This window comes from Mytilus galloprovincialis, chromosome 2 (assembly GCF_965363235.1).
Source record: "Mytilus galloprovincialis chromosome 2, xbMytGall1.hap1.1, whole genome shotgun sequence".
Taxonomy (NCBI): Eukaryota; Metazoa; Mollusca; class Bivalvia; order Mytilida; family Mytilidae; genus Mytilus; species Mytilus galloprovincialis.
Genome location: NC_134839.1, coordinates 69422013 through 69566191, shown reverse-complemented (window position 1 = coordinate 69566191; position 144179 = coordinate 69422013). Strand labels below are relative to the sequence as shown.

At 32.0% G+C, this 144179-nt stretch overlaps 2 protein-coding genes and 1 long non-coding RNA gene across 9 annotated transcripts in view; all 3 read right to left on the bottom strand.

The window, feature by feature from the left end:
• LOC143064253 (uncharacterized) overlaps positions 1-19714 on the bottom strand; it is a 23107-nt gene extending 3393 nt beyond the window's left edge. The window contains exons 1-12 of one of the 3 annotated variants that reach the window (XM_076236947.1): positions 19666-19714; positions 15545-15680; positions 10720-10813; positions 9482-9628; positions 8794-8845; positions 8200-8328; positions 6419-7686; positions 5710-5979; positions 3910-4137; positions 2599-2703; positions 1406-1872; positions 527-823 (exon numbers count right to left, since the gene is read on the bottom strand). In XM_076236947.1, the coding sequence (XP_076093062.1) occupies positions 527-823; positions 1406-1872; positions 2599-2703; positions 3910-4137; positions 5710-5979; positions 6419-7686; positions 8200-8328; positions 8794-8845; positions 9482-9628; positions 10720-10813; positions 15545-15673 (3186 nt within the window). In that variant the 5' untranslated portion in view covers positions 15674-15680; positions 19666-19714. Of the gene's footprint in view, positions 1-526; positions 824-1405; positions 1873-2598; positions 2704-3909; positions 4138-5709; positions 5980-6418; positions 7687-8199; positions 8329-8793; positions 8846-9481; positions 9629-10719; positions 10814-15544; positions 15681-19574 lie in introns of all 3 variants that reach the window. The other 2 variants (XM_076236946.1, XM_076236948.1) reach the window with 2 other exon arrangements.
• A 12584-nt stretch (positions 19715-32298) lies between these two features.
• Positions 32299-113348, bottom strand: LOC143064252 (semaphorin-5A-like). 5 transcript variants are annotated; one of them, XM_076236939.1, is made up of 21 exons: positions 113234-113348; positions 94138-94311; positions 60941-61049; positions 57325-57433; positions 52547-52645; positions 51484-51697; positions 51081-51169; positions 50249-50281; positions 49749-49921; positions 48806-48938; positions 48272-48426; positions 47830-48028; positions 47093-47169; positions 46470-46774; positions 45414-45590; positions 44750-44929; positions 43466-43651; positions 38835-39026; positions 37601-37768; positions 36810-36962; positions 32299-35828 (listed from the first exon to the last, which is right to left on the bottom strand). In XM_076236939.1, exons 2-21 carry the CDS (start codon positions 94253-94255, stop codon positions 35446-35448), a joined length of 3252 nt encoding a protein of 1083 aa, XP_076093054.1. In that variant the 5' UTR covers positions 94256-94311; positions 113234-113348; the 3' UTR covers positions 32299-35445. The 5 variants fall into 5 exon arrangements, with proteins under 5 accessions (XP_076093054.1, XP_076093058.1, XP_076093059.1 ...); XM_076236943.1 differs by lacking the exon at positions 113234-113348 and adding an exon at positions 109409-109512; XM_076236944.1 differs by lacking the exon at positions 113234-113348 and adding an exon at positions 108526-108641.
• Positions 113349-118315: 4967 nt separating this feature from the next.
• Positions 118316-120721, bottom strand: LOC143062388 (uncharacterized). The gene is made up of 2 exons (XR_012974724.1): positions 120594-120721; positions 118316-118423 (listed from the first exon to the last, which is right to left on the bottom strand). It is a non-coding gene; the product is annotated as an uncharacterized LOC143062388 (long non-coding RNA).
• Between the last annotated feature and the right edge of the window lie 23458 nt (positions 120722-144179).

Genomic DNA, 144179 nt, shown 5'->3' with positions numbered 1-144179 from the left:
TTTCGTTCATTTTTTGTACATGAATTAGGCCGTTAGTGTTCTCATTTGAATTGATTTACACTTGTCATTTTTGGGCCTTTTGTAGGTGACTATGCGGTAATAATTTTGGGCTTTGCTCATTGTTGAAGGCTGTACATTGACCTAAGTTGTTAATTTCTGTGTCATTTGGTCTCTTGTGGAGAGTTGTCTCATTGGATCATACCACATCTTTATATCATCCTGCTTTAATGAGGGCTTTAATACCTGTGACATTAAAAGATATACAACTTCATTTCAGTAAAATCTAGACGAAGGGGTGACATTCAATATTTTATAATAAAATTGTTTATAAAAAATTGAGAATGGAAATAGGGAATATGTCAAAGAGACAACAACCTGACCAATGAGTAAAGAACAGCCAGAGGCCACCAATATATGTTTGTAATAACAAATATGTCAGTAATTGTGGATTTTGGGGGAAGGTTAACCAACTATCAGAGTTCATTTGTTTTACATGGTTAATTTCTTTGTTTTGTTATTTACGTACCATGATGAAAGTATGTTCAGTAATATGAAAATCTCCTCTATCCATCAATGATTTAAGTTCATACTCATCAGTTAAAAAGAATAGACGTCCACCGTAACTAAATAGGTTCTTTTTAACAGTAGTCATAATGGTATGTCCAAGTTCTGCTTTGATCCTGTCTAAAGAATGACTTTGACTAAGGATGAAGTAAGGTGAGGTGTCATCTGTGATATGGTCCTTGTCTTTAATTTTGGCAACATAATTACTCAGTAATACCTCTGGTAGGTAATTCATTGTGTTAAGTGTCTGATGGAAACCCTGTAACAAAAAATCAGTAGTTAAAAATATAAGCTTGATAAAAAATAGCAAAATTTCACTCTTCAATATGCTGAAATAGTCTGTGTTGATGGCAGATCTTTGATTGTTTCTGTTTATTTTTATCAACAACTTTAAATACGTTTGTAACAATTAATTAGCAGTATTGTATCAACACCTGGTCATCTGCCCTTTACATGTCTTTAGGTTATTTTTGTCATTGGGTTGATGTCCAATTGACATATACCCCACATCTCCTTTCATTCAAATTAAGACTAGAGTGCAGAAAAATGGCTACACTAATTACTTCAAAGTTCTTGAAGTTTTTCTACTAATTGTTTCCATATCTATGGAAATGTGGTAATTTTGAAAATTTGGCGATAATAAAATTTAGTACTAAAATTTTATTTGAAGTTGCATGATGTGGTAACTAAATGTTTTTTTTTTTTATATATGTTAATAAATCGCAACATTTTAATTTTCATTTCTAAACAATCAGGTATGGTGTTATAACATAGTTAAGAAAACCATATTTAAATACCACATATTAACATGGCTGATATCTACAAAAAAATAATCAGATACCTGTTTACTCCATTGCTTGTACAACTTGGATCTTAATTCTTTGTATCTTTCACAGAATTTGTCATCCTCATCTTTTATAAGATCTTCCAAACTTGACAATGCTAGCTGACGGACCAAAAACTGAGTATAAACAAAACTGGCATCTTTATAATCTTTATCTAATTCTTCTTGTGCTTCATCAACAACATTGGAACATAATTTCCACACTGTTAACAGTTCCGATTGTTGTTGCCTAAAGAACTCATCTAAATATCTTGGTGTTGACCCTTGTGTTATTTTGTCCCAGTCTTCCCTAAGAATCCAGTCCTGGTTCTGGAAGGCCAATCTTACAACACATGAGGCTAGTGTATATAGGACCAGATATTCTGAAGAATTTAATGTGCTCATTGATGCTTGACTTGTCAAAGTTTCAATAATTCCACCATTATTATTTCTATTTCTATCGGACTGGGTCTGAATATGAATCACTGCAAGTTTTAATAAACAATTACAAATTTCTTGTAGTTATTGAAGTCAAATGCAAAACAGAATCCCCATAAGATAGTTTCTGTATGATTAAAAAGTAACAATTTCTAGAATATAATCCTTTTACTTTAATTACTACTGCATGTAAAAACATTTTGTACATGTACGAAAAAATTGCTTAAAGTACTTGAAAAAAGTTACTGAAAAACTATACAAGCTGATCAGAGGCAGTCTGTTCAGTTTTGTTAGTTTCATATTTTTAAAGGAGACCCTAAGTCTAGATAGGCAATGGGGGGTAAATTGTGCACAGGTAAAACTGATTTAAACATACCATTTGTGTGCCTCTACCAAGTCAGGCTATCCAGACCATGTGTTGTTATATGTTGTCTTACAATTTCATCTTTCTATTATAAGTCATTTTTTCGTGGTTGGAATGGTCTGTTGTACTGTCTCACATTTTTTCTATTTCCTTTATTCTTTTCATTTATTAATGTAGATTCATTATTATTTGTAGGCTACCAGTTTTTCAGGATTTTGTGGGTATAGGTCAACCACCAATTTATGTGTTCAACAATTAAGTGCAAATCCTATACATTTCCTACAAAAACCTAGAAATCAAGTTTCCACATTAAAGTACCATCTTTCCTCAATCCACCAACTTGGAACCCAAATTACCCGCTATAAAATAACTGAATCCTCAGTATATATATACCATACACTATACTTACTGGAAGTTGATATTAGATCCTGAAATTGAAGTAGGCTACCTTTAGAAGATAGAATTGCTTCTAGTCCAGTTTTGAACCCTATTTCCTCTTCAAGTTGCCTTCCATCTACAACAGAAAACATGGAATATAGCAAATTTGAAATGTTTTCAAAACATTTCTCATGTATATAAAGAAAGTCAATGTTATTTTTTTATATTAACAGATAGTTTGTGGTTAATTGTCTTTCTTGGTTAAATCATAGAGGCCAGTTAAAATTATTGAATGAACCAGAGTACCCAGAGAGAACCATTGACCTTAGACAGGAATGCTGGCTTTTCTAATTTAGAAATATTGTTTTAAGTGCACCTGCCATGTGCCATGTTCAAACGCAGAACCTCATTGATGACAGGGTATTGATGAATATGGAACACCTACTCGAACCACTCACCCACTGAGTCTGTATTTGAGGTTTTGTATCTTATTTCAAAATTTCACTATGACATCAACACTGATCCTAGCTCCTACAGCCAAATTGTAGATCTTACCTGGAAGGAACATTTATCTGCCTTACTGTAGATCTTACCTGGATGGAGCATTGATCTGCCTTATTGTAGATCTTACCTAGAAGGAGAATCATTGTACACCATTGGTCAGCCAAATTGTAGATCTTACCTGGAAGGAGAATCATGGACACCCTCCATCAGCCAAATTGTAGATCTTACCTTGAAGGAGAATCCCTGGATACCATTGGTCAGCCAAATTGTAGATCTTACCTTGAAGGAGAATCCTTGGATACCATTGGTCAGCCAAATTGTAGATCTTACCTCGAAGGAGAATCCTTGTACACCTTGATCAGCCAAATTGTAGATCTTACATAGAAGGAGAATCCTTGGATACCATTGGTCAGCCAAATTGTAGATCTTACCTTGAAGGAGAATCCTTGGATACAATTGGTCAGTCAAATTGTAGATCTTACCTTAAGAAGAATTCTTGGATACCATGGGTCAGCCAAATTGTAGATCTTACCTTGAAGGAGAATCCTTGGATACCATTGGTCAGCCAAATTGTAGATCTTACCTTGAAGGAGAATCCTTGGATACCATTGGTCAGCCAAATTGTAGATCTTACCTTGAAGGAGAATCCTTGGACACCATTGGTCAGCCAAATTGTAGATCTTACCTTGAAGGAGAATCCTTGGACACCATCGATCAGCCAAATTGTAGATCTTACCTTGAAAGAGAATCCTTGGACACCACCAATCAGCCAAATTGTAGATCTTACCTTGAAAGAGAATCCTTAGACACCATCAATCAGCCAAATTGTAGATCTTACCTTGAAGGAGAATCCTTGGACACCATCGATCAGCCAAGTTGTAGATCCTCACCATTATTTTGTATGATATTTCCTCAATGTCAGGTTTTGAAAGACTATTCTGGATATTCAACTTGTCAGAACATTGTTCTATAACAGTGCACACATTCTTTGTTGTCCAGGAAGTAATTATACAATCGATCTCTGGCATGGCTTCTAAATTATGTTTAAGTACTGCTTTTGTCACACCTTATAATAAAACATTGTATTTGCATTTGAAAATTGAATATATGTTAAGAATATTAGCTTTTTCTAGGTATAAAACACATAGACATAAAACAAGTGCATGCAGTGATTTCTGTATAAATCAAATATTAGAAAGTTAACAATAAGAAAATTTAAATTAAAAAGTTTACCTCTGACATCAAATCCAATTTTCCTTTTTTTTTTTTAAATTATTATTTACTTGTATGATAAATGTTACAAGAGTGCACACATTTAATTGTCTCGCATGCTTTACTAACGATCACATCACAACAAATAGTTAATCTCCTGCTTAAAACAGACAACAACATTGACCAATATTTTTTTAAACCATGAAAATTTCAAGAAACTTGTTTCATATGACTTTAAGGTTCTAGACAGATGGTCTAAGAACACCCATACAAACTGGGACAGATTTGATTGAAAAAATTCTTGAAACATGGATGGACTTTGGCTGAAAATAGGGCTGTTCCAGATTTAAATCGGATGGGTAGGTAGGGGTATGGGAGGCTTTTTTTTTAATACCCTGATTACCCATAATATAAAAATTTTCCTTTCGCCTATCATATACCAGTAATTCTTATCAAAATACTAAAAAAAGTGGAACCCCCTATAATTTATAAATTTTAGTGTCTCCCTTCCCCTATGCATTTAAATCTTAAACACTACTTAGTCAATCATAGTTATAGCTTAGGAATTATCCAATAGTGTTTATAAAACAAAAGCTCTTAGTAAAAACATTGATAGAAAAAAAAAAACACTGAATAAAACAAGATCACTTTCAGTAAAACTATTAGAATGTTGTTATGGACCATTGATATGACAGGAATTGACTGAATTTAATTGATTACATAAGATTTATAAAAAAAAGTCTTTAAACTTCATGAAAACATAAATTAGATAAAACTTATTTGACTAAGTATCTTCAGATTTAACCAAATCATGTCTGCTTGAGTCAGGTGTTTCAAATCAGAATTACAAAATTTATGTCTGGTTGGGAAAGGTTATTCTACTTTAGATTTTCCCAAGTTATGCCTGCTTGAGTCAGTTCACATTGACCTTATTTATGCCTGGTTGGGTGGTGATTTTTACTTCAGATTTATCAAAGTTATGCCTGCTTCAGTCTTAGTGATTTCACTTCAGTTTTACCCAACTTATGTCTTGTTGATTTGGTTACTTTAATTCAAACTTAAAAAAGTTATGCCTGAATTGTTTTTTTCTAACTACTAACAGACAAGTAAAATGAAAATAAGGCAGGCAATTTTTGTAGTATGAACAAGAATGTGTCCACAGTACACGGATGCCCATCCACACTAACATTTCCTATGTTCAGTGGACCGTGAAAATGGGATAAAAACTCTAACATTAGAAAGATCATATCATAGGAAACATGTGTACCAAGTTTCAAGTTGATTGGACTTCAACTTCATCAAAAACTACCTGGACCAAAAACATTAACCTAAAGTGGGACGAACGGACGGACAAACGAACAGACACATGCACAGACCAGAAAACATAATGTCCATAAATGGGGCATAAAAACAGGTGTAATATTACCTTTCTGAAAAGCTCTATAAATGATAAATTTATAACTCTCTGTTCTTAATTCCTGAAACCATCTATTTGCAATGACTTCTAATCCTGTAAAACATCTTGTATCACCATGTCTTATTTGTTTTTTTAAATACTTTTCTTGCTTTCCAACATGGCTGACCAACTGTTTCAAAAACACACTACATTCATGTCTTAGATTGTCAATTGAAATTATTTCTGCGTCATCCCAATCCTCAACAAATTGCTGAAAACAGTTAATCCTACTGGTAGAATCTGAATAATAAAATAAATATGTTTTAAATTATTTGACCTTTATCGGGATCAGATCAAAAATTGAGTAAAATCATAATAGTCTCATACAAGTTTCTACTGAATATCTGAACTATTTTCAAAATTGATATGGAACTTATGGGAAGACAAGCATTCAAATGGCTTATCTTTTTCCCCCTCAGTTTCCTCAAAGGTAAAAAAATTGTTAAATCTGCATGCAAGCTGTCTTTTTATTTAATTTTCTAAAATGAAGAAATTGCACAATTTTCCATATACAAATAAAAACTTGCACTCTGGAAAGTAGGAAAGCAAGATCCTTTCTCATATTTATTGTTAAAATGTGCATCTGATGTAGAAAAAATTAGTACCGTTAATGTTATCACTTCATATTAGTGTTTTTTTTAACATTGCAACTGAATATTTATCATCAGTTATTTCTTACCTGTGATTTCATCTTGTGATGCTGACATTAGAATTCTATTTCCTCTATCATCTATTTTGGACACTCCAATATCACTCCAAGTAACTGGTGGTCCCTTACTGTGTTTCCCACTGGTTTCAGGCTGGAGCATGCTTTTCTCAGAAGTTTTGATTTCATCAGTTTTCTTCAAATTAGCAGTTGGTAAATTATCTGCCATTGCTAAGCCTGAATCTGTATGGGCTGGTTTTGGTGTATCAGAAGAAACTATGTCAGAGTTTGTATGAAAAACTTGTTTTATTTGAACAGCCTCATCTGACTGTGACATCCAGTTGCTTCTACTACTACTATACATTCGAATTTCTTGAGCATTTTGGCGTTTATCAACTAAGATACCATGATGTGATGTTCCTTTGCTTGATTTATTCCTCCTTTTCCAGTTAGTTTGTGTACCTCTACTTTGAACAGAATAAAGACTTACATTGGCATTTTGACTCATGTTACGAGTTCCTATATACTTCATTAAACTACTGGAATGTTTTGAAGACTCAATGGCTGTTTTTGAATCTGGCTGAATATATTCCACCGCCAATAATTCATCATTAGAACTGGACTGACTTCTACCCAGTCTAGAGATTTTAGAACAGTAATTATCAACATCAGACTTATTGTTTTTTTTATTATAACTACCTTGAAACTTTTTAGTACATGATCTAGTTCCAGATTCTAAATTATTATCTTTGTTTTCATGATTAGTATTTATTTGACTCTGAAAGGAATTATTATCTATTTGTTTTAACCTTTTCTGCCCTGGAAGGTCAATGGCACTTTTGATTGGTTCGTCATCTTCAGAATAAAAACTCCCTTCTGATTTAATTTCTGTTTCTGACGTAAAATTGTACTTTTTCTCTTCTAAATAAGTATGCAGGCGATTAGATTTTGTAGGCTTTTCCTCGTTTTCATTCATTTGATTTTTAAATTTGACAATGTCAGGCAAAAATCCAGACCTAATATTGCGTAACATGAACTCAAATATTGCTGCTGATACAAAAGTCATGCCAGTAACAAAGCTACACCATGTAAATGTATACATATCAATGTAGACACTGTCTCTAGTTTCAGGCTGAATTAGGATGTAAACAATCAAGGTACTCGTAAGAAGTGATGAAATACCAAAAAATATCAACAGTATATTCATGGTACCAGTATAGGCCCCAAATTTGTTAGGGCCTAAAGCCATGGATATCCAATGGTGATACTGCAACACTGATTGAAATACAACCTTACATATACTGAAATGGAATAAGAAAACTAATCAGTTAATATTGCTTCAATGCATTTGTGTAGTCATGTTATAATGTATTGGTGTGAACCCTTTTGGACTTTGATGTTTCTCTGGTCCCTTAAGCTTCCTATTACATTTTGTTATGCCTGTGTTTGCAAAGATGTTTTAGATTTTAATGAATGAAATGTTTGTATACCTTGTATATTATAAAGTCAGTGATATTGTTACAATAATTAATTTAATCTTTAACTAAATTCTATCAACGATACAAATATTTGGTTAGGATTTTGACTGTACCTGCAGAATTCTCATTAAAAACAGAATATAACATCTTGATTTTTTCATAGAGCTCATAAATAGGTTTTACAGTAAAAAGAGTGGATATGATTTGTGGTCAAAAAGCTTTTTACTGAAGGCCTTCTATAAATTATCTGTGTGGCACTAATAAATATATTAATTTATGATGAACATAAAATAATTCAAAACATTTAACTACTGTACATATCATTCAAATATTTACTTTCTTTTTGCTACAGGATAAACTGTTCCACTCTCTGATGATGATGTACTACCAGGGTAGACAACTCTTACAGGTACAACAAATCTTTCTCCTGTTGATGTTTTGACAACTTCAACCTTTTCAGGTCTCCTGCAAAAAAAAAACTAGAGTAGATTTGTTCATTTATCAAAAACACTTGATTTATAGTTATTCAAAGAGTCATTTTGCCTCAGTGAAATTTTAATCTAGCCATAGTACAATTCCTATCTATTCTTGTCCTAGTACAATTCCTATCTATTCTTGTCCTAGTACAATTCACATTTTGCCTTAGTACATGCATATTTTGCCATAGTGCAATTCCCATTTAGGTTTAGTACAATTCTCAATTTGTCTTTTCATTTTTTTAACTAAAATATGCAGTATAGGCAAAATGGGATCAAACTGTTTTTATCATGGGCTTTTTATCGGAACAAATGTAATCATCTGAGTTGATGCGGATCTTCCATTCTCATAAATCTGCCTGACGTCACCTGTGCCTGTGACTTAATCTTTACTGTACACCATCATTTTTTTAAAGTTAATTCTAAATTGTCTAATCTTATTATTGTGATTTACCATTTTAAATTAGTGACTAGCATCTTCACTTCAATAACTTGTCCAAGATATTCTGCAAAAAAAAAATATGGTTGAATTGTTATATAATTAACAGATATGTATTTCTGAATAAATTAACATAAATTTCAGGAAGCTCATATCTGCTTTAAAAATGTGATGAAAGAAAATTTCATGCATGGCCATTATGTGTCAGAATATATAAGTAAAACAGAAAGTTGATGAGAAAGAAATTTAAAAACCCATTAAACAGAACTGCATGCTCACATACAGACCTATATTTTATTTTAATTTCAGGAAGGTCTTATTCAATTCCTGAGAAAGCTGCAACACACAAACTTCAAGAAAAGGAGGGACAGAAATTGGGTATCACAAAAGAAAACAAACGTAACCTTTTCTTTTCAAACCTACAGGTAAAATTTCAAAGCATTATTACACCACTGCAGAACTTTTATATGCCAGACATTATGTGAAAACATTACCTTTCTTTTGTATTCTATTGTAGTATCAAGTCTGCACCAAAAACTTTTTCAACTACCAGTCTGAAGACCAATATTCTGACATTTTTCTTATTGGTCCAAACAAAGTTTTGAAAAAACTTACTAGTTTGAATGAAATTTTGCTAGTCTGGGGCATCGGACTAGTGGCTAACCATGCAGACTGAGTATCTGGAATACTAATACATTCATACCTTTAATTCTAAACAGTATCAAGTCTTTACATCCTCTCTGGAAGATAAACTTTCCCTCATCAAATACAGCAACTTTAAAGTAACTAGAAATCGCCCTCTCACCAGTCAGCTGAATGAAAATACTTGTTTCTCTGGTACAACTTACACCTGAAAACCAATGTAAAAAGAATTAAACAAAAGGTATTTACTGATTAATTATGTTCCCTTCTGTTGTTTCTATGCTAAACAAACGGAAATTAAATCCACAGCATTTCCCCTTGTACTCTAACATTTGAAAATTTGGTGCTTGATACATTTAGGATTATTACATGCAGTGTTGGCAAAAATTTCATTAAAAAAGAAGGGTCCACGGAACCCAGGGTCTTGCCTACCTTATGAATCTTAAAATGTTTTAAGAACTTTAAGTGAAGACTGTATGTAACGTAACTGGAAGAAAAACTGAGTCCATTTGTAAGTATGTACAGAAAACAGGAAATATATTTTTACAAAATTTCCTTCTAGATACTAGCTTTTGATCATAAACAAGCTTCTGTCCAAGTTTGGTAGAAATCAAGGGTAGTTTAAGAAAGTTATTAAAATTTAAAAAAGTTTACCACAGAGTGAATGTAATGTTAATAGGCAGAAAACTAAGTCCATTTATAACTTAAATACAGAAAAACAAGATTTTTTTTTACAAAATTTACATCTGGATACTATCTTATAATCATTAACAAGCTTTTGTCCAAGTTGAGTAGAAATCCAGGATAGTTTAAGAAATTTATTAAAATTTCAAAACTTTAACCAGAGTTAATATTTGTGGACGCTGCCCTCACCGCCAGAATGAAGGATCGCTATGTCTTGCTTTTTTCGATAAAAGTCGAAGGCTTCACAGTTTTTTTTTGACAAAAGTCAAAGCTCGACAAAAACATGTTTATGAATGAAGATATTGGTTAAAACAAAATTAAATATGGACATTACAAGTACACCTTCTAGGGTGTGCTCAACTTTAGTTCACAAAATGAAAGGTACTATTACTAGAACAATATAATAAATATCAGTCAAAAAGCTGTATTTCATTTCATAACAATTTAGGCACAAAAATAATTTCTTTTTGATAGAACCAAATTATCCCTAGACACTAAAAAAAACATCACAAAACCTTGCTGTGTCCGAATTGTAAATTAAAGGACTTTAAATTTAATGAAAATATATGACATTTGATTAAAATTATATTTTTTTCTTATTAATTAATACCTAACCTGGTCTTTGTGATGTATCCACTATCAGTAAATATTTATGAAGTTTCTTTTCTTGTGTCATATCCTCCAAAGGACGAACATCAACTACTTTCGGCTGAAAATACACATAAAAAAAAACAATCATCACTAAGTTCTGGTTAAGAACAGACATATAACCTCCACTATGGGGACTTTCTCAAATTTAATAAACTCAGGAACACTATACAAATAAAAAGGTTGAAAAGTTGTCATTTAAAAAGGGTTTAGTGTAGTTTGTCCCTTATAGTACGGCGGCTTTATGAAAAATTGTGCACATCCTGCTACAAGCATGAAATTTGGCATAGAACTTCCTCAACTATTTCTCTTTCATTTCAGATAGGGAGGCATTTGAAAAAAATGCCTCACTTCCGGTAAAATCTAAAATGGCGGACATCATACTTAAATTAGCCCAATATCGAAGGCTAGTATGTGAAAAGGTGTTATTAACATGCTACTATCATAATATTTGGTACAAACCTTTGTTTTGTACTACTTTTGTATATATGATATAGATAAGATGTCTTCAAAAACCCTACTTCCGGTAAAATCAAACATGGCGGATATAGTACTACAATAAGCTTATTTTCAGGGAGGATAATTGAAATGTGTTTTAAAGTATTGCTACTATCATTATATTGTGGAGGAACCTTTCTTTGGTGCTTCTCATGGATACAATGTATAAGACATATGTCTTTAAAACCCTTACTTCTGGTAATATCAAATATGGCGGACATAGAAATATTGATAATTTTTCATTTTTATATTCAACTTTTTTCAAACTGTAAATAAAATGAATTTTTTGGGGTTGTCATTAAACTTTTGGCTTTAAGTCATCCTCAAAACCACTTATTCTATTCAGCTGCATATGTTTCAATACAAAATTAACACTTCCGGTAAAAAATCAATATGGCGAAAATTACAAAGATGAGTCCTCAATCCATATATTCGATGAAGAGTTTTGGATAGATTGATTAAAACAAAATAAAATCACTAAAGTTGTTAAACATCTTTAGAATGACTTATTTATGGCCGCATATATACATGTTTACTCACAATCGGAGAGCTTATTTTCCAAATTTACAAAGATCGTGGTATTGTTTCCTACATCTATAATGTACAAGCTCCTAATAAGATTAAGAGGCCTCACAAAAGAGTTGTTCAAAAGGGTGCCATGGATAATGTTTCCCCTTCGCCATTCATAAGGGATGGACTAGTAAGAAAAGGAACCAATACCAAGCTTGTTACTCGTTCACATCCGCCATGGTATATTGCACGTTTTACTTGCTGAAAAAGACTAGACCGAGTCGTGGGAATAGCCTCAATAAGTATTTCCTCTTCCAAAAGCACATTTTTTCTTGCTTCGTTAACCCCATCTGATAAGTTTGTTCGATCGTACAACAAAGCCATGTATCATTCTATCAATGACATTGTCAAATCCATATCTGGTGATGTTGGCTGATCAATCATCATTCTAAATGATAGAGTCACATCTTTAAACACCATCCATGTCACCAACACAGTTCCTTTTCCAGCAAACGTGTAATATCTCAATGCCTAGTGTATTTGAAAGGTCATGGATACATATATATCTGAAGCTTTCCCCCTTTTCAAATGCAAGCCAAAGTTTGCCCCTAGGTCACTGAAAAGCAAAACCGCAATGACAGCAACATCATGGTATCGAATGTTCAAGTCATGACTCAGTTAAGTCTGTGTTTCACTGCATCAGACACATGCATCTTGATTCAAGTGTCAGCCTCTTTACGTGAACATGATGCTAAGCTTGAAACATCACCATGTGATGGATAGCACAGAACATCCTGAGTAATTGTTGCTACAACTGCCTTTCCCTCTAAATCTATTGAGCAAGCTGTTGCGAATGAAAACTTAAAAGTTCTTTCTTATTGTTGTAAACTTGTTTTGACTCTTGATTCGTCAGTGTATTTGTATTCCCTTTTCCCTAAATGTAGCTCTTGCTTCTTATAACAAGTGCTCAGGATATTCTATCTTATCTACCTCAAGATGTATTTCAAGTTTATCACCATGTTCACATTAAGAGGCTGACAATATAATCATGGTGCCTATGTTTGATGCAATGAACCACGAACTTGCACGAGTCATGATTCGAATAGTCGCTATTGTTTCGCTATTCCGTGAAAGGGGTAGACGAACTATGAATTGTGTTTGGGAGGGCAAAAAGCTTTGGATAAATATATTTACAAATGCACCTGGCAATGAGTGATTACACACACTTATTGTGCTCCATGTCTTTACCAGTTGGATATGGTTCTCTGGTTGCTTGAAAAGGAAAATAAGACTGTGTGGGAGACATTGATGGCATTTGAAGATGTGACTTTGACATAAAGAATGATGATTGATCAGCCGAAATCACAGAGGCTTAACTGTAAGATCACACAAACTTATCAGATGGGGTTAACATGGTTAACGAGTCAAGAAAATAACTATTTGCGCAAAAGGGAAGACTAATTGAGGGTAAAACGTGCAATATAATAAGGCAGGTGTTTAGGGGGACGAGCTTGGAATTGACTTTAATGATACCCAGTTCAAGCGCTTATAAATGGCGAAGGGACAGAGAGGATAACTTTTAAATAACTCTTTCTAAGGCCTCATCATTTTGTCAGAAGCTTGTACATTGTGGATGTACTTGGGAATGCGGTTCAATGCCAAAACATGCTACATCCTAAGCATCAGAAACAAAAGCCATAAAATCTACAGTTTAAATGGACACATACTACAACAAGTCAAGCATAACCCGTACCTATGCCTACAAATTTCGAAAGACCTCAAATGGACCACCCACATATTAAACGTGGCAAAGAAAGTTAATTCAACACTAGGCTTTCAAAGAAGAAACTTGAAATACTGCCCACAAGATTGCAAAAAACAGCTTACATCTCGCTCGTTGATCAACGATGGAATGTGGAGCCATAGTAAGGGACCCCAACATGGTAACAAACATAAATAAGCTAGAAAGGATACAACGTCAAGCGGCAAGATTTATCACCATAGGTTACAAGTCAAGAGATGGCAGGTGTGTCTCCAATATGCTTGCCAAACTGGAACTACAAGACCTCCAGACAATTGCAAGACGAACAAGCTAGAAGTTGATATTTATGTACAAAGTGGTTTAGGGGCTGATTCCCACTATTGAACCAGACGAATTTCTCCAAAAAGCACGTCCTAAGAGAAACATAACTGCAAAGAAGTTCGAAGAATACCACGCAACAAATATTGTGGAAAAGCAAGTAGAGAATCACTCTTACTCAAACTCATTCTTTGTAAAGACAGTGATCGCGTCGAATCAGCAAGACGACACTGTAGTGCGCAAATCAAGCGTATAGAGCGTCAAATCTGCTCTTACTCCTTGTCAATAAATCGGCGGCGCTCTCTCAAACTGTTATATTAAAGCCAGAATTGGTATTGACAACGAATTCATACAAATACAGATACAGATACAGAGGATGTCGCGGTCGTTGTTAATGTGGAAAATCGGGTCTCCCGTGCACTGTTTTGTTTACATGTTGTGGTGACTGAATAAACATGTATTTTCAGCCAAATAGTAATAGTTTGAAAAATGTTTTAGTACTTCAGTAATTTTATTTTGTTTTAACCAATCTATCTAAAACTCTAAATCAAAGATATGTATTGAGGACTCATTTTTGAAATTTCCACCATATTGTTTTTTTTTAATACCGGAAGTGTGATTTAAAAATTTACATTAGAAAAAATTTAGTGGTTTTGAGGATAACTTGAAGCCAATAGTTTAATGACAAGCAAAATAAACCCCAACAAAAAACATTTTCTTTACATTTTGAAAAAAGTTGAATATTAAAATAGAAAATTGATATTTCTATTTCCGCCATTCTAAATTTTACCGGAAGTAAGTTTTTTAAAGAGATATGTCTTCTAAATTGTATCCATGAGAGGCAAAAAAGAAAGGTTCCTGCCCAGTGTAATGATAGTAGCAATACATTAAAACACATTTCAATTACCCTCCCTAAAAAAAGCTTATTCTAGTACTATATCCGCCATGTTTGATTTTACCGGAAGTAGGATTTTTGAAGACATCTTATCTAAATCATATACTGTAAATTCAGAAATTATTGCGAGGTTTTTATTATTGCGAATAATGCGACTGAGTTGTAAACGCAATAATTAAAACTCGCATTTTGTAATATTTGAACTGACTTAAGCATGACTTTTCTCAAAATCGTAAAAATTAAAATCGCATTCAAGTGTAAAATGACAAAATCGCAATAATAAATGCACGCAATAATTTCTGAATTTACAGTATCCAAAAGTAGAACAAAACAAAGGTTGATACCAAATATTATGTTAGTAGCATGATAATAACACCTTTCCACTTAATAGCCTTCGATATAGGGCTGATTTAAGTATGATGTCCGCCATTTTGGATTTTACCGGAAGTGAGACATTTTTTTTCAAATGCCTCCCTATCTGAAATGACAGAGTAATAGTTGAGGAAGATCTATACCATATTTCATGCTTGTAGCAGGATGTGCACAATTCTTCTGAAATATGCTTGTAGCCGCCGGACTATTAATATGTAAAAGTGTACTCGCTGCTCTATAATTACTTAGTTTGTCACTGAAAATGCTATTATGGTATAGTGTACTCACTATTGTAGGTTTAATAAAGTTCGACACTGAATATGGCATAGTGTACTCACTACTCTGGGATAACTTAAATTTATCACTGAATAGTCTTTTGCGAGTCAATTCTCTAGGATTGATATAGTTTGTTACTGAAAAGGGTAAAGTGTACTCACTGTCCTGGGATTACCATAGTATATCATGACCAGTGTCACTACATACATTAGACTAATGCCTCCAGTTAGGTAATACACAAATCTATTATCAAAGTCATGCCTCCATGACCAAAGGGAAAGATCAGCCATTGTCAATCTAAAAAAAAACGTAATTCAATAATAAAATCTATTAAAATATGAATACAAGAGGTTCTTCAAAACCTAAAGTCAATCACATCCGCCTCTGGTAAAGAAAATGCAATTTTGATATATATAATTCCATTTAAAGGCAATAACTCATATATATATGGACAAAGTATGTTCTGACTTCTGTATGGGAAATCCAAGTAACATTTGGCCCAGTAGGTTCAGATTTTATAAAAAGTTTAAAGAAAACAGATTGAACGACAATGGACACCAAGTAATTGCAAAAGTTCACATGGCCTATTAGGGCAGGGAGCTAAACAAGAGGCTCTCAAGTGCCTGAATCACTCACCTTTCCTTTTTTGCTTAATTCTTTCAATCATCAATGATTATTTTTGCTTTTCAAAATACATTATTGACTGGCTTAAAAATGCCATTCAAACGTTCTATGTATATGTCATATTTTCTTCAAAAGCAAAAAAATGCATTTTACCCCTATGGGTTCCATTTTAGCCACAGTGGCTGTTTCTTGACGTTCATTAATGTACTAGGAAAAATATACAAAATTTATACTATAGTGTTGATACTCTGAAACTCATTCAGCCCAAGTTTGGTTGAGATTGATTCAGCAGTTTCAAAGGAGAATGTTTTAAAAAACAAGCAAACTTAGTAGATGAACAAATTGTGAAAAATTGTGTTTAAAACTTAAGGGGTCAATTGACAATTTTAGTCATAAAACTTATTTGTATATCCTATTTTGCTGAATTTTTTTGGCTGTTTACAGGTTATCTTTATAAAGATGATAACTGAAAACTAGAAAAATGACAAACATCAATTGAGGGGCAATAACGGTTTATTAACCTAAAAATCAGATACCTTATTTTGGCTGATAATTTCCATGCAGGTAGACCTTGACCTAATGAACACTTAAACTTATTCTAATTTGCTCCAAATACTTTTAGTTTTTGAGACATTAGTCAAAAACTGCATTTTACCCTATGTTTTATTTTTAGCCATGGCTGCCATGTTTTCTAAACACTAACCTCATCCTAGATAACCTAAAAAGAATGCAGGTTAAGTTTGGTTTAGTTTGGTTCAGTTAGTTAGTTTCAGAGAAGATATTTTTTAAAGTTAGAAAACAAGATAAACAAATTGTGTTAAATTATCTTTAAAAATGCAATAACTCCCTATGGGGCCAATTGACAATTTGATCATAGTACTTATTTGAAGATCTTACTTTGCTGAATATTTTTGCTGTTTACACTTTATCTTTGTCTATAATACATTGTAATCACAATTCAAGATATTATAATGAAAAACTGCAAAATATCCATAAAAATTACCAATAGGGCTCTTCACAGTTCGTCCATGTTGGATAGGGGGCAGATTTTCTTAATGAATGTAAAAATGGTGAGAAAAATACGGGAAATCATCATTAAAACACAGAAGCTGCTTGGAAACATGCATAGGATTTCCCAATACTTTCATACTATTTCCACCTCTTTCTAAAAAATCTGCCCCATATCCAATCTACATCTACACTATTGATCTGCAGTGGAAATCCATAACGCAGATACTGCTGTGCAAACGTCAACCTGCGTGCTCAGTATTTACAAGTGCAATTAAAATTGGATAAAAACAGGTGGTTTCTGTTTACAGCTGCAGTCTCTGAAGTTGCTCCTTGAAGCATTCCAGAGATGTAGCTTGGAAGGCTTAAAGAGGCAGGCTGTTCCAGTCGGTGATGGTGAGTGGTATGTAGCTGTATTTGTAGGCATCTGTGGAGGTACTGATCTGAGTGAATTTTTCTGGATGGTATTGTCTTCTTGAGGTAGATGGTCTTCTCACATATAATGATATGTTGACTGCCGCCTTACATGTGTTGCTTTGTAGAACATGCTTAGTCTACTGGATTTCCGTCTAGATTCTAACGTTGGCCATTCTAGGGTTTTCATGATATTTGTAATTGTCCCCGGTTCTCGACTGTATGTTGATGTCGCAAATCTGGCAGCTCTTCTTTGGACCATTTCTAGGGAGTCGATGTCATGTGTTGCAATATAGTCGAACTAACAGTGAAAAGCCCTATTTAGTGGCATCAACCCAACAATGAGTTGTTAGAATCATCTGAAAATTTCAGGGCTGATATAGAACTAGAGTGTATAAACATTTTTACCCTTTTGTCTGATTTGCTCTTAATGCTAGAGTTTTTGAGATGTATGCCTAAAACTGGGTTTTTACCCCTATGTTCTATTTTTAGCCTTGGCGGCCATGTTTTTTTTACAAAACAAACAGAAAATAAAACAGACTTTATTCTAGATACTCTTAAGATCATTCAGCTTAATTTTGGTTGGAATTGATTCAGTAGTTTCAGAGAAGATCTTTCAAATAGTTTACAGACGAACAACAACAGACGCAAAGTGACACTGATGGCAAAGGCTCACATTTGATCATAGTACTTATTTGAAGATCTTACTTTGCTGAATATTTTTGCTGTTTACACTTTATCTTTGTCTATAATACATTGTAATCACAATTCAAGATATTATAATGAAAAACTGCAAAATATCCATAAAAATTACCAATAGGGCTCTTCACAGTTCGTCCATGTTGGATAGGGGGCAGATTTTCTTAATGAATGTAAAAATGGTGAGAAAAATACGGGAAATCATCATTAAAACACAGAAGCTGCTTGGAAACATGCATAGGATTTCCCAATACTTTCATACTATTTCCACCTCTTTCTAAAAAATCTGCCCCATATCCAATCTACATCTACACTATTGATCTGCAGTGGAAATCCATAACGCAGATACTGCTGTGCAAACGTCAACCTGCGTGCTCAGTATTTACAAGTGCAATTAAAATTGGATAAAAACAGGTGGTTTCTGTTTACAGCTGCAGTCTCTGAAGTTGCTCCTTGAAGCATTCCAGAGATGTAGCTTGGAAGGCTTAAAGAGGCAGGCTGTTCCAGTCGGTGATGGTGAGTGGTATGTAGCTGTATTTGTAGGCATCTGTGGAGGTACTGATCTGAGTGAATTTTTCTGGATGGTATTGTCTTCTTGAGGTAGATGGTCTTCTCACATATAATGATATGTTGACTGCCGCCTTACATGTGTTGCTTTGTAGAACATGCTTAGTCTACTGGATTTCCGTCTAGATTCTAACGTTGGCCATTCTAGGGTTTTCATGATATTTGTAATTGTCCCCGGTTCTCGACTGTATGTTGATGTCGCAAATCTGGCAGCTCTTCTTTGGACCATTTCTAGGGAGTCGATGTCATGTGTTGCAATATAGTCGAACTAACAGTGAAAAGCCCTATTTAGTGGCATCAACCCAACAATGAGTTGTTAGAATCATCTGAAAATTTCAGGGCTGATATAGAACTAGAGTGTATAAACATTTTTACCCTTTTGTCTGATTTGCTCTTAATGCTAGAGTTTTTGAGATGTATGCCTAAAACTGGGTTTTTACCCCTATGTTCTATTTTTAGCCTTGGCGGCCATGTTTTTTTTACAAAACAAACAGAAAATAAAACAGACTTTATTCTAGATACTCTTAAGATCATTCAGCTTAATTTTGGTTGGAATTGATTCAGTAGTTTCAGAGAAGATCTTTCAAATAGTTTACAGACGAACAACAACAGACGCAAAGTGACACTGATGGCAAAGGCTCACATTCCAACTGAAAAACCAGACACAGCCTCACAGGTCCTATGACTTTGTATCTATCAACAGCAAATTTGATGTACATAGAGAAGGGGACAAGTATTTTGGATTACTTTGTGTTTTCACATGAAGAAATCAACCTTTAAACTGAAATATCTTTTTTCTTAAACATGGTTTATTCAGATTTATGAATAAATGAGGGATGAAGAAATTCACGTGTTCAATGAAAAGTCATGTTCTCATACAAAGATATATAATTTCTGTCTCATGACCTATGAAGTTTGATGTTATATTATCCTTTTGCCAAGGATGGCAACTTTAACTGATTGCATTTACATTTCACTTATCTTCGCGCGTCTGCTTTTTCTTTCGGAACCCCTCAAAATTTTGAATTTCTTCACGATTTAGCTTAATACCATCTATCATTTCAGGAATTATTACAACGAAACGGACTAAATTTGTCCATAGGTGCTGGAGAATGGACCCCCTTTTTTCAAATTATTTTATTTTTAGATCAAGGATTTGTATAGTACAAATCCTTGTTTAGATCAACCTGAGATTTTTGTGGAGTCCGTGTTGCTATTAAGGGCATACGATACAGTTTTGAACCTGTATTTACAAGTTGATGAAAATTTGCATATAGGCTATTTTTTATCTGATTAAATCAAATATGTAATAAAAAATATACCTTCATGTGCTACTTTTTGAGTAAAATGAGGTCGAAATTTTGTATATTTGCTCAAAATTCAGATTTGTGTCCGTATTTTCTTTTTCGAAAGAAAGACATAACTTTTTTGTTTTAAAAGATAAACACAAATTGTTTTTTGTTAAATAATCGGTAATTTCTGTATTTTATAAGTATCATTAAAAATTATGCAATTATTATTCCGAAATAACTCTATATTTATCAAATGTTCATGAATAGAGGAAAAAACGTAATTTTTTGCTGCATGTTTATCAAAATTAAACAAAATGCGCTATTTACAGTTTTATAAAATTTGGGTCACATAATCTCCTTGCAAAATGAAACAAATTGCTATTTTAAAAAATAGGGGTCCATGCACTCGTTTTCAAATTAAAACAGTTTGAATGATAAAAATCAGTCGAAAAATGCATCTTTTCCCGATATGTCATAGTTTGACGTCGCGAAAATAACATTTTACGTTAGCAACGTCATTACCTTCCCTGTAACTGTATCGTATGCCCTTCAGGAGGTATGTTGCGATCTGTTGTGTTTTAAATATTATATTGTTAATGTTGTGATCGTTTCTTTTTCTTTTCTTTTCTCAGTCAAATTGGTTCCGGCAATCCTCAGTCAGTTCGTTATCATTTAATTGATTATAGTGTTGGTATCGTCCGCCTCATTTTCCATGTCATACTTGACAGTCGGTAAAGGCTTAACATTGGTTTATTTTTGCTATTTACAGTAAATAATTATCAAAGGTACCAGGATTAAAATTTAGTACGCCAGACGCGCGTTTCGTCTAGATAAGACTCATCAGTGACGCTCATATATATAAATATGTTATCAATAGGCATTTTATTGGCTTGAAAGTCAATAATTCATCCCCATCCACTTAGGGATTGACATTATTTTGCATGGAAAAGGGGGGAACCATACTTCAGATAGGTGGACATAGAACAATTTTGACCACCATACCCATAACTTCCCATTACAATAAGTATATAATTTTTGGCTGTTAGTTAATATGTTTTTATTGCTCGGACTGCTTGTCTCATTTCTTAAGATTTCCGCAAGTTTCAACATCTTCCAAAAATGTATATCAAAGAGTATCCCCCCCCCCCCCCCCAAAAAAAAAAAAAAAGCGGCAACCCTTATCAATGATCTTATATGAACAATGTGCTGAAGTTGTATGAAGGTGTTGTAAATGTCAATGAGACCATAACATGCATGTTCCTTTGATCCCTTTTGACGGTGTGATAATATATTTCGCATCTTGCTCACTATGAGGGGGGCAAGGGGTTTAACTGTTATGCTGTTATGGGGTAATTTAATTCTTTGTTATCTGTTATTCTGAAAATATATTTGCTGTTAGCTGTTATTGGGCTTTTAGTTTTTTTGTTATCTGTTATTGTGATAATGTATTTGCTGTTAACTGTTATTGAAAATTGGAATGTTAGCATTTTTTTTACAGCAAATTTTCGGTTGAAATTGAAGATCATTGGACATTGGGGTCTACCACTACTAATAAGTTGGTCCCGTATTAGGAGAAGGATTCCATTAACATATACCCATCACAGAAGTGAGGTCCAGGACAATTTCAGTATATGTTAAGATTATCCTTTGTAATAAATTCCATTTTTTGGAACATGTATTTAGAATTATCTTATTTTTTTGTATGAGGATAATGTTCCTTGTTTCAACATATTAAATCAGAACAATTCTTAATATGACAAAAAGGAAAACATATGGCCAGGAATATCTGACTAGAATCTCAATTAAGGACTAGGTCCTTACAAACAGTTAACCTTTTATTTAATATGGTACATTGACTCAGCTCTGTGATTCTTTTCAAGCAGAACCAAACACATTGTACAATGAAAGTTCCAACCATGTACTGGGTTCCGAAGTTGCACATAGCTCATTACAAACAAAGATTTATTTTGTCTTCAAGCCATTGTTCCCCTACTAAACTATGTATTCTACTTACTAGTACACTTGGTGCAATCAAAAGCCTGATAAAAAATTGTTCAAATTGAGCCTATGAAAATAGTGGAATAAATTACTTTCAGGGGCGTAGCTAGAAAGAAAAATTTTTGGGACCCTTTTATGCAGAAAAATGGTTTTTTTTTCGGTTTTCGGTCATACAACGATTAAAAGAGGGGCTATATGTAGATAGGACTTATAAAAAATTTTGAATGTAAAACTATTAATAAATCTTTTGAATAGAGTAATATATAAACAACACATATCTGTGATACAGAATTTACTCAAAATTGTCCAAAATCTGCTCTTCGGGTCTAGGCAGAAATATAATTCTCTATTACTTTGTCAATCAATATTAACACTGAATTCCCAATAAATATGCAGTAATGCTTGTAACTGTCGTTGTTCATTGTTGATCGTACATTTGTTTTCAACATACGTAGTACACTGATAGATCTCCATGGTATAGCACTCGCGAGATGTTATAAACCAGCGTACGTGTTCGGCATCGAGCGACCTCCCAATTGAATTCGTCAAAATTACATGCCAGGTCAGTTTCGTATGTCTCAGAAAATGTTGAGATTAGTTCGTTTGTTATATTTCCTACAACACGATGAAGCAGTTACAGCGCAAAGAAGCGATTTTCTGATGATACTAGACACGACTCCACTCTCCAGTTCCTTCGTCATAAGGTCTATGAACGCAAAATATAATGAGACTTTCCAATACTGTTTTGGCGTGTTTGCAGGGTGATTGGCTCCGGTAGTCTGTCGACCACATCGCCTCGGCATATTTTCAACGACAGATATCAAAGGGTTTTGATAATTTTAATGCCGATTGGTTCATCTCATTCCAAACTGATGAACCGTACACTGTAAAATGTGCAATACTACATGTCTTAGACTGAGTATTACAATTTCAAATCTTGTTAAAGATATAAGTTACTGTTTGATTTTGTCATAATCTCCAATAAAACATTTATTTGGAAACCAAATGCCGTTATTCCATCAATTAGAAGGTTACAACATAGGTGTTTCCTTTAACATTCAATTTATAAATTTTTATTTTGCCATTTTTTTGCATGCCGAATCGATGTGCACGCAACTGCGTGTTAGCGTATATGATGCTACGCGCCTGACTTTTGGAGTGTCAAAAATTGGTTCGATGTACTTGATAAATTACATGCTTATAGAAAAACTCATCATAGATACCAGGACTAAATTTTGTACATACGCCAGACGCGCGTTTCGTCTACAAAAGACTCATCAGTGACGCTCGAATCCAAAAAAGTTTGAAAGGCCAAATAAAGTACGAAGTTGAAGAGCATTGAGGACCAAAATTCATAAAAGTTTTGCCAAATCCAGCTTAGGTATTCTATGCCTGAGGTAGAAACGCCTTAGTATTTCAAAAATTCTATAATTGGTGCTTTTGATTTTTCTACCCTATATACCACTTTGCCTCATAGTCTTATTAAGAAAAATTCACACACCTCATTACATGGGCATTTAAAAAAAGTCAGAATGGTCATTTTTTAGTAGCAACAAACACAAGAACTATATGTCAATTGGACCGGCTTTGATACCATAACTGCCTTTGAATTTTTACTAGATATCATTTTTTTCTCTTTGACATATTCCTCATTTCCATTCTCAATTTTATTACACACTATTTAAATTATAAGCATGTGTGAGTTTCTATAACTGTTTAAAAATAAATGCTGAAAAAAGAATTCTATAACAAATAAACAGCTACGCCATGAGCGCATGATACGCCCGTCGCCCTTTTTGAAACTATTATTCGATAACTTCCTTATGACATATCAGATATTTATAAAAATTTAAAGAGAGCTTCAGTCAATATATATAAACAATACACCTAAGTTTCATGAGAACTGCTGAAAACATTTTTGAGTTATTGTCCGAAAACTGGAAAATACCACCTTTTTTAATGTATAGAACCCCTCAACTCAATAACATAAAATCTAAAATTAATGAAAATAGAAAGGGCGCTTACAACAATAGCTATAACTTAAAATCTAAAAATATAAATGTCAATAGATATAAACAATTCACCAAAATTCCGTGCAAATTTGTGAAAGGATTTTTGAGATATAATCAGAAAACTAAAAAAAACAACATTTGTATTAAATAAAACCCCATTACTCAAAAACTTTAAATCTGAAATTTATAAAAAAAAAAAAAAAAAAACGAAGGGGAGCTCACGTCAATAGATATAAACATTTTTCCAAAGTTTTATGCAAATTGGTTAAAGAGTGTTGGAGTTAATGTTTGACATATTGACGACAGACGGACAACAGTATTCCATAATACGTCCCGTAAACTAGCGTATAAAAATATACTGAGTAGTAAACACATTCTAGATACATAATTTTAAGAACATGTTCATAGAAAATGGAATTCATTATAAAGGATTATACCCGTAATAAGAAATAATCTGTCAATGACCCGACTTATTTTAATATTTCATTTACTGTTATTTGTTTTTGTCCATTTTAATTCCTTGTTATCTGTTATAAGCCAAATCAATTTGCTGTTTTGCTGTTATTGGGACCCCCCTTGCCCCCCTCCACTATGACCTTGTCTATAGTTGGTTTTAAATTTCAATGGACATGATTTATGTATAACTGGTAAATTAAAAGGCAGGAATTTCGTTCCTATAAATTAATTAAAATTTTACCAAATGCTTTAATAGATATGTCTACACCTGCGTAGTTCCTAATACAAACGGTTGTTCAATTCCTTATTCTAACGGTGAAGCTGTTTATAAAGCCCGTAAATTTATACGCATTCGATGTAAATTAAAAATTGATTCTTAAAATAAACCTATTCTCAAATACAGGTTATAAATTTAACACAGTCTCAAATCTGTAAAACAAATTTTAAAGGGAGTTCTAACATTGTATTTTTTTCGAAAAATTAAACCATGACTTACTGTATGTTGCTATATATGTACAGTTATGTATCTTATGATTTTACATCCTGTAGGTACTATTCACTTGTACTCTGGCATAGCATGCGTTTCTCAAACTTTTTTTGACGTCTTTACACTAATTCAAATCCGTTGAATATTTCTAAGTTGACACTAATTCAAATCCGTTGGATATTTCTAAGTTGATACTTTATAGTCTAGGAAAAACATCATTTATCTATTAGTGGTAATTGCCATTGAACTAGCGTCCCGTTTCTTCGAGCCGGTCTCTTTTTGTGCTTTGTGTCTTTTGGTTATGTGCCTTTTACCAATCTTTTGATTTAAACATTGCAACTAAATTTGTCTGTTCTGATGTTTTGCTGTAACACCGCTGTCTAATTTGACGGAGGATCGAGCGCTCACAAATATACCTAACATGCCACATGCTTTATGTGCCTACATATACATGTAATCTAAATATCAGCCCAACAATGTTAAATCTTCAAATTTGCACAATCAAATATATATATACAAATAATTTCCCGTGAAGTCACAAAAGAAACTTCTCTGACTTATAGCTCTATTATATGGAACTACTACTGATGCAGTATTATGTTGAACGATAATATAAAAATAGAAATTGTATACATGTATTTTTGTTATAAAGATTTTAAAGTTTTTTTATTCACAAACATGACTCTGGATGTTCATATTTGCTTTGAGAAATAATTAGAGGTCTAGAACTTTTGGAATGCTTAAGAAAAATATTCTTTTTATGCTTGTTATGGACATACGAAACAGAAAAGAAATATACGCATAAAATATCAAATAATTAACTTTAAGAGATATTTTTCATTTTGTTTGTGCATGCTTTTTACATCTTTTTATCCCTGGTTATCTATATCATAAATGATTTTGAAATATTTACACCCGACTGGGTCGATGTCACTGCTGGTGGAACGTCGGAACCCCCACCCAGGGTATCACCAGCCCAGTAGTCATCACTTCGGTGTTGACATGATATCAGTTATATGGTCATTTATATAAATTTACGGTTTGCAACGTTACAGTATGAATTATTCGAAATACCAAGGATTTTCTTATCTCAGGCATCGATAACCCTGAGCCGTATGTGGCACATCTTTTTGGGATTTTGGGTCATCAATGCTCTTCAACTTAATACTAGTTTGGCTTTCTTACTCTTTTGATCTGATCGTCACTGACGAGTCTTATGTAGACGAAACGCAGGTCTGGCGTATCAAATTATAAGCCTGGTACCTTTGAAAAATATTGACATGGTTTGAAAGTGGACGTTTCAAAGGTTGGCCTAATGTATTTTTTTCATTGGGTTTTTATTTCACAGTTTTCCAGAAAAGGGTATATAAAAATTGTTGTTGAATATGCAGGTTTATGATTCAAGACTTCAGAAGTTTAAATTTTGAGTTTAAACAGTATAGGGCCAAAGTTCCGAGACTTTACAAAGTTATATTTCTAGACAAGGCCACTTCAAATTGATTCATAGTTCTTCGAATATGATCGCTCCAATTTCACTATTTTATATATTTGTATTGGTAAACTTTGGTAATCAATAATAACATTTCCAGTAGTGCTTACACATCATATATTCAAGTGAACTTAGCATAAGGAATACTATGAAAAAAAAGAAGGTATGACTTCATATCTTGATCTTGATAATCGTCCTGCACAGTTATCAAATGCACCAGGACCATAACCCAGAACGCCAGATGCGCACCTCGTCCACACAGGACCCATCAGTGACGCTCAAACCAAAATATTTATAAAGCCAAACAACTTCAAAGTTGAAGAGCATTGAGGACCCAAATTCCAAAAAGTTGTGCCAAATACGACTAATGTAATCTATTCATGGGATAAGAAAATCCTGGACAATCATACAATATTTGCCATTCGACGTTATGCAACCACTCGGTATATTATCAGCAGTAACATACCCTGAGCCTGATCGTTTAGTGTTTGTATATCTCAGTAAAAATGTTACGCTCATGCATGTCCACACTATACGGATTTCATTAACATGGATTTGTTCCAAACACAAAAACTGCCCCAAGATAGTTTAGAGGAAGACCAACTAAAATAGACACACGTAATTTTTACGTTCATAATTACGAATTGGTTGACGAATGCTATATACTAATGTAATCTATTCCTGGGATAAGAAAATCCCGAACAATCATACAATATTTGCCATTCGACGTTATGCAACCACTCAGTATGTTCTCAGCAGTAACATACCCTGAGCCTGATCGTTTTAACTTTAGCGTTTGTATATCTCAGTAAACATGTTACGCTCGTGCATTTCCACACTATACGGATTTTTATTAACATGGATTTGTTCCAAACACAAAAACTGCCCCAAGATAGTTTTCAGGAAGACCAACCTAAATAGACACACGTAATTTTTACGTTCATAATTACAAATTGGTTGACGAATGCTATGTATCACAACACTAGCGACATGTTTTAAAGGTCTTTGGTCATCAGATACCAATAGAGTCGTCATGATCCGGATTGCCACATTGACTGCGTGTGAATTCTTATCGCGGGTGATGCATGCATAGCAGGAGACGATTACCCTATTGTTGCTAAGATTTCGTTTCTTTTTTAGTTATACGATTCTCTCAGTTTTGATTTGTTACTTTGATTTGTTCCTGCTTAATCGATATTCGAGATTGAACATCGGTAAACTGCTGTCGTTTTGATTTAATTATAAACATTGCTCCATCCTCAGTTTCCTACAATGACATCGACTATGGACAAATAAACCACCAGCATGTATGCGATTCTTACACGCTTCCACGGAGTGAAAAGAATTTAGACGCACTTGGTGGTGACACCTGTCACAACGTACTTTATCTGAAGTACAATTTATCATCAATTATAGCTTGCGAAATCACATAATCAGAAAAAAAAACCCATTTTTTTTTATAGTAGGACTTTCGAGATTTCAATCGCCGTCAATTTGGACTTTCAACAGCCCAGTACCATACTAGATGATAATGGAAGAGTTTATAGTGATCCTTCATCTCAACATCTGATGCATATACAGATACGAAGTCATCATATTTTTTACAGCTACGAGGAACACCTCGATCGTCTTGAAGAAAGTCCTTCAGAGATTACATGAGAGTGAACTGAAGTTGTCATCCAAGAAATGATGCTTCTTTCAAGAGAGTGTGAAATAGCTATACTACATACTAGTAGTCTCAAAGAATAGTGTAAACCTGGTCCAGCCAAGTTAAACAACGATTAGAACTGACCAAAAACTAACGTCAGAAGAAGAAGCAAGATATTGTATTCTTATGTGTTAGCTATCATAAAAAGTGTGCGAAAGACTTTAGGCTTTAGTAATATCGCCAAGCCTTTTACGTATATAATGCCAGCAACATAAGTCTAAGGCAAACTCGTAGCAACTATATTACTGGATTTAGTGTCAGTGGCGGATCCAGAAATTTTCATAAGTGGGGGCCCACTGACTGACCTTTGACCGCTCCAGTCACGCTTCAGTGATTCCCTATATAAGCAACCAAATTTTTCCCCAAAAAGGGGGCCCAGGCCCCCTGCCCCCCCCCCCTAAATCCGCCTCTGAGTGTAAAACAAAAGGAAAGAACATTTAACAAATGGAAGTCTCAACTACGTATACAGACGTGGACAGTGTTTGGTTTCCAACTTTATAACCAACCATTTGATCTGCATGCTGACGCCTACATGCTAGGAATTGGTTCTGTACTCTACCAAGAACAAGAAAACAAGTAAAGAATTACATCACAGTCGCATGAAGCTTTATTCATTTCAAAACTTCATTCTCTGTACATCTTATATTTAGAAACCACTGTTACAAACCCTTATCTAAACTAAAACAAACCTACAAGAGTCATTTTGGATATTGCAATTCTGACTGTTTGAAACAGTTTGAATTGGAAAAAGAAGAAAAGGAGAAATAATCCGTATTAAACTTTTCTTTGCCAACAAAGATTTCGGTGCCATCAACTTAAGAAATATTCTCCCTAATTTGATCAGTCTGTACCCATCATTTCCTATACCTATACCAAACCAATTGCAAATAAAATGTTCACTTATAAACACGTGTTAATTGCACCTGTTCTAGTTTCCTATTCAAGTATAACATGGCTGGGCATGTTATAACTGATGACATTAACCTTGACAATAACACTTCGCTGAGAATTTTGTTATTAAAAGACCCGAAATATTGTGAGCAAAAAAATCAATCAATTGGAAAAACAACTTCAAAATACTGATGGATTCAGTCGGAGATTATGGCTGGCGATGGGTATAACGAGAAAAAGAAGACGTGGATACTCTTTCCGAGTGGATTATCGCTGAGAGATTGTTGATACAAATCAGAAGTGATTAACTAAATGGGTCTTGAAAACCCATGCTACATCAATCTTTAAACACCCAAATGTTGCAAAAATAAGGGCAACAGTAGAATATCGCTGTTCAAAAGTCATAAATTGATTGAGAGTAAACAAATCCGGGTTAAACACTAAAACTGAGGGAAACACATCAATTATAATAAGAAGAAAAACGGAACAACAGAAACACTGAAGTGCAGCAAAAACAAACGAAAATATACATGGAAACGATACATGTACAGGAATTTAAAAAAAAACAAATGCTGAGTAGTTATCAAAGGTACCAGGATTATAATTTAGTACGCCAGACGCGCGTTTCGTCTACATCAGAATCATCAGTGATGCTTATATCAAAATATTCATAAAGCCAAACAAGAACAAAGTTGAAGAGCATTGAGGATCCAAAATTCCAAAAAGTGGTGCCAAATACGACTAAGGTAATCTATGCCTGGGATAAGAAAATCCTTAGTTTTTCGAAAAATTCAAAGTTTTATAAACAGGAAATTTATAAAAATGACCACATTATTGATATTCATGTCAACACAGAAATGTTGAATACTGGGCTGGTAATACCCTCGGAAACGAAACGTACACCAGCAGTGGCATCGACCCAGTGGTGTCAATAGTTAGATCCTGGTTTTAAGACTAGCCACAATTCCCGCTTATATGTCAATATTAAAGAATATCACTAAAATGACAGCATTACGTGACAGAAATACAACACATCTGTATTAGTCGTTATATCATGTAAACCACAGTTTCGGCAGTTTCTGCGAATACACTCCTGTATATGAAGTTTGTATAGTGTGAACATGCACGAGCATAACGTATCAATTTAGATTTATAAACACCATATATGACGACGGAGCAGAGGTATATTACTCCTGAGAAATGGAAAATTGATAATAGGAAAGTTGAAAGGTCTTGAAAGCATCCCGTTTGTCATAGATTTTACTGTAAAGTCGTCCAAGTGTGTCAATATTGAGGAAAAAATAAACACTTGTCCAACATCCATGATAAATAAATTGTTATCGTTATAGATAAAAGCATCGTTTGTGTGTGCAAATCACATAACATAAACTGCTTGATATACAATTTACTTGGAAACCAAAGAAGGCATCCTGGATAATCATAGGTCTGTTTTATATTCCTTATGATACCTTTACAAACAACGTTATATTGCTTGGTCTTCCAAGTCCCCCGGAATCGTTTTCTAAATTATAACATCAACCAAACCCGGGCTTCAATTTCTTTGTGAAATTACCTATTACCTATTCTGGAGATTGCGTGAATTAGATATGGATACTGAAATGTTCCAAAGATCTTAGAGTATATACAATCTAACACTCTTTCATCTTGCAATAGTATTAAAACATTTGATTTTTCTACCGTTTTTGCAAGTATTCCTAATTCCGAACTAAAAGACCAATTGCTTAAGTTGATCCTATCTTGTTTTTATTAAAAAGAATGACCAGAGTAGATATCTTGTCTAAGGAAGGGATAAGTCCAATTTTGTTAAAAAAAAATCACTCTGATTCATACATAAAAATCTCTGAAACTGACATTATCAAGATGTTTGATTTCTTGATTGACAACATATTTGTTGCGTCTGGAGGACGTTTTTTTTCAACAAACAGTTGGCATTCTAATGGTACGAACTGTACCTCTCTTCTTGCCGCATTGTTGCTTTATTCATATTAGATTGGCTTCATACAGGAACCTCTTGGGAAGAAAGAACAGAAATTGGCAGTATTCTTTTACTTTACGTTCCACTAAATAGATGATTTTCTCTCACTGAATAATTCAAAATTTCCTGGCTGATTTATGTTGAAGACATTTATCCCATCGGACTGAACATAGGATACAACAGAAACATTTAAGTCTGCCTCATATGTCTAGAAATTGACAACAAATCCTGACGACAAAAGACACGATTTCAGCTTCCCAATTATGAATTTTATATTTCTATATACGTAGGCAACATTCCAGCAGCGCCTGCATACGGAGTATATCTCTAAGTTGATATTACAGGGCTTGTGTTTTCTATCATGGTTGCCTTGGTAGCTGCTCACAATGAAGCTATTAAATAAAGTTTTGAAGCAGTGAAGTTGAAATCATCCCTTCGTAAATTTTACGGAGCAGTTTGACCGTAAACTAACAACGCCATGGCTAAAAAAGAAAAACAGACGTCAAATAATAGTAGACAACATAGAAAACTAAGACTAAGGAACACGAACCCCACGAAAAACTTGGGGTGATTTCAGGTCGTTCACAAATGATAGCTGATATGTTCCAAGTAGCGTTACTACAATCCCAATCACCTTCCCCCATGTATGACCTATAGAATTAGATGTATAACAAGGTTATGTACTAACATGACCAACACAACAGGTGCCACATGTGGAGCAGGAACAGCTTACATTTTTTGAACACCTGAGATTCACCTCCAGATTTTGATGAGATTTTTATTGCTCAGTCTTCAGTTATCTATGTTAAAAGGAACAGTAGACATGTATTATATGTCTCTGGTACAGGTAGATCTCAATTATACATTTTTTCATATGAAACCCTCTCGTGCACACCAATCAAAAACTAATAGTTTAAAGGACAATGAATAGAAATTACAATGAATTGAATGTACATCAACAATTTTGAAGACAATGTTCATCACTATCTACGTTTTGGCCTTAAGACTTGTTCAGACTGTCCAAATAATTTTGAAAATACATCAATCTTGCTTCATTTTTATTGTTTTTCTATTAACTGTAAAGTTGATATGAACATGCAATCATAATGTGTTCTTTGAATTAAGAATTTAAAAGACAATAATGATAGAAAATTCAGTATAGTAAATTAAATAAAACAAAAGATGAATTTGTGAAAGAGCAGATTGTTATCCTTTAAAAAAACTATTGTGCACCTCTGCTCTGCCTCGGTAGACAATGTTTTCTCTGGTTAACAATCTAATCTATCATCCTCTTAGTAGTATAAGCTATGTGTTATATATATTATAATCACTGCTCATCACCCAAAACTATGCTGTCAGAAGATACAAAAAAATCTGATATGGTAACATTCATGTTATAATTGTTTTCTGATAGATGATATGAGGCAAATCTGAATTGTGCATTGTTTATTTAAATAGAAGTATGAAACTATTTACAACTTATGATACATATGTATCCAGGATGTATATACAAATTTTCTGCAATATTTCATGAACAACATAAAAAAAATGGAAGGGTTTCAAGTAATCCAGTGTCTTGCCTACCTTATGAATCTAATAAATGTTTTAAAAATTGTTAACTGCAGACTGTAGTGTATGTAATGTTAATAAAATTTCCTTCTTGGTACCAGCTTTTGATCATAAACAAGCTTCTGTCCAAGAATGAAGGATCGCTATTTCTCACTTTGGCGACAAAAGTCTCAGACTTGACAATGATGAATAAAACAGAATATTCATTTTGAAATATACTAACATTTTAATTGTATTCAGTCCAACCATCATGAACATTAATAATGCTTGTTATTTCATTTGTCCAGCCAAACTTTGTTTCCCCTTTTCAGGTAAAATAATAAGACTTCCATAAGTCACACTTACAAAAAATTGGTCAATCCATTATCACGCTTGGACCCCAAATGACACCAACCTGACAAATTATTTATCTGTAACACTGACTGTTTAAATGACTAGAATTTCTCTTTGTAGAATTATTTATATGTATTGCTTGTGGTGATATAATGTTATCTACTCTAAAGCAAAGTGATAGGCTGAATAATATGAATATATCATTCTTTTATAATTACATTAGATGTATGTTTCATTACAATATGTTATTCTGATTGGCTACACTACAATCTCGCATTATTCCTTAAACAACTTCATTACACAATAAAACTTATCATTCATGATTACGCGAGGTCCCATAATAAAGTGCACAGGTAAATTAAACAAAAACTTGATAAAAATCGTGTTTTCATGATCCTAGCTAAAAATGTAATTACCGGTATAAGTATTGAATGCTTCTTTTTGTAACTTCATAGGGTTGTAAAAGCGTTGACAATGCACACATTTTTAGACTGAAGCGCTTCTGTGCTTCATAAGCGCTTCATACAAAATGTACTTTGGTCAACGCTTTTACACCCTAATGAAGTTACAAAAAGAAGCATTCAATTCTTAAATGAAAGTTGGTCAACATACCTTTGAAACTGATGTTTCCTGATATTCATGTTGTTAGCTGATCTTATCTTGACCAATTCTTAAAAGGAGTTAGTTATTACATGTACTGTGTACTGTGTGATAGGGTATTTAAATATTTTCTTGGCTTACAGTAAATGATTATCAAAGACTATTAGATAACAGTACAGCAAATCTTATAAATAAAATAAAAATATACACAATAACTTTAATAAAGGGCTGCGCTTTAGCGCATGATACGCCCGTTGCTCTTTTAACTTGTCTTTTATGCTTTAAATGAATTTATATGATCAACTAGAAATATATATACAAATCAAAAGGGATGTTACATTAATATATTCACCAAAGTTTCATAAAATCCCCCTTTTTTAAGTATAAAAATTCATTACTTAAGAAAACGTAAAATCTAAAATTTATAAAAATGGAAAGGGAGCTTATGTCAATAGATATAAACAATTTATCAAAGTTGCATAAAATTTTGTGAAAGTGTTAGTTATTGTCCCAAAATTGGAAAATCCCCCCTTTTTTAAGCATAAAAATTCATAACACGGAAATATAAAATCTGAAATTTATAAAAATTGAAAGGGAGCTTACATCAATAGATATAAACAATTCACCAAAGTTTCATGGACATTGGTGAAAGCCTTTTTGAGTTATTGTCCGAAGTGTTGAAAATCCCCCTTTTTTTATTAATAAAGCCCCATAAATCCAAAACTTAAAATCTGAAATTTATAAAAATTGAAAGGGAGCTTACATCAATAGATATAAACAATTCACTTAAGTTTCATGGAAATTGGTGAAAGTGTTTTTGAGTTATTGTCCGAAGTGTTGAAAATCCCCCTTTTTTTATTAATAAAGCCCCATAAATCCAAAACTTAAAATCTGAAATTAAAAAAAAACGAAAGGGAGCTTATGTCAATAGATATAAACAATTCACTTAAGTTTCATGGAAATTGGTGAAAGTGTTTTTGAGTTATTGTCCGAAGTGTGGACGACGGACGGACGGACGGACAGACGGACGGACGGACAGACGGACGATCGGACAACGGTATACCATAATACGTCCCGTCTAAAAGACGACGGGCGTATAAAAACTAAATCATAAATAATTTTTTCTTATATACATAGTTGTAACATAACCAATGACAAATCACATAATCTGGTCCAATACAAAGGCACAAAATTAGTTGAAATACTGTTGAAATCCCCTTTGGTTTGACAAGACTTCCATTTCAAACAACTTACTGGCGTATTTTACTTATTCTGTCAACCAGGGTGGTCCAAATAAAAGTCTATCCATCTATAGTCACAGGCATCAGAATAACCATTTTATTCATATCAACAACCCTACTGATGTTCTTAATTTGTTCAAAAAGATTTTCATAATCTGCTTGTTTTTCAGACTTGTTTTAAGGAAAGCTTTCATTGTCTTTTAATCTTTATCAACTGTTTGGTCAAATCATTTAATAAATATCATGAGAATGAAACAAAGTACATGTCAAATGAAAAACATATATATATTTACCACATGTTTTTTAAGTGTGACTACATGAAATAAACTAACCAGTCATCTATTTGATCATTAATATGTAGGGATAAATGCTTTGTTTTGTAGTAAAAACATTTTTGTCCAATTTTGTCTGACTATATGGTATTGTTTATTCACATTGCTTTAGACCAAACAATGACCAATAGTTGCTTAAATCTAAGTAATTCCTGTTCTCTTTACTATTATTGTCTATCTTTTTAAGGCAGTTTCTGCATTTATTGTATAACAATACACTGAAAAGAATAATTCTTCCCAGATGTTTACATTTCACAGAAGGAAAACCCCTTCCTAAATATAGAATATAAATTAAGCAAACCGTGCTAAGTAGTAATGAGAATCACATGATCAATGATTGTAAATGTTACCCGTCAATAAACTGCAAATCTGTATGCATTGCTTCCTTTCTCTTTAAAGAGTTCAATGAATTCTTACTTGATACAAATTTATCTTGTTTTGAGATCTGTAAAGAGCTAACATCAAACACTTTGTTATTCACTGTCAAAAAATCTAAACTAAGCTGTGATGACATTGATTTTCTTTTTCCATTATTGAGCTGTTCATTTTTCTTTCTTTCTTTTTCTAAATCAAATTTTCTAAAGCTGCGACAACTTTTAACGCATAAATATAATCCAATAGTCAACATAATACCAAAAATAAAAGACCCTGATGCAACAACTATCAGGTTTAACAAAGAGTAATTTTTCTCCGTCTCTTCTCGTTCTTTAATAGGTGCCACACCAATTCCTAAAATATAGTAAAATAATGTTTTGTAAGCAAGAATTAAGGTGGCAAATAACACTACAGGAAGATAACTCTGCAAAATCAGCTGAATGTTTCAATCCTGTTCTTTTGTTAATAAAATATTGAGCTGCTTGAAAATAAGTGTTTGTCAAACTGCTATGTAATAATCCACTGAAATTTTTCTGATAAAGTGCTTGTGTTTGGTTTTTTTTATAGAAATTTTCATATTTTTGTCAAAGCGTCAAAGTAAATCTTTTGTTCAAATGTTATGAAAATTAAACAAGCCAAATTAACTTTTGTCAAGATGCTTGGTACCACTTTAACTACACATTTAAAAAAAAAATCATGTATTCTTCTTATGGTTGAAGACTAAAGACTAATGGATAAGGAGGTAAACAACTTCAGTCTTGTGATACAGTTATTGTAATGTATCATCTATAGCAAACCAAATGAAACATTTCCACAGAATCATATCCTCTTGGTCCAGATATTTAAAATTTTGACTGATCAATTATCCCATTGAATAAGTTTCTTTAGAAATTGTTCATTTGGTAAGCAATATAATGCACAATGAAAATTGACACATATGACAAAATTGACAAGAATGTGTTCTAAGTACACAGATGCCCCATCCACACTATCATTTTCTATGTTCAGTGAATTGTGAAAATTGGATACATTACAATCTCTAATTTGGCATTAAAATCATAAAGATTATACCAAAGGAAACATGTTTACTAAGTTTCAAGTTGATTGGACTTCAACTTCATCAAAAACAACCTCAACCAAAAACTTTAACCTAAAGCGGGACAGACGAACGACTGAATGAACAGACAGACGAACGGACACACAGACCAGAAAACATAATGCCCATAAATGGGGCCTAAAAATATATAACACTAAAATAGTTTACTATTGTAATAAATTTTTACTGATAAAACAACACATTTTCACATTTCCAGTTGTATCCAAAAGCATACTTACTGAATGGTATATATTCACAATTACTAGTCTCTATTCTATGACCTTGACATTCCTCATTTGAGGGATGGTCTATTTGACACTGTCTGTGTCGATATTGTAAATCTTCTACTCCACACACAGTCCATTCAGACCAATGATTCCAACCAGCTGATGCTATAAAGAACATCATATTGTCAACATTTGTTAGAACTACTCCTGGTAGGTTTGATTTCTATAACTAAGTAGTTTATATGGTAAAAAATAAAGAACTGAGACCGAACACAAATTTACATTGTTTGATTGATTGAAGGTTGGTGTTTAAAGTTGATGTTTTAAGCTCTTGGTTGTTCTTTGAACCAATCCTGTTTCATTAAAAGCATAGTGGTGCGTTGTTGTTTGAATTTTTGGATGTCATTTTGTTTTTTTGTCATATCTTGACCTGACATGTAGAACATGAATCCTTTATGGTTATACATTTTTGTATACAGTAAAAAAAAATGTATATAGTAATAGGAAGGACATTTGGAAATCTTTTCCTTCTCTATACTCTTTCCTTGAATTTAATTCATGAAAAGTTAGAGTATAATCTAAATCACACATGTACTGTGCATGCTTCTAAACTAATTATGATTTACTTTCTTTTTCAATATATAATATTTCATTTAAGATAACTTGTACTCTCAACTAAACAAACTCCATCATTTGTATGTGTATGTTTAACTGTAAGTACATACCATTACACATCGACTAATGAAACAAAATCAGGCAAATGAACTAATTCTGTATCTAAGTATTATATTGTATGTTCTTACCATTACAAAGGGGAGTTGTGCATGGCTTGTAATCAGTGTCCTGTCCTTTGCAAGGAAGAATAAATTTAGTTCCTTGAACAGAACTGTCACATCTTCTCACTCTAACATGACTTCCATGTCCACATGTAGCTGAACATACAGAATATTCTGACCAACATCCCCATACACCTTCAAAAATAAATACTGTGTGTACTCATAGGAGAAATGAATGATCAGTAAGTGAAACATATAACTAATTTTTGAAGTAGCAGAAAAAGGAGTCAGTTCGGTATGGGCCATATTTGGCCCCGATTTAGAAATTGAATGGTACAAGATAAAATATGTTATAAGTTGTCTTAAAGACATGTGAAAAAGTAAAATAGAACAATGTGTGTAAAAGCTTTATTCCAAAGGGTTGATTTCTACATTCAAAATAGGTCAAAATAAGAGATTTAAACAAATTTGACAAAATTTGCCGGATTTCAATCAAATTTAGGACAAGGAAACATACATGATAGAGCACAGGTGTCACCAAACTAAATATTCAAGTTACACATACAAAATGTCATTACAAACATTCTGTTCAAAGATCTTTTTTGTGGACGTATGCACTCTATGTTTCCTGTCTAATGATCAATGCAAAATTAACCATTTTCATTGATTTTTCCGGGAAAATAAAAATGGGTACTGTTTGTGACGTCATCAGTAAAAAGCAGGAATGTAAATTTTCAACAAAAAGCTCTTTTCCTATCTAGTCAATGTATTAACTATGATTCATTGTGATATTGGTCAATAAATCATAATTTTAAATTTGAGGTAAACAAGAGGGCCATTTTAGGGCCTTTATAAACATTGAAGAACATTTATGTTTGATACAACTCAGGATATAATAAATTGGTTGAATAGTTAAGGGACGACATCAAAAGATCGATGTAGGATAAAAAACTTAAATCAAATAGTTTGGGGTGAGAGGGTTAAAATTCTGCAAGTTTTGTTTATCTAAAATCGATTTTTACATATATCCCTATTGGTAAGTCAATTTTTCCCAAATCAAGTTAAGAGGGGGGTCAGTGAAAAAACTATATGAATTAAGTTTTTAATCCTATATAGAACTTTTGATGTCGTCCCTAAATAAGTAAAAGTCTGGTATCCTAAATTTTTCACTGGTTCTAAGAATATTATTCATAGATAGCTTAATTTGCCTCTTTGTATTTTTAGTAACAAAATGCTTTAAGATTGAAATTTGAGGGATTACCTTGGCAAGAATGTATGTTACACTGCCTAGCTTCTATGTCATGACCTGAACAGTCTTCTCCAAAACCCATTGGCTGAGGATTATCACATGATCTCTTCCTGTGTTGAGTTCCTCCTCCACAATCTTTAGAACAGTGTGACCATGGTTGCCAAGACGACCAGCCACCCACCTTTGTTAGGTTCCTTGCTATTTCTGATGGGACAAGAATGCATTATAAAAAAGTACAATATTCCAAGAACATTCCATAGGGCATTAGGTTGTTTATAGAGCCTGTAATTCAGTGGTTGTCTAAGGTTCATATCTGCCATATTAGATTTTTTTTTGTAAATTGACTTGTTATAAGGCTGTTAGTTAGAATTGTTTGCAATTTTTCGTGTAAGGTGTTTTTTATTCGACTACTCAGTAATGGGGATTTTCTCACTGTTGAAGGTTGTACAATGACATATAATTGCTTATGTCCATTTCATTTGGACTATGAAGGATATTTGTCTCATTGGCAATCATACCACATCTCCATATTTTTATATTTATATACAGCCACTAATATTAGAGTGTAGGACAGCATGATTGATATATCTGCAATTAATGCCTTTTTTTCAACAATTACACTTATTTCTTCATGATGTACTATTTAGTACTGTTTTAAGTATATTTGTTTTTGTTGTTGTCCAGGATACCACTGTCATAAAGTCAAGTACTTTACTGAACTGATGTTAAGTGTATATAATCTTCTATGATAAAAATTTAAAGGGGTGAGTTCAGTGTTCATCTAAAGGTGTCAGACCACCAATTTAAAATCCCCATCTATTCAACCATTATTTTAATTTCCACAGATTCTAAATATTTTACCTTAATTTTCACTTCATAGAAACCAGGTATATCCTGAATTGTATGTGTATTGACTTTCAACATGTCAATTTTTTCAACTAACGTTTAAAGTCTAACAATGAATCATGAGCGTATGGAAGGCCACTTATACTAAAAGTAACCCTTGATTTTCTGGTAATCTTTAAAAAAAGTCTTCTATGGAGCGCATTGATTCTCAACTTTTAATGTAATTCATAGACAAGTGAATTTTGGCTCAAAAGGGACTGAATACATTTTTCTTCCACCAAAATGTTCATTTCTGCTAATTTGATGGTTAGTTTAAGAATACAATGACACTTAAAGTAATATTTCTTGTTGGGGAAGGGCTCCTTTCACGTATTTTTCGAAATTAGAGAAGGTGAAAGACTTCAAAGTGAATTGCTGGTCTGACACCTTTAGACAAGCAGTATGTTCCTAAACCATTGTCAGTGTGTTGTCTTAGTAAATAAGTTGTATCTGTTTATTGTCCTTGAAGGAATCTGAAGATTCTGACACAATTTTTTTTGTCTTTATAAGACTGTATCATCTTGATAACTATTTAATATTTTCTGACAGTTTATCTTATTCAATTGATAAATCTAGTTGAAATAATTCCAACAGTATGGTAAGGCATGTATTAAATCATCAAGGTTAATAAGTCACATTTTTTATTGTTCTTGTTTGCATTAATATCATAAGACAAGGCTGTCATTTATAGTCTCTACAAAATCATCAAATATATGCAAATAAATATTACTAAATATACATACATGTCATACAATCATTACCAATTTTGTCTGAAATGAACTGTTACGGTGATTTGATTCTTAGAAAGGCTTTATATACAACATAGATCATAAGCTACATACACACAATTTGTAAAAAGTCTTTTTTAAAGTACATATATTTATATTATATATCCTTTATGAATTATTCTCATTCATTTCATCTGTACATTTTATATTTCTTCCTTGCATATAAATTCTTGTAATTTTTTTTTTAGTTACTTCCCCTTTTTGTTCCATTGCTTAACTTAAAGCATGTTTAAAGTCTTATCATCTTGAAAAACATATCATTTCCCCCTTTCCGTAATGTGGACCATGGATCAATCAATTACAAATTATTTATGACATAACAGTTTTTAACTTTAATTTTGTTTTTAACTATTTATTCCCTTGAACTGGGTCTTTTCCTAAAACAAAGGAGAAATAGAGCTTATCAAAACTCTACATTATTTGGAATTTTACTCTTGTTAAAAGATTTGCAGCACTTGAATGAATGGTCTTGATGGACCAGTCATTTGGATTATCTGACACTTTTAACATTTTTGGATTGAAAAATTGCAAAGTGATCCTCATATAGTCAAATTGGAAATGGAATTACATAATGAAATCATACCATTTTTCTTTTCTTTCCTAAACCCTGATTTTGTCACCTGTCTGTACCAACAATGTGTAAACTCTTTTAAAATCTATTACAATCAATAAGGGAGATTCACAATTGGAAAATCTTCAAATGAAAAGAAAAACCTTTGATTCTTTGAGTATAAGTAAAATTAGGTTCTTTTCTGCATTCCTTGAATTTCTAATAGAAAATTAAACACTACAAATGTACAAGGCACTATATATATATATAATTATATATAAATGTAAAAATAAAAAAAAAAAACAAATGCAAAAATATAAATAAATCTTATATTTACATCTGTACAATACTAGCACTGATTAAAATATTTGTAGAATATAAAAAAAAATTGCCATTTTCATCATTACTTAATCTATTAAGTGTTGGAATAATCGAATTTTCTGTTATGCAGATGTTATTATTAAACATCCCTATGAATTATTCAATGAGATAAGTAAACCTAATTTCTTGCCTGCTTTGTAGAAAGATAAAGAAGACATTTTTTACTTCTGAAACATACTTAAAACTAAAATATTCTAGTTGAGGACCTAAGACTAAGGATTCCTGCCTCAATATTTTCAAAGAAGACTAAAACTTAATATTAGAAAACTGATTGATAGTTTCTACTTTAAACCAGTCAAAATGTTCTTCAGAAGTGATGACACTATCAATGCAATTGCATTGAAAACTGCAAGTAACAAATACATATCGTATCTCTGGAATTCAATCAGGTCAGACAAAAACAATAATCTCTTATATAAAAATCACATTAGCTTTTATTTACATATTCCAAGCATGTATTTTGAATTTAATTTTTAAAATTTAATGTTACTGAATTCAAGAAACATTGCAGCATAGGTTAGTTTTTGTAACAATATTGAGTTTTTGTAAAGCTCTTTAAGATGGTTCGGTATTTTGGCTACAGAGGAGGATTTATAGGAAGGGCCCAGGGCCCCAATTCCGCCCCTTTTTGTTGGAAAAATTTGGTTGAATAAATAAGGGAATCACTGATGCATGACCGACACCCTCTCAGGCAGTCAGTGGCCCCCCTTTTATGACAATTTCTGGATCAGCCACTGGGCTATGAATTATTAGAGAGTCTTAAAGAAAGACAACGAGGATCTTTTATTTAGATTAATAGAATATGCAGGAAATGTTTTAGAAGAAACATATATATATATGATTACATTGTACTACATAAAGAAGAAATAACAAGAGATTGGCATAACAACATAACAGTATTTGGACTTGGATTCATGCTCAGTTCTGGAAGATTTGATTAAGCAGACGTTACAAGGAATAACTTCAGTGATGAAAATTGTCAATGAACATACACAGTTCCTTGATCTTAAACTTATGATTTATATGGAGGGAAATAACAATTTGGTAATTGATTCAATTCAATTAATTTAAACTGTGTAGATTTGTTAAGTACTAAAAACGATTCATAAAAATAAGAAACAAAATTACAAAGTTCACATTAAATAATCAGCACATTAATCCAGATATTTTATACTTATGTTGAGTTCACACGTAATTCGAATTCGATTCGCATTAACTTATTCGAATTAGTTTAATTCGTAATCGAAACGTTTTAAGTCCTAACATCAATTCTAATTCGAGATTGCAATTCATGTCAAATCCACTTTACTGTCCAAACGACGTTAACTTTAATTCATATTGACAAAAGTCAATTCGAATAAAAAAAGAAGAGTGTGTGAACGCGATTAGCGATTTTGATTGGCATTTTGATTCAAATTCAATCGAATTAAATATACGTGTGAATGAGGCATTAATTAAAACAACTTAATAGGTACATATAATTCAGTGAAAATATACTGGCTTTAAAAATATCAGGGACCAGCCCTTATAACTACTTATAGTATAGTACAAAATAAACAAAAACAAAAAGTAATACAGAAGTGGTGTTAATATACATCATGCTGTTGCTAAGGAAATGTTGCTATGGTAACAAGAATGAACCTGCATTCTGTGAGTCTATATTCTAAAGGTGGAAGAGCAAGAATCCACATTCCACATGTGCTGTTATATATTTTAGTATTCCACACATCCATGTTGACGAAGTCACATACTAATTGCTATGGTTACGATGACGGAATCACACAATGCAAATTTTCTGTATACAAAATGGCTGAACCACACAATGCTGTTTGCTATTATAATGATGAATACTCTTTGGCAGTGATTGTATTAGATGTTAAACTGGGACTATCTATGACGACACTTGGAACAAACTAAAAATATCCCTAACGTTCGACACTTGCAATAATCTCGGAAATATTGTCTCCTGTATTTGCACATACTTCTAACTGCTCGACTAAGTGGAGCATAAAATGGGTCTATAGTATTTCTAAGCTCACCTGCTTTGTGACACGTCCCATCATTTTTAAAACAAAACCTTGTATGTGTTTTCACATAGCTTGTTTTTATCATACTGACTTCAGGAACATTTGCTTTACACATATAACGGAATCTCTGTTCAAAATGTCCACTGGAAGTTGAATTTGTTTTAATCCAATTGGTCCATGGTGCATATTTTTCTAATTCTGAAAAGTACATAGAAAGCTAGTGTCATGCAGTGACTACAAACGTGTATTCTGTCATGAAATCATCATGCTCAGTGTCTCAAATGTGTTTAACTAATTACTTAGTGACCTATATTTGTAAAATTTTATATAATTTGGTCTCTGTTGGAGAGTTGTCTCTTTGCAATCATACCACATTTTCATATTTTTATAAGTTGTAATAACATTTTTGAAATTGTTTTTTTATTTGCTTCCTAATTTAGAATTATTAATGAATTATGTGATAACCTATACAAAATAGTTGTGACAGAGGTAAATCATTGGTAATTTTCATATCAGCATGCTAGGTTTGGTATTCATTTGGTTATAAAAATGTTCATAAAAATATTTTGAAGCATAAGTATGTGTCTGAAGAATTTCAAAAAATACCACTTGGCCCTAAATGTATATTCTATTAGTATCTAATATGAAAAATAGGCTGTAACCATGGTAACAACCAAATTGTATTGTATCATAAAAGTGATTAAGCTTCAAACGATTGAGTTGGAAAATATGTTTGATAAACATTTTCTGCCCTTTGTTCAGGTTGTCATCTCTTTGACACATTCACCATTTCCATTGTCAATTTTAACAATATGTTGGTGTGTTTAATTATAGGGCTATTTTTAATGCACCACAATGATGCATAAGCATCAAATATAATTCATGCTGACCAAAATATTTTGGAGCGAGAGAGAAATTCTTACAGCATTCTTACTTATCTCTGAAATCAATAGAAAATTTGATTACATGTACATTGTACTAAAATTTGTGTGTTCCATGCATTCTAGGAATATTCCATGAAATACTATAAAACATACTTGTTTATCATGACCATTTTTTGTGAACTTTGTGATTTCATGCATTATTCAAACATGACAAAAAAACATCAAACTGTGATACATCTATATACTTTATATTATAACTGTCTATCTATCTTACATATCAGACATTTGAAATAACTTTAAAATAAAGTTAAATAAATAATTCATTTTTTTTTTCAAAACAAAAAATAATTTGAAATTTACATTTGCAAGACAATTGACAAACATACAGAGAGAAATGCTGAAACATTTTTACCTGGACAATGAAGAGTATTGCACATCCTCCATTCTTGAGTATTTCCCTCACAAGGTCTTCCCTTGGGGGATGGTGGTGGTTGACTACAACGACGTATCCGTGTTTGTATTCCACCATTACAATCAGCGGTACAGTCACCCCATGGTGACCAAACTGTCCATCTACCATCCACAGGTGGTTCTAAAAAACAACACTCTATTAAATTTAAAGGGGCACTAGCTACAAGATATAGAAAAAAATAAAATAAGATCTTTATTGTCAATTAAGAACTTTATTGTCAATTAAGAACTTTATTGTCAATAATTGTAAAAACAAGAAAACATTGCTAATGAAATATTCATTTGCAAGTGAATAATTGGACCTCAATAAATCTGTATTCATGTGAACTTCAATTGAATCTCTTAGCTAGAGATGGGTTACACATGAACTAGGCTTGATCAGCTAGAAAAAAGGAAAATAAATGCATTATAAATTATTATTTTAGACTTTTTGTTTTATTAAAATGGATATATGTTTTAGAATGTTATAAGTCAAATGTGAAATTTGTCCAAAATTGAACTATTCGATGGGAAGCTTCATTATATTTTACGGAATTTCAACTGCTGCTTTAGGATTGGAGAATGTTGATAATGCTACCTTATTTCTATACAAGAGAGGATCTTACCTGGACAGCTAGGGTTACCTGGACAATAACCCTCATCTCTGTCAGACCCTATACAATCCCTACCCATATATCTAGGCGGAGGATTACTACAGTAACGATTCCGAGATCTTGTTCCGTTGTGCCCACAGGTAATAGAACACTTAGACCAAGCAGTCCAAGCTGTCCACTGGCCATGTGCTATAAAGGAAAGGATAAAACATAAAATAGATGGTTGATTTCTGCTGATGAGATCATCACCTACACCCACATAATAATTTGACTGAAAGTTTTTCTGTTACACATTTTTCACATTGCTCTCAGTAGCATTATTTCATTTGTGTTGATGTTATACTTATCTTTTTTAAATGGATAATAATCAGCATGCACACTCTTACAATCAAATATTCTTCTGTTTGCTTAGTGTTATTGTAGCAATTTTTTTATGCTTACAGGATCTACTGCTTGTTGATTATTTGTCTCGGAAACACGAAGCATCTTAGTCTTGTGTAAAACATTCTGTATGTGCCTGTCCCAAGTCAGGAGCCTGTAATTCAGTGGTTGTCGTTTGTTTATGTGTTAAATATTTGTTTTTTTTCGTTCATTTTTTTTACATAAATAAGGCTGTTAGTTTTCTCGTTTGAATTGTTTTACATTGTCTTATCGGGGCCTTTTATAGCTGACTATGCGGTATGGGCTTTGCTCATTGTTGAAGACCGTACGGTGACCTATAGTTGTTAATGTCTGTGTCATTTTGGTCTTTTGTGGATAGTTGTCTCATTGGCAATCATACCACATCTTCTTTTTTTTATATTCACTAGGCCATATTTTTTTGTAAAAATATCATTTCACAGAATATAACCTGTTTATTCAATTTTGTAATTCAAGCAACAATTATTTTAGGAAACATTTGTGATAATTTTCTGCCATGCTCAACAAAATTACAAAAAGTTTTTTTACAAATATATCAAGATGTTACTTTATGAACTGCTTTACAGCTTTTTCTTCTTAAAACAGTCAAAACATAAAAGTTTCTATCTGCTATTCATGTAAAGAAAAAATTTTCTATATGATGTGTACCTGTACAATTGGTGACCTCCACAGCTGATCCTACACAGGATTTTCCGCCAAAAGCAGGTTTAGGATTGTCACATGATCTTGTTCTACAAAGGCAATCCCCTGCTGAAGGATCTGGAACTGTCTGCTGGCATGTTTCCCAGGATGACCATTCTGACCACATCCCATCAATAGGATGTTCCACTATTGGACAGGATATGATGTCTTGCATCCAGTAATGTATGGAGGGGTCATTATCTGGAGCAGTTGTACATTTACTGGAAGCCTTGTTCCATCCACAGTATGGATCCATGGAATTTTTACACAGACTGGAATGTAAATAGTTTGAATAATCCAGTTTCTAGTTGATATTTTTATTCTGTAGCTTAGACTTTACATCTTATACTTCTTATACAAGGAATACTAACATTATGTACAATTTGTGTATGCCTTCATATATATATTCCCCTATGACAATCTTAGGATTAAGTCAAACACATTTTTTATAATGATTTTTTTCAGGACTATTATTAACAGCAGAGAAAATGTTTTGACTATTGCAAAACCATCACTCCTCTACAAAAAAAAAATGAAGAAAAGGTTGGTGTAGAAAATAAAAAAAAACTTTTTAATAGTATAATACTTACTCTTGATCAGTAAATCTGTCACATCTTTGAACTGGTATTTTTATGATTTTTCCAGTCACTGTAACATACACTGCACCCTGCATAATAAAAAAACTAAATTGTTAGTTCCAACTATCAATGCATTCTGGTAAAAATCATATTCCTTTCCAAACTGGTTTGTCAAAACTGTAATTCCAATTGCATGATTTTGATTTGAAAGTAATTTGTAATTGAGCATTTTTTAAATTATATGCTATTGAAAGTAATGACATGACTTTTTAATTACATTGTTTTTGTACTTTCAGTTATATTTGCTTGGAAGTTAAAACATTTATTGTTTCTTTAATGCACTCACACCTGTGAAATAAATATATTTTTTTAAATGTCAATTAAAAATGCATAACTGCATCAAGTAATGAATATTCTGTTAATGTACTGAAATCTATTCACTGGTAGTGGAGGTGTGGAGGTGCTGCTTATGGGTGATGCTGATTGTTGGACAAAGAATACACATACTACTGGTGCTCTTGAACCTGTAGTATTGTGCTGTACCTTATCTTCTGATATCCTCAGATTTTTGACAGGTTTGTGATCTCCATTAGGTAAAATCTTATGTTCTTCTATGAGAAAGGACGAGTTAAGCTGAGGTACCTACCTTATCTTCTGATATCCTCAGATTTTTGACAGGTTTGTGATCTCCATTAGGTAAAATCTTAAGTTCTTCTATGAGACAGGATGAGTTAAGCTGAGTAACCTACCTTATCTTCTGATATCCTCAGATTTTTGACAGGTTTGTGATCCCCATTAGGTACAATCTTATGTTCTTCTATGAGACAGGACGAGTTAAGCTGAGGTAAATATGCCATTTTCCTTATATAACCATCAACAGTTGCCAAGAAGATCACATGGTATTGTTGACCTTTGCCCTTGACACTGTCAACTACTAAATGTGTCCACCTACAAGAAAAAAACAAGAATTTGCTGATACATATATTGCATTTTTTTCATATTAAATTAAGAAAGAACATATAGCCAAGGGTTCTTTTTTCTAATATTCAATCTATGGAAAATGTATTTTACAGATTATTTTTCCAATTCAATTGATTTAGAAGTCCCTCCTTGTGTAAGAAACTTTACCCTTATATACCCAGAAAAGATATCTTAAGTCTATAGACTCCTGTTTGAAAATTTAAATCTCACCTTTCATTTTGACCAAACACAAGTGGGTCTAGAGTGTGAGGTTGTATGGCATCATCCATCAATTGGTATTTCTGTGCTTGCATTATCTGCAGTGAAGACTTGCGTAAACCACCATCATCCGATGATCTTTTATCTGTACCACTATCATCTGGACACTACAATTCACAAATAAACCCACATTATATATGTCATGTTTTGCCTCCTCAAGCAGATTAATACACCACCTTTGTGGATCTTCTATTTCATATTTTGATCACAATAAAAATTTTGGGTTCCTCATCACAATTTTTTTTTTACTTTACCTTTTATCTATTCATGCTAACTCTAATTGATATGAAACAAACCTCTACAGAAATACTTCATTTAATATTTAGTTGAAAATTTTGATTTTTCAGGTTTTGCCTTTCTAAATATGGGGAGGGAAAAGTGAGAAAATGTTCCTATAACATTGATTTATAATTGACAGAAACTTAACAAAATGGCTTTCATAATTCATACAAAATGGAGTTTTGTTCTAACTTTCCTGTTACCCACCGATAAAGGCTTTTCACTAGTGTCTTTCATCCAGGCAGATCTCACATTCTCCTGGTATTTGTAAGCCCCATTAAATACATTAGTGAATGATGTCATGTTGTAAATACACACTGCTGATCCTGCTATGCTATTTCTGTGAGAGAGAAAAAAGCAATGTTATATTATAACTGTTTGTGCACTTATAAAGCTAACAAGTTTAAAAACTGTTCTTCAAACTTTGATCACTTTATAATTTACCTATGGATGAATGCTAGAAGTATACTGTTGTTGTTCCATCATTGAGTCTTGTATATTTGGAATTGGAGTATTATAGTTTGAAACATGACTAAAACATTTTGTGTTTTCTGCATTGAAATTCTGTACTGTTTATACAAAATTGTGTCTACCTGAACAGCTTATTACATTGCTGTCTGAAATCTTATAATATGATAGGCATGAACTCATACCAGCGTTTTAAGGATTTTGTGAATCAGCTTTCAACAAGAGCGAGTATTCTTAGAATATTTTGTATATTATTGTTTTGTTTGTAATTTGATTTGTTATTTATTATACTTTTATTTTAAAGTTTTGGTGTTTAAAGTTATAAGCTCCTGTGTAGATTTTTATGTTACCATTTTTATTCATCTGATCAAGATTAAAATGGGGAGGGTTGAGTGCTAAAACCAAGTTTATCCCACCACATGTCCATGTACCTGTTCCAATTTAGTGGATGTCTCGTTATATTAATGTGTTTTTTCTCATTTTGTCGTCGATCCAAGAGCTTTGATAGAGTTTATTATTTTATTTCATTCTTTTGTAGATTGGACAATTTTTAATTTGACATATATTATAGACACCAGCCTTTTGTTGAAGACTATAGATGTCTAGATGTCTTTTTTATGATTTGTAAATTGGTATATAGGATAACTTAGAGTGTGATTATAAATAAAACATAAAAACTTACTCTGATGTAGTGAAAATTGCAAAGAAATATTTTTCAGTTCCAGATTCTAGGAAATATGTACTCTGTATTTGGTCAAAATAAAATGGATATTTCCCTGGTATAGAACAGTTCATTCTAGCCTTATTGAATGTGGTCCAATTGTCTTCAAATAATAAATCACCTCCTTTATCACTCTGGAAAATAATTTTTGAGATGTGCAGCAAAATAACAGGAGTGAATTATCAATTGTACAAAAATATTTAAATAGTTGGCGACTTAATCATTATAAATTACTGTTCTATGATGTCAATGTCAAAGATAAAAGTGGTCCTTGTATATTTAGCATAACGGTAATACCATTTGGTGCAGCAAAACTTTTTTTTGGATCAAAACTTAGTCTATTATTTACCTAGTAACCATACATTTGTATAAAAAAGATTGTTTAATTTTAAATAGGATTATTTTTTCAACAAGAAGAAAAAGATGGGTATAAAGATAGTGAAGACAAATAATGTTCTAACCTTACAAACTCTTGCCACACGGGAATAGATTCTCTGAAATAGAAGTATAAAATTGACATTTATGTTCATAGCAGCCATATTTTCCAGTTTTAGATCACCTTCAATACAGCTTGATAAAACATTGAAAAAGTATCAATTTTGGAACTGAAGAAAGGATGATTTCTATCTCCTTACATAGTGATAGTTACACCTTTCTTGAAGCCCTTCCAAAAAATATACAGATAAAGAAAAGCAAGCAAGTAGTTGTCTTTTGTTAATGTGGTTCATGAATGTTTCTCGTTTCTTGTTTCTTATATAGATTAGACTGTTGGTTTTCCCCGTTTTACACAAGTAATTTTTAGGCCCTTTATAGCTTGCTGTTCGGTGTGAGTCAATTCTCTGTGTTGAAAGCCGTACTTTGACCTATAATGTTTTACTTTCACAAATTGTGACTTGGATGGAGAGTTGTCTCATTTGCACTCATACCACATCTTTTTATATCTATTTATTAATATATTAATTCTCAATCTCCTCTACTAAAAGGTAACATGCAAGTTCTGTTATTTAGAGATTTTGATGATGATGGAATATTTGATACACAATATAGTCTCAACTTAAATTGATCTAAATTTTTTATCCAATTTAGAGCACTGCTGTCTATTGGATTGTTGGGAGACTGTGCATTCAGCTCTAGATGTCTATCGGTTTTAGATATTATTTTTTTTTGTATATACAATTTAGTAAGCAAGACCTCCTACTTTTGTAGACCATGTTGGAAGGAACCACCCAAGCAATCTACATTATGTTTTTATTTGTCATTGTGCAAGACTAAATCTTCGTATCCAATACATACCTTTCCACAATTGATATATTCAACAGCAACTTCCCTATAGAAAAAGTAAATGTGATCATCTACCTCGTAAGCTGAGACAAAATCTGGATCTGTGGAATAAACAAGAAACAGTTGACATATTCCAATATCTCGACTGCTGCAATACTCAAATACCATATTTATTTTTAAATATATTGAAAACTGCAAATTAAATTCAAAGTACCATTAATTTTTTAAGAATTTACGATGAAGTTAATTCAAGATACATATCATCATGATAAGATAAGTTATGGTTTTATATTAATTTCAGATTAATTTTAACAAAATAACACAAGTGTAAATTATCAACAAATTCTACTTTTACAGTTTCATATTTTTTTGCTCCCCTTGAATATGTTTACTAAACAACTGGTTCATTTCTTACCATTTAACCATTTAGAGTTATATTGTTTGGTCCTTAAAGGTCTGCTACCCATTGGTCTATAAATAGCTTTATCTCTTCCTTGTATATCTAACACTGTGCCACTATAGTACATTTTATCCTTTGTCAAGATTGCTGTTGAGTTATGGTCTGGTGTAAACGGACAATAGCCAACTGCATGGAATTCATCTTGCTCTATCACAGTCAAATTTTCTGCCTGAATACAAACATAATAATATTGTAATAGAATCTTTTCCAACAAAATAAATCATCTTTAAAGTGTTCATATATTGTACAACATATAAGAAATCTAACATCAGCAAGCTAGGAAAATCTCATGTGATTAGTAGATTTGCAGTATCAATCAAGACTTGTCACAAGTGGGAATCTTCTCAGGGTGTTTAGATTCCCAAGTCTAGCTCTCTTGTGTTACTTTCTTAACCATTATAAAGATAATTTTATGTACATTTAGAAGAAGAACCTTATCACATTCTAAAACTATGAATTAATATTTAGAAAACAACCAAATTTAAAAAAAAAAATAATGGGAAGAATATAATCAAAAGCAACCCTAAAATGTTTTTTTTTTAGTTTCTCTGGTTTTGCAAAAACCTGATTAATACAAGTAATAATTGCAAACTAATAAACTCAAATCAGGAGATTAAATAACAAATCATAAGTCTTTTATTGTCACCTTCCTGATCTATCATAAAAGGATATTTATTTCAGATGAAGTCAGATTTATACCTCAACAACAAACCAGAGTTATTTCCCTTCCACTATAAGATCCTAACCATTTTGTCTTTCAAATTAATCCTATATGCTGAAAATTATTCATACATATTTTAAAGTAATTTAATTCATTTTATTCTGGTATAGTACATTTTATTTTGGTATAGTAAATGATATGAGGACAGTCAACAACCCCATAAAGAGGGAAATGAAAAAAATATGAGGTGAACTAATTTGTAACAGAAGAGTGGCAGTTCCTACTCCACTAGTGAAACCTGTCCTGTTTCTGCTATTTAAATCTTTTTAAATATAAGGGCATGTTTAATATACTTACACTTCTCCAGATACATTTAGGTTTAAATGCATAGGTTCCACATGTAAACAAGGAGTCTCCATGAACAAAAACAACTCTTATAAAGTTATGGCAAGTTTCCTGTAACAGAAAATACATTGTAAACAAACATTAAAAATTCAGCCTCACAGAGATCCTATTTCAGATTATAACTTTTCATTTAATCTTTTTGATAACTGACACAATCCTCATTTCGGAACAATAGAGGTAGTATTGATAAGATCTACATTGCTTATCTCAAAAACTTCTATATATAAAAAACAATGTACTTAAACTTGTTGTGATGTCTAAGGATTAAACTATACAGTGTAAGTTATTTTCAATTTAAAAATTGCAGCCCTGTTTCTTGTGATCTGGAGAATCAGTAATGAGATAAGTCAAGTATTCTGTATTTTACTTACTTATACAAAGTACTGTGTATTATAGAGTGACTACTTTTATACTGGTTTAAACATTTTATATGCAGAACAGATAAATTTTTTTATAATTGTTAAGCACTTTTTCTATCAAATTCACAAAACAATAGATTTTCTATAAAATTCACAAAACAATAGATCTGAAACAGATCTATTGTTTTGTGAATTTGATAGAAAAAGTGCTTAACAATTTTAAAAAATTTGAAATAATCATCACATTTAGTCGATAATAGTTTTTACTGTTTTGGTTCAGATTTAAACAGTAATATGGAAATAATATGGAAACAAATTTAGTTTCAATACAGATATACAATAAGACATGTTGGTTTTATGGTGTTTTTAAGAAAATTATGTTTACCACACAACTACCGTGGATTCATTTATTTTTGTGGATTATGGAAAACTTGTATGTTTGTGGATATTTAATTTTGTGGTTTTGCCAAGGTCTGCATCCAAGTCTATAGAAAATCTGATTTTCGTTGAACTTTTAAATTCGTGGTAAACCTGTACCCACGAAATCAACGAAAATTTGTATCCAAAGAATAATAATAAATTCACAGTACTTTTATTACTACTTTTTAGAAGTGCATCAGTAAAACAGAAAAGGTAATTGTGGAGAGGAAGTTGTTGGCTTGAAAAAGAAGTTCTAATCAACATGTGAACTTTAAGTCTATCAATGTAATCAATTTTGTAAAAGTATAGCTTGGTTTACTGAAAAAAATAAACAAAAAATGATAAACAAAAAAAATATTCACAGTTTATAACTCAATGATATATAACAATCTGTTCTACCTATGATTTGTATCATTATTCCTCATGATAAACTACCTCTGTTTTGTGCTGTCTTGTAAAAATTTTAAAATGATTTAAACAAAATTCTTTCAATTGATAGGTTACTGGACAAGGTTGTGAAGATATCATACAGATATCTCTTTACACAGTATGAAAAACCATAATTTATCCCATAACACAACTTATGGATTATAATGATCACAAAACTATCATGTGCTTGCCAAAAGTTTTAAAATTGATCACTGTTCTGACAAACTCGAAATAAACTTTTCACCTTTTAATACCAGTTGAACAAGGGCCATGGCTAAAACTGATTAGCAAAGAAAATATTTTAAGAAAAAAAGATTTGTTCAGGACTATTAAAAATGTCATTATCATGTAGTCCTAGGATGTTACTGTGACAATATTATTGCAAATGTCAATGTGAATAGTATATGAAAGGATTATAAGATACCATTATCTTATTAAGACAAATATACTTCCTAACTTCAAAGCTCTTCAAGAAGGCAACCCAAAGATGATCTGAGAATGTCCTTCAATCCAACAACTTCCTGAAACTTTTTGACCTTGAAATCTACAGGTAGTTGTTTAACATATATATATCAACTAGAACATACCCGTATATCGCGGGTCCGTGACTGAATTAAAGTATATAACTATGCGCAAGCCTTATTTTAGTATTGATAAAGTCATGCTGATTATAAGATACACAGTTTTCTTTGCTTTCAAATCTTTCTGTTTGAACCCGTCGAACTGGAACTTATCAATTATTGATAATATTAATTATTTGGAAAACAAAAGGTCCTGGAATGGAGTATTTTTTAATTAAGAAATAATTCTTTCATGTCATGCTCTATGCTCATTTTAACATGGGTAGGCATTATATTTGTTAATATCTTAATACCGAGCGTTAGCGAGGTATTAAATGTTTACAAATATAATGCCTACCCTTGTTAAAATGAGCATAGAGCATGGCATGATAGAATTATTTCGATTCTAATAGGAATATTTTGAACTCTTGTACCTCGAAGTGGACCTATAGTTGACGCTCGAAATGTTGCCATTTTGATATGATGAACCAAAAACGTTATGGAAAATCAACAGTTTATCAATAAAAAAGAACAGAAACATTTAAACTTACTTTTAAAATGTTTTTATTTAATTTCCTAGCGAGCAACAACAACAACAATGTCCATTTTGATCTCTGGCGTTATTCAAAATTCAGTTGCAATTTCAATTGTGACGTCAATCACGTGCAGTCCATGTTCTATTCAAATTAGAACATGGCTTTGTATCCAAAGCTAAAGAAGAACGTCATATTAGAATCAAAAGCATTGTCCTATATTAGTTAATGAATGGCTTTTATTTATTTTGAATTCATTGAACCATAAAATTAATTTTTGACTCTTCACATTGAATAATCCGCGAAGCGGATTATGTTAAATGTGAACAGTCAAAAAATAATTTTATGGTTCAATAAATTCAAAATAAATTATTGCCATTCATTATAAATAAATTTCTATCAAAAATAATGCTCAAAGATATATATTAATACCAATAACAACGTACACAGATGTTTGCGTATGAATACACAACGTTAGAGTGGGCGTGTCTCCATAAAAATTGATAACATTGAAAATAAAGCCAATTCTTTTAGTCAATCAGAAGACAGTTAATACACCAAATTTATTTATTTATAAATATTGAATTCTTTGATTCGCTGTTACGTCATGCCCGCTAACAAATTGAAAACTGTACCTATACGCCTTATTTTAGTCCAGATTTTTAGTATTCGTATTGTTATCTTAGAAAGTCTAACTGATTGAAATACAACAATAAGTTACAATTTGACAATTAAGAAGTGTCAACCCTGTGATTATGACCCGTGTAATACTATATAGCATATTAATCCTGAATACACCGTTTGGTGGTGCGCCTGTCCGATGCGGAACGTACAGATAAGGTAATCCGTAACAGGTGAATATACTATTGGTATCGGTATCGGACTCGACCCGGAACTTCTTGATTATTGGCAATATTAATTACGTGGAAAACAAAAGGGCCTGGAGTGGTGTAATTTTTAATCTACACCTTTGTACTATATTAGTTCTATATAAAGTTGAATTTTTTTATTCGTCGTTTTTACGTGATGACGGCTGACAAATTGGACCTCGTAATTTTAGTATTATAGATACATAAATACCTTTCAAATTTCTAAATGCTTAAGTCACAACGTTAGGCTCTCTAGATAGGATTATTAGTATCAAAAGGAAATAATTGAATCTCTATGACAATGTCTTTTTTTTATCCAATAATACTGGGTCAACCATATAGATGTTGCAATTCATATTCAGAGCATGGTAAGATTGGTTGACTGTTGGTATTTTAACACTATACTTGAGCACCACTTTTTGGGCTATTTCTTGGCAGCCAGGTTTTATTGGTGGAGGAAGCCATATTTAAATAGGTTAAGTACTGTTGCTGAAAAATGCTTTTATTCCTGACCAAGTTCTGAAAGAATCTGTCCTACAACAAGATCAATTCCTATCTTCTAAAGAACCAATATTTTTGTGATATACTATCTGAAGCAGGATCAAACGAAACCACACTGCCTGTGAACTTTTTATCAATTACCCTCTTTCTAGAACATATAGGTTAATTGAGTTTTGAGAAATGTTTTTGAAATGTCTTGTGGTTTGAATTAATTACTGATTTCAACATTTAGATCATACAAAGTTAATACCTATGTCAGTACTGTAAGTAATATAATGTTCTAGAAGTTTCCCAGACAAACCACAATATAGCAGTTGTGTGACATTTCTCATAGGATGCCGTTCATGTCAATGTACTCAAATATTTCAAATTGTTAACTTTCATCCAGATGCATACAACTTGACAATACTTGACACTAACTGCAGGAACCACTATGTGCTGCAGTCTAAAGCATGGCTGTTACGTCACTAAATAAAATCATAACCTGCTTTTAAGAAAAACAAGAGCTTACACGCTGAAATGTCTGATTGAATTTATATTGAAAGTCTAAAAACACCTGCCCAACAGACATGTACACCAGCATGCAATTGTTCCATGCTAACTGACCTAACAGTAAAAATTTCTAAACAATGACCAATGAACCATAAAAATGAGGTCATGGTCAGATGAAGCTTACTAGAAGGACATGTACACTTTACAATCATTTCATACAGTTGACCTATTACTTATTATACATGTATCTGAGAAACAGACCAATCCACAAAAAACTACCATAAAAATGAGTAAAGATTGAAACCTGCCAGACAGACATACTGGTCTGTTTCTCAGAACTATAAATAATAGATCTATTATGTTTTATATATTATTCTAAAAAGTTAGTGGGTACTTTTGGGCAATATGTGTGGATGCACAATACCAACCAAAAATTTATTTCATTACTTTGTTGGTAGGATATAATAATTCAAGGGACATAACTGGTAAACATGGATGTATATCTGATCTTACTATAGAATATGCAGGATCAGGGTACAGGTATTTTTATTTTTAGTTATTCCATACCTCTGTCTGTCCTTTAAACAAACACAATTGTGTATTTTCTGCATTTGACTTCCATTCTGTTTTCTCCAAGGTCTCAAGGTCATCTAGGTCAAGTCGTAACAAGATATCTCTGAAATGAAATATCCTTATATTTCAGTTAAAGTACCACAAATTTTTGTTATGAAAAAAGTTGAATGCAAGTGGTATAGTCACAGTTTTCTTGCATGAAAGGTGTTTTCTATATTTTTTGGATTTTTATTATGACAGGCTATTATTCAATAAGTTTTGGACAAATTATTGGGTATTAACATAATGGGTATCTTCTAAAAGAAGTGGCACTTTTTTATATTCCAATAACTGCACTCTTGTATACAAATCATAACTGGAAGTTGACATCTGTCTGTGCTATTGTTTGGATTCTTTCCAGATATGTATTCATAACTTTCATTGGGGTCCTCAGTGCTCTTAAATTTTGTACTTTATTTGGTCTTTTTAAACTCTTGAATCGATAGCCACTGATGAGTCTTTCATAGACAAAATGCATGTTGGGTGTATAGATTTTTCTTGTTCCAACGATTTACAGAAAAGAGCGACGATTTACAGAAAAGAACTGAAAAGGACTGAAAAGAGGATACATATATATTTATATATACGAGTTTTTTATAGTGTGAACAATTCTGCGTAATTATTAGAATTAATGCATAATTCAATTATGGACTTAATAGGCGAATTATAAAGATTTATGGAGAGCATTAATAGGAAGAGGACCTTATACGCTTGTGAGCACACACGAACATTTAAGATTGCCAGGCATGTTTGGGCAAACAAAACTTTAATGGAAAGGTACAAATATTTTGTCAGGTTCCGCCTATACCGTAATAAGACCAAATTGGTTAAGTCAACAGATAGCAGATGGTCAATGAAGCTAGGTCGAAAGGAGAGAAGAAAGGTCAGATGAAAAGGAAACTAGCTAATAGGACAACTACGGTAAAACAGCAACGCGTGCAGTAAATTAATTTCAAAAAACAAACTGTGTGCAATTCAATGTAATTATATGTGTATATATATTTCTCAGCACTAACTACTTATACTTCTTGTTTTTCTTTTAGAGATAAAATATACATTCAGGTATTGCAGAGCAAATTAATTCGTTCATAGTGTGTTAATTTACGTTTTTTGATTGAGCCAAGCCTTCCAATTGATATTTTATAGTGTGTTTTTCTATGTTGTGATGTTATACTATTGTTTCAGGAAACTAGAGGCTCTCAAGAGCCTGTATCGCTCACCTGATTCTACTTGGGTTTTTGAAATCATATGAAAAAATATAAAATTTGGCTAAAAGTGACAACACAACCTCATTGATAAGGAAAGGAACATGTTTAATTTCATTCAAAAGTCCCCCACTGGCGGCCATCTTGGATGGCGGATCGGCTACAAAGTAACAACACTTGGTCAGCACCTCATAAGGAACATTCATGCCATGTTTGGTTTTATTCCATTCAGTGGTTCTCTAAAAGAAGTCATTTGTATGCATTTCCCATAGGGTCCTATGTTAAACTAAGTCCCCTGCTGGCGGCCATCTTGGATGATGGATCTGCTACAAAGTAACAACACTTGGTCAGCACCTCATAAGGAACATTCATGCAATGTTTAGTTTTATTCCATTCAGTGGTTCTCTAAAAGAAGTCATTTGTATGCATTTCCAATAGGGTCCTATGTTAAACTAAGTCCCTGCTGGCGGCCATCTTGGATGATGGATCGGCTACAAAGTAACAACACTTGGTCAGCACCACATTAGGAACATTCATGCCATGTTTGATTTCATTCCATTCAGTGGTTCTCTAAAAGAAGTCATTTGTATGCATTTCCCATAGGGTCCTATGTTAAACTAAGTCCCCCGCTGGCGGCCATCTTGGATGATGGATTGGCTACAAAGTAACAACACTTGGTCAGCACTCCATAAGGAACATTCATGCTATGTTTGGTTTCATTCCATTTAGTGGTTCTCTAGAAGAAGTCATTTGTATGCATTTCCCATAGGGTCCTATGTTAAACTAAGTCCCCCGCTGGCGGCCTCTTGGATTATGGATCGGCTACAAAGTAACAACACTTGGTCAGCACTCCATAAGGAACATTCATGCTATGTTTGGTTTCATTCCATTTAGTGGTTCTCTAGAAGAAGTCATTTGTATGAATTTCCCATAGGGTCCTATGTTAAACTAAGTCCCCCGCTGGCGGCCATCTTGGATGATGGATCGGCTACAAAGTAACAACACTTGGTCAGCACCCCATAAGGAACATTCATGCTATGTTTGGTTTTATTCCATTCAATGGTTCTCTAAAAGAAGTCATTTGTATGCATTTCCCATAGGGTCCTATGTTAAACTAAGTTCCCGGCTGGTGGCCATCTTGGATGATGGATCGGCAACAAAGTAACAACACTTGGTCAGCACCTCATAAGGAACATTCATGCCATGTTTGGTTTCATTCAATTCAGTGGTTCTCTAAAAGAAGTCATTTGTATGCATTTCCCATAGGGTCCTATGTTAAACTAAGTCCCCCGCTGGCGGCCATCTTGGATGATGGATCGGCTACAAAGTAACAACACTTGGTCAGCACCTCATAAGGAACATTCATGCCATGTTTGGTTCCATTCCATTCAGTGGTTCTCTAGAAGAAGTTCAAAATGCAAATTGTTAACGACGACGACGACGGACGACGATGGACGACGGACGCCAAGTGGTGAGAAAAGCTCACTTGGCCCTTCGGGCCAGGTGAGCTAAAAAGGGAGAAGGTTTGGTACCATTAAAACGTTTAATCCCGCTGCAAATATTGCACCTGTCCTAAGTCAGGAATCTGATATACAGTAGTTGTCGTTTGTTTATGTAATTTATACATGTTTCTCGTTTCTCGTTTTTTATATAGATTAGACTGTTGGTTTTCCCGTTTGAATGGTTTTACACTAGTAAATTTGGGGCCCTTATAGCTTATTGTTCCGTGTGAGTCAAGGCTCCGTGTTGAAGGCCGTACATTGACCTATAATGGTTTACTTTTATAAATTGTTATTTGAATGGAGAGTTGTCTCATTGGCACTCACACAACAACTCCCTATATCTAATAAAGCTGGAGCACATGAGTCAATGTCAACACTAATATTAATTGAATTATTTGAATTATAGTATATTGCTATTATTATGTAGCGTGTTTCCATGCAGTATTTTAAAAAAAAAATATTTATAACTCATGTTACATATCTATTGTCTGTGTATTGAATATGCTATTGTTTATGATATTATTGTTTGTATGCTATATGCCCTACTAGGAGCCCTCATTTGGTGAATACAAATTTTCATTTCTATAAGATAGGCATCCAATCCTACCTTTAATTTTTCAAATGTAAGTTAAAATTAGTCCTGTCACATAGGTTTTCAATGATATGCAATTTGCTAATTGCCTTCCATTACAAAAAAAAATCGATTTCCTTTTCAGTTCTTTTAGGTCCTTTACGGTTCTTTTCTGTAAGTCGTTGAACCTGATTTTTCTTTCTTAGTCTATAGGATGAGTTTATTTCCAAAGTGGAATGCAAATTCCATTCTTTTAGGAAGATCGTTACACATTGTGGAAGAACAAATTTTACCTTGATCCAACAATGAGCTGGTTTCTGGGTAGATCTACTGTCAGCTGTACAAATCCTGTAAGATCTTCATGTTGGAATGTCTTAAATGTATCATTGTCTTTGAGTAAATCTGAAATAAAGACAAGATTATGAATGTTACTGAGGAAGGTAAATCTAGAGAATCTCTTCAGACACCCAAAATATATATGTGTATTTCATTAACAGACTTTTATAATGTACAAACAAAATATGCATCTTGTTGACGTATAATGAAATGAAATTAAAATATTAACCTCGCTGAAAAGAACTTTTCCCATGAATGAGAAAGATAAGTTGTGATAATAATTCAGAAATATGTAATATTATACATGCATATACAATATGCAGCAAATATAAATGTTGTTTGTCTTTAATTTAGACCTTGCAAAAAAATTGAATATGTGGAATTTCCATTAATTTTCACAGTAAATGTGCTCTTAGAGAAGCTGGTAAAACTATTAGTTCCCTGTGTTGTGGTTATACCATGTAATTAAGTCTATGCTATCTACTGAGCCTTCTAATTTAACTCTTAAGATATTGTATAATACCTTACATTATAAAAGAAGTGTAAATACAAGGTGGGTCTTCAATGAAGGAATTTCATTATATAAATATCTCTCTCTGAGAATCCAATTTTGACATCAAATACTAACTGAGACATGATCAAAATATTACTGGAAATGCATTAGTCAACAGTCAATTTAAGTTTGTTTTCAACACCTTTTCTCCTTTTTTCATTTAGAGAAAAAATATTTGATCTACATTTATCTTGAGCTTCTAAAATGCAGACACATGAAGCATACAAAAGACTTCATTTATTGTCTATTCCAAGCCACAGAACTGAGGATCATTACAATCAGTGCTTTCATACTAGATAAATGTGAGACAGACAACAATCCATACATGTTCTTCTTCAGTACATAAAATATAATTCTTAAAGAAAAAAAATCCAAAAACTTCTTGTACATTGTGTTAAACATAACTGTTTGATGTATTTTACCTGACAAAATCCTTACATACAGATTTATTTGAACAAGAACAAAATCATTAGTTGTACCTTAAAAAAATATATCACAAAACGACAAATACCTCATATATTTTGAGCATTCTGATACAGTAACCTAATATATGCCCATCTTTAATCAGTAACCCAATATATGCCCATCTTTAATCAGTAACCCAATATATGCCTATCTTTAATCAAACTTACAGTTAGTAACTTACTAATATTAGGAAAAGCTAGTTCAGTTAATTTCATATGACAGTCATCTAAACTGGGAGATGAAACTCAAGAATGCTATTCATGTTGATCACTGTCGGATAATGTGAAGTTATAAGAGAGGAAAGATTGTGGGTTTAACAAATGAATCATGTATATAGGTGGTCATCAGGAATCAGGTGGTCATCAGGAATCAGAAAAAATCAATAATGATCAAACAAACCTTTAAGGATCTACATATGTTAAAGACATGGTTTTAACTTCATGAAAAGAACCTTTAGAGCAAGAATAGCTTCCCTCTTTATAAACAACACCGTTTTATCAAATCTTAAGGGAATGCTGTAGGAATGTTATTAAATAAAAGATGGAAAGTTCACAACAAGAAAATTGAAGTCCTTCTTTTTGTCATAAAAGGCATATTCCTCAACAGGATACAAAGCAGACACCAAAAACATGTTTTACCATCCATATTGTATTCAATGGAGATACTGTCTGATCACTTATGTCATTCTTATTTTATGTTCTATTATCTCAATGTTCAGATTATTCAAAAATTACTTTTGAATTTAAGGGTAAATGTTTGCAAGGAAGTATTTAAATCAGCTTATATCTTGATAATTGTTTTGCTGACAATGTTTTCTTGCTTTGGCATTGCTTTAAACATAACATTGTAATCAAAGTTATAAAAATCAACATAGGTAACCATCCCATCCTCACACCTGTTTACAGAACAGGAAATGACATCATCACAGGTGCTTAAACAGCAAAACATACTGCCAACTGAATCTGATACATGTACGGATTAGATTTAAATAAAAAAAGATAAACTAACAAGTACAGACTGTATAATTGTTGATATAATTGTCTTGTCTAGTAATATTATTTGCTGTGTAAGTGTATAATTTTTCCACTTACTTCTTAAACGGTTAAAAGAGATTTTGTTTTATAAAAGGTTAAGAAATTGTTAGATCCAAAGCATTTGATCGTATTCTAGACATGTCTGAAACTTCCTTACTCTTGAGAGAGACAGGTGTATAAAAACGATTTAATAATCAAAGCAATTGCTACATTCTTTAGTATTCTTGCCATACTATGATTATTATGAAGTGTGCTAATGCAATTCTAAAAAAATGTACCTAAATATCAATTTTGGTTTTGTTACAATGTATTTCCACAGAGGGTGGATCCAGCCAATTTTTAAAGGGGTGTTCCCAACCCAGAATAAAGAGGAGGGAAACTAGGTCGTTAGTTATCTTGTTTGAATTATTTTACATTGTCATTTCAGGGCCTTTGTAGCTGGCTATGCAGTATGGGCTTTGCTCATTATTGAATGCCATACTGTGACCTATAAGTGTTAATTTTTGTGTCATTTTGGTCGTGGAGAGTTGTCTCATGGCTTTCATACCACATCTTCTTTTTTATATATGTCCCTATTCAAATGCATTGATTGTCAAAATAAAAGGGGGGATCCACCCCCAGAACCCTCCCCTGGAACTGCCTCTGCAGGGGCGGATTTAGGCAGGGGCGTGGCGGGCGTGCCCCCCCCCCCTAAAATTTGCAAAGCATGGATTGACCTCAGCTCAATAAAGTATCTGAACAGACGACGAATATTAATCTCGTCACATTGCATTTGTTTTAACATTCAAATGAAGTATATAAAACAGTAAGTTTAACAGAATCAACGTGATTACTAATAAACTGACCTACGGTTTATTTATAAGTTCTATAGATATATTATACTTCATCGTGGTACTGTGTTTGGTGAAAAAATATCATAGGCTTTTAGCAGTTCAAGTCAAACAATGTGACATGGTAGTTGCGGATTTTAAAAACAATTGCTTTGATAAGTTCAAAAACAACCCTACCTCAATTTCCCACGAAGTAGGCGAAAGTGCCCTAACCGCGGTTGGGTTGGTTATTTCATTATGGCACGGCCAGGAAAACAGTCCTGTTAAATTCTTTCTTAATGAAAGATAGGAATACTGGTTCAAGCGAAAGGTTCGTTTATTAATTTGTATCACTGTTTAACATCTCTGTATGATATCAATATATGTTTCTCACTTTCAACCTGTAAAGTTTGCCGAAGCATGCATAAACGGTGAAGGTCCAAAACCCGTACTACCGTATTACATAAGATCCCACGAAAATAAACATATCTTCGCAAGGACTTCATTCTGATTTTACTGGTTTGAGGTAGAAATGTATATAAAAAGTTTGACACGACCTCCAGAAATAGAAGAAAAGAACCAGGTGCTCCGCAGGGCGCAGCTTTATACGACCGCAGAGGTCGAACCCTGAACAGTTGGGGCAAGTATGGACAAAACATTCAAGCGTGATACAGCTCTGAATTTGGATTACATGGGTTTTTTTACACAAAACAAATGTCAAGATTTTACAAATCAATTAAAGATTTCTTCTTCAAACTTATTTAAATCTAAAATTAAATTTATGACACAGCATAGGTTTCTGACACAGAATGAATGTGGTCTAATGAACTTAAAAATTTTTTTTTGCCTTTGAGCAATTCACTATGCTGTTGAATATTAATCCTCTAAAAAAAATGTTTGAAGAAATTTTCTTTTTATTTATGAAATCTGAAATGAGAAAAATTTACCCCCCCCCCCCCCCATTTTTTTTTCACATCCCCGTTTCCCTTTTTCTGATATCAATTCAAATTTCTAATGGAGTTTGCAACAATAACTACTCTTTTAAATACATTATAAAATATTAAAATGTTAAATAAAGTGCTTGTTATCACTGAATGGTAAAGATTGGTTGGTAGTAAAAGTGAATATACATTGTTTATTGTATAAAACAATAAAAAAAACTTCATCAGCAACATTTAATATTGGTAAATTTCCAATGAAGTTATTTACATAAAGCTATTGGCAAATAAAAATAGAAAATGACATCATAGTCATGTCTGGCAAATGTCCAACATACATTATCTAAAAACATTTTAGATAAGATAAGGAAAAAAAGCTTCATCAGCAACATTTTATATTGGCAAATTTCCAATGAAGTTATTTACATAAAGTTATTGGCAAATAAAAATAGAAAATGACATCATAGTCATGTCTGGCAAATTTCCAACATATATTATCAACTACTATTCTATACAAAGAAAGATGACTCCAATTGAAAATTAATTGCTATTGCACAATATTGTGCAATTAGATATTTCTTGCTATTGTGCAATACTGTGCAATTGAAAATTTCTTGCTATTGTACAATACTTGATATGGAATCCTGATTTGGACCAACTTGAAAACTGGGCCCATAATCAAAAATCAAAGTACATGTTTAGATAAAGCATATCAAATAAGCCCAAGAATTTAATTTTTGTTAAAATCAAACTTAGTTTAATTTTGGACCCTTTGGACCTTGATGTAGACCAATTTGAAAACTGGACCAAAAATTAAGAATCTACATACACAGTTAGATTTGGCATATCAAAGAACCCATTTATTCAATTTTGGATGAAATCAAACAAAGTTTAATTTTGGACCCCCATTTGGACCAACTTGAAAACTAGGCCAATAATTAAAAATCTAAGTACATTTTTAAATTCAGCATATCAAAGAACCCCAAAGATTCAATTTTTGTTAAAATCAAACTAAGTTTAATTTTGGACCCTTTGGACCTTAAAGACCAATTTGAAAACAGGACCAAAAATTAAGAATATACATACATAGTTAGATTCGGCATATCAAAGAACCCCAATTATTCAATTTTTGATGAAATCACACAAAGTTCAATTTTGGACCCTTTGGGCCCCTTATTCCTAAACTGTTGGGACCAAAACTCCCAAAATCAAACCCAACCTTCCTTTTATGGTCATAAACCTTGTGTTTAAATTTCATAGATTTCTATTTACTTATACTAAAGTTATGGTGCAAAAACCAAAAATAATGCTTATTTGGGCCCCTTTATGGCCCCTAATTCATAAACTGTTGCGACCTCAACTCCAAAAATCAATCCCAACCTTCCTTTTGTGGTCATAAACCTTGTGTTTAAATTTCATTGATTTCTATTTACTTATACTAAAGTTATTGTGCGAAAACCAAGAATAATGCTTATTTGAGCCCTTTTTTGGCCCTTAATTCCTAAACTGTTGAAACCAAAACTCCCAAAATCAATCCCAACCGTCCTTTTGTGGTCATAAACCTTGTATCAAAATTTCATAGATTTCTATTCACTTAAACTAAAGTTATAGTGCGAAAACCAAGAAAATGCTTATTTGGGCCCTTTTTGGCCCTTAATTCCTAAAATATTGGGACCAAAACTCCCAAAATCAATCCCAACCTTCCTTTTGTGGTCATAAACCTTGTGTTAAAATTTCATTGATTTCTATTCACTTTTACTAAAGTTAGAGTGCGAAAACTAAAAGTATTCGGACGACGACGACGACGCCAACGTGATAGCAATATACGACCAAAAAATTAAAATTTTTGCGGTCGTATAAAAATTAAGAAAAGACAATTAATTAAAAATCGCTGGCAAAAGTAGAAATTCTTGTTTTCAAAATCTTATATTGGTCGGTGAGCTATTATTGAGTCAATGAATAGAAGCTCGCACATTTCTTGTTAATTATAGTGATTACAAATTGTCAGGGGTGGATTTATGCGGGTTTAGCTTGAAACTTACATTTCTCGCTAATTTAACACAAAATATTTATTTCTCGCCATGCTTGGCAAGATATCTACATTGCACCCTCTCTAGAAGAATATTTCAATAATTTTGATAATAATACCTCCAAAAAAAATTCCCCTCGCTCAGCTCGGCCGAAATTTAATTTTGCGCCCCCCTAACCGAAAATCCTGGATCCGCCCCTGCTCTGTTCCATCTTTCTAAGTTGTTTTTTTACAACTAAAATGTTATTTAAATAGGTTTGCTCCATCCTAATTTCCCAATATGGATAAACCCAAGATATGAAAAACATTATAATTTTGTACACCTGAACAGTATGTCAAGTTCACCTCATTAGATATCCCAATTATGTGAAGTAAATTATATGTCATTTACAACTTTATTGCTGTCTATGTCAGTCAGACTTTTCAATTAACAAACAAAATTTCCTTTGAATTGTATACAACATGTTGGACATGCTTATTTGCATTTGTGAACATTAAGTAATAGTTAGTATATAAAGCAGATGGTGAATCTATTTATATGTAAATCATTCCTGCTATGGGTCAAAGTTCTACTCATAAAATACATATTAAAGATACTATTTTGTAACACGGTACATGCACTTAGTTTTTCTTCAATCATCTTGTGGTTATGATATGACGGCAACACTGGCAAATTTTCAAAAATATTACGCAAAATCAATTTTTTGTCATTTATTGCTATCTACATGTAGCTGCACAATCAATATTGTTTTAAAAATGCAGAAAAATTAAGATAAGTATCATCTTTTCTGCCCAAAAGTAGCAAGGCATCCAACGGAATAATTCCATTTCATCATTAAAAGTCAACACAACAAACTTCCAGTATCCTGTGAACACCACAGTAGACATTTTAGGTGAACATTCTATTTTCAAATCAAAAGAGCTCACATTTTGTTGTGAAAGGCACTTGGTATCTGAAAATTGAACTTCAGACATGGTTAAAAAGCAACTATCGGTCACTATTTGATTCTCAACAATGAGCCAAACCCTTATTTTACAGTAAGCTCTGAAAGACATTGGTATGAAAAAATATGAAACAATTCAAAAGATAAAAACATATAAATGATGAACATAAATCAATCATTGAAGGCAGCAATCAATGACAACTTGAATATATACATCTTACTTGGGACATGTACATAATAAATGTGGTTGGAATACATACAATAAATGTGGTTGGATTAAATATCTTAACTCCTTTCATAAATTATAATCTTTTACAGCAGTTGATACCCTTGAAACATAGAGAACACCCAGAAACTAGATCTTTGATTGAAGAACTAAATGTTTATGTCTTTTAAAAAAAGGTAATAATAAAAATACTGCACTCCAAGGAAAATTCAAAATGGAAAGTCATTTAAACCACCCCTTTGCACATTTTGTATACAAATCTTATTGCAGCTTGCATATTTTATCCAAGTCATTAAATTTTCTAACCTTTTAAAGAAATAGGAAATTGTTTGATGTGTAAAATTTAAAAAGCTCAATTTGTTTAAAACATGCTTATGTATTTTTCCTATCATCTTTATGTATTCTTATATTAAGATAAATCTATTTCAAATGCAATAAATTTTTAAATCCATTTAAATTTTCACTACAAAAATATGTCAATTCAAATAGATAAACTATTCATGCGCATCATGTTACCATTCACCAAATATGTAAAATCTGGCAAGATTTAGTCTTTTTTAGCTCATCAATTTAAACTACTGTATATGTTCAACCAGATTTTAAGTAAACATCAGGGAACATCTGTTTCTCTGCCAAATTTGTAACTGCCAACTTTTTCTTCTTTTTAATATCTCCGAATAAATTGGCATAATGTGAAAAGTATACTCAACAGTTTGATAATACCATGGAACATGGGTATTTCTCATTTACAAACTTTTACACAGATAAGGGACAAGTGACTCATTCATATAAAACATGTAAATTTAATTCATTAATAAAATCTATACAATGAATTCATTTCATAACCCACTTTGTTGACCAATTTTTAGAGCTTTAAAATACCATATATAACAAGAGGGTAGGTAATAAACTACTTTCATCAACTGATTTTTTTTTATAGATTTTTTTCTGACTTTATATACTTTATTAATGTTGCCTTTTTACAAAGAGATATTTCATAAAATATGATAATGATTATGAAAATAAATATAAAATAGTTAAATAGTTCTATAAATGAATGTTCAAAAGTACAAGACCTCTATTTGCTTATTTGCAATAAAGAACAATAAAACCAAATACTGTTTTGTCAGACTTAAAACAAATTATCTGATTTTTATCTGCTTGTTTCTGCAGAAAAACTGCTGACAATAATAGCTTAAATCCTAAACTAACACCTGCACAATTAAAAAGATTTAGAATGAAACATAAGATAACTCTTGCACTTTAATTTATGGATGGGAATAATTTTGATCTGTATAAATTACCTACACACCCTACAAAAAACGATTTTTACTTTGATAACAAATAGGAATCATCCCCCGAGACCAATTACTTGTATATTTTGTTGTAAGTTGGTCTCCTTAAAGAATCTATTAGCACATTTCAATTTAACTTTATATAATATACGTGAATTACTTCACATCTTCAAATGAAAACTTCTCAAATTTTTTTACACATCATAAATTTAACATTATGTCCATCCTTTTATGTAACTAACAAAAAGGATTTGATAAATTAAAAGACAGCTTTTCTCAAGTGGAAAAAGGGAGGATTTTGTAAACTATCAAATTTTAACATAATATCTATTCTGAATCAAAGCAGAACCTTTTTGACCTTTTCGTTTGGATAAAGTATGCAAATTTGTCCTTAAATATCTGTCAGCTTTTAATTTTCAAGTGTTCCATAAGAATTATTCAAATATTTATGAAAACTATACTGGTGCAGAGCTATTTGTTTAGCCATGTACTTGAGATGTTAAATGTTGGTGAATACAGAGCTGCAGTGCATGACTTATTTAGATTCAGCTAAATTACATATATAAACACTTTAATGTAATAAGAGTTTTTAAACTTCAAACAGATGTTTTAGGTCAATGAAGAAAACTGAACATTTTCACTGAAAAACACAATCATATTAAATTATTTATTTCAAGATGTTATAATTAGAAAATATCAATCTTACAAAAACAAAAGAATTAAGAGTACATGTGTTTGCTACCTATTGTAGTAAGTATGATGTAAACAAGGGCCTGAACAATTAAAGGTCACATTGCAACTTCCTTTGACAATTTATATTAAACTATTCAAAAGAACTAATTTAAAAAATAACCAGTAATGTGTTCATAGTACACAGATGCCCCACTCGCACTATCATTTTCCATGTTTAGTGGACCGTGAAATTGGGATCAAAACCTGTAATTTGGCAATAAAATTAGAAAGATCATATCATGGGGAACATGTGTACTAAGTTTAAAATTGATTGGACTTCAACTTCATCAAAAACTACCTTAACTAAAAACTTTAACCTGAAGAGGGACGAACGAACGAACGGACACACAGACCAGAAAACATAATGCACTTCTACTATCGTAGGTGAGGCATAAGAACCCAAATAAATTAGATATTCCCAGAGAAATTTTATCTATCATACAACAATAGTATACCTTACTTACTGCAATACACCAAATATAAGACATGTGCAGTACATCTGCAGCAATTTCTGAGATGTTACATTTGGCGTCAATTTAATTTTTTAGTCTACAAAACCGATTATCAGATATGCAAGATGGCACAGATCAGATTAGCTTAACTCCCAAGGTGACTTTCAACAGATTACCCAAAATCCCAGGCTATACAACTTATTAAGAAATGTTACAGATTGGCATCAAAATAAAACTTTATTGACAACTACTTCAAATAATAACTTTAAGTGCAATGTTTCTCAAAAACCTGCTGGGATATAATATAGATGTTTCCAAAAAATTACACAATTCTCAAGAGAACAACTTGTTAATGTTACATTTTATTAGAACAAAAACTGAAGTCTAAGTGTTGTTAGTGATTTATTTCTATGCCACCCTTACAGAAAATAACATGTAAAACCTTACACTCTTAAAACATAATTTATTTCCTGCTCTGGAAATAAAATATCCAAGGGCAATTTGTAATATTTTAATTGACGTATCAAATTTAACTTCCCTTTTTTAAATCACATGAGTAGTCTATGCACCTGCATCAATTCACACTATTCATATTAGTGTATTGTAAAAGTAATGTCCACTTAGCTACATAAAAGTTTTAATATCCTTTTCTTCAAAAACCTTCTTTATATACTGATTGTTAACTGTGATGATTATGAATTACCATGATATCAAATAAGTCCTATGATTAATGCATGTACACACATCGAAAATTGTACTGAATTTTTTGCTATTTAGACTTGCCAGTATATTACAGAATTTGTCATATTAATGAAATTTTTGACATTTGGACAGTGAGTTGCATCTTCATCATAGAATCTGAAGATTGATATTTTATATTTAGCAAAAATGATTAGAACATTGTGATTTCTTTTATATTTTTCAAACTTATCTTTACTTTTTAAAGAGATTTTGAGGCATTTCCTATAGAAAGATAATGATGGTGATGGTAAATACAAAGTTATATTCATATTATGGATGAGAACATGTTAATGTGAAATGAATAGGAATTTTGCTGTGTACTGGACGACATGCAAAAAATTATTTCTAATGTGCTTAGTTAAGTCCACATGATAACAGTCCATAGGAACACTTGGATGTCACCCTACCCAAACTCATTTTATGACTCTGCTGTGACAAGTCTTTGCTCAAACTCTCAAATGCTACATTCTAAGTGAAAAGCAGCATATCCATTTCTTTCAAGTTTTTGTTTTGACCCGACTGTGGACAAAACCAACAACCAACAACCTCCTACATTCAAGGCAAGTACACTTCCATCAGACCACTAAGGCAATGGAACAGGGAGGAAGACCAGTTGGATAAAAAAAAACCACCACATACATAATATGCCACAAATATTGTTCTATCAAAAGACTTTTAAGTTCCCATGATCATCGAGATACAGTCGCATTAACCATGTGACTTGTTCTCTATATTAAGCTAAAATTTGTTTTCAAGTTTGTAAGCAATAAAGTTCAAATTTAAAAATTTGCATTTTTTGCTTCCCTATAAAGTAAACATATGTGATCATGTACGCTTGTAGACACATTTTTTGAAGCAATCAAAGTTTTCTTGATAAAAACAACATTTATCTTTATGTACATGGTTTATCAGTGATCTTAAAATTGAAGAAATAGATGAAAGTGTGATTGCTTTTCCAGCTATAGTGCTGATGAAAATCTTTAGCTTGACAAATGATAGTTTATCATCAAAATCATGCAAGCTGAAAAAGATAAAGGGCATTTAACACTTGTTCTTATATTTGACAATCTTTCAAAAAAAAAACTTGAATCCTGAATTTTAAATAAAAAAGACATGATATTCAACTTAATTTGACCACTTTCAGCTGGAAAAACCTTCTCTATATGTCAGTCACTCCGAATATCTTTCTGATTTTTTTTTTAAACCTTTTGCAACTTCATATGACATATTTTTTTGTTTCTCTTCACTGTTTCATCTTTCTTTTTGACATTCTGGATAAACAAGAAGAACACAAATTCCAGTCACAAAGTACAAAACGATAACAATCAAAGGTCAAAGTAAAGCCTTCAATACGGAGCCTTGGCTCACACTGAACAGCAAGCTATAAAGGGCCCTAAAATAACAATGGTTTACTTATAATAACTCATGGAGTTAACCAGTATGTAGGATTGATCAAAAACTAATTTGTATTTCTTAATCTAATTTCTATTCTTCATTATTTCTACTCCTCTACTGAAATATATTCGATGTAAAAAATGAAATATTGTTGAATTTGTTGCCAGTATAAATCATTGTCGATAAAAGTATAGGACTAAAAAATCATATTCTGTATTGAGAATAGTCAGACAACATATTTCCAGATCAGTATTTACAATACTGTTTTAGTTTTTATCTAGATCATGAAAGTAGACACTAGCAAATAGTGAGATCATCTTAAAAGAGATAAAAATCTTCAAAATACCATTTTCTGGCCCTATTTAAAATGTTATTACAGTTAATAACCTCTTCAGAGTAATCTGAATTTTATTTGACACAGAGTGAATAAATATTGTATAAATATGATGAAAAATTTACTGATATATGGCTTAGATTTGTGTCTGCTTTAAATGGTCATTAGAATTTGTATAGGGACAAAAAGCCTACGACGGGTCAAAAACCTCATGACCAGCATTATATTTCATATCTATTTCATTGGCACGTACATCACCATAAAAAACCTATGTAGGATCTTTACTATACTGTTGGGGTAAATACGATTTTATCTTTTGGCGGCAGCTTCCAGTACTTTTATATAAAAACTGGTTTGTGAAAGCCGATATAAAATTGAGAATGACAATCAGAAACGTGTCGAAAAGACAACAACCGGACCAAAGAACAATGAATTTATATGATTTGAGGCATTATCTTATATCATAGCTTAGCTTACAAGAAACGTAACATAGGTTATGTTTTGTGCCAGTAAGAAGCATCCACAGGCTATAAATAAAACCTAATAATTAAATTTCAAACCACTTGTCACAATTTTTTTCATTTCATTGAAGAGAACAATGTAACTAAAATAGACTATTTCTTAAAAAGGTTTTAACCTGTAATTAAATTCTAGCTTCACTGTGAACTTATCACTTTAGATACCTCTGCAAAAATAGAAATAAACCCTGAAGCTATAAAATATATACTTTTATACAAGGAAAACTAAGGTACAGATTATACATTTATCTAAATATTTAAATTTATTACCTGACAGTGTTATATTTCATAGGTTTTTAATGGTTTATGTTATAACAGTGATTAATGTGATAAAATATACTGAAGTAAACATTAGAACTATGAACTTCGAAGGTGTCCATGCTTTTTGGTAAACTAAGAAAAAGTTTTAATCTGAAGCTATTCAAACATTTGAAAGAACAAATTAAATACTTAAGACAGATCTCCTATTTAGGTGCTTATAAATCGATGGTATATGTGTCAGTAAATAATATAGTACCAATTGTTTGAAAATGCAACATTAATAAATGTTTGTCAATCATAACAGGAAATTTCTGTCAATACACAGATTGTAACTTTCTGACAATATGTTGTATGTAAATCTTTAATCTGTACACTCATAAAATTACATGTCTATCAATGCTTTATCCCTAACTGATGATAACTGTTTCTCAATATATTGTAAGTAATTGTTAGTAATATAATTGTGTCTATACAATTATGTAATGCATTCTGCATATGCTATGTCAGTAACTTTCAAAAAATTGATGGTACCCGTCTCCCTGTGTATTGTTAGTAAAATGGATTGTGATGTGACAATGTGACTTCAGTAAAATGTTAAACTGAAGGTAACTTCTATCACTGCTATGTCATTAACTGTCAGTAAAATTATGGTATATCTGCATGGTATTCATACATCTGTCAATGCTATGTACCTACAAATGGTAAGTAACAAAAGTCTGCCAATACATTCATGGTAACTCCGTCTGTAAATACTTTGTCAGTAAAAGTCTGTCAATACTTCAATGGTAACTGTATGTAAATGTTTTTAAATACTTTCATGCTAACTGTCCGTAAATGATCTGTCAGTAAAATACTGCCATACACTCATGGTAACTGTCTGAAAATACCTTGCCAGTAAATGTCTGTCAATAAACTAATGGTAACTGTCTTAAAATACCTTGCCAGTAAATGTCTGTCAATAAACTAATGGTAACTGTCTGAAAATACCTTGCCAGTAAATGTCTGTCAATAAACTAATGGTAACTGTCTGAAAATACCTTGCCAGTAAATGTCTGTCAATAAACTAATGGTAACTGTCGTTGAATTTTATGTATGTCATTGTTTGTTGATTCATTGTTGTTAATTTTTTGCCATATGATAGAAAATGTCAGTCAAAGTACACTCAAAGTAATGTCATGTCATTTTATCAAGTTTTTGGCAATGCTATGAGAGTAGCTGTCAAAACAGTGATGGTAACTTTACAACAATTCACTTCAAGAAGCTTTCTGGCAATGGATTCTTATCAAATTGCTAGTTTTTTCAAACATGAGTTAAACTGGAATAAAATATGGACAATTTTAATTAACAGATAAACTGTCATCTGACAAATAATTCACTTAAAATGATTAGTTCTTAAGAAATAAAAGCATTAGTAGACATGTCTGACAAGGCAATATATACATCAGGGTGTGTAACTAAAACTGTTTATACTAACCCACTTACAACTGTCAGGGATATATTGACTTTCTATAGACTTCATCAAAAACATGTCAAAGAGAAAGCCATAAATTGTTCACATACTTTATTAAACTCTCTAACCAGTGCTCAAAGGTCCATTAATTTTAGTAATGAGCTTTTGTTAAAATACAACCTCTGTTTATCCCATTTTTTAAGAAATCATGTCTTTGTCTAAGAAATGATTTAGTCAAGGACCCACGCAAACACATTACCATTCAAAATTAGTTATAAAAATGTGCAGAGTGACTACTACTTGAATTAAAGGAGGACAAAAGTTTGTAAAACAATGCTATATTAATCAGCTTTCACATTCTGACTGTACTTTGGAAGCTGATCAATTTAAAACAAAGAAAAATTTGAAATTGTGTCCCGGACAGTTCACACATTATTTAAATGATGCCCCCACATGCATATAAGGTTATAAAGGGACATAACTTAAGAAGGGTAAAAGTGACGCTACCCAATTTTGTACTTGATCTGAGTTTTGTAGTACAGTTAAACCTGTTAAAACCCAACCTCTTTTAGACTTAAGATTTTGTTCGGTTTTATCAGGTTCACAACGCATATAATTTGATATGACCGTGCTTATGAACATGTTTGGTTTAGACAGGTGTTCGGTTTATGCAGCATTCAGTTTAGTCAGATTTCACTGTAATAAGCATTATGTATAAGTTTCATAACATTTGGTTGAGGCAAACTTAAGTCAGAGAACAGAAATGAAAATTTTTTCCATTTGTAAAGGGGCATAATTCAAGAAAGATAAAAGTGACACCACTAAAACTCAAACTTGATCTGTGTTTTGTGGTAATAAGCATTGTGTATGAGTTTCATAACATTTGGTTGAGGCAAACTAAAGTAAGAGAATGGAAACCAATTTTGGGACGTACATAGGGACAGACGGACGGGACTGACAAGGAGAAAATTTAATACCCCTAAGCTATGGTTGGGGCATAAAAATCTAGAAACCAGCTCAAAATCCGATAGATTTTGTTTCGATAACTATGTCAAAAGTATAGGAACGATCCTTAGATTCATTTTTGTAAAATTTTATTATTTAGAATACTTTAATTAAATCTGACAGTCTCAACCTCAAGTGCCTTGACTGATTTATGTTTATACCACAAATTCCTGAACTGTGTGCACATCCATTGTTTAAAAGTAAATTTGAATTTGTTAACATGTACTTAAGTAAAAACTTTAAATATGACATAGGTTTGTTTATCTTAGTGCCCCACATGAATAACAATTAATCTCTAGTTTTATTCATGTCCAGAGACCTATATTAATATATCACTGACTTTTGATCAGGATAAAGTTATTTATTTTGGCGAATTATTTCTTTTTAAAGGAGACAACTTCTTTATCAAGTCTATTAAGCCTGGCCGTTCTCTATCAGGAGAAACGAAATTATACTGATCTTCAAAGGATATACCAAATTCTTTATGTTTATCAAAATTATCTTTAAATTAATTTTTGTAATACTTCATAAAACATCTTAACTACTGACAGTTTAAAAATTCTATTGATGTTGTATCATTAGAATACTGTTTAGATATTGTAATTGTCAATAACACAATGGTACCGCGTTCCAGTCTGAAGGGTGACTATTTTAAAGACAAAGAACCAAGAAGTGCCTGGTAGTAGAAATACAACATTTCAAAAGACAGAAATAAATCAACCATTATGATTTCATTAAAACTAACATTTGTCAAATTAATTTATTACTCAGACCTACTCTTCTAGATTATTAGGGTCTCTAATTACTTGCTAATTTAATTTAATGCCTAATTTGTTGTTTACATAAAAGGAAGATTCTTATCTGATAACAGCACAGTAACTTTAGAGGTAAATCTGTCAATTAATTCTTTGTCCAAGTTAAAAAATGATTAAATTTGATCTTAAATGTGTATAATTTTTGTCGAAAATTATCGTCATTAATCAATGTATTAGATAATGTTGTTAAAATGGTGGCTACCCATGAACAGTATAAAGTCATCCATACCTTATGTTATGATTTGACATCAAGCCATCTGTTCTGGTTTGAAATAACAAGCATACTGAGATTCCTTGCTTAGAGCAAGAAGATGAAAGAAATAAGGATTATATCATTTACATGCATTGTATCCACTGAGTGAATTTTCAAAGGTGTACTGTAAATTCAGGAATTATTGCTTGCATTCATTATTGCAATTTTTGAAGAAATGACAAAATGTGAAACATTGATATGCTAATTGTCAGGAAAATCTGGACAAAATGTGAAACAATGATATGCTAATTGTCAGAAAAATCTGGACAAAATGTGAAACAATGATATGCTAATTGTCAGGAAAATCTGCAAACAGATATATGTATAAGTTTTCAGATTGTGAGTTCTTACCATTGCTAAATGCACCTAGCTGCATAAATGTAAACATGCAATATTTTTTGAATTTACAGTAGATGAAAATTAATTTTACTTTAAAAGTTTAGGGAAAGGGAATGAAATATCATCAAATTCAAAATTATAAACCCAAGCATCCACACAGTACCCATATCATACTCTAAATATAGTTTATGTGTCAAAGATAGTATAACACATAATGCAAAATAAAAGCATCTATCACAATTTGTCTGTAGTAAATACCATCAAAAATTGCTGACGTCATATCTTTCTACATGTAATTTTAGATATTCTCTGAGAAGCTGGGAGGTCATGGGAGTCAACTGGGTAACAATCAATTCCATTGACATTTAATGCCTCAATATACCATCTTAATTGACAAGTCTCCCTACTTTTACTTAAAAATCCTAAAGAGAAAAAATGTGTCAAATCTTTGTCTGTTGGTGGTATTGTATTTCTATTACCAGATTTTATGACAATCTACATGTTTGACATATCATGTTTTCTAAGCCTCAAACTACTTTTACATATTTTATGAAACTTATATTGTAAATAATTACTTAATTTTCTAAAACTTACAAAACCTAACTTTCACTAAATTAACTTTCATATAAAATTTTAATAACTGTGAAAGATGATGTCGTGATAACTTAGAAAAAAAAAGAAATTGTAGGAAACTGCAGCTGATGTTTTGGTGTATAATGTTATAATGGAACCAGACTGGAGCATTGATGAAGGCTGTACAGTGACCTATAGATGTTAATGTCTGTGTCATTTTGGTCTCTTGTGAAGAGTTGTCTCATTGGCAATCATACCACATTTTCTTTTTATATCAACAACACAAAGAAGCTCCAAGAAGACTATATCACTCATTCGGCACTAGAGTAGCATATGTTAATACAATGTATAGTGGTAATAACTTGTAATCAGTATCAGAAATTCATAATTAAGCATAATTCTGTATAGTTGCTAAAAAGTGGTAAGAACCTAAACCATGCCATTCCTAATCGATGCTACGGCAGTGTCTGGTATGTATGCATGAGACTTCATGTTCCTGTTTTTTTGAAATTTTACAAACCATATGTCCATAGACCCAAAGGATGATTGCAATCAAGTTTTATTTCAATTAAGCAAGTTAAAGGAGGAAAATATTCAAAAATATTAGCAACAACAAGAGACAGTCAAGTATCTCATCACAGGTGTCTAGAATTAGGCAATTAAATTAGACTCAGACTCATTAACCAGGTGAGCTAAACAAAAAAAAAATATAAGTAATACAAATATATTTATGATCATTTATAATTGAATGCTCTCGTACAAAAAAAATCTTTGGCAACTTTTTATGCAAGTTTGCCTTGTATAAACAAATCTATTATCAATGAACCAAGTCTCAAATCAGCTGAAAGTGAAAAGTAAAGGGAATTAAACTGAAACAGCTCTATAAACTAATCAAAAATAATAACAACTCTGTCTGGATTTATCTGTCTTCATGTCAACATAAATATAAAGTAATAATCAATAAATATCTACTTGATAAAACTTAGAATAAAACTGTCATCTGCAATGAAGGTGGAGATAACTCAATCAAACTGTCTTTTGAATATAAAAACAGCATAAACCAATTAATATTGGATAACTTGTAAGATTTATCTAAAAGTAAATATAGGGGAAAGAATCTAGTTTTATAACACTTAAATGCTTGGTAATTTAAAAAATTAAAAAGTCCAATTTATTGTGCAAATACTACATAGCTCTTGATGTCTTTTGTGGTGATATAGTGTCAGTGAAAGTGTGTAATGTACCTAATTAATAATGATAGTGCACGACTACAACTTGTACTCTAAGGTTTTATAGAAGTATTTTAACGATCAGTCAACATTATAATTTTGTGAGTATGATCTATGATGGTATAAACACTAGGATTCATTGGGAGGTCTTAAAGTACACATGATACAAATTGCCATATCAGAAAATTTAATTACCCACATGCCTGGCTGTTTATATTCTGCATGGTTCATTCAAAAACAAATTAAAAAAATCTTAAAATACCACTGCTCCAATTAAAACAAAACTTTTGGCAAGGAAATCTTAATTTGTCCACTTATAGTTATCAATGACCTGGTCTAACCTCTAACCAAATGCTGACCTTAGCTGGCCTAAGATGGCCTCCCATTAAGTAGTTTATTATCAGAGTCTGGACAGTGTTTATGTACATGATAATGTAAGCATGATTTACCAATAATTAATAGTACTCTGATGTAACAGCTCACCTAAGATGACCACAAACTGACCACTAACACCTACCAGGTGAAACATATATGTAAAACATGCTTACAAACTATACTGATATACTTAGAGTTGGTTTGTAATCAAGTATCTGAGTCATGTCTTTATATATATATATATATATTTAATTAATTAATTACCGAGTAATATGCTGTTTACATGATCATTAAATCAGGATTTATTGACAGGGGTCATTTTGTTTACTGTAACAAGTTCTCAAAACATCAAATAATGTCACCACAGTGGGCCATTGTGGACCTTCTTAAAACAAACATAGTTCTGATGTACCTGGTAATTTGGATATGAACCTGGCTTTGAACTCCAGCGACAGGATATTTTTTTTTATCACTATGCCTCTTGTCCTTGCTGTGCCAATAAAAAGATGTTATGATCCGTACGGTTCATACTTCATTTCAGCAACTTTCACCTTTCGAATATTACACCCCTTTTTTCCACATCACCCTACCTGCAACTCAAATTGCTTTAAACTAACCATATCTGATTACACATACCAATGTAAGAAATAAAAAGGTAGTCTTTAACAGAAATCAAAACAACAGTCTGCACTATTACCACAAAGTACCCAGTAGCATGTAGTGCCACAACTTCAGACACTACTCATCTGATAAAACATTACCTTTGACATTATTAGATTGACCCTGTTTGACCTTGGATGAGTTACATCAGCTTCTGCAACATGTGGTTTGTTTACTTGAATGAAAGGGTGCATGAAAGATGCTAATTCATGATAACCACTGACAGAGAACATTTTGATGTAATAAATAATAAACAAATTTGGTTAGTTTCTGCACTCCAACACACAGTACACCACAACCATAGAGATCACATTTCAAATCAAAGAGAATCAATGTAAGAAGAAAACTAGATATCAAACCAAGGAAGGTTAAATGTTAAAAAATATACACCATTTTGGACTGTACAAAAAGTATGATAAAGTTGGTGGAACATGTTTTTTGTGTGTATCATTCATTTGACTAAATAAAACATATTGTTTATATTGTTTTGATTGGCACAAATAATATCAAGACATGATACATTAGACTTTAGCACTACACCAATACGCTTTCTAATTCTAAAACAACAAACATGATTACTGTATGATCAATACTCATAAATATACTTTAGTATTATAATAGAAGACCACTCTGGAGCCTTCCTGTATCACTCACCAGATTGTGAGTTACACATTAATGAGTGCTACTAACATCAAACCTCTTTGTGTTTTGCATTAAACTCTGCTATGATATTAAGTATAAATATAAATAAGAAGTGTGACAACTCTCCATTCAAGTCACAATGTATAGAAAATTAATAATTATAAGTCAAATTATGGCCTTCAACTAGGAGCATTGGCTCACACCAAACTGCAAGCCATTAAGGGTCCCAAAATAAGTAGTGTAAAAAAATTCAAAAAAGGAATTGTCTGATGGAAACCAAATTATACGATGGGAATCTAGTAGGATTAAAAATTTAATCTTCTATTCACTTTTTCCATCAGAGTTTATAGTTCAAAGACGACAAACTGTCTATATGGGAGGTGAACGAAGCTGCCCTTCATGTTATAACTCCTCAGTTCCAAACATACGATATTTTAAACACATTCCTTATACAATTACTTTAAACTAAAGACTCAGAAAAACAACTAAACAATGTAACAAATGTTCTAGAAAAATTTGTAAATTAAAATTTCAGATGCGACAAAAAACAAGTAATTGTCACTTGAGAGAAAATGCGAATAGATTATGTGTCATTCACGCCACTGTTTGATGTCGTTCCAACAAGGTTTTAGATGTGTAATCTTTGTTCCATCACATTTAAAAACTAACAAAACATAAATCATTGTTGTCTAGAACAAACTATTACAAAAATTCAGACTTGCCAATCGCTTAGATCAAAACAAACCTAACAAAAAACTGATAAATGGCTTGTCACTTGGTTGTTATGTAATACACTAAATTCCACCAATGATGTGTGAGAATGAGAAACAAAGAAATCGCTACATTTCCAGACAAATGGATTCATTCCACAGAAGATTTTTACCAGGTTTAATAAGTACAATACAATGTTTTTAATCTTCTAAATTTAATTACAAGTCTAACAATTTTTTGCAATCTGTGATGAGTAGCACTTCAGCTGAAAATGGTACAATGGCAGACATTGACAAATATACTTTAACATAACTCATTTTGAGATTTTGGCTTTAGCACAAGGGTCAAGGTCAGAGTGACCCAATAATGGTATTTTACATATTCTGACCCTACGAAGTTTCTGCATTTATAGTTTTTTCAAAAACTAAGCGCCAAAGTGCAAAAGTGAAGCACCATACACAAATCAAATAATGTTTTACTATCATCAGGGTCAAATCAAGGTCAAGAGAGAGCTATGACACACACCATCCCATGAAGCATTAGGTTTGATTGATTGATTGTTGGTGTTTTAACACCACTTTAAAGCAGCACTTAAGTGGTGGTCAGGTTTTATGGGAACTCAGGAAGCTGGAGTGCCCGTAGATTAAACCATCAACCTTCAATAGGCAAACTAACAATCCTAGTCAATTAAGTTTGGAGTCGAGTACTCCTGCATGAGAGGGGTTTGAACTCACAACCTCAGTGTTGACTGGCTAGTGATTACAGTAGTAGACCACTTGGCCACTGAGGACCCAGCATTAGGTTTGTAAGCTAGTTCTTAGGTATAAAAGTTATGGAAAGGACACAAACCTGACAAGGTTCTACTATCACAGGGGTTAAGGTCAAAATGCCCTGACTTAAATTGATAAATTTTCCTGATGCAACTACATACCATGTTTAGCTAGCAAACGAATAGGACAAGGATTTACTTTAATAAGGGTCATATGTCAAAGTCAAGGTGAGAGTGGCCTGACTTTGGCATAAAAAATATCCCTAGCCCATGATACATCTGGAAAACAAGTCTCAGCAACTCAACTTCAATGGTACAAAAGTCATATGCCAGAAAAATTGGACAGACCGACTGACATTGGACCATGAAATCAAGGTTAAAACTTCTATTTGAGGATATGATAGTCATATCTCATCAGAGTTCACTGTGGAATAGCTGTGCTTTAATCTCCAGATAACTTGTCTTTATCACTCAATAACTCACGAGATTTAAAGAACAAATCAAAATATGATTGGGCCATAAAAAAATCCCTTTTCAGTCAGGCTAGTTCTAAGTTTTATTAGGTTTTCTAATATATTGCTTTTATATAAAATACATGACATGGTACATGTTATTTTGTAATTATTACATTTTCATGTAAATTTGTTTATGCAGTCATTTTCTGCAATAAACGTGTCATAATGTAATTATTCTAGAGGAAAATATATGTATACTTTGCACACTTATATAAAATTACTCATGACACCAGTTTATATCACTTTTTTAAGCACTTAATCAGCATTTAATAAGCACTAAAGATGTCAAATTTCTACAAAATTTCCTGGTGTCCCACATCATCAGGGAAAATTAATGAAAGGTCTTCAAGTCTAACAAAAGTTTTAGGTCAAATGCAAAATCTTGGTCATTCTTTACAACAAATTCCATGTATTTTATAGCAATACTACTTTAATTAATTACTAACCTTAAGAAGACAGGAGAAATGCATGCTTATTTATTTTGACTCACTGATCATGAATCAGGATGACAAAGCAACAAAGGAACAAAAGAACTGCTCTCCATTTTTTGTCTTTTTCTTTGTATGTCATGTGATGTTGTTGAATCCTGTATAAATAACTGTATACTGATTTTATATGTCTTGTATTTTGAAATTTTTATGTTTTAATTCTTTTTCAGGCACTGAAAAGCCCTGGTATTTTTAGCACTTAAAGCTGTGTTTGCATCTGCCAATTATGCTTCTTTTTGCCATGTGCACTAAAATGGCAAATCAAAATGGAAGTCAGAGTAGTTCCAGTGCAGCTACAGTTAAGGGGGTTATAAAATGCACCAACAATCTGTTATATAATGTCATACCTGAGGAATAAAAACTATTCTGAGAGGTTTATGAATGGCATTTATATTGATGTAAACAAGCTGTTTGTGATCACACTATTGTCGCATATGTAAACCATATTCCAAAGTCATTTAATTTGGTCAATGATTACCATCAACTTAATATACTTCTTAGCAAGGCTCATTACATATGTCACCAATAGTGTATAGTAGCTGAAAGTCCTTTGTACTAAGTTTATATTGCTGCATTCACCACTATTCCATCTATGTACTTGAACTGTATAATTATGCAATAGAGATTTCTAATTTTTTTTTTATAAAAGCCAGTGAAATTTTTCTTTGAAAATAACATTTCTTGACATAAAATTGTACATCTAAGAAAGTGAAGCCAAATTCACTTTAAAACTAAGCTCTTATCAGTTGTAAATTTTAATTTATGGGAGAGAGTACCACACCATGTGGAACCAGGCAAAAATGTTTGGCATAATTTGGAAACTTTTAAATGAAAATCCTCTTTATTGCTAATTTGGGGTGCTCTCTAAGGCGCTCTTGCTACACCCCTGCTAAGGGTATTTTGTCTTGATACACCAGCCATAAATTATTGCAAATTATTTGTGAAATTTTATACAAAATTATTAATTTAAAAACAAGGTATTAGGATGCTCTCCTCTTTACAATGCCAGCTCTGCTTTTTGGTAGACTGTCTTCACACATTAATAGACAAGTTACAGTTGCATAGCAAATAAAGGTAATTTTACTCTTGTCTACTGAAATTGATGTATTTTTCATAGAGATAATATCAGTTAGATTATAGGAGCATGCACTGTTGATATAATCCTTATCTCATCACTGATAAACTTCTATAGTCAACAGCAACTGTTACATGAGGTATATAGATACTAACATTGGCATCAACCACATGCATCTGATTTTGACCAAACAAACAAAAATTTATAAATAAAAACTTTTTGGAAGTGTTGGACATTTGTGTCAAATGTGTTTGCATTTCATCAATCCCAACAATCTCAAAGAGAATATACATGAACAGTAATGCATCTGAACTTGTGACATAAATTGTGTGCCTCTTTGATTTACATGAAGAAGCATGGTTGAAGACTGAATAAAAAATATAATATATTTAATTATCTTTTTCTTATTTGAGGAAATACTAAAAATCCAAAATATTCTTAAACTTTGTGTATTGTTTAATCTTCTAGATCCCTTTCTCCTATGTTATAGAGTTCTAAACTCATTTCTTTTCTAAAAGTACTAGAAAACAATCACCAAAGATGCTCATAAAACCGAAATCTTTCTATTGTAAACTTTTTGTCTTGATTGACTTACTAAGTAATATCAGACAAAAGAAGAGTGATAAAATTGATATAAAAGAGGGTGGAAGGAGTATATTTGTGCAATGTTTTGCAGTATAACAAACAAATCTTTAACTCTAACACCTGGTATCTGTAGATAAGTTTCCTATCAGAAATGTTTTTTATGGATTATTGGCTGATTATGTCTATTGGTAATTTCTGAATCCTTATGACATGATAAAATCTTTTAGTAATGTTTACATTATTTGTAATAACCATCAACACAACATGCAAGTTCCTTGACACTTTACAAGTTAGCTGTACTATACTAGTTCTTGCCAAACAGAAGTTCCCACCATCACACTTTAGGTATACCTGAATAGATCTATTCATTTATATTTGGGTGTATATAAGAGTTGTTTTTCAGCAACTCCTATGACAACATCAATATGTTTGATGGTTTGTAAGGTATAGTAGTCATTTCCATAACTGAATGAAATGGCAGACGGCATATTGTAATTACAGCACCCAAGGTCACTGAAGAGTAAATCATAACAAAAACTTAAATTACTTCACATCTTTTAATTAGGGAGAAATATGGCTGTTTATTTAGTAAACAGTTAAGTTTAAATTAATGAGCTTGCCATCCTGAGTGATGAAACCACATGTAGTTCACCAAGTGCAGCTGCATGTGATGAAAAAGTTTGTAAAAAGAAGATTCCTACCAAATGCACTGACATCTGGGAGATTTTATCATCTCTGTGATCTAAATACAAGATATCCAAGGGCAGTAAGTCAGACTTCAGGTATATGGTACACATCTTGTTTGCTTTGAAATAGATGTTACCAAGATATCCAAGGGCAGTAAGCTAATCTTTAGTTATATGGTACATATCTTGTTTGCTTTGAAATAGTCAATAGACAACTTTTGAGTTCGATGCATTTCCGTCAAAAACTCTGGTTTTAGTGAACATCATTTGTGCGTTTAGGGGCATCGTCACTTCTGTTCTAATGTTGAGCGAGTGGTTGGAAAAACTATAATACTTTATTGCACCAATTATTCGGCAAATTAAATTCTCATAATTGATAATCAGCACTGCTGTCATTAAGGAATTTTGATTAAGTACTTACAAAACAAAATTTATTTCTAGTTTATCCTGCACAATGATGATCACTAAGACGCTAGAAGAACGTTTATAGTGCAGGGATATAGGCGATCCCCTCTATCTGGTATATGACGTCATGAAGGCACGCATAATTGACGAGTTTTTCGGGTGATGGATGAACTCAAAAGTGGTCTATTCTGATACCAAGAAATCCAAGGGCAGTAAGCTAATCTTCAGTTATATGGTACACATCTTGTTTGCTTTGAAATAGTTGCTTAAATCAATTTTGATACCAAGATATCCAAGGGCAGTAATTCAGACTTCAGTTATATGGTACATATCTTGTTTGGTTTGAAAGTTTGCTTAAATCAATATTGCCAATCAATGGAGTGATATAGGTCATTGAAATATATATGATACTATAAAGAAAAAGAATTGATAGGAATTCACATAAAAAAGACCTTTATTGTTACATAACAGTTACATAACACTACATTTAATGCCTTGGTTTGAGCCAAGTCAGCTCTTGGTAAAAGATTACCTTAATACTGATAAGAATTTACTTTTTACTTATCTCAAACAAATGCAATGATAAGGCATCAATTATTCTAATCTCAAGGGAGAACCTGGGGTTTTATGTTTTGAGAAAAAAAGGAAAAGAAAAGTAGAAAAATTGATTTATCACCTATAAGACAAGTAAGCAATAAAAAGATATTTTCAGAATTTCTACAATGGCCAAAACAAGACACTTTTAAAATCAAAGCTTGTGACCTTGAAAGTATATTTTTCCAGAACACCTATCAAACTTATAAAAGAAGTGATGCCCATGTATGACTTATCTCCCTCATATCATTTTAAACAAATCCTAATATTTAGCTAGATTGGCTTATTATATATTTTACATCCTTTTTTTATCACCTGTCTGCCAGAGTAAATCATCTTTAAAACATGCCACTGTACTATGGAGATCCTAATTACCAGTAATGAAGAGAAACAGACCATTTAATTTGTTTTGGACAAATGGTAATTGCTGATATAAAACTGTAAACAACATGTCACTGTTAAACAAACAAGAAACTGCCCATGTTATTATTCTACACATAAACTTGACTATATCTGTCTCATAAAAACCTTCACTTACAGTCTTTATACATGTATAATTGGCCTGAAGTATCAAAAACTTTGAAATTTTATATCTTTTAAGAGTCTGTAATGTATACTACTCAAACTTACTTTCCTGTATCTTTTAAGATTCAAAAGCTTTTTGGATCTTATGATAATACACATGCTTATTAAATTGTCCCATATCCCACAAAATCTATAAGAATATCATACATGTGAGACTTTTCATTTTAACTATGATTAGAAATTCATTTGCCATATTTATGCCATATTTACGAACTAAGTAGATAGCAACTCATTCAAGTTGATGCCAAATCAGGCTTCAAAACCAAAAATGAATCAGTTTAATGCATTCAAGATGAACTTACTGGTAGATACATGCATGTATACCATTCTATTTTTACATTCATTATAGACATTTTTAAGTCCTAAAGGTTACTGATTACACACATTGTTTAGGTAGATTTGAAGACAAAAAGACACATTATTGGAATATTAATCAAAGGAGTAAGTTCGGTAAGTGCCATATTTGGCCCCAATTATAAAGATCATGGTTACAAGACAATAATTGTTTTAAGTTGCCTTAAAGACATGTGAAAAAGTTAAACAGAGCTGTTTTTGTCAAAGTTTAATTCTAACACAACGATTTTTACATTCCAAAACGGTCAAGATAAGGGATTTTGGTGAAATTTGACAAAATCAGCGGGATTTCAACCAAATAAAGGACCAGGAAACATAGAGCGCAGGCGTCGACAAGCTTAATATTCAAATAAGACATGTTAAATGTCTTCACAAACATTATTTTAAAAGATCTTTGTTGTCGACCTATGCGCTCTATGTTTCCTGTCAAATAATCTTTGGAAATTTACCCATTTTCATTGATTTTTTCGTGAAAAATCAATATGAGTACAACTTGTGACGTCATAATGAAACGCAGAAACGTAAAATTTTAAACAAAATTGCTTATATCCTATCTAGTCAATGTATTAGCTATAATTTATCGAGATATTGAAATCCGAATTTGAATTTTACGCTAAAAAAGTGGGCCATTTTAGGACCTTATCGAACATACTCCTTTCTTAATAAAACATTACTTAATTAGCTTATTTTGACAAATTACAGAATACAACTGTCACTTAATAACACAATACCAGTGTCACAAAACCTCTGTAAGAAAAGAAGCCAAATTAATAATATCAGTTTGATTGAAGAGGCTGTAGTGGACACAGTTTTCAATTCCAGCATTTGTCTGTTTAACTTCTTAATCCATCTGTTATTAAAACCATGTTATTGTAATCTTGACATTGGACAAATGAATTCTTCAGTCATCCATGATGACCTTACAAATATCCTTAAGTAGAGGAGCAGTCCTAAGAAAAGCTAATCTTTTTCAACAAAATTAATACTTTAATTTTATTTTAGAAACACAAAACTACATACCGGCATCAACACTTTAATTTTGTTAAACACAAAACTACATACCTGCAAGATGTCTTGTTAAATTGAGTGAATATTAAACTGTTTTAATCACTTATTTTTTCCCAATTTGATTTTGTCATTGTTAATTTAAAAAAAACCAAACTGTTTCATGCCATTAATTAAATTTGTATGACAGCAACTATGACTATTCTAGTATGTTTTCAATAGTTTGAAGTATTGTCCAATATGCAGTAGGCACTCGCTTACTGTGCATGCTGGTATCATTTGACAAATGAACAGTGATGAATCAAAGCATTGTTAAAGTGGAAAGGATTATACATGTACAATGTATACTCAGACATTATTGTTGGGGGAGATAGCATTGCCATGTTATATGAAAATACAAAACTTATCTCAGTCAAAATCTGGTATCTTATAAACTAAGAAAATATGGAAACTCAAAATTATGGATCAGGGCAGCAAATATGGAACAAGTCAGTGTTATAACATTATTAAATGTGCTTACTACTACATGTGTATTGAGTCTATTGACTGAATAAAAAAGAGAGCAAATTTTACCACTGTACTGCATTACATAACCTTCAATTCTGTGGGATACATACTACTTGCCAAAATAAAATTACATATCTAAGTAGAAAATAATGAATATTTCATATTTTCCCAATTGACTTCATAAAACATCCTGCCAAAAATTGGAATCATAGAAATTATATAGTTTGACATTAACAACTATATTTTAAATCTGATAGAGAGAACAAAAACCAACTGTAACCATTTGACTGCACAACACTTGTCACTGAACTCTCTAGATGTTCATTAAGGTCTGGAGGGGTTCCAAATGTACAGAAAAAGTAAATAAGTAGTATGTAATTTGTAGGATAAATGGAGTAAGTTTATATATAATGATGGGTTTAGAGCTATAGTTTTATTACAAAACAAGTTAGTAATGACAAATCCATCTGTTTTCATCCACTAAATTTTACACAAATCAGTTCTGAAGAATTTCACAATGGTGCCAAAAATGCAGTAATTTTTGCACAATTAAAATGATATGACGTAAACAATAAAGCTGAAACAATGCAGATTATTCGATTTGAAATATTTGTTCTAAAAAAATCAAATTACATCAACCAAAAGTACGTTTTCATGTCATGAAAGTGTTACAGCTAATGAAATGTATCAAATCTACTTTTTAATGATCTTCATCCATCTTGCCATAGATAATACTGCCATGATCTTACAGATAACTTATACCTATTACAATCACTATGATTTCAGTCTACATGCAGTCCTTTGGTCTATACCTTAGTTTGCAAAAAACAAACTGATCAGCCCCAACAATATAACTGACGCTGAAATTATACGAACAATTATATGTCTTTTCTAGTCCAATAATGTTGTTAGGTTGCTGTATCACAATCATATTCTGTATAATGTTCAGCATTCATTCTTTTCTTTAATGCTTTCAAATTCAAAATTAGTGAACATGATTTTGGCATGTACTAAAACGTTGAGTGGAGTGGAGTGGTGGAGTGTTGAAGTGCTGGAGTGTTGAAGTGGAGTCGTGGAGTGAAAACATGGAGTTGATACATGGAGTGTAGTTGAGTTGTTGGGTCAATAGTTTTAAAATTGAACCAATTTACCGGTATAAGATATTTTTTTTTAGCTTTAAAAATCATACAATGAATCTGGATGTTTGGTCTGAACAACTTCCAACTGCATTCATGTACATTCTATCAGTATAATTCACCTTGAATGTGCCATGGGTATGATTTAAGGTTACATCTCCAAACATCGGTCTATGTCGCACACACATTTAAACATGTCCTGAAATTTGTAAGATGCACCAAGAGGGCGTTAGCCCAAGTAGGTGTTTAGTAAATGTATTTAATTTACACCCCAAAATATTATGATTAAGTGATAGATTTCTATAATTTAGGAGGGGGTCTTTCAGCAATTTTACCTTAGTTAACAACATTCTGGTGTAAAAGAGAGGTGGGAGATACCAGAGGAACAGTCAAACTCATAAGTCGAAAAAACTGACAACGCCATGGCTAAAAAAGAAAAAGACAAACAATAGTACACACAATACAACATAGAAAACTACAGACTGAGCAACACGAACCCCAACACAAACTGGGGGTGATCTCAGGTGCTCCAGAAAGGTAAGCAGATCCTGCTCAACTTTGTTTCTCCCATCGTGTGGCTCATGTTAGTACAAATCCGAAAATAAGTCCCGGTTGGTCACATTCGGGAAAAGGGGACGGGATTGTAGTTACGACATTAGGTACATACAGCTATCATATGTGAAAACGGATATTTCTTAAAGGTCAATCAACTCGTGATGGGGTCCTCTAAAACATAAGAAGGGATGATTTCAACTTCACCACTTGGAAACTCTTGGTTTAATAGCTTCCTTGTGAGCAGCAACCCTCTATCAATGAAATCATGATAGGAAATACAACCCTGGAATATCTTACCAACTTGGAGATATATACTGCGTATGCAGGCGCTGTTGGAATGTTGCTACATAGAAATGGAAAGTTCACAATTGGGAAGCTGAAATCATCTCTGTTGATGTAAAGTTTAGTTTTCTACTAACTCTCATTGTCAATTTCTAGATGTACGCCAAGATATGAGGCAAACTTAACTGTAACTGTTGCATCCTTTATCTCAAGTTCTATGGGATAGATGCGTTCAACATAGTCACCAAATTTTGAATTATTAAGTGAGAGAATGATTTTACTTGCAAAGCAAACTTAAAGTTATAAACTACAAGTTTATACAAAAAGCACAGTATAGACAGAAGTCGTTTGTAAGAAAAACAACACTTGGATTCTATATGATTCATTTGAAATTTGCTTATTTTTTCACTCCATGACTCCACTCCACTCCACTCAATGTTTTAGTACATGCCCATGATTTTAGGGGATCTGAATTTAGGATTATAAAAGGAGTCTTATTTTCTTTATTTTGCTGGCTTGTAAATTGCTGGGGGATACTTTGTATTGAAAAGAATAGTGTCAATCAATAAGAGTGTCTGTCTAGCTCAACAGGCTCAAATTTGACCATGTACTTTTGTAAATTATTGATTTTCTTTGACAGAAGTGTTTTGCTTGATAACAATGGTATTTTAGAAAAAATCCTGTATAATAAATTGGCACTTCAACCAAATCTTTACATTTCAACACAAAAATTATTCTATCCACCTTTCAAAATTTACAAGGAGGTCATGCTAAGATTACAAAATAATGGACATGACTAAAATTATAAATGGTACTTCTTGTCTCATAGAGTGCATAATTGGGGCACTACAACCCCATAGAATGTCCAATACAACCCCATAGGATGTCCAATACTTGTGTTTAAATAGCTCAATACTTGATATTGTTGTTGATTACTAAGTGTTCACAATCTGTCATTTATCTTTTTACCAGGTGGGTCGAGTGTGATAAATAGTGAATTCAAATGTCTCAGATCACATGCATTCCACTGAATTATCATGTTCTTACCAATTTTAAATAATTCACACATACTCTCAATTTAAATTTACAAGATTCTTGTCTGAATTTACCTTCACATTTCAAAAGATTTACAACTCACTAGCTTAACTCAAATCTCCAGATTTTACCACTGACACATATGACAGTGGGGTGTCTAAATATCTGCATACTTTTTAAAGAAAAGTTCTGTATAGTGGATATTTGATTACAAATATAGAAGATAGTTATAACTTGATTAAAATTTATGTTTGACAAATATTTAATTACTTGAACTCAAATTATACCACATATAACATGACCTTATATGTAGAAATGAAAGGACTTTAACTAAGCAATCTCACTTAGAATGCAACCAAACATAAAAGTGCAACAGTTATAAGGATCTGCTGGTATATTTTTTCTGTTTCCTTTTAGTTGATTCTTTTATCTGATGATTACAGAGAGTAAAATTAATCCCAATGTAATCAAATTGTCAGTTTACTTCTAATGTAAATATATGGAGAATGTGTCCAATGGACACAGATGAAGCCCCCACTTCATATAAGGATACAAAGGAGGACATCTTTGAGAACAGTTCAAGTAACACCACCCAAATTCTTCATAAAAAAGGTAATCTTTCAAGGGACCACTAAATCTTGATTATTAATGGTCTGTATTTCAATCGAAGTAATTCAAATTCAACATCAGACTTTCTTAAAATTGAAATAAAGTTGTGCAGGCACTTACTAATAAAAGTTGAAAACACATGTATACTTTATGCTATAACAGCTGACAACTATAAGCCTGCATATAATGAAACAGATTTGTAAAATAAAGTCTTCTTAGACATGACTCATTTTAATATGAAAACTCAATAGCCCGAATTAAGTCAATCATTACAAAGTGCTCTAAAAAACAAAGTTGCTTTATCATTTTGATTTGAAGAGATCACACATGAACAAAATCACTCCAATAGAAGGACATGTTTTGTCCATGATTGATAACCTATAACAAAATATATCATTACATAACACGTTGTGGTAACCAAATACCATTTTGTCATTCAAGTTTACTTTGCGGGTGTTAGAAAGATGGATATTATTCACATCGATTTGTCAAAAATTATGTCTTAATCAATAACGTAAAACATAGATTAATCAGCCAGACAAATGTTTATTTAACTTGTTATAATCTTAAACCAAATGTTATGTGTCATAGTACTTCAGATAAAAAAATAAAGTGAAAATGTCAAGAAAGACCTGCTATTTGGTGCAGATACTTGATGTCAAGAAAGCCCAGTAAGTTGGTGCAGATACTTGTCAACTATAGTACCATGTCATTTCTGCACCAATTTTTCACATGCATAAAAAAAAACAAAGTTTCATTCATAATGCAAATAAGTAGATAAATGCATTTTACTCTAACATCTAAATTCACAGCTTTAAAGTAAATGCATTTTGCCTTTTCAGTGTACAGTCCCACCTTAAGAGATATAAATTCTTCAATATACAACTTTTTTGTGGTGATACTGAAGTACAAGTTGGTCCAACTTTAAGTCCAGCTTCAAAATCTCAGGATTCAATCTTGACCCTCGTATAAGACAGACAAATTTTGGCATTTTTTATGCAGCTGACAGTAACTAACTGCCACTAAAACCAATGCAAATCCAGAAATTTATTAATTTCCTGCATGAATGTTTGTTTGATTATGATTAAATTGATGTTCATCATAATAATTTATATTGATGTATATATGTTTCTGTCCTGGATACACATACAACACTATCTCAAACTCATCTCAAAGTATTAAAAAACTTACCTTCATAACTGGTAAAGCGGAAATCAAACTCCTTTGGGAATGATGGGTTAACTTCTGTTGTAGTGGCATACACCGTTGTTATAACAACAAATTGGAATACGATCCTCCAAAATGTCATTCTGGATGTCTATTTCTTGTCCACATTTCCATTTCACTGCATGGACCACAAGATTTCTGAAAAAAGATCATGAAATTCATTGATTAATTTTTTGTAAAATTTAAAAAAATATTACATGCTATAAATTTCCAATTTACAAGATAAATTACCTTTTAACTTTGTACAACGTGACTTCTCTATTAGTAAACTAAAAATTTGTTTACTAATTTTTGAGACTATTATGTAAGAGGGTACTTAAAAATAATAATAGTTGATGTTTAATATAATTCAATTTATAAGGTTGACATGCATGGAAGAAGTGTTTCTTAGATGAATAAAGAATTATGGTAACTGCTTCAATGGGCTTCATTTATCATAATTTTAACTAACAGTAGTTCATATACATGTATAGTATTACAGTAAGTGATTAAATGAACATGCACACTGCCTTCAATCATACATATAACAAAGTTTTATGAAGACTGCAGACTTTTTTCATGTTCTATCAATTTGTCTTATTATGACTAGCTTATTTTCAGTTAGCATGAGATTCTGTTTTTAATGCCTTTAATCAAATTTTGCAACTAAAACCATGAAAAAGGATTCAAAGTTGTTATAGTTTTGATTTATTTTTCCTTTAATATGCAAAATTATAAGAAACAATCAATTGGGAATGTGTCCATGGGAAACATATCATGCCCAAGTTGCCCATGCTTGCATATAAATTTATAAAGGGTTGGTAAAAACAACACTATTTGTACTTAATCTGGGTTTTGTTGTAATTAGCATTGTGTACAAGTTTCATAAAATTTGCTTAAGCCAAACTAAAGTTAGAAAACAAAAATGTAAAATTCTGCAGTTTTTCATTTGTAAAGGGGCATAACTCAATAACAATAAAAGTGAGGCCACCAAAGTTCAAACTTTTGGTTGAGGCAAACTAAAGTTAGAGAACAGAACTAATTTTTTCGATGTACGTACAGACAAACAATGGTAAATCTTAATGATCCTTCCCCTAAGTTGGGGAAATACAAATGTTTTTGATACATCATAAGGGAATTTCAAAAACTATTACTCTTCAGAGGTACCTGAAGCCAAACAATGGAAATTCAAAAGTAAATTATTACAAAGCAACAAATAACATTCCTCCTCAAAAATAACTGAAGAAAAAAAACCAGCTAGCTAAGGAATAATTGTTTATTAGTAGGAGATGCTCATGTCAAAAAAAAAGAAGCTAAACCTCATTTTGTCAATAACATAAAACATATCAAGCTACAGCATCCCATAAAGATGTACTAAGCTAAAGATTGCAATTCAATATGACTGGCACACATTAAGTGTATAGTATATGTATTATATAATAACAAGATACCATAACTACTTTGATGCACTCAAAGTCTATACTTATATTTTCCTCTCCTATTAGATAATATACTCATATTGTACAGTTCTTATTACAGAAGGCTTTATATTTATGTCTGCATATGTGAATTATTACTGAAGACAGATGAAGACCATTAATTATATTGCTGATCTATAGTTTTATAATTCAATGTTTTTTAATATGCTTTCTTATTTTCATTTGAATGAAGGTATAGAAGGAATGTATACCTAACAGCAGGCTGGTTGTAGTGAACCTAATCCCTTACATGACACCTTCATACAACTCATTATCCTATACAGGTGGTATATATTTTCTGTCTATAAAGAGCAATAATTAATACGTCCTTATATGGTTTCATATTTACCTGTCGACCTTACAAACGAGATGTATCAAATACGATAAAAAATATCATAAACAATACAATTTGTCGCCAAAGGGTAATTCCCACAGCTGATAAATATTCATTCATTTAAATTTCTTTTTTCTGAATGAATTTTACAGATTAGCTGTCTAGAACATCAGAATAAGGAGTAAATTTGATCGAAGGGTGGATCTGAGGTGCCTGATACCTATTCTGCTGCAATCTTTTGTTTTCTGAACTATTAACACTTTATCTAACAATTCATTCCCTAACAATGCTGCATGATCTTTCACTGATAATATTACCTAATTTCTTGAATTAAAGCCTTTCAAAAAACTATAATAAGGTATCAGAACTATCTACTTAAATTTCCTATTGTTTTGATTAACTGACAAACTAATTCTGGTTATAGACCAATGCAACCAAATTATAAACCCTTAAATCTAATAAGATCAGAAGTATGATGGTAGTTTAGATTGTCCATGCTATCTATACAGTGTAGATACCAGGGGAGGATCCTGTCATTTTTAAAAGGGGTCCCATCCCAGGAGAACATGGGGGGGGGGGAGATTCCAACTATATGTCCCCATTCAAATGCATTGAACGTTGTAAAAAAGGGGGTTCCAACCCCAGAACCCTCCCCCTGGATCCGCCACTGGATACCAAAAGGTCAATCTCACAAATGGAAAAACAAATTGACACCGCATGGCAAAAAAAACAAAAACTGACGAAAAGACACACAACAGTACACAAAACACAACCTAGAAAACTGAAGACAAAAATGAACCCCAACAAAAACCTGGGTCGATCTCAGATGCTCAGGTTCAAAAGAAAATTAATTATATAAACTACATATGAATAAAGCGACATATAATAAAGCCACATGATCATGACAAAGTAAAACTTTTAGTGCACATTAGATTATAATAATATTTTGTAAATGGAGTAAATCCAATGGACTACGTAGAAGTGAACCTAATCCCCTACATGACACCTTTATTCAACTCACTAATACAGGTATACATTTTCCGTCTATAAAGAGCAATAATTATTACATACTTTAATACATACTGAAATGGTTTCATATTTACCTGTCAACCTTACAAACCCTATGTATCGAATACCACAAACATACTAAAGGGGTTTTATCATTGTAGGCTTCCAGCAAAAAAAAAAGCATACTCATTATGGGATTTCAAAAAATCAAGAGTGCTTTTCAAAAATTATTCCTCTAGTTTTCAAACATCAGCATAAAAGGTTTAAAATTAACCAAGTACAGTGTAACCTGCCTAATCCAACACCTGAGTATTTCAACATCCTGCTAAATTTTAACAGACACATTTTCGTGGTCCCAAATTATGCCTTTCCTTGCAGAAAAAAACCTGAGTATTTTGACACCCTGCTTAATCCAACATTATTTTCTGGTCCCCTTGTGTGTTGGATAACACAGGTTGCACTGTATTTATATCCATCTTTTGTGTACATCCCAACCAATGCACATCATTTACTTTCAAAACCATTATAAATGCATCTCACTTTCATACAGTTTAATTTTAGTCTAGAAATCAAAACTGCCTCTCTGTAATATCCTTGACTTGAAAGCATGAGGTTATGAGTTATATCCTTGACCGACTCAAACCAGAGATTTTTTAAACTGTTTTATGCTGTTTTTCACATGGGGAAATTTTACTTATAAAAGTCTAACAGCCTGTTAAGTAATGCTCAGTAAAGAGCAAGATTAAAATGGCCAGGCAATGAGAGAGACGTTACTTCGTGAACTAAAAAATTCAAAATCACACCCAGAGTGTCAATCTAGTACAAAACAGGGTTCATATTCATATCACATTCCTAAAAATGCATGTTATTATTAACATCTGGTCATTAAATATCCATTCATCCATACTTAGCATTTTGTAATTACTCAAGTTATGATATTATAGTCAAGTTATGATATCATAGTAGTATAGTAACTGTGGTTTGCGAATTTTGTAGCTAGACAGCTTGCTTAGTATGGCAGACAAGAAATAAACATGGCATAAAACTAAAACCACAATACAAATTTTGAATAAACTGCAGATAAAACCTCTTGTATTTTGTAAATGTGCAAATTCCCCCATCTTTAACTGATAATAAAACCTCTTTCTTACCCATTCTTACATCTATAACCTTCTCAAGAATTATGTAATGAACATTCCAAAAACTACACAACTAGTTTATACATTTTGTTCTAATATAAACACATTCTCTGCGCCATTATTTTCAAAATCATGTAAATTAATATATTGGCTCATCTCCTACTCGTACTGTTAACATTTTATTTGGATCATCATTTTGTTGGGTTTTTATTGTATAAATATCAAAACTTGGCTCTATTCCTACTTGCACTGCTGTTATTTAAACTACTGTATTGCCAGAACTGATCTTAATAGAACATTTTTGTGATTTATTGTGAAATTATATCATTCAAATTAGTGCAAATTATTAATCATAATCAAAATTAACTATTACGCCTACATTTCTGAGATAAAGTATAAAAGCCTTTTCAAAAATATGTCTGTAAATGCATGTTTTCATTTAAATCTAAATCAGAACTTTGTATGTAAAATCTATTTTCTGCTTTATGGATATGGGGAATGTTTCAAAGAGACAACAATCCCAACCAAAGAGCAGAAAACATCCCAATGCCAACAATGGGTTTTAGTCTTCTTGGATTATATTGGAATGTACAAGGAGACATTCCATCCCCATAAGATCTTTCTAAGTTTGGAGAAATATAGGATAGAAGTAAAACTTTACCGAAAAATTATTGAACACAATTTTTTGTACCATGTGAGTTTTAAAATATCAATATATGCATTGCCACTGGTTTTCTGAGAACTGAACTTAACCAGAGCCTGAAATGTAGTTCATGGTAAAAGTTTTTATTTAATAGGACTAGTGTTGACATGGACTCATAAAAAACAACCTTAATGCAAAAGGTATTTTACATATCGTAAAGTTGGGATGGATAGATGTACATAGAGGCTTTGCACCTTCCATTTTCTACCTCAGTGATGTAATATTACTATAATACTAATGCAAAGAAAACAATGTTTATAGATGGCTTAATGTCTACTGAAGAATTCGGTTCATCAAGAGCTGGCTGACTTCCCAATACTATTTATTGTAACATCTTTGGTTTATTACAATTATAATAAACATGCTTTATTTCCTATACATTGGCATCATCTTTATCATTATTTGTATGTAAACTGTTCACACAGTCATTACAAAACATAAGTATCTTATATCTGTCTTATTCTGGTTTCAACTGCATGTATCATTAATTAGTCCACATTTTTTCTTTTCATTTATTGCTTCATAATGCTGAGTTCTTCAATTTCACTCAGACTATCAAAAATGCATTTATTAAATATCTTACCTAGACATCTTGGACAATATATATAAAATAATTTGAATACTTTTACCTGAATGTATCAGCATTTATTGATGCTTTTTTGACAACTACTTTCTTCAAATTCATCTCGTATTTAAGCCTTACTTTTACTTATAAATGAATATAATTATTTGTAAATACAATACCAATACATTATCAAGATTAGCTGACCATAAGTTGTAAGAAAAGTGATATTTTATTAAGTTAATGAACAATTAACTCTACCTTGAATGTAAATTTTATGGACTAAAAGCCACCTCCATCAAAAATTAAACATTAAAAAAGGATTAATTCACACTGTCCAGATTTTTAATATCCATAAACTGCCTAAAACTTTTCACACCACAACTGTGAAAACTGTTATTTATCCATAAAAATAATAGTCCCCCAAAGGTATATACTGGATCTGGCTAATGTACATTACAACACCTGATACAAGGGCAGATAATTTATGTCTAGATATAGGACATTAATCTGCTTGACCAGTGGTCACTTCTTGTTAGGCAGTGATTTATGTAGAACAGATTGTTCTGACATGGACATCAAATAACAATTAGTCACATTTTATTTGTTGTCAAAGTAAGTAAACATATGTCTGCTTAAGCCATTTCAATTTTCTAACTTGACCCCAACCTTTGTACTTTTCTGTAAAGTATGTAATGAGTGTGACATCTTAAAAATATGACCTATATACAGTTTCTCCCTAAAATTATCTAATAAACTTCTGATCAATCTAAAAGAAATTGAAAAAAAACTGCTGACATACAGAAAGTGCTTCTTTTTAACTTCAATTAATGTAAGAGTATGCAATATCCACCCCAATAATGCAATACATAACATGCTTAAAAGCAAACAAATTGTAAAGGAACTGAAATTTGACATTGCTGCTGCTGGCGTTTATGTCTGAAGATAGGTGCCTTATGTCTTACCCTCACAACATTTTAGCAATTTTGACATAAACTCTAACAAGAATAGCCAGATTCTGACACCTTCTTTCTTTCCAATGCTTTATCACATTAAAATTCAGTGTTCTCACTACTAAGGACATTAAGATCAGATTTTTTGCCTTGAAATTTGAATATAACTAAATTTGATCTGTTTTTGTAAAGACAAGAAATAAATCATTTTATCATATTTATATTAACAATGTAATAATGATGTTGCAAGCTGTACAGTTATGTCACAAAAGATAAAACACTAACAAATCTTTGCAGATTTTCACAATAAGTTCTGCTTTTTGATAAAAATCCAATGTAAAATTAAAAATGTCTGAGAAGAGATCGCATTCACAAAGTGGAATACAACTACATAAAGTAAGGAGCTTATGCACTTTCTGCAGTATCAAGTATTAGATATACCCCTAAGGGCGTTAGCCTGGTACAGTATATACATGTATCTAAATTACACCATGATATCATAGATAAATGCAAAATGATAGCTTTCAATAGTCAAGATGGGGTCAGGAAAGTGACTTATTTCAGGAAAGAGCAAGATAAATGCAGGATATCTTATTTATGCATGTAATTACATCATAGTGTAATTAAATTTACACGGAGGTAATATTGCACACAAAATTTATCTGACATTAATCAAAAGCTTTAGGTCTTCACTGACACTCATGGTGGTGGATCCAGAACTTTTGTAAAGGGCCTGCTGACTGATTTAAGTGAGGACCCCTCCAGTCATGCTTCAGTGATTTCCTATATAATCACCCAAATTTTTCCCTTGAAAAGGGGGGCACACGACCCTCAGGGCCCCCCAGAATCCACCTGAGGTCTAACAAGGCTTCATCTAAACTTGAAGATAATCAAAAATGTTGCTTCATTTGCTAAATTTAGCGAACTTTGAACCCATATGTTATCTGTTTTTTTAACAAAGTTTGATGATGATGTTGATTATGAAGATATTTCCTGTATATCTTATCTATAACATCAGGAAGTTATCCTCATACTGAAAACAGGTAGTTTTTATGTACAGGCTTCAGTAGAAATAAACCATTATCTGACATCTTCATTTATTATTGATCTGATCAGGTAAAGGATGGGTATAGTGAGGATAAGATATACTCAAACTCAAATAAGAAGGACCATATCATCATTTGGAAGTTAATATTAAAATCATATAAATCATTGATGGCCATTGATTCTGCATTAACATTAGCTAAAACTTAAGTATAGTGTTTTAGAAACACGAGAATGCTCACTAAAAGTTAGTTGTTGACTTACAGACTTTGCAAAGAATTGTTTTAAGCTAGCTCTTTGTTTTATTGCCTTATTTTCAAACAAATCTGTAAAGCCTTTAAAATTGACTGTGTTCTTTTGGATCACCAAATTTCTAATTACTCAATGAGAGAATCTTCAGAACTTGTCTCTCCTTACTTAAATAGACTGATATTACTTTCTATACTGTTGTGATTGTTACTTTTTTTGGAATAATTAGCAGACTTTTTTCAAAATTCATAGAAATAAAGGAAATATAACTGTTGCAGCTGCATGTAAAATATTAATATATTAATATATCTTCCTACATAGAGAGTGTCAGCCTCCAGGATGCAGCTTAATGATGTAATTATCAGGATCATGACCTTCTATATATTACCCAAGAACAGGTAGTTACAGGTAATTAATGTCATATGTAATTAACAACAGGTAAAAACATTCTACATCTAAATCAGCTGATCTTGTACATACAGAGGGTAGTGACTGCACATGAAGGGCAAGATGAGCTAAACTAAGATATGACAATGCAACACATTCTCTGCATGCTGGATCAGTTGTGAAATGTTGGTCAACCAAAACAGAGCAAGTCTTCATTGAACACTAATGTACTATATACTTTAAAGCAGCTCTGAATCTTTAGGTATAACAGTTAAACAAAGGCTTGGTAAAGTTCAATTTTTAAATGAAATGAAGTCAACCTCAAACTGCCAGTCATAATCATCATACACTAATAGAACAAAAATCAGACAAATTTTCAGCAGGTAGGATTTCAGACAAACAGACATGGATAGAACATATAAAATACAAGTCAAAAACTAACAGCTTATTTCTTGTCAATCAAGGTTAAACAATCATTTTCGTGTGATGACAAATAAAGCCATAATATGTTACAACATGATACCTGACTAGAATTGCTTTCCTTTTACATTATCTAGGAATGAAACATTTATATCTATGATCTTAAGGTTAAATAATTTCCTTGTAAACATTATTCCTTCTAAATATAAACAAGAATGTGTCCATAGTACACATATGCCCCATCATTTTCTATGTTCAGTGGACCGTGAAATTGGGGTCAAAACTCTAACTTGGTATTAAAATTAGAAAGATCATATAATAAGGAACATGTGTATTAAGTTTCAAGTTGATTGAACTTCAACTTCATCAAAATCTACCTTGACCACAAACTTTAACTTGAAGCGGGAGCTGCGGGACACATGAAGAGAGGAACAGACAAACAAAAGAAGGAACAGACAAACAGAGGGAAGAACAGACAAATGAATAAACAAATGAACAAATTTAAGAACGAAATCACAGACCAAAAAACATAATATCCCTAAGTGGTGCATAAAAATACAAAAAACACTTTTGGATGGTTCTTGTTTAATAACTTGCTAGATACACAGTGAAGATTCAAAATATTTATTTAAACTGCTGCACTAATACTGGTCTGAATTATTTCACAACAAAAGATTTTAGACAGAATAGAATAATATGATTCAAAATTGTTTAAAAAGTTAACAATAAAGTATATATAAGCTGATTAAAATACATATCTCTATTAGGTCAAAATACTTGATCTCTTGTCAAATACACAGATCTGGGTAAACAGTATTTAATCTGCTTAGGGTCACCCTATACATGAAGATTTAACTAGCTCAGGGGTTTATAGCTATAGGATAGACCAAATGACCAGACGATAAACTAGTTCAATGATTTAGCGGAGAGAAAATACAAAACCTTATGGGGTCTTCCAAGCCCATGAAGATCTGTCAAATTCTAAACTTTTCATTTTATAAATTCTGAAATTTATGTAAGTGTGAATCATTATCACCTTCTCAAAAGATAAGTTTATTAGATTTTCCTCTTGATAATCTAAACTGACAATCAATTATAATCCAAATAGGGTACTTATCACAAATTCTCACTTTTTATTATGTGTTAATAAGCCCTTTTGAAAATATACCATAAATTAAAGTGTCCCTTAACATTATTTAAGTGGTAATTTTGACCCTCCTAAATTTGTACACAGCTTCAAAATTGTGAATGACACCTATCTACTTAAGTATAGAAGTTGTTCAAAATTGTTCTTTTCTTATATATACATATATTATGAAAGATTCATTCAGCCAAAAATTAAATCAACCGATTTTGTCATCAAAATATTTACAGAGGAAGGCTTTCAAGAGGACAATTACATGGGATTATTAACAGACCTTTACAAAAGCTAAGTCTAAAAATCTCTCACATTCTTGTTTAAATAATTCAATAATCCTGGCAATACATTCACTGACCACACTCAAAGTTTTTATTTGTAAATATGGCCTATTGATAGAAGTTTAAAATATTTGAAGTTTATATTGGTATTTAAGTTTTATTGTTATGGTTATGTAACTATAATACTATAGATAGCTATGGGATCATGTACACCATTTAAGGCTTACTGTAACGTATGATAAAATGATAGAGGATAAACTGTTATCAATGTCCAATAACTATAAAATATGTATCTTATATTATCACAAAGGTATGCAGAATGGAAAATAAAATGAGTATATTAACTAATGACATACCTTTTATAAACTATTACAATTTTTCTGGATTTTAGCATGTTTTAATTTTCTTAAACATGAATTCTCTATCACTAATTCAGATAAATAAGCAGTACTTAGGCAATAGACCGGTAATTGGTAGAACTCCACCAAATATTTGACACTTTAAACATAAAAAATTACCAACTGGACAAAACAAGGCATTAGTTCAGACTAAACACTCTTGAACATCAAAAATACTTCTATCTATCCTATCACTTTGTTTTTACATATGTTATCTTGTGGCTCACAAAAACAACTAAGTTAACAGGTTTAAATGTTTACTTTTTTAATTAACTGTTGGGTTTATCTTGTTTTGTCTGAAAATGCTTAGATTTATTCAATATAAACTGTGCAGCATCTCAAGTATTTACAAAGCTGTACTAGAAAACCAAGATTACAATGTATATAAGATACAGTGTCTTATACGTGATATGACCAGAATTGTTTTTCTGGATGAGTAGTTTGGTTGAATCTATACATAAAATCTGAGGGCATTCTTCAGGCTGTACTATAAAATATACAAGAGTTGTTAGATACAAGAACGATTCTTTAAGTACATGTACTGAAAAAATGTATCACTTGTACAACCATAGGCTATTTATTAAATTTAATGTTAAAATTTTTAAATATTCCATTTCAGATTTCAAATCATATCCTCTGTCATAGAAAACTTGCACTAGATTCACAACACTTTAATACGGATATTTCAATATTCAAATTCTCATAAAAACAAAAACTCATGCACCAGCATGGTAGATAGACCCTCCCCCCTTTTCGTGTGTGTATGCTTATTCTGTCAACAGAATTCTCTAAATAACAGCTACACAATTCTTATTTCAAGATGTCACTATAAAAGTAATTATTTTATAGTTTATGTTTGGATATACATATAGTAGCATGGTTCAAACTCTTTTATCATAATAATTTATTCTTAGTTGTCTTCATTAAAATTCACCAAAACTCTCTTCATATATATATCTGTATATGTCAGTTAACATCCGTGTTAAGGATTTTAGAAATGCCAACTGAAGTCCTTTTACATACATAACACAAACAGAGAATGTTGTACATGCAGTATTAGATCCAGTTTACATATATGTTCAACCTGATGTGTTTTAATGTTATATGTCTAATTATAATCAAAAGACCAAATTGGCTGTACATTTATCTAATCAAAAATTGTGTCTAATCTAAAATGATTTGAGTAATTTCATTGAGATCACAAGGGCTTCATCTTTTTATAGTTTTAAAGGACTATTTTGACTAATCAAAAAGTCTTGGATATATTCCAGCTATGTCAAAATAAAATAATCTACAAAACTTGGCTATGTGAATGAGAGCCCCTCTTGAAAAGTAAGATTTAAAATCCACCTCATCCTATTATATATAACCTGTCTAATACCATTAATTATATTTACCCCTGTGTTATCTGTTTTATCAATAACAAATAAACAATTAAGTGATTAAATCTATCAGAAATATTTTAATTGACTGTAGAGATGTGATAAGACATACAGGCCACCAAGTGACTGGACAAGCTAATTGCAATTAACTTCATTTTACCAGGGTACACATTAAGTATCATTGTGTACTCTGTGATAACAAGAGACATGAGTATTATGTTATTCTTTTACAACATTTCAATTTAGAAACATATTGCGTCAGTGACCAACTTATCAAGCAAATGCCAAGCAGGTAAACTGAAGCTTACAAATTTGGAATCCAAATCCCATACAAGAGTCAATCTGAGACTACTATAACACATGTGTTATAGTAGTCTCAGAGTCAATTTACTGGCATAAGAAACTAGAGAAATTTCAATCTGCAGCATTTTCCTAAACACCATCTGCAGTAATAATGATATGATGCATTTTAAGACAATATCTTATTCATTTAATAAGTGATATTTTTTTTAATTTGAATTTGTATAACATTTTTCAATGTCCCATACAACCTTAGTATAAATTATGCCTAAAATTTCACAGAGGACATAAACATACTTGATTTACCCTGTATATAATATTTTTGAAAAAAATAATAATCAAAAAATCTTTTGAAGAACCCCCCCCCCCCCCTTTCCCCCTTTCCCCCATTGCCCTCTTTTTTTTCACTGTGTTGGCTTGCTTTTCTTCTCTAAAATCTATAAAAATAAAAATAGGTAACATTCAAATCTGAGAACAAGAGGCTGTCACAACGACAGCAAACCGGAGTTATTAACATTTATTTGTGTCCTGGCAATATCACAAGAACCATTACTGATGAATGGTGAAAGTGAAAATCGTCAATATCAAATTTGACCTCGATTTTGTCATCAGTATCAACATATTAAAATTTGAAAAGCTTAGGTTGAATCAAAATCGTCATTATTGAACTTGACCTCCATTTTGTCATCAGTAACAGCATATTAAAATTCCGGAAGCTTTGGTAGAACAGTTCATGCATAAATGCACGGACACGACTGGAAACTCCATTTTTCAATCTTTCAAGAACCATAACTCCTGAACGGTAAAAGTCAAAATTGCCATTATTAAACTTGACCATCATATAGTTGTCAGTAATAACATATTAAAATTTTAAAAGCTTTGGTTGAACGGTTCATGAGTTAATGCACGGACAACATTTGATTGCCACCCGCCCGACAGCCCGACCGCCCGTCCGCCCACCCACCTGCCCACCCGCCCGCCGTACATCCCCAAATCAATAACCGAAATTTTTGTCACAAAAATCTGGTTAAAAATGCTTTTTTATTACAAGAATACCAATAGTCAAAACATTCATTTCCACCTCAATAATTTTGATTGAATTGGTCTAGTTTCGTCATTTTGTGTATATTTTGTCTCACTGGTCATCCATATTTTAATGACAAGACATTTAATTAGCATTTTTCTCTCCCATATATTTCAATGTTAAAATTTTATCTAATTTTGCACTCTACAAAGCAAATACCAGAGACATTTTATTTGTATAATTTAGTTTAGTTATCAGATTTTAATTTTACTTCCATTGAAGGTGTTCTTCAAGTTAAACTCAATTTCTGATAATATCTTGAGGATTTATTCATTCAATATAAAATCTTAAGCTACATTAATACTTACTTAAAGAAAATAAAATGTACATAAAGGAAACCTAACATCAGATTCCCTAATGATACAAATAGACTTTTATTTTGCTTACTTTTAAAAAATAGAATTCTTATTATGGCATAATTCAAACATTTATTCACAAAAAATAAAATCATCATGCATAAACTTTGAATAATGTTCTCTTATTTTTTTTATTCTTTTAAGCATATGAAATTAAAGTTCATGAAAACTGATTTTTATCTTAATATTTGTAAATTTATGTACATGCTTTCAACCCTTCTTTTCAACAGAAAATGTGTGGGATGGATAATATTGTTTGAATTTCATAATCTTTTAAATAGATTCACAAGAAACATCTTGGTTTAGACATATAGATTTTTTTTCTTCCCAAAATTTATACAGCCAAGACCCTTACATACATCACTTTCCATCCCAATATTGTGTATTTTTTTTTATATAAATCTCATTTACATAATATTACATAGACCATATGGTCAATCAGAAATGTCAAAAGTTGATGGCCAACATACTTTTTGGTCATAAAAAAATTAATAGATTCACTTTGAAGTGACATATTACATCTGTTGTAATAAGATGTAGACATACATATTTTGGTCAAACTGACCAATTAAAATAACAAACTTTCTTTGATTTATAGATGTGACCTGGGAAAAAGTATACCTTATTCCATTCCAGGTTGTGACTACATCTAATTGTTAGGTGTAAATATTGAAGGAATCTTTTTCAGCATCACGGTTAAAATATACCAGTATATCTGTCCAGTTTGAGGAATAATTAAATTAAGCATATTAGAAAACATTAAAAAAAACACAAGGGACCTTAAAAATATTGTATTTGTTTATCTACAAAGTTGTCATGATAAGATTTATAACAATGAAACATGGAATGTAAGAAAATACCACTATACCACTGCTCAACTTGTCAGGACATTAAAATCTTTTTTTCAAAAAAAAGGGGGGGGGGGGTAATAGGTTTACCCTACTGGGAAATCGTAATGTTTCTGTTTACTTCACACCTATTTTGGGTTATTAAAGGCACCTAAGCGTTATGAAAGACAACTTTGTGTGTGTCCCTTGATAGCCTGGTGTCCAGGCACAATCTCATCTGATAATTTGAGCCAGGAACTTAGACTACTTCCATGATTCCTAAACAGTCATTTCATCAAAAATTCTGTAATGTAAAAATGTTTACTGTACCTTTAACCAAGTTGTATATATTCCATTGTAAGGGGGGAAACTTATCCCTACCAATTTCTAGTTCTCATCAAGTGAATTTTGTTTTAACAGTATCAAACGATGCAAGCCAAAAGATGACGTCACCACACATGAGGAGTTGAAGATTTGTATTTTCTTTGTGTTTATCTTCAAAGTTAAAATATAATTGATAAGTTAATTTGAAGTTGCATAAAAAATATTATACAATTTTCCAAAAATCCACACTGCAACGATACATATGAAGTATATATATATATATATACAACTCGTCTAAACATCAACCCAACAATGTTAGATCTGTAAATTTGCTTTCGCAAATTTTTGGTTCTTCCCTCGCCGGGATTCGAACCCATGCTACTGTGATATCGTGACACCAAATCGCCTGCACTGCAGCCGTCCCGCTAGACCACACGACCACCTGGGCTCTCAAAAAAAGAGCTTTCGCTGGCCGTGTGTTACCTTTCCTCGTCAGTTTTAATCTAGCAGCGTACTACAGTACATGATATATAAGGCATGAAGATGTTATTGTTACAGATCAGCTAAATTATCTACAGTAAAGGATCCTACAAGTTAATGTAATATACAGTCACAGAAAATAATTATATTTATAAGTACGTCTGAGTCAGTGACAACTCTACAATATATATATATATATATATATATATATATGATAAAGTAGTATTCATCTGATCTTAAAAGTATTTTGTTTATAAATGGTTATACAATATCTCAATCCAAAATGAAAAAAATACTTTAGGAAAAAGTAAAAATTTGGTAGTTTCAGTGACATTATGAGATGTATCTTGAGTATGATATCTAAAATACTTTCTTTTAAAAGGACAAAACTATGTCCTTAAATCTATACTACACGTAAGAAGGTCATAGTGTTATAAGGTGTCAATCCAAGGTGAAATGCAATAATTCCATGCTTATGTCAGACTAAAATACTTTTGGCAAACTTCAACAAATTCCCCATTTTACAACCTTAGTGATAAGCAACCATAAAGGTAGGATATAATACCATTTTATGTGATGTAACTGGCTTTATATCAAATAAATAAGGGGCTCCAAATTCAAACAAATCATTATCACCCATTTTATATTGCTTCATTCACACCAAGGTAACAGGTGCCCTTGATCTAATTAACAAGTTAAGATTTTACCTATCAACAATTGTCTACCTGTAATTAAGAAAAGTTTTTGAAGTTTCGAGAGAGGAGGTAAGGTATTCATGTGTATTGTTTGGCCCAGCTGGACTGATATTTGTATTAGGTAACCAGACTAGTTTTAAACCCAATATTAAATTTTACCAAGTAGTAGTTTTACTGTGTGATTGATGGATTCATAACTTCTTAAATAAACACCAGTTTTCAATACCAGCGTGTGAGTCCAGGACTGACAAATACTTTATACAAAACAGCATTTGATAATTGAGTTAAAAAGAGTTGTGATCACATAATAAACTCTAATCGTATTTATTATCAATGAATTTGCAATTTCTTTATAATGCAAACTGCAAGGTAATGTTTGAATAGATCAATCTTTATAAACTGCAACTTAAACAATAATATATGGTTACAATTTTCTACTCGATACTTGAGTCTATCACTTAAGACTCATCCAGCAAGAATACTGATTTTCATTTTTAAAGGAGGTAATACAAATACTCAAAGCTTGAGACAATCACTTCAAAATAACCCATCTATATGTATATCAATAGTTTAAACAGTAAAATTCGTTGGGAATTGATGGAATTTTAGTTCTACATGCATTTTGCTAAAATGATTAAAACACCCCCTTTCACGTGTATGTTTATTTTTACTTTCTAACAAGTTTATTTTAATACTTAATCTTTTTTAATGTGTTCTGGCTCTTATCAATAGCTGTGGTTTATACAATTTTTTTTCTTTCAAAACCACAGATATTTCAAGACTATTTTGTGGATAAGAGCAAGAGCACTCAGTATAAAGGAAAAATAAGCTGAATATTAAAAACCATGCGATCAAAAATCATAAAATACAAAGCAAAGGGGAGGGGTGTTATGTTTTGGTGTGTTTTCAATTGTTGAATTATTTTGTTTTTTAATAATCCAAATAACAGCTGACTAAATTTGTCTATTGGTTGTTCATCCTGACCCAAGAATCAGGGACTAATTCCCCAAATCATTTATCTTTACTTCCCCACAACAACTGACTTAACTCTTGCTTATCCCTAACCCCCCTAAACAACATCTGATTTAATTCGTCAATCCCCCTATTGATTACCAATTATTTTTTTCAAATCAGTAGTCTATACTCCCCCAACAACCACTGATTTAATTGATGTTTCTTAATATACTCTAAACAGAAGTATCTACTTAAAATAAACTTTTTAACTTGAGTACATCCTTCCGAAAATCTTTAAGGGAAGCGGAAACTCCTATTCATAAACTTTATTTTTGAAACTAGAACAATCCTAAAGTTTTCATTCAGCTTCAAAAGGTGAATGGTACAAAAATTTAAAGACAAAAGGATTATTAGATCACAAAGTCTATTACCTAAATTTACACTTCAAACAAATGACCATAAAAGCCTTATGATCACATTACTATGTGTAGCCACATTCAGTCATATATTTTCTTCAATGAATTTACAAACATACTAAATGAAAGAGCAACAAAGTCTCAATTGAAGTACATGTATATGAATAAAGATTTTAACACAGTCACTTCATTTTCTCATTTGAAGATTTCAACCTAATGAGCACTTAAACGGTTCTGTTCAACCTAGGATTTATATGGCATTATATATAAATCCTTGGTCCCACCATTTTATCTGTTCAAAGCCCTGGATGGAACTGAACTAATGGATTGATTAGGGATTAATGCCATTTTCAGCACTATGGCTATTTTCATTAAAACTTTGTCATTTTTTATTGGTGGAGGAGGCCTGATTGTCTGGAGAGAACCACTGGACTTTGGTTGCAAAACTGACAATCCTAGTCAATAAAGATTGGAGTTGAATGCTACTGCCTCATGTGGTTTCAAACTCACAACCAACCTCAGAGTTGATAGACTAATGATACAGTAGCTAGACTACTTCAACCAATCCCACTGAGGCCCCTGGATGGAACAGTACATGTACTCTGCTGAACTAATTTTAACCTTTTTATTGGTCAAGGAATAAATGTTATAACCCCATAAAAGAGGAGATACAATTTTATGATTAATCTGTAGGGTCTAAATGTGGTCATATTTAAGTCCTTAATTAAATTTTCAGGACCTAATTTTCTTTTTATGTCAACTGTGAAAAATGATTTAGAGATTTAATTAATTTTTTATGCAAATGAGCAGGTAAATATTTGCAAGACATGTATGTTATTTACCATTAAACTATTCCCAGGATGTTTTCGGTCACCTATATCTCCATTCATGGACCCAGAGATTTTATGATCACACTAAAGAATACGGAACATCAGATTACTTCCTTTAACAGTAAAAAAATCTTAAAGGTCATTATTAAATTCTATTCCATTTTTCTATAAGTAATTTAATTTTCAGAGGTGACATTTTATTCATATTCCAACTCATCAAAATCTTCAAATTAAATCTACATTGAATCAAAATCAAATTTAATTACTTTTAGGTGGTATCTAATATTTATAACAAACGTTGGGTTTTTCTTGGGTTTTCAGTTTTTCCTAAGCTACCCTTGTTATTTAAACATTTTTTTATTGAAGTATTAGATCTAAGATCCACTAAAATTAACACCTCAATTAAAACTTTATCCTAGGGAGTCTACAAGATTGTTATATTCACCCACATCTATATTTTCAGAGAAATTAAAATTCATCTTTCCATGTATACAATTTACCAACATTTATATCCCTTATTAATATGCAGAATATATACCAAACAAATAATAACCTATCAAAAGATTTTTATGTGGATTTTTCGGTCTACTGTTTTCAAAAGGGAAGATAAAAGTTGAACAATTTGAATGAAAATATTTGGCTCTGATGCACACATTTGGTTTATAATGTTTGTTTTGTATAGCCTATTGCATAAAAAGTTGTGCATGTATTTGATTACCAAGGAAAGGATCAACCCTCTTGGCATGTTTTTCATATTTCACAGCTTCTTTGTATTCAATTTTTTGCACCTATCTTAAAATCATAAAGAACGAAAAATGAAAGTATTTTACAATAACAGATCCACCCAAAATTTTTAACTGAAACAATTTAAGAAGAACTATTTTCAATCAAAATTTTTCTGAAAAGTTATGCTTTTTCTTGATATGTTTTTCTGAAAAGCCATGAAATAGAGGTAATTTGTCAAATACCCAGTGGGTGAGGGAAGGGATATGGTGAAAGGGTGGGTATTTCAAATATTTTTTTTTTTACTTTGTTAATTAATTTGAAAAGTATTGTTGTCTTTAACATTTAAATAAAACATACTTAAATATGAAAACTGTACCAAAACACCTTCAAATATTGTCTTATGTAAACGAATGAAATTATTAAAATCTATTTTTAACATTCCTCTTCATTAAACCCTTCATGCTAATGTAATTTTTAACTGATAAAGTAAGCTGAACCATTAAGGCATTTTACTTTATTTGTTTCATCAAACATATATTTATGAAAGTAAACATTCAATAAATATATATATCACATTCAATAAATTTCATATTATAATCTAATCTAAACTTACCTTTAATTAAGATTGTAAAGTTGCAATTAATCCAAATCCACTTTTGGAAACGTCTTTTTTTTTTTATATTTCACATTGTGATTCAAAATTTAGAAACTAATAATTATTCCAATAGAAAAAATTCTAGACGATTCAAACTGTTCTTCAATTATAAAATATATTCTCCAAATTTATGAACGGGTAAATAAAATAACTCCTCCACAAATCAGCTGTATATAAAGTTGGTCAATTAGAATCAAAATCTTTTTTTCTTCATTTAAAAAGATTATTAGAGTCTGTTAAACACATCCTGAATAAATATCTTTGATCAAGATAAAGAAGTTTTGTGTTTAAATTTATCTCACATCCATAAATCAGTCACAGATCTAAAAAAAAAAAACTTCTAAAAAAACACCTTTTCAAAAAAACACATAGAAAAAAATTGCTTATTAATTTGAAAACACGACTATTGTACAAGTGCACATATTACATCCATTTATTCTGTCAACATAGCATACCGACAAAAATGATCTGCTTACCACTTATGTCTTTTGGTAGAGTGAACAGTGTATTATAAAACAGGTCACGGTTCACTGCTATTCCCTTATGATAGTACTACCACCCCTTTAACAGTTTAATTTTTCAGTTAATGGTTTTCTGTCTGGAGGGAAAGGGCAACCTTATTATGTGGTTAATGTTTATTATAACTTTGTCTATAGTTATATAATCTATGGAGATATATGACTATGATAATATATTATATACTAAAATGTGTATTAGAGGTTTAACTGAATATGTTGAAATATAAACTTTAATAAATCAATTTAAAAATAAGTTGATAAATATTAGTAGAAAAAGCATAAACAAAAAAATTGTTACAGTGGATTCATTACATTAGATGGGGTACCATTTTTTTCAGATTTTTTTGTACGTGTGAATAGATAAACCACAAATTAAACATTCAACAATAAACAAATTTACTAAGGGTTGTATTCAGACTTTTGCAAAACCACAAAAAACAAATATCCACTAAATACAATTTTTCCTCAATCCACAAAAATAAATAAATCCAGAGTTATTAAGAATACACTTAGATGACGTTTAGGAATTTGTGTCAGATGTTCAGGTTTTTTTCCTACAATACAGGGTAAAATATTTTGCCCCATAACACCCATTTTTCTTTTCAAATAACACTTCAATAGCTCACAAAAAAAAGTCTTTTACCAAATTTTAAGCAGATTCTAGAGTTTTTCTTTCGATTTGAGACCCAAATAATTCCAATGCAAATGCAAAATGTATAAAAATCCAAGTCAGCCTTTTCCCGCCATTTTTAAAATATCAAATATCTCGAAAAGGAGCTCATTGACCTGTCAATATATTTAGCTGATTTTGATCCTTAACTTAAGACTTGTACATGAAGTATCAATTTTAGATTCTAGATTTTTTAAATTTCACCTGAATACATCCTTAAGTATCTGATATGATACATTTTTTCAGGAAAAAATATCAGTCAATCAGTAGAATACAGAAAACAATAAATACAGTATTCCTGTTTCTATGACATTTCAAAGCTACTATTTTTCGACAGTGAGAGACCAAAAAAGTCAAAAAGTTCAAGCAGAACTATTCTCTATTTATTTACTCTTAGGGTCCATTACTTGAAGGCATACTTATTTGCAGTTAGAACTTTGGTCAATGCCTTACAATTAACCCCTTCTATCTATATATATGTAAAATGCATAGTAAATGAATTTTATTCTAAAACGGTTATTTTGATCTTTACATCTACTAAAAAGTCTGAAGTTTAGGAACAATAAATTTTCATTCATGTTAAGCCTTTCAGATATTTTCCAGACTTATTAAGTGCTGTAAATTTAGTGTTGTCTAAACAACTGGATGCTCAGTATGATTGATTGATTAGTGTTAAACACCACTTTCAGCACTAAGTGTTTTCTCATGGTGGTCAGTTGTTATTGGTGTAGGAACTAGGAGTGATTGGAGATAACCACTAACCTTTGGAGGAAAACTGACAATCCCACTAATAAAAGATTTGAGTCAAATACACCTGTCACATGTGGGATTCAAACTTACAACTTTAGTGTTGACAGGCTAGTGATACAGTAGTTGAACGACTTGCTTATTTTTTTCTCTTGGACTGCTCAGATTACTCGTCCACCAAGTTCTACTGTTCATAATTTTCAGAATATAAACATTGTCAGTGTACATCTATATGTCTAAAAATATAAGTTGCATGCAAGATTTAATTCTGTTCTTATTCAAAAAGTTAATTTTGTATACTACAACAGTTAAGAGTCAATTAAAATACATTATAAGTTTGAAATGTGTGATAGATGACAACTTTGCATGTGATTCAGACAGGCACTAACAGGATGTGTAACTTTCACATGGTTATGGATGTTTTAAGCAGTGGGTTGAAGTGCCACCACAAATATTAATTAAGCATCATACTGGGTACAATTACGAGGTATTACCATTTGACAATCTTATGAAATAAGTTCAGACAGCCTATTTTGGTGGTGGGATTACTAAATGTCGTTTTAAAATATCTTGCTATCAATTTTAAAGGGAACACTTGTCACGTTAACAAACTAGAGGCTCTAAAGAGCCTGTGTCACTCACAAGTCTATGTGCATATTAAACAAAGGACACAGATGGATTCATGACAAAATTGTGTTTTGGTGATGGTGATGTGTTTGTAGATCTTACTTTACTGAACATTCTTGCTACTTACAATTTTCTCTATCTATATAGACTTAATTGGCCCTTTAGATACAGAGGAAAATATTTTGTAAAAATTTACAAAAATTTACCAAATTAATGAAAATTGTTAAAAATTGACTATAAAGGGCAATAATAATTATATTGAATGTATGTAAAGCACATGTCCAAAGTCCTGTTTAGACTATCTTCAAGCAGCCAATCATTTAATGGCACAAGACAAAAAGAAGCACAACCAGAGCCTGTGTCGCTAACCTAGGTTTGTGCAATGGGCACTCTACAACATTGAAGTCTACAATATTATTCATGACATAAACCTCTTTTTCATTGATCTTATATTGCTGATCATTTGTCTGTTTATAATTTCCTTCCATCTTTCATAGTTTTTGCCAAAAACATATGTAAAAATCATCATTTAAGACCAGTAAAATTAAAATCCAATAAGGAGTCAACTAATAATTTCAGCTATTTTGATTTATTTATAGATATTTTCTTGCTGATCATCTTTGCTTTAAGTTTCTATCTATCTATTAAAGTTTTCAAGACAGAAAGCAAAAACAAAAAAATAATAATGAGCTAACCAACAATTTATATGCAAAAGTGAATTATTTGAAGAACTTGCCTTGTGGTCGTTGTGGACCATTTTTGCATTTCAAAGTATCTATCTATCATTTAAAGTTTTCAAGTTTATAAGCAACAACTCATGAAATTAATTAAAGGGCAATAACTCCATTACAGAGTCAACTGTAGCCTGGGGTCCTGGCTAATCTTGTCAGCAGCTAGATTGGGCCGGATGCCAGGCTAAGTCAACTGAAGATTTCAGCTTGATTTTTTTGTATATCTAATCATGCTGAACATTTTGGTCTTTTCAGGGAAGATTTATGTAAATGTTAATGGACAGACAACAAAGCTCACACTGGTTGTTGTGCAAGTTGAGCTAAAAATCTGTTGATGTTGAAATTGTTTACATTTTTTTCAATATTATGAATGATAAATGTTTGACAAGCTGCTTTACGCTATAATTCAAAACCTACATTTGACTACATCTTCAGTGTAAATTTGCAAGTTATAAAATATAATAAAATATACTGATTTATATGGAGATATGATAGTTTGATTTCATTAGAATAAAAAAGATGACAACTTTCACAATGACGTGTCACATATCAGAAAGATTTCTGCTTCCACAATGACAAGTAATCTGAATACGGTCAAATGAAAAAGCCTTAAGAATATAATTTTACAACTATTCCCCCCCCTAATTGTAGCTCATGCACAAAATAATAATGTAGGACCATGGAAATACCAATTAAGTGTAGTTATGCCACAGGCATGTATGCACCTACAAGGACCATCTACTTAGTAACTAAACCAGCTGTCATTTTTTTGGGTCATTTTTCTTGCACTATCTGCAAAATGAAAAAAAAAGGAAAAAAACAGGAGGCTAAACTTACCTGTTAGTAGACTTAGTCATGATCTATCTGTGTGCATTATCCATAGACCTGGGCTTTTCTATAAAGAAACAAATGTTAAAAAAAATCATATTGAAAGAACAATAACCTAGAAAATGTTACTAAAAAATCTATACACAAATCAAGCAGGAAGAAAAATTGTACAAAAATATTTTTTAATTATATTTCTTTTTAGGATATTATTCATTTTGCCTCTGACAATAATGTTAAATGACATTTTGAACAAGAGGCTCACCATGTTATAGCTTAAGCAACACAATTCTCTCAAAAAAACAAAATACAAATCATTAATAAAATATTGATTGATTGATTGGTTGATAGGTATTCAACGACACTTTCAACACTTTTGTGCAATTTCATGGCAGTTAGTTTCTATTGGTGGAGGAAGCCAGAGTGCCAGGAGAGAACCACAACCTTTGGTAGGCAAACTGACAATCCTTGTCAATTAAGATTAGTAGTCAAGCGCACCCGTCACATGAGTGATCAAGCTTGCAACAAAACTGTATACCATCTTTTGGTGTATTGCTTGCTCATATATACATCTCAAAGAGGACAAATGGAGGAGAACTTTTGATAAATCTTTTTTTTATAAACTGCATTGTATATTACAAAAGAATTAGAGGACAAAAGTTACAAATGTATTAGGCAAAGGCTATTTTTTAAAATACCTTTTTCATTACCTTTCCATTTCATGCTTGGTTATGACATTATGAAGAATTTCTTAAACCTTACAAAAGCTGCTGTAGTATGTAAAGACATTGCTTAACTTATACAATATACTTATCTTGGTATTTATTTTCTTATTCGAAGTCAATAATATGTATAACCTTGATATATACATATAAGTAATTAATATATATTAACATAACGATTTCCTGTACAATAATCATACCCTGATATTGAACCAAAATTAAACTACCATTCAACAGCACGACTGGAACAAATGAATTCATTTTGATTGCAGTGAATGAAGGGTTGCCATTTTCTTCTGTTCAATTACCTGAAATTGTAATACACGTAATAAGACCAAATTGGGACACATTTGCAATTGAAATTAATATTGATTTCAGTTGCAAATCAAGGATACCTAACAATTTCTATGATTTTTAAGCTTAAACATTTCCCTGCTTGGCAGTATTTAATACTTTTGTAGAGTTACCCCCCCTTTCAAAAATTATAGATCATTTTTAACTGTAGTTGCTATTAAGATCTATCTGTCTCCAGCCATTTGAGGCTTTTCAAAGCTTTAAGTGATGGTCATTTTTATGAATTTGCCAAACACATAAATGTTATTTTCCATTCCTCATTTAAAAAAAAAGAGAAAGATTTGAATAAAGGGATCTTAACATCAAACCTATACATACATTGTAATTGAACACTTGTGTTTTCACTAGAGTAGAGAATTTTTTTTAAATTAGATATCTAAATAACTATCCTCTTGCAAAAATATTAATTGGTTATTGTCCTGAACATGCATGAAATATTTGTCACTGGACAACCACATTCTGTATGTAGGTGCCTGCCTATTTGTGTTTTGTTCATTTTTGTACATAAATTAGGCAGTTAGTTTTCTCGTTTGAATTGTTTTACATTGCATTATCATTTCGGGGCCTTCTATAGCTGACTATGCTGTATGGGCTTTGATCATTGTTGAAGGCTGTACGATGACCTATAGTTGTTAATTTCTGTGTCATTTGGTCTCTTGCGGAGAGTTGTCTCATTGGCAATGATACCACATCTTTTTTATAACCAACAACCATTCCTTTTAAAATCATGTGTTCAATAATAGTGTTGCACATTCTAGGGTCAAAATTTATATAATACAAGATTAAATACCAACTCCATTTCAAAAGAAACCCTGCCATGTTTAGACAATTTGAGTTCTCACTGGCAGCTGGGAAAAAGAAAATAATTAAATATGCTAGCTCTCCATTATCAATGAAAATTAATGTCTCTCATAAGGGAGACAACTGAAAGAGGGATCTCTAATTACAGGGTCAATAACGGGAATTGGCAAATAGACTATTGATGTAACGATGGATAAGTAAAATCTGGAACAAATTCCTAGGAGGAAAAATACTCAAAATGAGAAAACTCTTCACCAGAGACCAAATGACATAGAAGGTTAAAAGCTTTGTCACCAAACAGTCTTCAACAATGAGCAAAACCCAAACCTAATAGAAAGCTATAAATAGCTGGTAACTGAAAAATGAAAAAAACAATTCAAAAGAGAAAACTTTTGTTCTGAATTTACAAATAAAACAAGAAACAAAAATCAAATATGATATTCAGCAACAAGGACTACAGTGTAACAACTAACTGACTAATAAATGTCCTTGACTGCAACAGACATCAATCACTGTATTACAGGCTCCTAACTATAAAAGCATGGACTTTCACTTATATTCAAATTTCGAATGGTTAAGTCTATTTCTTCAGATTATTTATATATCTGTTTAGAAACCAACATTGCATGAAATAAGTCTCTTTTTCTGAATTTCTTAATTAACAAGGTAAAAAGTCCCACAGAGGTTAACCAGTGCAGAAAGAATTATTCCATTCTTCAGTGAATATAAACATATAATTATATTCATTTAAATAAATATACATGTATGATCAAATATAATCAAAATCCATACCCTGGACTAAATGTGTAAAAAAAGTAAATTAAAATAATTATAATGGCAGTAATGCATTTATATTTTTCATTACTCTAAATTTATATTTTCTTACACCTACAATCATTATTTAATTTTCAAGCTTGATATATCAGGGATAAATATATACAAAAAAAGTTTAAATTTTGCAATCTCAAGGAACTACAAAATGTAGCAACAAAGTCAAAGATCAAATTGTCATATTCATATTTTTAATATTACCAAGGATTTATATAGTCAGAAGGATTGGAATCTCATGGTTTATTTTTTGCGTGGCTTCAACATTCTCACTGCAGTTACTTGCCACATCAGATATCAGAACATTTAACAGTAATATACCAAGTAGTTGTTCTTATTCTATAACAAAAGATTTTTTTTCACCAAATGGAAAGATAAATATGCTGCTTACAACAGACTTCTCGTGAATTCTCAAGTAAATGTATGTACAACAAAGCTTGACAACATAATTTATAATCTTCATGTATATCATCATCTGATCATTCCAACACTTACCATAGACTTCTGGACAATAGTATAGGTCTATATTCATCATAAGTATCATCATTCCAGCATCTCCAACTTTCAAGTTAGTCCAAGATTGCTTTTACATCTGACAGCATTTTTGGAACTTCATCAGCCATGATACTGACAACAACATTGAACAACTGAAACAAAAGACAAATTCTATCTGTAAGAAATTTAAACTAATATATCATACACAGCAACTAGATTACAAGCTTGTTAAAGCTAGCACAAAGCTTGATTTCAACTCATTATTTAACCATGTTTTCAAGGACTAAAGTCATACCTGTCAACCTGTGACGATGAAAATGCAGGTCATGACCTGCATTGAAGAATCAAATCTCAAGTCATAACGCGTACAAACTTTTTCGAGCTGAATTTCAGTATTTATGGTACATTTTCTTATAATGTATATCAAAGATACCAAAACATCAATGCATGTTCACTTTGTTAAGTCATTTTAAATCTTATTAAATATTATTTCATTGCATTAAAGATTTTTATAAATTTGTGTAACTCAGTCTTATGTGCTTTACTTTTTGAGAGAAAATTCTACAATCATAAAACACTAGAATTTAATGTAATTCTTAAATGTTTGAGACTATTGACTATGTAGCCTTAAACCATACTATTCTTCATTATATATGGAAGTGTTTAATGACCTTGACTGGCTATACAGCCCTCGCACGGTCGGTATTATCATTCAACAAGGAAATTACAGTATGATAAAATATAGTAATACAGTTAAAGGAAGTATAAATGTAAAAAAAAAATTTCAACTTTTTTTTATAAAATTGTATAAAGGTATAAAAATAATGAAAAGTTATTTTTCAATATGTATTTGAATTTTATATTTTTATGATTTAATCTTTTTCACCCATAAAACGTAAATATAAGGAATAATTTTGAATGGTGACAAATAAGGGGAAGTAACTCTAGTTCAGTTTGTAAACCAATTATGGTGCAATTTATTTACGACCTAAAGCTAAGGTAATTGGTGTTAATTAACAGTGTGTTTGACACCAAAGCTGTCAAGTGAAGCCATGCACTTAATGGGTCACTTAATTTGACAGTTTACATATATGTAACTAGATGAACTTCCTGTTCATGGAAGAATTACGAATTTGCCGAAATTTCAAAGGAATATTTCTTCAGGGAATATTACTTATGAAATCAATCTCAAGGCTAAGAAATACGGGTGAAATCTGGTCATTTTCAGAATTCCCAGGTTATTTCAATGACCCGGCGGGTGTTCCGGGTGATCCCTCAGAATTGTGAAAATCTTGGGTCACACCCGCAGAATACGGGTCAGTTGACAGGTATGCTAAAGTATCAGTTAATACATCTCCAAAGTATCTACAGAATGCAGGATATTAAATATTGCATAAATATGTGAAACTTTCTGAAACTTTGGAATATAAGTTTGAAATCAATATTAGTACATGTACCACAAAATTCAATTTTAAAATGCTTCGTTAATACTACATGTTCAATGCAAATTAAGTTTTTTCAAAGGATAAATAAGCTTATATAATTTACCAGCTCAGAGTATAATCTATAATCCTGTGATGAAAAAAAATCTATAGAATTTTTTGATGCAGTTGCTGAGTCTTGAAAATGAGATAAAGGACATTAAAGGCCTTCAAAACATATGGCATCTATGTATACACAATATGGAGTACATTTTGTATCTTGATCTTTAACCCCTTCCCATGTATTTAAAGATAAATACAAACAGCAACCCTGTCATCTCAACAGGTTTACATCCCCAGTCTCCAATTCTGCCCCTTTTGTTGTAGGCAAGATAGTAAATGACATAATTTATGTTGGGGCCCTTTCAAGAAATATAAAACTTGCACTGTTATAAACTGAATGATCATGATGTTCCCCAAATGTACATTTAAACATGTGTATTTCAATGGTTAAAACAGTTTTTTTTCCTCAGCATACATGTGTAACAATTTCATAGAAAGAAAATATTCCAAAAACCATTTAAAAATATTCTAATTGGTAAACAGAAACATTGACCTTTATCATTTTGACACCAAAGGCATATTATCCATATAATAAATAGGATTATTTCCTTCCCTGTATCTTTCTCATGCATAAGTTTCTTTTCAGATATGCAAAGGAAACTCATTTACATCACCCAGAGTGGCAGAAAAGTTTTTCATGTTTTATTCTGGTATCATTGACCTTGACCTTTGGCTGCATTCCAATCAAGTATGGGAAACTCAATTCAAGTTGACATAGAACAGAAAGCTTCTTCCCAACTCCTTTATCTTCCATCTATGGACGGAACCAGTGCATCCTACACAGATGGCATCTTTTAATGTGTACCCATGAAGCAGGAAAGAATTGAAGGGAAAACGTATGTATCGGCTCTCGCCTTTGGATACAACCGGGAGTGGGGAAAGAAACATGAGCAAACAGTTTCTTACTTAAAAATTTTAAGCGTTGACACTTGATCACACTTATTTCTTGGTGAAAAAATTTGGAAATTACGGGTCAAACATATTATAAAATGAGAAAACTCTTAAAACAAAACAAAAATATCGACCTCATAAATTCTAAATGGATGTGGGGAGGGGTTATGGTGGTGCTTCAATTCTGGATTCTTTACAATTTCAATTCTAAAGTAATTTTTCTCTCTTCTTTTTATTAATGTGCCCATTGTTCTCTATTATTTATATTGTTGTACTTCCTTCTACTTCTTCTTCTTTTTTTGTATAATAGTCCCAGTTGTACTGTAGTGTATATTATGATAAATAATTGATGAGAGGACCGTACCATATGATTTTCGTATGGCCGCATAATGGGTTGGCAGGAACATTTGAAAATGAAAATCCTGGCCTGGAAAGAGACGAAAAGCTTGCACAAGAAAGGATGAAAATAAGTCTCTCAAATGTAACAAATGGCAGGACACAATCGGAGGAGGGACGACACAATTGAATTTATGCACTTTAAAATGTGAAGACAGTTTAATTATTGAGGGGATAAATGTATGGGAATTCAATGTCAGCCTGCAAAATGGTAAAATGATATCTTTGTCATTTCGCAAGGGATTTTGTGCTGTACTTTGAATTTAAGGGGGCACAAGACTACATAAATATTCAGGGACATTACTATTCTGAATTCTATAAAAACAATTGTACTGAGTTTTGTTCATTTTCTTCGTTCCCCTAAAGAACAGTGTCAGAATGTGACAATTTTTGAAAACAGTAAACCTGTTATAATTCGTGCCAAGGCCGTAACTAGGCATCTTATTTTAGTGGGTCAAAATAATGGAGCCGAGCGAAACGAGGCGAAATTTTTTTTTGGAGGATATGAAATGAATGGTGCAAAATCCTGCATTCTAGGCATTTTTAGAGAGTTTGATAATGTTTTGAATTTGGATACTTTTTATATAAATTTTTCATGTTTTAAGACTTTTACTAATACCAAATTTTTAACAACTTTATTTAAATTTATATGTAAGATAATCATCCAAATATCACTGATTTGAGTCTGCTACCACAACATAGAACAAACATCGATTCAGTGGAGTTTGCCAAATTTTTCTATGGCCGGTTCAGTCAAATCGTTTCAGAATCATAATTTGGTCTGCTGATATCCTTATCGCGATGAACATGGAGCATGGCAAGACCGCACAATCTCTCGCCACTCATGCATGCTCTTTTCCAAGTTTTCACTCGTTTCAGGGCAGTCTGTATTTCTAAAGGTAACACATTATCATCAACACAATGATCAATGTCTTCTTCCAATTCCTTCTCCATCAGCAATTCGGTAGCAGCATCGGTAGTTACAGTTTTGTTTGCAAAAAGGGAATTAAGCTTTCCGGTAAGCACCACCATACAGTCGCAGTTACAAAATATTAAACTCGCTTTTATGCTGACAAAGAGTAGACAAACTAGGGATAGAATGAGATAAGATACATGTATATGATTCTATCTATAGAGTAAGTATATATCATATGGGTACAGGGGAATTGGAATGGAGTTTTTGACGTTTACATGTAGTTCCGTAATTTCAACTTGATTATTTCTGGAAATAGTTGGTGGTATTTTAGTTCCAGAATCTATAAATTTAGGGGTTAGGGGTTGGGGGTGTCCGATTCCGAAACCCCGAATATAAAGAAACGAAATTCCGAAGTCCCGAATAAGTAAAGACAAAATCCTGTGTTAAAGGTTCTACCATTTCTCAATCATATCAAATTGGAATATGGGATATTCTTTCAATTTTTAAGGTTAAAGAAACATGGATAAAACTAATCCATGCATTCATGTTTCATATTATTTATATTTTATTTATCTGTAAAGAGAAAGATTAAAGTTCGTGAAATGAATACGCAGACAGGACTGCCCCCTTGCGATGCCCCGTACTTGATTTGTTAAAAGTTGGTGAAACGGAGAAATGAATACGCAGACAGGACTGTCCCCTCCCGAAGACCAGTACTTGATTTGTCAGTCTACTTATCGTTTTTGGATTGTTCTAATGAAGTTATATGCAACTACTCAGACTCCGTTCACAAAAAAACTAGTTTACTAGAATTATTCCTTCTTTACCTTCAGTGTCGCTTTTCCTTTTTCTTCAAGAGCCTGTTTTAACTAAAGATCCATGATGATTATCGTTACTAGGAAAGTGGATTAATGTAATCGAGAAACATCACCCGTTGAGATGCTGAGTTATATCCAGGAAAAATAGTTTAAAAGGAATGATGACAAGTTATAGAAATTAAGGTTGAGACAGAACAACAAATGACTATTATATTTATATATATATATGTTTTCTCAGTATATTCAGATGCCGTAGTTTTATTTTTAACATAGTTGTTCCATTTTACGTCACTTGTAAATGTAGTTCTAGATGCGTATGAGATCGCACAATTGGTATTTGTATTGTTCATAGGGGGTCTCATTGGGGGTTCTGATCCGGATCCCGCTTACTGTTTTGTCAGATTCCCGTATCCCGCTTTAATACACTATGTACGTAAGCAATTATCATTTTTTTTTTTGTAATTTTCCGTGTCCCGCTAGACTTCATTACCCGTTTTCACAGTAAAATCATTTGACTTTCACGTGTCACGCTTAGACAAAAAAATCAGCAATCCCGAGTCACGCTTAGACCACAATAAGACCAATTTCATAGTAAAATTAAGGTATTGTAACTCATTATTCGAGAACATCATTATTTCTGTTATTTCAGAATTGATAAACATAAGCCACTTTCTTGACCATTCATTTATATATTTACGATATTGCTGAACAGTTAACTTTTTGATGCATTGATCTATTTGCAGGTGACACTTAATTCGACTACTCGGGTCATGACGACGAAGAACTCAGTATGTTTACATTCAGTTGTTAGTCGTGACCTGAGACAGACAACTGGACGAATGTTTATTCAAGACTAAAGTATGAATCAATAAAAATCTTAAATGATCTTCTCCATGAGAATATCAAACTCATCATGTCATACAATTGAAGCTTCTGTACAATGGACATGAACGAGGAACCTTGTCGAAAGTTTTTTCAAAAGTCTAGGAGTATGTAGGCAACCTAAGCTTGGACATCGGAACCATCTCGAATTTATCATCTTTACAAAACAGGAAACAACAAGTTATATTGGAAAGGAATATTTAACACAACAATTAAGATAATGTACTTTCATGCGCCTCACAGTGCTATAGGACCGTTATTAATCCTGGTTGACATACAAATCCGTCCTTATACCCACCTGATTTCAACCTCTATGCTGATGAGCATCGATTGCACACAGACATCGGACACCCTAAGATACTGACCAACTAAAACAGAGACATATACTGGGAAGATCTAGAAAATTTAGTGAGAGAAGACATTGCCGGATTGTGAGGTAGACAATATATATTTACACATAAGGATAAGAAGCCATATATATATCTCTACACACCGCCTTTTATTAGAACCTCCATGTTTTAAAAGAGGCCACATAAGTACATCTTCCCAAACCAAGTTTACATCTTCGTTTGAAGCAAAGATATAAAAAAGGTAATTACTTTTTTATATTTTTTTTATTTGGCGTGTTGATTCTGACAGACAGACAACAGGTATTAAAGGGATTGCAATTAAGTTGTTATCCATTCAGTCTTGTAAACAGAGACGTACAATTTAATTATTTCAACAAACATTCATATTAAATTACAACTTTCTCCCTTGATCAAAAACATAAAACGAAGCAATTTATTTCAAATTGTACAAAAAACGTGAGGTCCTAAGAAATTACGATATCTCTGAGTGATGATCTACCTGTTGTAATAATTTTGACAATTCATAATGAATTATGACAACCTTTAATTAAAAGGAATTTTACTAATAGATAAATAGTCAGGACCACTTTTTGTATTTGTTTAAAACTGAGAACTAAATTGGGAATATTTTCTTTTCTTTGAAGATAACTAGCCTATTGAATCGCATTAAATCATCATTTCTTTGCCAAACGAAGTATTTAAGAAATATTTTTGTGACTATGTATGTTCTAATTACAGAGTGTATAAAACATTTCTTTTAAGAAGAGTAGTGTGTTTCAAAGGAAGTATTGTTAGTCAAAAGATTGGTCCGAAAGCATCCCATTTCAGTTTGTCATTATTTTTAACTTTAGCCTTTGAAAAGACACCTGTCCTTTAACAATAGAGGTCAATATAGTCGTAACATAAACAGAAGAAAACTATTGGACAGTGTATATGTAACTATTATAGTATAGTATGCGTAGGACTCGCTTTCCTGGTACTTATTTTATTGCCGCTTTAGGTGGAACAACAAGCATTTCAAGCATTACAAGTCACAAACGGAAATTCGAAATCCAATGAAATAAAACATTTATTCACATAAGCCTCCTTATACAACTTTCTTAAAAACTCTTATCTTACATCATATTGGTCCACTTACATTTTCTATTTGCTATGCGTGGCAAACTCTTTTTCCATGTTTGGTATGATGTCAAGTTTTATGTGAGCAAGCTTTGTGATGGATTGCGTTTTCTTATCTACGAATCACCAACTCTCTCTTTATCGAATACTTATAGCAGGGGTATCATCAGTAAACATCAGTGAGCAATACAACGCAGTAAATATACAGTTAAGGTTTGAAATGTTAAATTCACAAAGGCACAAGCCTTCAAAACGTCTTATAGAACAAACAAGCCATAACACCCCAAGTAACAAATAACAAGAACCATTATATTTACAATAAACTCTGTATGAGAAGTTTCGATGACAAGGTGGTCTACAAAATGAAACTCAACCTGTATCTAGCCATCTAGCCCCCTCTCCCTCCCAAATTATGCCCATGTCATTCTGCGCAGTCTCTGAATTAAGTAAGAGGTGAATCAGTCTTATAAGGTGAAGCAGACTATATAAGTAAACTGAATGATATGTATTGCCTGTATGTAAGACGACCCAATACACTATTTAAATGTGATACATGGTTTCTTCAAACGATTATTTCTGATTGAGAATACGATATAATATGTGGCACAGTATTTCTGGTATACGAGATGCACCAGGTTAATCTGAAAAGTCAGCAAATAATTTGACCAGGCAACTTAACGCGTGTTATTTATCCGTTAATGTATAAGTATCTTCTGTTGCTTCGCATTCCCTCATAAAATTTTAATCATAGTACTTAGAAACGTGTAAATCATTATCTAGTTGTAAGGAAAATGTATAAATTCTTTCATATCAAATCTGTCATGTAGATAAGTCAACATAATAGACAACTAATTTCCTTTAAGAGCCCATCTTATTCAGTGGTCACTAAGGGTCAAGTAAGTGTTCATTTATACGGTCAGATTCCAAAAGATTATCACATTAAAGTGTCAGCCTTTAATTATGTTAGCTATTTATGGTTAAGTTAAACATACGTGGTGATTTTAACGGTCTAGAATTCTACCAAAATTACACAAACCAATGGTCACTACTGTGACTGAGGTCAATTTATCGGCAGGTAATAGTTTTCTTCTTCTGTTTAACCAAAGGGTGTAATATATGCTGTACGACATATATTCAAAAATTGTAAAATATGCTCGGTTTCACGAAAGCTACCTTGATATATTCGTACACGCGCGTAATGATCATAGTTAAATTTTCATCGCACTTTTCTCTGGAAATATCCGTTGGAGCTTCCTTAACTTTCCGGCATACCAAGTTACACGTGTACCATGTGATGCGTTTCTTGTCAATAAAAAATCAAATACCTTTTTAATATTCATATATAAATATAGGAAGACGTGGTATGAATGCAAATGAGACAACTCTCCATCCAAGTAACAATTTAAAAAAGTAAACCATTATAGGTCAAGGTACGGCCTTCAACACGGAGCTTTGGCTCACACCGAACAGCAAGCTATAAAGGGCCTCAAAAATTACTAGTGTAAAACCATTCAAACGGGAAAACAAACTCTGTTTTATGAATATACTCTGTTTTCTTCATAAATATTTCTCTCTCTCTCTCGGTAATTTCACGGATTTAATGCATATGCATTTATTGTTTAGGATATTGTTTGAACTTATTAATGTTTACAGGAATGAATCAAGTTTAAAGATCATGAAAACAACACTGTAATAATTTCGTGCGTCCGAAGCTCCTGATACTTTTCTTTATTCAGAGGATGTAAACTATAAAACAATTTCTTTCAGTTTATTTACAGCCGATTTCATTGAGTGTGTAGGGAAAGGTAGAATCCTTGGTTAGCTTGCTTGTAAGCTGAACCATGAAGTTATTATTTGGTTAGGTAAACTACCCTCCTTTAAGAGTAGACTAGTCCGGCAGATAATCAGTCTATCTGTCTGTCAGACTCGACTTCTTCAAAAGGAAGGTAGTTTACCTTACCTTATAATGACTTCACGGTTCAGCTTACAAGCAGGCTAACCAAGGATTTTACCTTTCCCTACACATTCAATGAAATCGGCTGTAATATTAGCGCTGATGACGTTTACTTACACAAATATAATGCATGATCACGAAATCTGCATGGTTTGACGAATAATGATACAAATATCCAGACCATGTAAAACTGTGAAATCGAGAAATGGCATGAATAGCATTTTTAAGCCTGAAATTATAAATATGGTAGGATGATTTTTTCGATTTCAGGGTAACCCTACACAACCATTAAAAGATATTTCGAGTTCAGATTTCAACATTAAAAAAATGTCTTTATAACACTTTTAGCTCTATATCTGTGAGGTAAAGATAGTTTGAACACAACACGATACTAGTTTATGAATTATAACGATCAACAGCATTTGTATGTCAACCCATAACTGATTGTTTGAAATTATTAGCTTATCTTATATCTTTTTAGTAGCAGTACATTGAAAACCCCACCAGAAGATGTGCATGAAAACCATGTACATTTATGAATTTTGTAAAATGTGCAGCTTGAAAAGGCCATTTGACATTTATAATTGTCGTCTATTGCTACATAAAGCTAAGTGCGCTTTGGAAATATGACCCGAACGAAAAGACTATATTGAGTTTGATTTTAATCGCACCTTTTAACACCAAGAACTACCCTTTTTCGAATAATAGGACATGTTAATATCAGTGTCAATATCAAACATCTGTAGATATACTAATGAATGTGCCCAGTTAACAAATATGCAATGAGTAAAAGTAATTAAAATTTGATTAGGAAATATTACGAACAGCATATTACATTCCAATGCTTTTATGTAAATGTTTAAAGCAACTTTTCAATTATACTGTTGAAATTAAAAAACTTTATAAAATAGCATTTAATGATAGTACTCGAAGCAATAAAATTTAATATAAAATTACCATATTAAAGTTGAGAAAGGTACGAATGAGGTTAATCATTTATTTTTTATTAGAAAAATATTAGTATGAATGGCTTATATAGTCTCTTTTCTTTCTTTTCAATTAAGGAATTTATACTTATTTTTTTTTCTGTGGTTAAGTTTTCGTGTCATGTAAAACACAAAATGATTGCATTTGTTTCTAGTCATATTCCTTAACAGCACTGATATATATGCACTGAAATATTTGAAGGTTTCATTAACTTATGGCCCCACACATCAAGTCACTGGGTACAATGCATCCAGTGCATAACTTACGGTTACATGTATATATACAGTGTAATAGTTCTGTCTGTTAGATAACAACAAATAGTTTGTCTATAATACAGGTATAGCTGTTTCTCCATGGTCTTTAGAAACTATTGTTGTTTTGATAAATATAGTTATACCATGTGTATACCCATTCCTACATTGTCTTTGTATTACCCACACCTCTATTATTTTTAAGACCTATTTTTGATTGATAAATATGAAAAATCATCAACAAGAACAATTTTTCCATAACAACAAGACTGATTTTCTTCTGCAAATTGTGGCTTTGAATTCTATTTTATCAAATGGCATTGCATTTTTTTTTGTTATGTGGAGAAATTGTTTAGTCTTATAATAATAATAACAAATTATAATAACAAATTATTTATTTATTGGAAGATCTTTGACTTCAAGTCTTAATTTATTCACAACCTATGAAGTCTTTATGCAATTTATATAGAATGAAATTCAAAACAGTGTGGCTGTGGCCATTGATTGACACATTAAATTCATCCATTGACTGGGACAATTTAGGTGAACGTTTGTCTGTAACGACCATTGCTCACTGTGTACTTTTTAAAGACACTTAAACTATGGGGTCACCAAAGGTTCTCAACACCTTGATAAAGTAATTCGAAAAAATAATCAGAAATAACACGATGTTTTGATTTATATCAATTATATAAATCAAAACATAAAGGTTATTCCTGATTAATTTTTCGAATTATTTTATAATTAAAGGCGTTAAGAAACCTTGGTGACCCCACAGTTTAAATGTCTATCGTAGGTACGTCGTGAGCAGTGGTCGTTACATACAAACGTTCACGTAATTTGTCCCAGTCAATGGATGAATTTTATGTGTTAATCAATGGCCACAGCCACACTGTTTTGAATTTCATTCTATATATAAGTCTGAAAATTACTCCAAACAGTGTTAGAGTTAGATTTTCTACTGACAATTTTTTGTTCGTCCCTCAGCGGGATTCGAACACCTTTGATACACTACAGCACCAATCGCTTAGCCTCATGTCCAGCGCTCTAGACCACTCGACCACATCCGCTATATAAAAATATAACTTCAATAGTCGTAGTGTTACCTTGTCACGGAAGGCTAATCTAGACATGAGACACGTGTTTTTTTAAGCGTGTGTAGATGTTATATTATTATTTTAATACACAATGTATTTTTCATTTGTCAGTAATCTAACTCAACAATTTTTATATATCATATATACTAAAAGATGCGCGCGAAATCGCGGAACAATTGGATAAGTATTGAAACAAAGAGTCAGTTTAAATTTCGCGGGCAATACCCGTCGGCTGAGCATGCGAGAAAGCATATAAGACACGGATCGATAGCGATCTCTGAATTTGGATAATTACTAAAAAATTGGCGTATTCTGTGAAAAAAAGATTGATTCAAAATCAAATTTAGAAAGTTCTAAACACTCAAATGCACGTCATATTACAAAAATCTCCGGCTTTGTATGGTTTCAGAGGAGTTGCAGCTCAATGAAATCGATCTCTTCCTTTATTAGTATAGATATACCTCAAGATATACACATGTTGAAGGTATAATTTGTGTCATTCGGTGGCTGTTTCCAGTAGGAATCCAGGTTGAAATAGAACAAAAGAATCGAAGCTCTTTGTTAGAGAAGGCGATAAATGTTTACTGTATTGTTTACTATAGTGACAAAATTTTTAAAAGTTAATAGAAACAAACAAAACTGCGATTTTCTTCTCAATAACGAGGTGTTTTATTTTAAAAACACCATTTGCATAAGTTTTCAATTTTTCTAGTACATAATTAAGCAGAACAATTAGATATCAAGTCGACGACATGGGTATCTTTCAAGTTGGATGACGAAAATGCATAATCTCCGATTTTTTTGAAAAAATTACCACGGACGGAAAACATATCAATCTATTAGTTCAGTAATTTTCGTGTCTGCCCTTCCATTATGTGACTGAAGAAAAAATTCCAAAAAATAGGTAACAATTGTATCGAAAAGAGAAAATCGAGTGCACCTTTTTATGTTAGGGCGTGTTTGAGTTGAGTATTTTGTCTTGGTATCGTACAAAGTAAGAATATTTCATACATCGTCTCGCTTCAGATTCTATCATTTTTATATATTAAAGCTACAGGTTGACTTTATAACACAAAAAAATAACAGTACTAAAAGATGAAATATATGGGTCAAGCGAAATACCTATCTAATGAGTCAAAAAAAAAAGAGAAGGTGTGTTCGAATAGCTATTTTTTTACTGAAAGTACTTGACGACAGTCTTACAAGTTGGATGATGAAAATGCATATCTTCGAAAAATTCTAATTTTTTGTGTGTGATAACTATGGTTTATAGTCTTCAACCACTAAAAAATTCTAGTCTGCCCTTCCACGAAATATTTAATTAGAATTTTTTTAAATGTTTATGATTTTTTCGAAAATTCCACCTGACAACCGATCAGACAATAGTTTTAAGTTGAATCAATGCAGACAAGATCATTAACTAATGCTCATTAGCTAGCTGATACATTTGTCTTTTAAAATATAACTGACATATAAGGATCGTATTGGTGCAATGTGGATAAATTTATCGGTTTCCAAGAGCAAAATTGGTAGCGCGTCATCCCTACAATGGCTTCCGTTTCTACGATTGCGAAAATGAACTGGCGTAATGGGGAGATAATTTTGACGAAGTAGGATGCTGACTGTTTCATCTATGATCATCTATGTATATCCCCATCTCCAGTTGTTCATGTATTCTTAATTCTCTCTCTTCTGAAATAAACAGAACAAAATATTTATTTATTTAACTGGGGAAACAATTCATCGATCTCTTAATACTTTTAAGTTTATATGGATATATATATAAATACTCTAAGCAATAAAGAAAATTTAAGGGAAGTTTTATCGTTTTGACATCTAAAATAGTTTCAAAGTTTATAAAATTTGTATTTTATTTTTTGATACGATTGATAGGTCCAAATGAAAATTTCATTCATAGATTCAAACAACGATGGCTGTTATGCCCTCCTAAAATACCAAGAATAGAAGAGTTGTTGGTAGGTAGAAACTATTTGAACAATTCAAATGTTTATAACAGAAAATTTGCATTTTTATCATGTCTACTTTTGAGTACAATACAAACAACAATTTAAATTGGAATTGAACAAAAAGAAGAAATATTTATGACCTAACGTCTTGCTGGGGCAGACTCTGATATTTTTCATACTAATTGCTATATTAACCTTGTGTCAATTTGCCATTAACATGATATATAATTGTATAAGAAGATAAGAATATATATTGTATATATTGAAAGTTTGTTTAAAGTATACAACACCTGTTTGTTACGATTACTTTTTTATTTATTTAAACTGATAACGAACATGTATGTTTTCTTTATATACATGTTGTTGGTTTAATTTTACAATTACATGTAAATGATATTTGCAGATACATATGGCTTTTTACAGACTTAGTTATGAGGGTCAACGTAGACTTCAAGCCATGCATTCCGCTAGAATAAACTGATTGGGTGTATCAGATATATGCTGGATCAAATACATAATTGTATTGTATCATTTGTGTGTCTCTGGCTGGACTCATAAACTCCTCAATACAATTGCGTGGTTGTTCTAATATCTTCTTGTAAACGTCAATTCTAAGACGGGAATCTAAATGATATACTAAGTAGTTTGCGTGAGTTAAAGTTTCCAGATTATTTTCTAATAGATTCGCATAAAATAAATACATAAATTATTCTAAGCACTAACTGTAGCTTTGAAAGTTTGGCTTTTAAAGCTAAAAAATTATAAATATTCGAGATGTTGTTCTTATAAATCCGGCATCAAGCTTGATATACTTTCACTCTATTTAATTAGATTTTTCATTATATTCGAACCATTGCAATAAAGCACCAGATTTCCCTGCTTGTTGTAATTTGTGTAGAAAACTTTAAGCGCTTTTTTCCCTTGCTTTAATGTGTTTTTGTTGTTGCGCTTATGACTGATTTTGAGTCATTGATGGATACCTCACATCCTTTATTCTTGTAAATTATTTGAATGTCAAACTCTTTTGTATGCTTTACTTATACCGAAAAAGACTACACTAATTTGTCTGAATCAAGCGCATTAACAAAGTGTTACTTATGATATTTACAAGCTGATTTACCGCTGAATACTCCCTAGAAGAAGATGTGGTATGATTGCCAATGAGACAACTCTTCACAAGAGACCAAATGACACAGAAATTAATTTGTTCTTATTTATAATTTTATTTGTTTTAAATGAACGAAACATGATAGCAAGAGTCAGAACAGAGAGGAAAGGTGACATGTCTTTCGGCTACAGACTATACCGTTGTGGAATAGCACATTATAAATTCGAATCGGACAATTATGTCGATCTTGTACAAACCAAGGTTAATTTTCATTAACACCAAAAATATGAATTGAATTTGCTACTTCAAGTACTTGACCTTTAAACAACCATCCATCAATACTGTTTTTAGATTTTATACATATAATTTGATTTGACGGGTTGCAATTTTAAGAAAAAAAGAAAAAAAAACTCAAACAAAAAAATAAAACACAGGCTAACAAGAGAATCTCATAAAATAAGGGATAAACCCAAGTGATCCAGAAACAGGCAATCAGTCTTTCAATGGCTGTCATCGGTGTTGCTTAGGCAAGCTATATTCGACAATATGTGGCATTATCTGAAGTCATAAATATGACAAGCATCAATGTCTTTCCAATGAAATGTATCTGTCGTTGTCCATGCGACAGATATTCCAAAACGGCCAATCAAATTATAATGGCGTACATATACAAGAACACCTTCACAGTAGCCTAAACATGTATACAGCAACATTCTATCAAGAAAATTCTATAATATAAAAGAGCCTTTATAGCAACTTGGAGATTTATTTCCTTGTTGTAAAAGTTTTTGATAATGAAATATGATTTTCTGTGAAATTTTATCGATCGTCACTATACAAAACACGTGCATATATTGAAAAACTCCATCAAAATCATACAGAAAAGCGAAAATGGCCAATGTGATAGGAAAATTTGCCCCGTTTTGTCATTAAGGTCAAGTATAAAGATTTCCATGATACATTATAATACTAAGGCATAAAAACTATACTATTTTTAACAATTTATTTAGTGAGATAAGTTTAGATGTGGAAATTTCATTTGTATATCTAGACCGATAATCAGGATATTAAGTAAAATATGTCGTCTCAATGTCGACAGGTATCGTTAAAATAATTATCAGGTGTTATATTTATTTTTAACATTCTGAATTTTTTGTCCCAATGGTTAAGTCATAAACTGCGAATCATAAAAATCAAAGGAATGAGTTTGTCAAGATATTTGTTTACGAGGAATACAGATTCTATTTCAAGTTATTTTGTGACCAAATTTCAAGTTAATAATTATTTTTTTAAATATGCCCATTTTACATAGAATTATAGATATCACCATCTGTATCTCATATTTGTTGTGTCGTAATAAGTGTTATTTTCGAACATTAAATTGTCACATATTTACATTATAATTTCGTAATAATTGACTTTTTATTACTACTCACAGACATAAGGTAGCCATATCTAATTTTCATCATGAACACTTTACTGCAAATTTATGAATGAAGTTACTTTAAATTGTGTTTAAATCTGTTTTAAATAAGATTACATGAATTAGAATCGGTTCAGCTTGGTCTTAATGACAGATCTTAACACTCCAACTTCACAGTTATGAAACTTTATACATTTTTGTGAAGAAAATAGAATGCCGTAGGCCAGTTCTCTCTCATGATCATTGATTGTTTAATGATTTATTATATTTTTGTGAAGCGGAGTTTGAATGTACAAATATTAACAAAATACGTTCGAGTTCGTTGGAAGTCGGGGTCAACGAACACAAGTTATTTCAATGATGAATGTGGCCAAGTTTGGTTGAATTTGGCCTGGAGTAATTTCAGAGGACGTACGACGCCGGACAGACGCTGGACGACGGACGCCAAGTAACGAGAAAAACTCACTTAGCCCTTTAGTCCAGGTGAGCTAAACACGACTTCTCCATGAACAAATATAGACTGTTCACTGTCCTTTATCTGTCTGGCTCCGGCCAGGGTGGCTGAGATACCCGTACGCTGCAAGGGAGAGAACCAACATAAGCAAAAAGAAGAACAAAAAACAAACAGATATATAAGCGGCGCTCCAAAACACTCAACAGGAAACGAAAGATTATCCAACAATTAGAAATGTGTTTGAAGAAAATTAAAAGTACTGCCAATCTGACACACGAACTTGTGATTTCCATTCCCTCTTAAATTCGACGGTGTTTTTATGCTCAAAACAAAACTTTGCAAAAACCCATGCTGCATACATTTGTACCTAAAACAACACAATAACTAACGGTTAACTTTAGTCATGTTTCAAGAACAATATACTAACATATACATATATATATATACAGAAAGTCACGAGCACGTAATCCAGTAAATATCTTAACTGAGGTACATGTATCTAGCACTCTTTGATTTAAAAATAGTATTAACCTAAAGCTGGCAATCTTTTTTTTATCACCCTGTGTTGTCTGATTGCTGTGTCATTGAAATTTATACGCCATATACCTACTTTATATTTATTATATGGTAAACATTTTCTGCAAGTCAAAACTATTATTTTATATTTTTATAGTTACTTTCATCTAGTGATTCAAACGGGTCATCGACCATTTTACACATTCACCAACTAAATGTGTTTAGTATTGAGATATAACAAAAGGATTCTCAAAAGTCCACAAAGAGATCCTATCTATCCGATTACGAGTGTATTAGTTTACAAAATTTTATTTCAGTTAATTTATACATTAAACAGTTGGTCAACAACACTAGCTGGCTTACACAATAGGATTTAACATACCATTTGGGTTATTGTGCTCTCTCAAAATAAAAAGACTGTAATTATTGGGCCGTAAAATGTTATGTGTAAAAATACAATTAGCACCCCATTGCATTTTAGCCCTGAATTGAACGTAACAATGCGCTGAGTTGTGTGGTTTCTATGTAAAAAACTCATAATTCACCGCAAATGACCTCAAACAAATTTAAAACTATGTCGGTATTCTTGTACAATATTTAATGACACTGGCCAGGGGTTTAATGCCAGATTCTGTTACACGCTTATTTTACGGCATGTGAAATTTAACAATGTAACCACACATAAATAAAAAATGACATTATGTCTTTATTGGTCTGATGGCATTTGTCATATTCTAAACGTTTTTATTATCTGAAAATCTATTATTCTAAAAAGTACTCTATCCTGTACGCTCGTGATCCTTTTTTGCACTCCCTATAAAAATTCACGGTAGAAGATGATATTTAATTATATATATATATAGACATAAAGAAGGAAATTATAATAAATTATTATAACTTGATAAATATCACTAACCAAATAAACAATATTGTTATATTATTAATAATAAAGTATCCTATGAATTTGTGACTTCAAATGGTTTGAAGCGGCTATGGCTGGTGTGGGTAAAGCTAGGTTCACACTGCCGATCAGATTAACTCGATTGTCCAAATTTCCACGACCAAGCTCAACCAAATACTTGATCGACCATTTACGACTCCTTAATGACTCCACCACGACATCAAACTGAATACTTTTTCGATGATTCCGATCAATTCACGATCTTTACACGATCTTTACTCGACTATCTAGACCAAATAACCTATTCACGATCTCAGCCTGATCTCGACCAGACCAGATCGACCTGATCGTATATGGGTCGTAGGGATAATGGTCGGGTATGCACAATTTTTGTGTAAAAACGTCTGAAATGTTTATTTCACCTACTTCGTAGTGGGCATTAAGTGTTACCCTTGTCCGTACGTACGTCTCAACAATATTAGTTTCCGTTCAGTCTAATCTTATTTTGCCGCAACCAATTTTTTTGAAACGCCGTATACACAATGCTTATTACCATAAAACACAGTTCAAATGCGAATTTGGGAGTCCGTTCTTGCGTAATTACCCTTTATAATGTTTAATATGCTAGCTGGACACATTCTCCGTTTATTTGAATATATTCAGTAGAAGGTCAGTGTAAAATCATTCATTTAAAATATCAACATAGAAATAAAGCAGTTGGATTTGTGAACAAGATGGTAAGTGCTCAAGAGAGACAGGTTAATAGCTGTATTTAAACGGAGCTTGAAGAGACCATAGTAGACGAACAAGAAGGTGCATGTAGAAAGCAACGGTCGCCGCGAAATTTAGGTGAGGCAGTGGCTGACACCACAAAATGAGATTTGTCACTGGATTAGTTCGAATGTTAGATAGCAATATACATAAACTTTGCCACCCCTTGTCCTTACAAATAAAGCGTACCGTTTGTGTCATATATTGTGCATACGTATGTAATCAGTATTTTTCATAGATTTGATATCCAGTAGTTGAATGCATGGTTAAAGATATTTATTTTCATTTTGCTGTATGCCAACAATCTGCATGTATTTGCTAATAAATATTGCAAAAGAGGTCAAAGATGTCACATATTTCCCCAAAATTTGACCCAAAGTAGAATTTCAATCCCTGGAGTGATACCTTTTCTGACACTGTTTACCATTTTACATATATCTATCAAGAATTCAAGAGTGCATTTCTTTCAAACCAAAGTTTGGTAAACGCTGTGTGCCGCTTGTTATAGTTTGTTAAACATTACAGAAGTAGAAACAAATGCATCGTTTAATCGTTTGCTGACCCTGTTTGAACTGCCAAAATCGCATGCACATTTTGTTGTTATTTGAACTTATTACGCGTGGAAAATAGCCTCCGTAGAAGATGTTATAGACTCAGAGGACATCACTTCTCTGTGTATATTTAATTTAATTGGCAGTTCTTCTTATATTAATCGGATGACTGTATGAAGATAGTGACGATAAAGCTTTTTTTTTAATTTTAAAGAGGTATGTTCTTGTTTGTACTAACTCAAAATATCGTCTAAAATTACTCAAATTTTCTTTCATAGCTGTTATTTTAATCAAAGAAGGAGGGTGGTACCTTAATTTGAGTAACTTTAGACATTGTGTTGAGTTCTGACAAGCAAGAACTCGTTTAGATAATTGATTTAGTGTTAAAGTTAGAAAGGAATGGAAATTCGTTTGAACTTACACTTATACTACAAAGATTTCTGTACAAACGAAAAATACGGGCAAACAAAACAGAAAAATAGCTCATAAAAGTAAAATATAATCTTGATGTTCTTATAAACCAACTTTGATAGATAACTTAGTCATCAGCTGTCTAATAATGAATGTCATTGCACAATTACTTTCCTATTTGAAAAATCCGCCGATGCCAAAATTGCAGGATTTTCTTCCCTTCCGGAACACCTGAGATCATCCCAGATTTTGTGGGGTTACGTATTGCTATTAAAGTTTTTAGTTTTCTATGTCATGTGGACTGCTGTTTGTCTTCTCACGGTTACCGTTTTTGCTATGGCTGTGTCGGTTTGTTTTCGACCTTTAAGTTTGATTGTTCCTTTGGTGTCTTTTGCCTCTCTTTTAAAATGTTATCTCTCCTTGCAAAAGTTAAGACACGTACTGTACACGGAGGAATTTTTGTACAGTTGAAAATAATGTTGCCAATATAGTTTTGCGGAAGCAGAGTTATGAGAGTTAATCAGATCTGCACACATTTTTAGAGAATCGTGTAGCAGTCATTTGTTCTCGTGTATGGCCGAGTAGATATCGAAGAGTGGTCGAATGTGGTCGCAAAGGGATCGGGTATTGGTCAAATTGGTCTGGGATACTGAGTGTTATTTTGATATATTTTCATGTCTGTGACCTAAAAAGACCCGATAACATAGTTTTGCATGTTTTTTTGATAATGACCCATATACGATCAGGTCGATCTGGTGTGGTCGAGATCAGGCTGAGATCGTGACTAGATAGTCGAGTAAAGATCGTGTAAAGATCGTGAATTGATCGGAATTATCGAATAAGTATTCATTTTGATGTCGGGATAGAGTCGTGATGGAGTCATTAAGGAGTCGTAAATGGTCGAGTTAAGATCGTATATACAGTCGGATAGCGGTCGGGTAGAAGTCGTAAACAGGCCCGATCAAGTATTTGGTTGAGCTTGGTCGTTGAAATTTGCACAATCGGGATCATCGAGTTGATCTGATCGGCAGTGTGAACCTAGCTTTAAGTCAAATACATACCCAAGATCGGAATCGTGTAACAGCAAACTAGGCACGGAAACAAAATGCCAACTTTGCTGTAACACGTCATGCCATAATTACTTTTCTTGAAACGAAAATTTATTGCACACTTCCCCATTGATAAATTTAGAAATCACGAAGAAGCTATATATGAAGGTTCCGACTCATTCAGTCAAAGTGGACCTTATATATGAATGTATATCAGTCTCATGATTTGTTTGATGTCTTTTCCTACCATGTCAATGTATTTGTACATCCCTGGCTTTACAGTGTGTAAGTTTGAACCTTTCCAATGAAGGTAAATCCAGAAAAGTGTCCGGGCGCACGGAAATGTTTAAAGTGTTATTTTATTCAAATTTTGATATCTGCAAATTATTTCGATATCATGGATTTCTATCAATCTACTGTTCTAAAATATGTCTATTTATCCAAAATGACAGCGAGGACCATTGACCTAGCTTCTTATATTATAAAGACTACTTATTAAATAAACAAGTAGATGAAATTCAAACACTTTCAAATCTGAATTCAAATACTACCCTGTAATCAGATGAAGAAAAATAAATATAATATTTCTGTCAAGGGCGGTTTTATAACGACAATAATTGCTACAAGCCTTTTTATAACCTTCTGCAAACTTTCAGAGTATTCACCTTTATAACAAGTGTTTTTAAGTTTGCCTCCTTTTCTGCTTAGTCGTATTTACCTTATTTGAAACACTTCGGAAATAAAATGCTTCAGCACATAAGATAATCTGACAGTTACGGACCGTTTGAGTGGTACCTTTATTGGCTACTTGACGTGAATTAATTTTAGTTGTTCATTTAATTGAAGTTACTATTTTAAACTTTTTCTTGTCACTAATATAGCTGTCTACTGGAATTTAAAGGCGAGACAGTGTATCCATTGATAGCGATTTCTCGGTACAGAAACTTGTCAATTCAGCAATTTTTGTTATAAAGTTTAAGACGGTTATATATTATCAAAATAATAATCTAAAAGTAATTTTATAATTTTATAAACCTTTCTACCTAGACAGGGGACAGTCATGTGGGACTTGTATACTTAGTTTGTAACAAGACAAAATATTTAACACAAATTTTCTAGTCAACTTCAGATTATTTAAGAGGAATCTTAACTGCCACTTTATTGAATTTTAATGAAGCTATTTATCATTATATCGAGTAAAGAGATCAAATTTAAACTAATCAACCTATGCTAATTGACTTCACGCCACCCCAAAGCAAATTAAAATTCTTTCAAATTTAATGATTTGAAAAAATACACACAAAACTAATGTCTTTTGTGCTTGACAAAAAACTTTAATATATGGTTACAACTATTCAACTGTTCTGGTGCAAATACACTTCATGAAAACATATATTCATTCAATTTAGAACATCAAGAATATAATATTGTAATACTTTTACCAATAAAATACAAATTACATCAGGTAAAACCAATACAATAGTTAACTACAGACATATCAACTCCTGGCCAGTCCTTGGAACTGTTTTAACAGGCTGGTGAGCCTGTTAACATTTGCCTTTGACTAATCACGTAGAAGTATTTGGGTTAAAATCATTTCAAAGTTAAAAAAAGTACTTGAAAGTGAATAGTTAAACAATGTATACTCTCAAAACAAAGCTATCATTTTTATAAGGTAGCTCTGCATCAAGTTGGCATGTAAAAGAAGAGGCGTTTTGTTTTCCAAAAGACCTACTGCCAAGCCTTTTTTATGCCCGCGGAGGTACGTACATGTAAGACAAAGTAAGACACACAATCACACGTAGCAACTGGCTGTTAACAATCCTCCGTATACAAACTGAATTTATTTAAGTGAGGCTCAATATTGTAAGTATTCCTAGTAGGACTACACACCAAAGCCATGTAGGTCGGCATATATTGCGTAATACAGAGAATCGCGGATTCCACTTTTTAAAAGCTGTATGAATGTTTTGTTGTACAAAGAAAGTAAACCAGTCTTTGGAACAAAGTGATTTTAAAAAAAAACCACATGAGTGTTATATATGACATATGACTATTTTAACAGGCCCTTTATTTTCTATAGGGCGAAAACGCGCAATAGAAAACGCCAAATCTGAAAGAAAATCCAAGTACTGAAGTACTGAACATCGGATGACCGCAATTTCTTGTGGATGACCAAAAGCACATGTCACAGAAAAAGATCACATCTCTATACCTAAAACTGAGGTTAATATACAGAGATATATTTTTTTTTCTGAGACAAGTTCGTGCGTGGATGATGAAGAAATGACAGGAAATTCAACCGGAACGTAATAGCTATTATATTGTAGTGATACAAATATAATAATAGTCCCAGAGTATACACTGGTTTGCTGTTATATATTATATTCATATAACAGTTATAACATTGTGTCTTAATCATATTGAATCACTTGTAATCATTTGTATTTAATTAATGTTGATGGTTCTTCTCCTTGTGGGCGCTTTGATTAGCAATAAAATATATTTGATTTGATTTTGTATATATAATTTTCGATATGAGAAGCCATTCATATTTTCCCGCAAAAACAATTACAGAGTTACCGGTCCTTGTCGGGAGTGTCTCAAAACGTTCTTGAGATATTCTTCTGCAAGCTTTAACACAATTTTTCGATACGTGTGCAATGTGCAATAGATATTATCAATGATTTTTTACTTTTATATATATATTAATATATATTTAACGACAAAATGAAAAAAATATATTTATAGGAGTATCCATTGAAAAAATGAATTTAGAACAAGCGATAAGGAATGCACTAATTAATGTCCGCGGATCTGTAATTGTTATAGATCGGTTGTAAACCCAAAACTAATTTGCAGAATGGAAATTTAGGCTATAGCAATACATCGGAATGACCACAAGGTCATCTCGATGTAAAAAAATATTGCGGTTCAGTTTGAATTTTTTCGACTTCTCTTTTTCGTCCTATAAGATATGAAGGGCGAAAACGCGAAAGTGCCGAAACGCGAAATGGCCTTAACCGGACACCATACATATATGATACCGAGAAGGGAGAGGGGTTAATTTTAATATGCACGTTAAACCGCAAAGTATCAATCATTATAAACGGAGACCTTTAAAACATCTTGAAGAACAACGGAACGCATTTTAATTTTCTTTGTAAACTCGAGCTCAGTTCTATTCATTTAAGAGAATGTTTAATTCAATCTTCACAGGTTGTCATTTT

Coding starts and splice junctions, on each gene's coding strand:
- LOC143064252 (XM_076236939.1), bottom strand. CDS start 94,255: ATGACATTTTGGAGGATCGTATTCCAATTTGTTGTTATAACAACGGTG. Junction 51,698..52,546: donor CTAAATGTATCTGGAGAAGT/GTAAGTATATTA, acceptor GTTTGTATTCAG/GCAGAAAATTTGACTGTGAT. Junction 48,939..49,748: donor GCAATTTTCACTACATCAGA/GTAAGTTTTTAT, acceptor TCTCTCTCACAG/AAATAGCATAGCAGGATCAG.